This window comes from Gymnoscopelus braueri (assembly GCF_963280865.1).
Source record: "Gymnoscopelus braueri genome assembly, chromosome: 5".
In the NCBI taxonomy this organism is placed as follows: Eukaryota; Metazoa; Chordata; class Actinopteri; order Myctophiformes; family Myctophidae; genus Gymnoscopelus; species Gymnoscopelus braueri.
The window spans coordinates 28,805,784-28,949,962 of record NC_137606.1 but is presented as its reverse complement, the minus strand read 5'-3'; the positions used below and the strand labels follow the sequence as shown (position 1 = coordinate 28,949,962).

At 40.7% G+C, this 144,179-nt stretch overlaps 6 protein-coding genes across 6 annotated transcripts; 4 read left to right on the top strand and 2 right to left on the bottom strand.

Moving 5' to 3' along the window:
* Positions 1 to 798: 798 nt before the first annotated feature.
* LOC308085851 (multidrug and toxin extrusion protein 1-like) lies at positions 799 to 11,041 on the bottom strand (the record flags this gene model as incomplete). The annotated part of the gene is made up of 17 exons (XM_080429162.1): positions 799 to 968; positions 1,981 to 2,023; positions 2,113 to 2,207; positions 3,197 to 3,329; positions 3,512 to 3,581; positions 4,947 to 5,022; positions 5,378 to 5,486; positions 5,628 to 5,695; positions 5,782 to 5,895; positions 6,520 to 6,617; positions 6,721 to 6,818; positions 7,222 to 7,266; positions 7,633 to 7,675; positions 7,818 to 7,966; positions 8,385 to 8,453; positions 8,686 to 8,787; positions 10,901 to 11,041. 17 exons carry the CDS (start codon positions 11,039 to 11,041, stop codon positions 799 to 801), a joined length of 1,623 nt encoding a protein of 540 aa, XP_080285288.1.
* Positions 11,042 to 11,800: 759 nt separating this feature from the next.
* Positions 11,801 to 17,860, top strand: LOC308085655 (heat shock cognate 70 kDa protein-like). The gene is made up of 9 exons (XM_080428894.1): positions 11,801 to 11,933; positions 13,726 to 13,940; positions 14,047 to 14,252; positions 14,755 to 14,907; positions 15,061 to 15,616; positions 15,698 to 15,900; positions 16,585 to 16,783; positions 16,895 to 17,127; positions 17,301 to 17,860. Exons 2-9 carry the CDS (start codon positions 13,736 to 13,738, stop codon positions 17,508 to 17,510), a joined length of 1,965 nt encoding a protein of 654 aa, XP_080285020.1. The 5' UTR covers positions 11,801 to 11,933; positions 13,726 to 13,735; the 3' UTR covers positions 17,511 to 17,860.
* A 4,596-nt stretch (positions 17,861 to 22,456) lies between these two features.
* slc13a5b (solute carrier family 13 member 5b) lies at positions 22,457 to 30,183 on the bottom strand. Its single transcript, XM_080429030.1, has 12 exons — positions 30,047 to 30,183; positions 28,371 to 28,499; positions 28,029 to 28,165; positions 27,475 to 27,689; positions 26,925 to 27,099; positions 26,697 to 26,819; positions 26,353 to 26,565; positions 26,065 to 26,171; positions 25,844 to 25,965; positions 25,545 to 25,706; positions 24,359 to 24,496; positions 22,457 to 24,201 (listed from the first exon to the last, which is right to left on the bottom strand). The coding sequence occupies exons 1-12, from the start codon at positions 30,143 to 30,145 to the stop codon at positions 24,076 to 24,078; spliced, it is 1,746 nt and encodes a 581-aa protein (XP_080285156.1). The 5' UTR covers positions 30,146 to 30,183; the 3' UTR covers positions 22,457 to 24,075.
* Positions 30,184 to 35,043: 4,860 nt separating this feature from the next.
* Positions 35,044 to 53,693, top strand: wdr81 (WD repeat domain 81). Its single transcript, XM_080427876.1, has 12 exons — positions 35,044 to 35,279; positions 36,129 to 36,599; positions 37,123 to 40,700; positions 40,795 to 40,902; positions 41,321 to 41,520; positions 41,697 to 41,878; positions 43,852 to 44,017; positions 44,160 to 44,325; positions 44,452 to 45,285; positions 45,807 to 45,952; positions 47,927 to 48,109; positions 51,780 to 53,693. The coding sequence occupies exons 2-12, from the start codon at positions 36,241 to 36,243 to the stop codon at positions 52,104 to 52,106; spliced, it is 6,249 nt and encodes a 2,082-aa protein (XP_080284002.1). The 5' UTR covers positions 35,044 to 35,279; positions 36,129 to 36,240; the 3' UTR covers positions 52,107 to 53,693.
* A 1,212-nt stretch (positions 53,694 to 54,905) lies between these two features.
* Positions 54,906 to 58,765, top strand: serpinf2b (serpin peptidase inhibitor, clade F (alpha-2 antiplasmin, pigment epithelium derived factor), member 2b; the record flags this gene model as incomplete). The annotated part of the gene is made up of 8 exons (XM_080429161.1): positions 54,906 to 54,917; positions 55,760 to 55,834; positions 55,975 to 56,266; positions 56,947 to 57,090; positions 57,363 to 57,551; positions 57,722 to 57,864; positions 58,068 to 58,269; positions 58,419 to 58,765. 8 exons carry the CDS (start codon positions 54,906 to 54,908, stop codon positions 58,763 to 58,765), a joined length of 1,404 nt encoding a protein of 467 aa, XP_080285287.1.
* A 6,346-nt stretch (positions 58,766 to 65,111) lies between these two features.
* On the top strand, positions 65,112 to 103,180 carry rpa1 (replication protein A1). Its single transcript, XM_080428175.1, has 16 exons — positions 65,112 to 65,260; positions 67,035 to 67,082; positions 67,460 to 67,538; positions 67,784 to 67,892; positions 68,816 to 68,985; positions 70,440 to 70,554; positions 71,120 to 71,222; positions 71,380 to 71,448; positions 71,754 to 71,952; positions 76,391 to 76,527; positions 80,284 to 80,432; positions 89,396 to 89,525; positions 92,985 to 93,161; positions 94,287 to 94,394; positions 94,862 to 94,948; positions 102,428 to 103,180. The coding sequence occupies exons 1-16, from the start codon at positions 65,231 to 65,233 to the stop codon at positions 102,530 to 102,532; spliced, it is 1,815 nt and encodes a 604-aa protein (XP_080284301.1). The 5' UTR covers positions 65,112 to 65,230; the 3' UTR covers positions 102,533 to 103,180.
* The last annotated feature ends 40,999 nt before the right edge of the window (positions 103,181 to 144,179 follow it).

Here is a 144,179-nt window from a genome sequence, read left to right as displayed (position 1 = left end):
ATCTCTGAATCAGTCATGGGTGTGTTTTGGGCATGACATAAATTAGTCTGTGTTGTCTTCCATTCCCTTAGAGCTATGTGCTCCTGCACCTGACACATTGTTATTTAAATTACAGATTCGGCAAGTTGGAGGAGAAGCCAAACCTTTTTGCTGAGTAAACAGATCTTCTTGTGTGGGAAGTGAAAAAAAGTAAGACAATATATGGGAGGTGGATTATTAATGTGATAGCCTATAATGATGACAGGAGATGCATGGGAAAATGTTTAAGAAAATGTTTAAGATCATGGGGGGGGGCGGAAAATGATTAAGACCATGAGCGTGCAAATGAGCGCAAAAACATTTGGTAAAAAAAAAAGTGGTTCGTGGTGAAAATGACAACTGCGTCAGTTGGAAACTAGCAATAATAATTCCATTGCGCTTAGTGCCATTTAGCGCCTGGTGTAAGACAGGTCCCTATAGGTATTTTATTAGTTAACACAACTTAGGCTACCTCACTGAGAGAATGTGGCTCAATACAAGAGTGATATTGTGTTACTAAACTAACAAATTAATAGTTTTATAATAATAATAAACAAAAGGTTGGTGATAAAGCCTTTCCCAAGGCTCTGTAGATGTGCATGTACTGTGTTGGCTGGTCACAGTCACATGCAGCAACCGTTTGTATCACAGTCTGTGCCACTGCCAACCATGCACTCTTCTGACTTCAGTGGTTCTAGCTGAGAACAACTGTATCTATATATATATTGATACAGTTGCAAGCTTCTTCCATCTGGCGAAGTCAGGTTACTGTATCTATGCTCATCTAATCAAGTTAGTGACAACTATGTTGGTGATGATTCCAGCAGCCAAAATGAAGAGCATCCCAGCCAGGGCCAGACCCCTACGTAACACCAGAGCTCTGAACTCCACCACTGTTATGACAGCCGATCTGTTCCCAACATCAGCCAGCTCCTCTTCCAAATTACTCCCTGGAGAGACATGTCAGTAGACGTAAGAACATTAGATCCTTCTCAAAGAATTGAGACGGATTTCTTTTCCCATGTTCTACTCTTGACTTTCAGAACATGAACAAAGACCCTTGAGCCCACAGATCTCTCACACAGACATCACAGCAGTGTTGATTTCGTCGACTAAAACTATGAAGAAAAATGTTCGTCGACTACCTTTTTCACTGACGAAAACTAAATAAAAACTAAGCTACGATGACTAAAACTAAGACTAAATATATTGACAATTTCGTCAACAAATTAAAACTAGACTAAAATGTTATGGAGGGACTAGAAGAAGAAGTCCAGTAGAACTTAAAGACAAGTCATTTTATGTTTGGTTAGCGCTCGGGTGCTGCGCTCTGAAAACAGCAGATCTAGACTACAAGCTCACATGTACTTTACTTTATTTGTTTATTTAGACAGGACAGAGCATATTAATGAACGTCACATGAACGTAAATACACCGGATTTAGCAAAGATGCTAATTTTCATCCGCAGTCCTCACACAAAACATAAAACAGAAAAACAATAATAATCAGAAAACAGACAAACGGTGAAATACAATTACATTACATCACATAGCCTAAAAAAACCTAAAATATGATCACAAATGGTTGCAGCTTTGGTTTTCAAGCAACCATCTTTTCACATTGAATTTAAAAGATGGAAATGTAGCACAATCCCTTATATGTAGAGGATATGTAGATCGGCTATTTTCAGCATGCAACCAAGCGTAAAATCAGCCATTGCGACGCCATCAAGGCCAGCCAAAATACATTTTAGTCGACTAAATCAACTGTAGATTTAGTCGACTATACTCTTATGATATTTAGTCAACTAAAACTAGACAAAAACTAAAACATTTCAGATGACAAAAAATAAATGGAATTTTATTCAACAGACTATGACTAAAACTAAATAAAAAAAGATTGATCAACACTGCATCACAGGTAGAATAAGGGAAACATTCACTCTTGTGACTGTCTCTTACCCGTGTCTGTAGAGCTCCGATGCACTCCAGCTCTCATTAGCGCCTGGGAGGAAAATTCTTATTAGCTTCCCAAAAAGGTTAGATCATAAGGCATTTTGATCCAATCAGAGAGTTATAAATCTGCCTACTCACCTCTGCCGTGGCTTTCTTCCAGTTCATTTTTGTCAGATAAAACATTAGGCCGGAGGACTGAAGGAACACACCGGTAAACATACCTGTCCACAGACCTGGAGAGGTTCAGAGTAATGTCTGTGTTGTTTATATTGTTTATGTCAAGAAAGGGAAAAAACAGGCACTCAGGCCACGTCTTTCTAAAAGAGTAGTGACCTAATAATGATCAATCTGGGAACCCATAGCCAAATGAGAAGGAAAACAGCGCCCTCTGCTGTTTGTAACGCAGAGCAGAATCTGTTCTTGAGAGATTAAATAATGATAAATACAAAAAAACAGTACAAAATGTACCAATGCAATGCACCAAAAGGTTTACCAATGTACGTATAATTAAACTGTCAAAATAGCCTCCTCACTGATTTATATTTCATGATGCACAGGTCTAAAATACAGATGCATATTGCTGCCTTGCAAGGGAAATAAAGAATCTTGTTATAATGTGAAACATTTCACATAATAACATGATACTTTTTTTTATGTCGTAATGATGTAAAAATATCCTATAATGTGAAATACATCTTATTATAACAAGAAACTACAAGTACGCAAAACAGCAATAACAAGAAACTACAGGATAAGAAGAGAGTACAAATACAGCAAAATAGCAGTAACAAGAAACTATACAGGATAAGAAGAAAGTACAAATACAGCAAAACAGCAATAACAAGAAACTACAGGGTAAGAAAAAAACTACAAGTAGGCTACAGAAAAACAGCAGTAACACAAAACTACAGGAAGGTATGCTTCTGTGACTGAATCACCTCATTTGTTATTGAGCGTTTAAGAAACATAGTCCCTTTACCATTGTCATTGTAAACAGATTATAAAAACAAACAAAATGCTAAACCAGGGTTTGTCATTTTATAAATTAGTAGAATACACTTTGTTTGCATTAATTTGTGTGCTAAAAGTGTTAAGGTAAAGTTTTATCTACCAGACAACTATTGAAGATATCATTCTCGCCACTAGTTGGAGTAACATTATGGCACGGTAACTACACCACCCAAAGTTTTATTGTGCTTTAAGTCTCTAAACTTCTTCTTACCTTTGATTCCTAATTTGGCAGCAAACATCAGAGGCACGCCAATAGGAAAGGCCACACCATAATACGCGACCACGTTAAAGATGGCTCCAATGTTCTGCTTACCAGCTCCTCTGATAACACCTGCTATGGCAGCCTAGACAAGCAAACAAAGACATGGCTGGACTGGACTTACAGTATAGTAAAAAGGTTGTCTTGTATTCATACTGACAGTATCAATAAGCCATTAGAAATGTTTCCAGAATTACAAGTAGTTCAACAGGCACTGTAGGCTGTATCATGTTGTCAAGGTGAAATGCAGTGGCAAGAGATACTTACTGATAATGCATCTAACAGAAGGAATGGTGCATAGAAAGCCATAACTTCAGCAACTCGCTCTCTAATTTGTCTGTTGGAAAGGAAAAACAGAAATTCCATTTTAAAACTGGCAGACTGTAAGACAGCATTAGACCAAAATAACATGCAATATAGGCAGTATTATTATTATATTGTACACAAGCAGGAAATCAGCTTGCCCGATTTTGCGGGGGTTACTGTGCTGACAGTGCATCACAGAGCTACAGTATACGTCGATCAGCATGTTCAGGTTTCGGTACCCAACGTTGCCTGAATTCTTTCCCCTCCTCACTCTCCCCTCTCACTCTCCCTTCCTCCTCCTCTCCCTCTTCCTCTGTCCCTCTGTCTCTCTCACGCTGATAGAGATCTGGTCTGATGTCACACACATTGTCCCTCCCTCCCTCACTCACTCCCTCCCTCTCTCCCTTCCCTTCCCCTCTCTCTCTCTCTCTCTCTCACTTATCTTTGTCCAGACAGACGCCGACAACTTGAACTTTATAAAATAAATGTGTATACAGAACAGTATATTCTATTATATATATATATATATATATATATATATATATATATATATATATATCTCAGTAGAACTCCCTTTCTAAACACATACACAGTCACTTGATGTCAACAGTGTAATACTAAAAACAAAAATCCTCAAACACACTGTTACTGTATGTGCATAACTCAAACCTTGATTAGATTACAGATACTGTACAGTGCTTCTGAGAACAAAGGCCACTCGCCACGATCACTTGACTGAAGTTAATATGTAAAAGAAGATTTTTTCTTTTTTTGTTAATGTTTTATCCCACGATTATTGTAACCCATTTTTTCACCCAGTGCCAATTGCCTAAGCTTGTAATCCTGGGCCCGACTCTCCCTCTGCCAGCCTGGGGAGAGCCCCGAACTGATCTTCTTATCATCTGACAGGGGGGAGTTTCCCCGGTAGGACGTAGCGCGTGGAGGGAACACGTTATTCAAACCAGTTCCTTTCCCCTCCATCAGGTGCCAGGGCTGACCAGGGGGAGGCAGTATAGAGACCGAGATGTTTTTTTGTGAGAGTACCTACCCTAGGGGACACAGGGAGAACATGCAAACTCCACACAGAAAGGTCCTTTCGCGAACCCCACCTAGGGTATGGGCACTGATGACGTGGAGGAGAGAACACGCCCCCAGCACCTACAGCGTCCCTGGCGGTAATCAAACCCAGGACCTTCTAGCTGTGAGGCGACAGAGCTACCGTCTGCGCCACCGTGCCCCTCAAGTTTTCTATCCTACATTGGCTGTTTTAATATAATTCAAACACTAAGACTGCACTGTTTTCAGTACGTTTCTTCTGGGTCAGGGGTAAGCAGATATCATAATACACCTATGTGAAGGGCAAAGTATGTGTACGACAACATTACTCAATACTCACTCATCATATGTAAAGACATAGGCGATATGGTCCTTCAGGCTCCCAATGACAACTGATAAGCACACGGAGACTAACCCTGGGTATGAGATAAGGGAGTCGCACAATAACATATAATCCTGATAGGACTGTAAAGACCAATTGTTATAATCAAGTCATTAATATCATCAAATCATTGTTAAATTAATCTCTAATAAAAAGAGCTTCATTAAAAAAAATAGATATCGATCCTCTTCCAAAGAAGTCCATAATATGGACAGGATCCTTTACAGCTTAGTTATTAAAATAATGATTTTCACATAATGTTGTTTTCTTCATCCCCAATATTTTGGAAATCAATTGTTCAGTACTTCATAATGTCAGTTCTAAATCTATAACATTTTAACAGGATAACAATTATAAATTATAATAAAGGACATTGGTTGTGTAGTAACCTGCACAGAGCATTGTCATTTTGGCAGACAGTTTGGCCTGCTCTGTGTCTTCTGCCCCCAGGGCATTGCCTACCCTCACACTGCCTGCCACACTGAACCCTAGAGGAAACTTCAAACGAGAACCTTGCATTGACTTACAATTTCATTACATACATAAACATGTGGTTCATTTTATTTCATGAGTCTAGAATTTGTTGTAGATGCTGCCCATAACAGATGGATTGACGTACTTTTTCATGTAATAACTCACCATATATGCAACATTTGCCAGTTCGTACACAACAGACTGAGCTCCGAGTTCCGCCTCGCTAATCAGGCCTGACCAAGAGAAATTGAATCAAATATAAGACCACTGCTTATTTACACCATTTTTTTTTACAAACATGTATGTCCTGCTTCCTTACCTGCCAGAAAGCCTCCAATCTCATAAGTCCACCATTCCACACACAGCATGAGCATGCTGGGAATGGCCAGGCGGATGAACGCTCCCCAGTCCTGCAGGCACTCTTTAGACCAGCCTAGATAATCAATTGGTCAATTAGTTTATCAACCACTTGAGGTTATTGAGGCATTCTATTCCTATTCTGGGGGGAACACTCGCCCAAAATAGCCAATCTACAAGCTCACAACGCGTCGGCTATTTTGGCCTAAGAGATTTGGTGTAGATCGGAAAAAGAGCACACCAAGTACAGTGTAACTCAGTTCGGGGGTGTGCATGCACAGTTTCACGCCGATCAGCCCAGATTAGCTGCTCACAGACAGACACATGGACAGACAGACAGATGAACGGATGGACAGGAGTGAAAACATAGTCTACGGCCTGGCAGTGGCAGAGAGAGACAATAAAAAAACTTAGCCCTGCTATATGCATAATTTGGGACTCACAGTTAATGTAGAACATTGAGTTGGTAAACTCCAAACAGTATTGTCACACTGGAATCACCATGAAGAGAGAAAGTATTACCACCAGCCCACGTAAAACTTTTAGGATCGAGGAGATTTTCCATCTCAGAGAGAGCAAGCTCTCCTTAGTGTCTCCTTATAATATTACAATAGGATTGACAGTACATCTAATATTGAAGATGTTACCCTGTAATTCATTTAGTAAAGAAATCATCCCTCTCTGCAAATGTTGTACTTACCATCCCAGGTGGTCTTATGAAGTCCTTTCCATATAATATATGCATATAGTAATAGTGCCAAGGAGAACTGGGAGATAGTGTTGGCAACAGCAGACCCTCTGTGAATGGTATTTCATAGCATTAAATATGCCACATGTAGCTGCCACCAATAAATATGAGGAAAGATATGAGGGTGGTGATCATGAACAAAGTGATACTCACGCTACCCCCAGATTGAGTGCATATAGAAAGATGTAATTGATGAGAGCATTCAGAAGATTAACCACAACGCCTGTGATAACCTGTGGCCATATGATGCCCTGAAAACAAAGGGATATACAACTCAGTTGAACCATTATCCCAATACGCAAAACTTAACGCAAAACGTACACAGTAAAATCCTTTACTGTGTACACAGTCTTCCTTTAAATCGGAGAGTCTACAAATTAATCTGTATGTTCAGACGAGAGTTGTTGGATTGAACAGTTCTAGGCTGTTCATCTGTATCACATCATCACATATTACTGTACATTGTACACATACAGACTCTTCTCTCTGGTATCTGTATGTGGGAGAGATTTTTTTGGTCAACCTTCATTATGAATAAAACCTTCATTATGAATTAAATCTTCATTATGAATTAAACCTTCATTATGAATTACATAATTTAAAGCTTAAAACCAGTAAGTGCCCTTTAATATACAGAATGATATAACTACTTACCTGATTCTGTAGATATTTTGTCTCCAGGGAATAAAGAAATGTGGCCTGGAAAAAGTCTGAATTAAATGCTTTTGTTTAACTGGGTGTATTCAAGGTCAAGGTCAACTGTATTATACCCAAAGGTACATTTGTATCGTAGGCAGAAAATAATGTTGCTGTGACATACAGTAGGCTTGGGCAATATGTCGATATTATATCATATAATGATATGAGACTAGACTTTCGGAACATACCTGGATGTTTTGGCTATTCTATTATTTGCCTTTACCTACTTAGTTATTATATAGGCATTATGGAAGATTATTTATCAAAAATATCATTGTGTAAATATTGTTGCCCAGCTCTACTGCGATACTTTCTGTTCATTTTTATCTATTGTTTGCAGACTAGCACACATGCAAGGATACTCACAGGTAGTGCTGGCATAAAGATCTTCACATACAACTGAGACACCCTAAGAAAGACAAAGCCTGTCAGGACGATCAAGACCAATCTAGTGTAATATGTGGCATCACATCATACATAAAAACACAATATTACATGAAAAACATAAGTAAACTGCAGCTGGAGTATATCAATATCTCTACAAGGCTGACCTGGCCACTTCTGGATTCTGTTTGACAGCTAAGAGAATAGACTCTGTGTTTATTAGGAGAGCCCAGCAAGGACAACATGCCAGCATCAGAATCAGGAAAGCCCTCTGCATAATGACACCAACTCTCAGGAGATTACCACTCCCATAGGTCTACAAGCACAGAAAAATAGTTATACAAAACAAAATAACAACTCATAGAAACTTTTCAGTGTTTAAAAGGTAAGTACTCTAGAAACGTATTGATTAAGGTCCGTACTAGAGAATACAATAAACAGACCATTAGGTTAGGCCAACTCTCAAATCTAGCCCTCACTTAGTTTAGTTAGGGGTTAAATGTATTGTCTTGCTCATGACACACATACAGGTATTCCCCCACTCATCATTACAACTGTGTGTGTGTGTGTGTGTGTGTGTGTGTGTGTGTGTGTGTGTGTGTGTGTGTGTAAGTGCGTGCGTGCGTGCGTGCGTGCGTGCGTGCGTGCGTGCGTGCGTGCGTGCGTGCGTGCGTGCGTGCGTGTGTGTGAGAAATCTTGCTGATGCTTTTGGAGAAGTAAGCAAGTGTTCTTACCTGAGATATTAATGTATCACATGCTAATGCTAAACCAGCTCCAATTGATATACCTGTAACATTAATAACCTGGTGAAATTAAGCAAATGTTATTTTCAAATGTTATTTTATACACATTAGCCACCTGGCCAATGGGCTAATTTAGGCTAGTCTCGGTTGCTTATCATGTTTTTATTTGCAGACTATTCATGAAGCTGACCAAAATACATTTTTGAAAGTGTTTTTAAGAACTGTATGTGACAAATAAAGGTTGAATTGAATTGAATAAATGATTCTTAAGAAGGTTAACAGTACTACTTACAGCTATAGCCAGACTCACTCCTGCCAGCTCTGTCTTCCCCAAATGGCCACAGAACACAGTACTGATGAAACTCACAGAAAACATCATAAGCTGGGCCATAAACTAATGAGAAAAGACAATTAGCTCGAACTGAAAGCAGATTCATGTCTTGCAATTCCGATGAAGACAGGCTATATGCCTATGGTAAATACTGTGGGTTAATGTCATGCATGCAGCTCACAGGTCAGTCAGTGTAAATAATTGTAATTAAAGGTAGGGCAAGTTATTTTCTTTGGTTAAAATAACTGTTAAATAGCTCTATATTCTGATAGTACTCATTGCTATATACTATAGGGTGTTTGTTCAGTAACAGGAGTCTCCATGTCTCTCCAGCTCTTTAAACAAGTGAAATTGCAAGTGATGACACAAAGTACAAATCACTATAAAAATGAAGCTGTTAATTGGGTAATCTCTCCTGATTGGCTGGAAATTATTCACCTATACCTGAAAATGTATTTTCAGTTTATTAAGAGCTGAAGAGACAAAATCTTTGTGTGATAGGATTCTTTTTTTTACCACTTGAACCCTAGCATCCCTATTCTGAGGGGAACATCAGCTGAAAATAGCAGATCTACAAGCTCACAACGCCTCGGCTATTTTCGCCAAAGAGGTTTGGTGCAGAGGAAACAAGAGCAGACCAAGTACAAGTTTTTAAATGTCTGAAAATACACATTAACATGAATCGATGACAGTGTTGTCAAACAAGTCTATGAAGCTATCTATGTTATACAATATGTAGGGGGTCTCTCTCTCAGCCAGACCCATAGAGAGAGAGAGTTACGACATGCTTTGATCTCGTCGCAAAGCGGGCCACTATGGGCTGTGTTCCAAACAAACAAACTTCCTCATTGAGATCAAGGAATTTATTTTAAAAGGAAGAGACGCCGTAGTAATTTTCTCTATCCAGCAATTCCAGCCGGCAGATTCGTCGCACTGGGTGGCAGACTCACACCGGAAGTTCTGTGAAATAACATTGGAGCCTATGGGAGCCGGCTGGACAGCTTATGAACAAACACTATTTCCGAACGATTGAGGCCTTTATAAAATACTCAGGAAAATAAAAGAAGACATAATATCACACATTTTTTTCTACTGTGTTGCTTTTCAATGTGTACACTCTATAATTTTAAGAGGTATCTAAAGAGCACAAAGTATGTTTCTGAACGGCCAAAGTATCGCGAGACTGTCCCCCATTTCCATTCTGGCGACCAAATCTCGCGATATACCTCCGAGACCGAAACGATCTGTTGTTTAGATGCCTCAATAAAATTATGTACTGCACATCGAAAAGCAAGAGATTAGAAAACAAGCTGTGATATGTCCTCTTTTATATTCCTGAACCGATTATATGACAAAGGTCGCAATCGTTCAGAAATAATGTTTGTTCATGAGCTGGTCCAGCCGGCTCCATCCACTGCGATGTAATTCATCGAACTTCCGGTGCGAGGTTTGCCACCCATGAGCGTCATGCCGCATCCCTGGCGTCCGCGTCCTTACATAGTCTATTCCAGTTGTGCATGATTGGCCAATACGCTTGTGCAAGGACGCGCTGTGATTGGCCAGTAGCCACTTTGAGTGACAGTTGGGGCAAACGCTCTCACCAAAACATGATTTACTATTCTGTCCCTATCGGTGCATAACTCCGCAACTTCGCAACGTTCGGCACGGCAACTTGCTCGCTTTAGCTCGCTCGGTGGTGCCTCACGTGGCTCAGGTTCGCTTGAGACGGCGCGCCTCAGTCGCGGTCCAAAACTATACAGGCTAAAGAAATAGCCCGCAGTTGGCAGAGGCACTTCCGCGTTGGCCACAGAAGGGGGCGTGTTTATAGCACAACTGGTATAGACTTTTTAATGTCGCCTGGTGTCCAGCACGACTTTTCCTTTCAAAAGGTCCCTTGATTGAGATAGAACGAGCATTTCCGCATTCCATTCTTACATAGGGAGTCAACGCTAGAGTCGTCACTCTCGTTGATCACGCTGCTCTCAGCTACGGGGTCCTTGGCCTGAAAAACGTTGAAGACCCCTGCTCTATAGTAATGATTATTATAATATAGAGCTTTCACCTTTTAACAAAAAAACGTTTTGTTATAACCCAAAAATATCACTTACCCTACCCCTAACTTTAATGAAAAAATAGGCTATGTGAAAAAAATAAGTGTTTTTTCCGGTCTACTCACCGCTGGACAGGCCAATTTTGAAAGTTCAATTAATTCCGTCTTGGCGCCAACAGGAATCTTTTCGCGAATTCGTCTCAAACAACCTCCACAAATACGTGATATGACAGATGAACTGTCATTCCCATTTACAGTATTCTCCATAATTTCTATAGCTTGGTACTGCTAGCTACCCGGCGAAGCTGGCAATGATTCATACCGTAAAATGCATTTTTACAAGTGGGATTGAATATTGACCTGGGAGCCAAGGTGCAGTTGCACAAGCACCACCAGTGGTGGGAAAAGTACTCACATTTTTTACTTAAGTAAAAGTATCAATGCTGCAATGTAGAAATACTCTGTTACAAGTAAAAGTCCGGAATTAAAAATTTACTGTATTGTATTGGCATAAAAATATACTTTAAGTACCAAAAGTAGAAAGTACTCATTATGCAGAATGTCCCATTTCACAAGTTTTCAAATATAAAAAATGTATACAAATCTTTTGAAAATAGCAGATCTACATAAGCTCACAATGCGTCACATCGTGACACATTGTGAGCTTGTAGATTGGCTATTTTCAAATGTGCCGAAATGTATATATATAGGGCTGAAGAAGTGGTTAATGTATGTTTTGTTATAAGACTCAAAATCTACAAAGTAACCAGTAACGTTTTAAAATAATTGTAGTGGAGTAAAAGTACAATATTTGAGGTGTAGTGGAGTAGAAGTAAAAGTACTGAAAAGTGGAAATACCCCAGTAAAGTAAATATACCTCAAAATTGTACTTAAAAGTACAGTACTTGAGCACTTCACACCGCTGTCGAAAGAACGAGAAGCGAGAGAACCAGTGCCATCTAGATGCACTGGAAAGAACATTCCAGAGCGGTGTCTCGTGCCTTGAAAGCTGTCACAGTGGGAGGAGTCAGAACAGAAGCCCCATAGATATCTATGCGGAACCCAACTAGTTGTCAAACACAAGAAGAAGCTGCAGGCGTTGAACCTCAGGGTTGACAGACCTTTGTAACCATAAAGAACACTTCCACACGTCCATACGGTAAGTGAAGTTACTTGTTTTTCGTTATATTTTCTCCAAGAACAATATGAACGATATTTGCCAAACATGATGTAAGCTAGCGGTTGGGCTTCAACTGCTGACTCCACTACTCACGTTACTGAATGATAAATACCTAAATTATACATTACCTTTGGCCAGATTAGACCGTTGTTTTAGTAGATCGTTTTACTGAGTAATAGTCGAGGTGGGAGGTTTGACATTTTAAACGTCTTAAATATATAAATGTTTGCCACTCTCGATGATGCGGTGAGGTAGGTCGCCCTGATATATGCCATATCATGACGGTCATGGATGAACTTCAACCTGGTGTTTGCTTTTTCTCCATTTTTGGCCCATACACCTACATAAACGTTCAGATTTCAAATATAAAATGCTTACCCCATGGCCACGGATGTCAGAATTATGTTCGGGCCCACAGAAGTACCCGTATCTTCCGTATTGTTCAATAAAAAGCTTTTTAATCCGATTTTCTGATAGTTATCATATATGTATCAGAGGGCAATACACCTCCCAACCGATGGGGTCGCGAAGTTGAAAGCGTATGGAGAAAATACGGAGAAAATGGCCACCGATTGGATTACAATGCTTTTTATTTAACAATATGGAAGATACGGGTACTTCTGAGGGCCCGTACAGAATTGTAACATCCGTGGCCATCGGTTAAGCACTTAATACAAAGAGTCAGAACGTTAATGTAGATGTATGGGCCAAAAAGGTAGAGCGTGCAAACACCAGGTTGAAGTTAATCCATGACTGTCATGATGTCCACTCTCGATGACGCGGTGAGCATCAGCACCAGCTGAGCAGAATGTTCCAGCATTTTCTCAACCAAACCAAATAAGGGCTTCATCCTCTGTGGCTCATCCGCTATGTAGCAATAATTCATTGATATAATGACGCAGCTTATGAAATGATCCTAACTTGTAACCAGCTTTAGAATGAAAATGCAATGTCTTAATGCAGACTGTAGATACTTGAGTATGTGGGTGGTTGCCTTGTCACGTACTGCCAGGGGTGTAAAATAACTAAGTACATTTACTCAAGTACTGTACATAAGTACAATTTTGAGGTGTTTTTTTACTTTACTTTTTTTAGACAAATATTGTACTTCTACTCCACTACAATTATTTGAAAACTTTAGTTAATAGTTTGTAGATTCTGATTATTATTACAAAACATACATTAACCACTTGAACCCAATATACATTTCGTCCATTTGAAAATGGCCGATCTACAAGCTCACAATGAGTCGCAATGCAACTAATTTAAATCTGCTATTTTCAAAAGATTTGTATACATTTTATACATTTGAAAACTTGTGAAATGACATTCTGCACAATGAGTACTTTCTACTTTTGGTACTTTAATAACATTTTGATACCAATACTTTTGTACTTTTATGCAATTAAACTTAGGACATTTTGAGTACTTTTTCCACCACTGTGTACTGCTGTAGTAACACTAAACTGCTGCTGTTGTAGTAACACTAAACTGCTGTGCTGTTGTAGTAACACTAAACTACTGTTGCCATAATAATGAGACAGTTGTCAAGCTTGTCAGAATAAAGAGTGTTGGAAACAGGTGCTCATTGGACAATTTTAAACCATTTACAATTTGAGTCACACAAACCAATTATAGAATCACATGCATCTCTTCAAGTGGAAGAGAAATTCTAGGCTATATTAAAACTTTGACATCATTAATTTGTACAATTGACTTTTGTTAAATGGACACAACTTGGCAATCCTAAGAACTACTTTTTCCCCAACAGTATAGGAACCATGTCAAAGGGACCAGCAGTTGGCATTGACCTGGGCACCACCTACTCCTGTGTAGGGGTGTTTCAGCATGGCAAGGTGGAGATCATCGCCAATGACCAGGGCAACAGGACCACACCCAGTTATGTTGCATTCACAGACACAGAGAGGCTGATTGGCGATGCAGCCAAAAATCAAGTGGCTATGAACCCCTGCAATACAGTATTTGGTAAGATTTTAGATTTTATTCCATTATTGAAGTGTGGAAGTTGGTCCAAATTTTTTTTTTAACTCTTTTTTTTTTTTTTTTTTTTTTTTTCTCCCTCTCTTCTCAGATGCAAAGCGTCTAATTGGACGGCGGTTTGATGATGCTGTTGTCCAGTCAGACATGAAACACTGGCCATTTACTGTAATCGACGACTCCACACGCCCCAAAGTACAGGTGGATTTCAAGGGAGAGACCAAGGCTTTCTACCCAGAGGAGATCTCTTCCATGGTACTGGTCAAAATGAAGGAAATCGCTGAAGCGTACCTTGGCAAGGTAATTAAATAAAAATATGCACAAAACTACTGTTTGGGTGAAACAATGAAATGATTAACAGGATAATAATCAAAATACCACTGGATTCATCATCACTAATCATGTTTAAAAGCAAATATCCTAATATGTGCTATTTACCAGATTTGCCATACGTATTATAAAATGAATGTTATGGTTCAAACTGGGAAAATAAAAGCTAAACGTAACTTAATGTACAGTATTTTGAAAACCATCATTGTTCAGATTTTTTTTTTTAATTTTTTTTATACATTTTATGAGTATTAGTTTTTAATATAATTTTGAAAATGATGACATTAAACAAAGATACATATATTTTTTACAGGTTTTTTTTCCCCTCCCATGTGAGGACATCATTTGTGAACTCAAAATGCAAGCATATATTTAGTACATAGGTACCCCTCATTTCCCTCCCGTCCACCCACTCTCCCTCCCACCCATTGTTCAGATTCAACATTAATTTGATATCTCTGTTCCTCCACAGACTGTGAACAACGCCGTGGTAACGGTGCCTGCCTACTTCAATGACTCTCAGCGCCAGGCCACTAAAGATGCAGGGACCATTTCTGGACTCAATGTTCTCCGCATCATCAACGAGCCAACAGCGGCTGCTATTGCTTATGGCCTTGACAAAAAGGTGCAGTACCTCCAATATGCTGCTAAATCTCTCCTGATGCATGTGCTTTTTGTGGTAGCATGTTCAACCTGACCCATCAACCTGTCCAAATTTTGAAGCACTTTATGGTCCAAATAATTAAACTTTCTATGATTTTAAATGTTTTCCTTGCAGGTGGGAGTTGAAAGAAATGTTCTTATCTTTGACCTCGGTGGCGGCACATTCGATGTCTCCATCCTGACCATCGAGGATGGAATCTTTGAGGTCAAGTCCACAGCAGGGGACACTCACTTGGGAGGAGAAGACTTTGACAACCGCATGGTTAATCACTTCATCGCAGAGTTCAAGCGCAAGTACAAGAAAGACATCAGCGACAACAAGAGGGCCGTTCGTCGTCTGCGAACAGCCTGCGAGAGGGCCAAGCGTACCTTGTCCTCCAGCACACAGGCTAGTATCGAGATCGACTCTCTGTACGAGGGGGTCGACTTCTACACCTCCATCACCAGGGCCCGCTTTGAGGAGCTTAACGCCGACCTGTTCCGTGGCACCCTGGACCCAGTGGAGAAGTCTCTCCGTGACGCAAAGATGGACAAGGCCCAGATCCATGAGATTGTTCTGGTGGGAGGCTCCATTCGTATCCCCAAGATCCAGAAGCTTCTGCAGGACTTCTTCAATGGAAAGGAACTTAATAAGAGCATTAACCCTGACGAAGCAGTGGCCTATGGTGCAGGTATGCCATTTACCAGATATTGTACTATTGAAATAATCTCAAATATATAGCTGAGGATTTAAATTGTAATTTTTTTTGCAGCTGTGCAGGCGGCCATTTTGTCAGGTGACAAGTCTGAGAATGTGCAGGACCTACTGCTGCTAGATGTCACCCCTCTGTCCTTGGGCATCGAGACTGCTGGAGGAGTCATGACGGTACTCATCAAGAGGAACACCACCATTCCTACCAAGCAGACTCAAACCTTCACCACCTATTCAGACAACCAGCCTGGTGTGCTCATCCAGGTATTGAATTGAGGTGGTCATACAGTATATCCTATATTCAAATTACCTAATGGGTCGGTCGACATCACAAATGTAACTTCCGGACTTGCGAGGCGCACCGTTGCTCCAATCCGCACCAAACTTTGCACAAACACTGTTCAGAGGTCTGCTGTAACAATTGTTACACCAGGGGCCATGGGTGTCCCCCAGGGGCCATGCAGGGGCTCCTGGGGGACACCTGTGGGTGTACCATTGCACCAAACCTGGCACAAACACTGTTTAGGGGTCTGCCATGACAGTGGTCACACCAGGGGGCCCCAAAGGGCCAGATGTGCACCGATGTTCCAATCCGCAGCAAACGTGGGAAAAACACTGTTCAGTGGTCCGGCATGAGAATATTCACACCAAAAAAACTAAATCGCACACACATGGGGCACTACAGCAGTGTTACAGCAGTGTGTAACACTTCAAATGGACATTGTTGACCATTGCTCTGATCAGCGCAATATTAGACTTAGATTTGAAGGCCACATTGCACCTTGAAAATCAAGTACATTAAAATTGTGTTTAGTACATTGTGATTTAGGTAAGGGAATAAACATTAAATGAAAACGTAATATTGACCCGACGTGCCTAAAACATTTTTGTGGATTATTAATTTCCAAATGTTATGCACTGGTTCCTGATTTAACATTTTGTTCTCAGGTATATGAGGGTGAAAGAGCGATGACCAAAGACAACAACCTTTTGGGGAAGTTTGAGCTCATTGGAATCCCCCCAGCCCCACGAGGTGTTCCTCAGATCGAGGTGACATTTGACATTGATGCCAATGGCATCATGAATGTCTCTGCTGTTGATAAGAGCACTGGCAAGGAGAATAAGATCACTATCACCAACGACAAAGGTACACCTAAGAGAACTGCAACACTGTGCGACAGAGACAGGCAATGCATTCTATCTTCACCTAACCCACAAAATTCTAACCAATCCGTTCTTTTGTGTTGCCCCTCTCCAGGTCGCTTAAGCAAGGAGGACATTGAGCGCATGGTCCAGGAAGCTGATAAGTACAAGGCTGAGGATGACGTGCAGAGAGACAAGGTTTCTGCCAAGAATGGCCTGGAGGCTTACGCCTTCAACCTGAAGTCTACCGTGGAGGATGAGAAGCTGCAGGGCAAGATCAGTGATGAGGACAAACAGAAGATCCTCGATAAATGTACTGAGGTCATCAGTTGGTTGGATCAAAATCAGGTATGAATTAACTGGCTTTGTCACTGACTGGTCTCAGTCCTCCGCAAGAGCTCTGAATAATCTAGATCAGCGGCTAGATTTTAGCTCAATTCTTAACAAATTGATAGTTGTAGGTCATCTGGTGTAAAATTAAGGTTTAAATGTATTGTGTCCCCCCCCCCTCCTGTTCTTAGTCTGCAGAAAAAGATGAGTTTGAGCATCAGCAGAAGGAGCTGGAAAAGGTGTGCAATCCCATCATTACTAATCTGTACCAGAGTGCTGGTGGAATGCCAGGAGGAATGCCAGGAGGAATGCCAGGTGGAATGCCAGGTGGCTTCCCAGGGGCTGGTGGCGCCCCCGGAGGAGGAGGATCCTCTGGACCTACCATTGAGGAGGTCGACTAAACTGGAACATTCCCACAGTTATTTCCATACCCCTGTAACCTTTTGTTTTACTTAGTTTTCTGGGTTTTCACCACTTCAGCATTCATTGTACCAAGCAATTACTATTATACAGTCAGGGAGGCTAAAATGAAATCTGCAGGATCCATTGTTTTTGTGGCTCTTTTTGTTTGTACTGTATGCTGTTTTATGGACTGTTCTGATCCTATTGTAGGAGCAACAACTTATTTGGTATTCGATCGCTAGGCACTTTATGTACTTTGTTCGGTTGCACTAATTAAATGTTTTGGTTACCACGGCATGTTTTGCTATCACAAAGAATATACATTAAAATATATTATTTGTAAGATTGAGTTGATATCTTGAGACTTTAATTTCATAGTTTATTGTGTTTGGCAGGTCGGTGTGTGTTTGATTTCTATGTCCGGTAGGCACAGGTTTATTTCTATGCCCGAAAGAAAGGGAGATCCAAATATTCAAAATGCTGCATTCACAAATTAAGTGATCTCAAAAGAGTTAGCATTTTTAATGTTCTCTCTGAGGTTTGATATCATCATTGTGACTGCACACATACCTGAGAAGAATGTGAGCAATTGCCAGGCAGTTTCCACAGTGTACACTAGGTGGAGCTCACAGGACATGAAGAAGAGGATGCCTGATATGACTATTGGGTAGGCCTATAGTGAAAATTAGGAAGGATTATTTTCCAACTGTACAATCATTAATAAACGAAGCAGTTGATGGAAGAGACTGATTTTGAACAATTTATTATTTTAAGGATTCTTGTAATCATTCAGATTTCAATAGCTCACAAATGGGTCCTCGCACATTTGTAACATTTACATAAAGATTATGTTGTCAAGGCTCTAGCTTGATGTAGGTCTAGCCTATATTATGTCCATGGTCTTATTGGTCGATCTACAAATTTCAATCTCTAGCCTACTCTAAAACAGAACAAATGGTAAAGGGCTATTTGGCTATAATGATAATGGGGCCTAATTATTCTTATATCATTGTATTATTATTGTGAAACACTTGATCAAAATAAAGTTTTGATAAGTCCTCAAAAGTTTTGATTAAAAAAAAGAATTATAACAATTGAACAAATGACTGACTTATTGCTACAACAGGGTTTGCAGCATTTGTAGAAATATTGGGCCTTAAATATCATTAAAATATACATTTAATATATACATTTGACCCCTAAGTTGTAAAATAAATGTAGATATATAAAAATAAAAAATGTTATGGTACACAATGCTCTCACAGGCCTTTTCTGGTGGGCTGTTGAGTGTCAAGCAGGGAGGCAACTGGTATTTAAAAAAAAAAAAAAAGTTAGTGATTTATCGTTATTGTTATGGCAGGGGGATTGAATCCCAATCTCAATGAGGGCACACCCAACCACAAGGCCACAGAGCTGGTTTACTGGAAGTTATGTTAAAACATAATAGTCAATAATAAAAGCTTGAATAATCATTTTGGTGTTTTTAAAAACGACACAATAATTATGATACATTTTTCTGTGATGTTTACAATGTTTTGTTTATTCATTTAATTAATCACAGTGATGATAGAAACATCTAATATGACTACAAAGCATCACAATGGACTGTCTGAAGTTATTCTTTTTTTCCCCTTCTACATTACACCAGAAGATGGAGCCATTTCTCGATTCATCCTGGCAAAATGAGCACATCATATTCCCCTGTTAACTGTTCTCTCCAAATATGTACTGCACACATAAACATTTACAAGGATGTGAGATTGAGCACAGCCAATTAGTTTAGCCTCCCATTACTATCATTTAATACATTCTGATCAAAAAGTTGTGTAAACTGAAAGATGCGTTACATTTCTGTCAAACTATGTGACTTCAAACTCATGAACAATTATCTGACAGTAAATATGATGAGGATGTCACTTTAAGAATTGTGGCTTTTTATCAACATGAAAGTGTTCTTTTGAGGAAATTGTATGCATTTTGAACCTGAAAAACTGCTTAGTTTATAGAATAGTTTATAGAATAACCCTTTGAAACTGTGAGTCACCTTTCCTTTCTCCCACAAATGATAAAGTAGCTCCAGATAATATAGTTTGTAGATAATTCACTTTCTGTTATTAAAAAGTAGTTTAACAAAAAATAGCCTTTTATTTTATTTTGATTATTCTCATAAACCCAAAAGGACATAATCAGTGCCTCAGACCTGTCTCCATTCATATATTAATTGGAAATGTATATTCATTATTTTATTAACTGTTAATACACATAATAGTTAAATTATTAATATACTTATATTTATTGATAGACTACATAATGTTAACTCCTTCATTCAGAGATCCAGTGCAGATGTCAAGAGGCCATCAGCTGGGTGAAGCTATAAAAGCAATTTCATCTCCCCTAGGGACAAGAGAATGCTCCCTTTCATATCCTGTACTTCTTCTGTATTTCTCTCTTACTGCTGTTACTGAATTTCCCTCCAGGGATCCATAAAGGTACTTCATATCTTATCTGATCTTATCTTATTTTATTCTTATCTTTCCGGTCCTAAACCATTTCAGAGATAAATTCTCTGACTGTGAGCTGCAGGTGAAAGTTTTCATGCTGACAAATAATTGTCATAGAACATAAAAACAAAACAGAGTAATCTATCATAATTCTTAATATTATGCACATATTTGAAGATATAGCAATGGTTAGTAGGCTACAACTGCCGTTGCGTTAGAGAGTAACAAAGAAAGGCAGTATTCTGTTTCTGTTAGCATTGGCTAGAGACAGGTCAATATAAGAATGTCTAGCATACCTACTTATAGACTCAAGATTGCTAACTGAAACCAATTTTACACATAATCCTTTGAGTGCGAGGAAGAGGTAATTGTATCAGACAGGCCATATATTGTCCTCTTCAGTAATTGATACAGAAAAAGTGAATAGCCAATGGCAGCTTGAAATACATTCTCATCCACGAAACGTCACTGCTTCTGAATCAGCATGACCCTGTAGATGCAACTGGTGGAGTGGACACAAAACATGCTTTTCATTCCAATGCAGTCTGGAGGTCATGTACTGTGCTTGCCAATTGCTCACTCTGCAAAAAAAAGGCCTAGTTTGTAATGGGTTCACAGAAATATGCTTCTGAGTTCATCAAAGGTCTTGTCTGTGGAGTCAGTCTCATGCAACTCCAGTGAAGAGAATAGCTTGAGGGTTCCATTTCTTACCACACGCACGCACGCACACGCACTCACACACACACACTCACACACACACACACACACACACACACACACACACACACACGCGCGCGCACACACACACACACACACACACACACACACACACACACACACATGTTTGTATGTGTGTGTGTGTGTGTGTGTGTGTGTGTGTGTATGTATGTATGTATGTATGTATATATATATATATATATATATATATATATATATATATATATATATATATATATATATATACTGTAGCAAATAATGGAGGTTGCAATACACGAGGACATGTTTTAATTGGATAATGATTGGGTGGCTGAGAGGCAGCAAAGTGGGAGAGAAAGGCACTGTAATTACATAATGAGAGCTTATTTCGCTTATGAGAGCTAAGATCATAGTGATCTGTTCTGTATTATACACCCAGCTACTTGTTAACTACTCTTTAAGTGTCTAACATTTTGATTGTCCCATGTAACTCTAAGGGCAAGGTCACATATTTCACTCTCCTTACTATTTTAAAACAGAATGTAGCACATTTAGCCTGCTAACATTACAAATAAATATCATTACAGCTACAGTATATGCATAGAATGTTTTATAACCCACTATGTCTGAATCTTGTCTTGAAAATGTCTGTGAAATATGTTTTCATCATGGTTCTAGATTGTTCAATTCTCCATTGTCAGCGGAGTCTATAAATGGACAAATGATAAACATCTTCATTGTGTTTGAGCTACTACTGTATTGTTCATGGTGGTGGTACACATATAGACACATTTTGAGTTGATACTGCCCCTTGTTCAAAGTAAAGTGACAATCACAAAGCTCTTACTTTACTTAGGTGTGGCCATTCAGTTAAGGATTACACTGGTTTTACACTCTGTGTTTATGGGATTATATCAGATAGACTCAGAGGAAAACAATTGCACTTTCAAAATGCAGCTGACAGTCAACAATCAAGTTGAGACATGATATAACAAGTGATCAAAGTTTGGTCTCGTGGTTTTTGACTCTTTGGAGAGATAATACACAGGACACCATCAATACACTTACCACTATTGTGTTTTTCATCTGCCTTTATCGACTCATCATGTGCTGGACCACAAATGATTTGAGATCTATTATAATGCATGAAAAGGTGACTTGAAATGAAAACAATAATTTAAATGGACAGTATGGAGTTTTTGACTCTTTGAATTGATAATAAATGAGACACTGACTGACAATATAGTTATTTACCGCTATTGTGTTTTTCACCTGCCTTTATCAACGCATCATGTGATGGACCACAAATGATTTGAGATCTAGTATAATGTATGAAAAGGTGACTTGAAATTAAAACAATCATTTACATGGACAGAATGGAAGAAATCCGTGCATGGCTTGAACCAATAACACGTTTTAAAAAGGAACTTTCAATGACTCTGGCATCATACTCAGCATAATGACTTTAAGTCACGCAGGATAGGGAATGCGTTAGTTGCTCTTTCTTTTAGAATGATCATAACCGTAAATGACCAGAGTTATTTTTTCCCCCTGCATATAATAGTCAGTTACAGTGGGTGTGTTGTATATTCACCATGTTCTCAAAAAAGGCCTGATGTAGGACTCTTTCAGAGCTTGGAAATATCCTTACTGATTTGATTCATATTCCTTACCAAGTACAACCAGACATTGCATCTTGAAACATCTCCAAAATGTAGACACCACACTAAATATGAAAATGCTCAAACTTTGTTAACAAGAAAACAAACATTTTATTTGCCTCTTGTATTTGCTTAAAAGGATTAGTTTATCACGGTTTATTAAACCAGAATTTATATTACAATGCTGAGAACATATCTCCTCAGTTTATACCACATAGAAGCAGCCAGAAGATTGTATTTATTACATTCTTCCATTTCCGTTCACATTGGCTTGATGCAACTGAAAATATACTACTGTAACTATACACTGACTCTTAAATAAATCCTTTTCTCAACTACATTATATTACAGTAAAGTTAGACAATCCAAAAATATCTGCACATGCTGACCTTAATCTGGAATGTGTTCAGTAATTCAATAATTCTATCATTTTCACAAGGGTCTCATGCTTCTGTAGCGATGATAACACCATACACTTGTTCAAGTGATGTTGGAATTAACAAAGCATAATGTATTCTAGTGTAAGTCAACATTATAAGGATGTGAAAGAGCAAAACTGTTTTGCCCGTTCACATCCTTGACATAATGTTAACTTACATTAGACTAGACACTTTGACATGTATTTTTAAGCTACATGATTACATTTTCCTTTTGTGCCTATTACGTATCTATATTCTTGTATGATTTGACCTGACCAAAATACTCCCTATTCTGGGCATGTCCTAATAGGCAAAAATAGACTAACATTTGATGAAAATAGGAGAACATTCGGAAAATCTAAAATAGCAGCAAGCTATTTTCTTATAAGACAACATACTGTAATAAGGAATATTGGCATATACTGTAAGTAATTAAGGTTATTTGGCTACTAGAAAAACTTTCAGGTAGCCTGTATGTCCTCTTGTATGGAAATAATGGCAAAGAAGGGAAGACAATGGAGGGGAAGTAAGAAAATCTACATATTTCATATGAATGTCAAATCTGTCTTGTGTTATTTATTATGGATGATTGATCAGCACCTAGAATCTCATAGAAAAAATAAGTTAATGTAACTATGAGAGAGTACTTAAAGATATGAGAAACATGTCTATAGCATGTATGCTTGTCATATGGTTTATTGTCATTAGGATGTGGCTGTAGTAGTAGGCCTAATATGTAAAAAATGTTTATTTCATCCAATTGATCAATTCTATGTATTTTGCTTGTTATTTATATCGTGTTGCTTGCCATTAATGTTTTATGTATGTTTGTTTGTTTGTTGTTTTTACTTTGGCAACCCAAATTTCCCTTGAGATCAAATTTAAATTGGTCAGGACTCAGAAGCATGTTTTTGGGCCATTTAGGAGGGTGATGATAGTTTAAAATTCTAAGAGGGGGGGTTAAGACAGTTTAAAAGAGATTATCTTTTAAAGTGTAACTCCATTATGGTGCCGTGTAAATTCAACACAACTTAAGTTCCAGTATTCAAGTCATGTCTCCCAGTACCTCTCACATTCACCACCACTTTTTCTCACAAGCAAGACTCAAGTGTCAATTAAATAAAACCTAGACTATTCTAGCCTAGGCTTTTATCCCCAAAACACCCAAACACAGCCAAGTTATTCTGTGCTGTCTGTCTGGCCAGAGCAGAGGTCTTTGTCTGGAGGCTTAGGATGACGAGGACTTGTGTGCTTGGAACATCTCCAATGGCCAAGTCTCAACCAGGCTCACACCCCCGTGACATTGGCCCAGGCGGGGAAGGTGTCAAGGTGAAACATGGCTTTGCCCCAGCTGTTGATGGCCAGTGTGATGCAAAGGATGCCGATGATGTTCATGACTATTCCTGCCTTTGCCTGAGTGATAGGGACGATGTGCAATGACATAGGAGTTTCACAACATCATAGAAAATGGATACGATCATCTCATGCCTGTATTATCACTGATGACAACTACAAAACAGAAACAACTATGATCATACTATAATTTACTGAAGATACACAGCAAACTCACCATATCAGCAACCTTAAGGTATCCATAGGAGAAGACGATGGCATTTGGGGGCGTGGCAACAGGCAACATGAAGGCAAATGAAGCACTCAGTGTACAAGGCACCATGATATACAGAGGATTGATTCCAATGGACTGGGACTGGAATAAACACAGACAGTTTGACGGGTCTTAGACTGGTGTGAGAGAACATTTGATGACAACATTCTTCAATCTCCACTCCTCCAGCTGGTTACTTTTTCTGCACTGTAATCACTGACTCATAACTCACACTGGAATTTGCTGTCTGTGCTGAGAGGAAACGTTCATTAGGTGGGTGTAATTAAGATGCAATTCTTGTATGTTTGGGTGCTGAGTGCTGACTCACGACTACCAAAATGGGAAAGCGAGCAGCGATAATGGCATACTAGACGAAATGCATTACACTGTGGAACATTACATATTCCACAGTGCAGCAGATCGCAGTGGAACAGTCATTTCGGTTAACAAAGCCTGAACTCAAAATACCTCAGCCTTCAAAAGGAATCTTATTTAGGCAGTACTGTCTATCACTTTACCATGGCAGCACCCTGGGTTGTCTAACTCGTTCAAACATTTTTTATGACGTAGTCTCAATTTGCAGAAATGTCAGCAATGCCACATAAAAGCCAATGCTGTAAATTGCCTCCTCGCTACTGTCAGCTATATGTGATTCCACTCTTTTCATTCCCTTTTTACTGACATCCCTTTGTACCCTTTCGGCTTTACCTACAATAAATATTTCTCGGAATACCCCTGTTGTCACATTCTGGCTCAGTCCAGCTCTGGTGTTCTCCAAAGTGCTTGACTACTGAGCACAGTAATACCATTCTTCAGTAGCTATGGGCACCAGGCAGCACAAGAAACCGAGCTGAACCTATGTGTGTGGCAAAGCGCTAATGGGGGGAGGGGCCCATTGAAGGGGAACCAATCTTATTCAGTCAAAATTGCTAACTAGAGGGGCAACCAAACAAGGGAATGTAGGCCGGCTTCAGCTGGGAGTAGTTTCAATGCTGGACTCCAATTGGGGAATTTAATTCAAAAGGACACCAGGGAGTACTGGTGCCAGAAAGCAAATGTGTGTCTCCTGGGCTGTAAGAGCCTGTTTCTAGCTGTACGATGGCATTGGATTCTCTTTTGAAAATGTAGATTGCTCTGTCAATATCCTTACCATGGAGGCCAGGACAGGCAGGAAGAGAGTGGCAGTGGCCACGTTACTGGTGCATTCAGTGAAGGTAGCAATCAGCAGGCAGAGAATGATAGCAATTGCCCAGGGAGGGATGCTTTGAAGCGGAGTCATTTGATCTCCCAACCACTTTGACAGCCCTGATTCCTACAGAGACATGTATAAACATAAACAGCGTGCTTTTAAGGACACTTTGTACAGTCTATATTCATAAAGCTATAATCAACATAGAACTTATAGAGTTGGCAGCCACTCGTGAACACAATCTTAGCATTGTACTGTACCTCACTGCCTTTTGCCAGGGCGAAGCCTCCTCCAAGAAGGAGTACTATGTTCCATGGTAACTTCTTTTGAGCCACCTTCCAGGTGAGCAGAGTTGGAGTGGGACCATTGTTTTCCTGGGGGGCTGAAGTAAAAAAATATTCCATGATGTAATGCTATCATCAGGACTATAGCTGCATAATACTATATTATTGTCTGTTTGTGTTCCAGAAAGATGGCTTACCCGTGTCAAAGCCTCGAGTTCTCCAAGTACAGAAACGAGGAGCTTTAGAAGGCAAAACAAAGAGAAGGACAGCAATGAATACTGCCACTGTTGCATCGGATACATATCTGAGAACAAGAAACAAGAAGAAATTAAAAATATTTATAAAACTCTCCTCCAAAGCAAATCTGTCATACTATTTGATTAGCTGTCTATTGTTGCATTGAGCTACAGTATGCTGAGGGTGAAGTGTATATCAGTACACATGAGTGAGTGAACATGGGAAATAAATAAGTTATTTATACAAACTCTGCTTTGGAGTTGAAGATGTCTGTCGCCCAGCCAGCAACAAAGCCAGGGTCTCTGGTGAACCACAGCACCACCAGCATTACGAAGAGACTGAGGACACTCAGCTCCCCAAAGGACATCGGCCCTAGCTGACGGTGCTGCTCGCGGATCACATTATAGGCAGCAATCTCCTTCTCCGTCTTTATCACTCCACATCCCCATGTCTTTTTAAAGCTGAAGAGGAGGGCGGGAGAGTTACTCACAGGAGAAAGGATCTTGAGGTTGAAGGTGAATTTGAACTCGAAATTTAAGTGAATGCATCACTCAGTCTACAGCAAATACATTTCCATCTTCATCAAACTCACTTGAATCCCATGAAGGCAAACTGTAGCCAGAGCCAAGCCATTGTAAGCATGATCATCATGTTTGGGAAAGCAAAGCCAAACCAGGAGGCAAAATTAATGACATCTCCATTTTGAGGGAAGAGTCTAAGACCAAAAAAAAAAAAAGAATATAATTAAACATGTAAAAAATGCAATCCATTCGTATAAATACAAATTAAAACAATAAAAATGGGTGTTGTATATATTTACTCATTCATCTGGCCCTTGAGCACCAGATTAGGGCCTGTCCCTGTGAGTGTGGCAGTGCCTCCGATGCTGGCAGCGTAGCAAACACTCAGAGTCATGCCTTTGCACATTCTTCTTCTCTCTTTTGCCTTTGCAGCTTCCACAGCTTCCACAGCAGTGTCTAAGAATGTCACCACCACTGGAAAGGCAAATAGAGAGTATTGAACTAGAAATCAGAAGACTCTTTCACAAAAACATTGGCTGCACGATCTTATATCATACTCGTGATATAACGCCTCTAGACTCTACTGATTTTTATCTCTGACTATTGTGAAGTGTTTCCATATTTTTCATTTGATGTAGCCACTGTTTCAATTAGATTGTTTGTCCATTGTTTTGTGGGATGATTGATCTTTGTACCATTCCTGGGTTGTGGTTGGAGGACGGGGGGTTGTTTGTGTTTATTTTTTTGTTTGTTTCTTGTCTTGAACAAGACACATTTTCTATACGGAAATCTTAAAATTAAATAAAAAGGTGCAGTGCTTCTTGATCAACCAAACCATTAACTGCTTACCTTGTCCCTCACTTTGTTTCCCTGTCTGTCCAGGCTGTTTGCTCTCAGTCTCCTCCAGGGCCAGTTCCTCTGAACTGAGGATTTGAGGCACGTCTAACTCATTATTGAGCTGCTCCAAAACGGCCTGGACAATAGGTACCATCATGGCTGTGGTAGCCGTGTTGCTGATCCACATGGACAGGAAAGCTGTGACACCCATGAAACCTAACATCAGACTGAGAGGAAACCATTCGCCTTTAATTAATAAGCTTGGCTAGGGGATCAAAAACCTGATCAGAAACTATGCAAGGTTTACAAACGTTTACAACCTCCCCTTATCAAGGGTGTTGTCAACAGTGCGATAGAGAAACAGAGTCGTAGTATAACAGAGAATGTAGTTTTCGTGATGGCAATGAACAGATAACAGCTCAACTTTTCTTCCCCCTTTAACTCTTATCTTGAATTTCATTACTGATTACTGATTGGGTGCCACTCAGAAATGATAGAGGACTCAAACAGATATGATGAAGATGACTTTTGTGTTTGCAGCGGTGTGTTGCTGGTAAGCGACTCACAGTGCTGGCCGCACGCCAACACAGAGAAGCACCCTCAAGGCGATACGCTTATGCAGATTCCAGTGTTCCACAGCTACTGCCACCATCAGCCCACCCACAAACAACATATTTGTGTCCTTCAGGTACTGCATACACACCTGAAACCGCAATACCATCCGAATTAAGGTATGCACATGCATCGATGACAAAAATCCCCCCTTTACTGAGTAAAGGGCTTGATATACTTAGTTGCCCGAGGTGTCTCACACCGAAACCGAAGCTGATCTACAAGCTCTCACAACGTAGAAATCACCCTTAAAATGTACACATGACTGTCGTGTCATAACATAATGACTTGCTTACATCTTTGGACTTCATGATGCCAAACAGGGGGAAAAGGACAGCCGGGAGGAGGGCAGTCACAGCCAGTGGCAAGGCCTCTGTGCACCAGTACACTGCCATCAGGATTATCACATAGCCGCATCCTGCCTCCTACTTGTGCATACACACACACACACACACACACACACACACACACACACACACACACACACACACACACACACACACACACACACACACACACACACACACACACACACACACACACGCACACACCCAATCATATTTTGCTTTAGAGAGATTGGTAAAACCAAAAGATTATTTTCCGTCATACGAAGAAGTTATAGGCTTAAGACAATTATATGACATCTGTTCTTGTGGTTAGGTGCCAGAAAGAAAAGTGTGAAGTGATGTGGCAAAAACACAGAGTAGCATCTGACATCTTGTTATTGTTTTTAATGAGCAGTGATACCAGGTTAGACTGAGTCTGAGATAAGGATCAGGGGTTAAAGATCAGTGTCCTTCTATGTTTTAGTCACCTGTTCGTACACTTGCCCGACTCAGGAGGCAGACGGTAGACCATCATAGTATGACACCCCTACAATTTCACACAAACGGGTCATTTCCTGAGTGAAGGTGCAGTAATCCTTTCATGGTAGGTTTGGCTGTGCATGAGAGAGCTGCAATGACGTGAGAGGCATGGATAATATGCCTATCATAACATGCTTACTTGCAGCCGCTGATCATGTCTACTTCACATGTAACAGTGGAAAGTAACATGTGCAGAGTGTTCCCACGCTGGACATGAACCTCCATGCTAACAACTATGAGTTAACATAACATAAAATCACACTAGGTTGTGAAAGCCTCGGGCAATACTGGTCAGTTCAGTTCCAGTGGTGTAAAGTAACTAAGTAGCCTACATTTACTCAAGAACTGTACTTAAGTATACTTTTGAGGTGTTTTTACTTTAATGGAGTATTTCCAATTTTCTGTACATTTACTTACTGCACATACTTTTATTTCACTACAATTATTTGAAAACTTTAGTTTCTAGTTTTGTAGATTTTTATTTATTGTTACAAAACATAGGCTAACCACTTCAGCTATATATTCAAGATTTTTATACATTTAAAAACTTGTGAAATGGGACATTCTGCTTAATGAGTAGGCTACTTTTACTTTTGGTACTCTAAGTACATTTTGATACCAATACTTTTATTATTTTACTCAAGTAGCCTATATTTTGAATTCCGGACCGAGTATTTCTACATTGCAGTAGCCTATTGATACTTTTACTTAAGTAAAACATTTGAGTACTTTTTCCACCACTGGTCAAGTAGGCTGTGAAACAAAATGTGTGTCGCAAGCTTCTCTCATCTGGCAGAGCCAGGTTACAGTTCCCATGCATTTTGCTATAATTGCAAGTTAGAGCAGAGTAGGCTATACGGTCGCAGCATCGGGTGCAAAAACCGCTAGGAGCAGTGCAACGTAACGTTAGTAAAGTAAACTAGCGTTTGCGCCTGCAAATTATAGAATTCTTCAAATTAGGATCTTAATAATATTATTAGAAATAGCCTACTAAAAAAAGTCACTTAGCTCAAAGTAAAGTGAAGTTATGCCCTTTTTAATAATAGCCGAATAAAGAAATGCAACATTCTCTCTTGGACAATCAGCACATTAATTTAATTACATACCGTGGTCCCGATCACCAAAGGCAGTGGAAGAAGAAGAATCGGAGTGGAGAATAAAATGATTTCATTCTTCACATGTCGAATACTTTTAAAAAATGCCATCCTGGACACCGGGGACACAGAAACACCGGGGGAAAGAAAGTTTGTGTACCATGGATCGGCTTTTTAAATCGAGCAAGTAAGGCGGGGAAGGGGGTGTCTCAAAAGAGAGGAGAGAAAATCGAAGAGAGACAATGTAGAGAGAGAGAGAGAGAGAGAGAGAGAGAGAGAGAGAGAGAGAGAGAGAGAGAGAGAGAGAGAGAGAGAGAGAGAGAGAGAGAGAGAGGGAGGGAGGGATAGAGAGAGATAGAGAGAGAGAGGGGGGGAGGAGAGAGTGAGGGAGGGAGGGAGGGAGGGAGAGAGTGTGTGTGTGTGTGTGTGTGTGTGTGTGTGTGTGTGTGTGTGTGTGTGTGTGTGTGTGTGTGTGTGTGTGTGTGTGTTTCGAAATAAAATGCTGTCAAATCAGGGATGGTGGCCTACATTTAGGTCATTTATATGTGATCACCTTGCAGTCACAGATCATGACACAGATAGATAATAGATTTTCAGGGCCTAGACAAAAAAACAGTGGCTATGATAATGCACACATTTATCTAAAACAGACCATTATTTATATATTTTTTAAGTCTTATTTTATTTTACATTTTTAATTCAAATATTGGCTGTTCAAATGTTATAAATTGCTGAGACTTCTGGGATTGCAAAGGTAATTTTGTTTTATAGCTATAGTGATCCACTCAATCACATGTAATCATGATTTGGACCAAATTATGAACGAATCTGTCAAGATTAAGAAACTAAGACATGTCAGTCACCTCATAGCCTAGTCTTGGGTAACCACAAGATATCCTCCAAATCCCTCATGGGCCTGAGCATGCCAGTTTCATCCCTCAAGGCCAGTCCTATTTAATACCAGACTTACAAAAGCAAAAAGTATTGTTGGTCTAGTAAAATGTAACAACACTGTGTTTTTTCTCTCTCTATTTGGACATCTGCCATATGTGTACTTCTCTCTTTAAGAGCTTTTATATCACCACCAGTGAATAAAATGCAGATCTGCATTGTCAAAGAGCTCAGATTATGTTCTATGTGTCCACAGGACATTTTCTCAGGTTGGTGAGCCATGGCAAAGAACAGTCATTGTAGTAGGGTTTAGCTTGGCCTCTGACTACAGTGTAAAGCCATTATTTGGCTCATGTCTGACGTATGGTCTGAGCTGAGACAATTACATTAAACTTTGGCAGGTCAGCCTTGAGATCCCTGTGCCAAGCAAGCTGTTTTTAATGGCTGATGCCAGTCTTCGATGACATCTGAGCTCAGGTTTCATTTGAGCCTTTCCTTGGAGACAAGGGGTGAGATTCTTGATATTGAAAAGAGGGCCTATGGAGGTGACCTTATAGTGTTGTTGTAGTGCTTAGATTTGGTGAAAATACATTTCTTTACATGTTCAGACAGTTAGCCCAAGTTAACCCAACAATAATATTTGAATGTGATAATAGAGTAGGCCTATACCTGCCTACCTGTTCCTCTGAGACCGTTTTATTACTAAATTAGGTCAGGGGTTTTCAACTGATTGTGAACCAGGGACCCCCACCCTGACTAAGAATCAACCTGGGGACCACTGTTGGTGGTTGTGTTGGGTGGGGATATGGACTAAGATTAGTGCTTTGGTAACACTGTCTATGGCATAGACAGTGTGTCCGGGTCTATGCATCCGATGTCTGCATCCCACTGTTTCTCAACCAATAGTCCACGGACTAATAGTGGTCCATGGCATAATTTGGCCTGCAGGTGGTCCATGGGAAAATGTTTTAAAATGTAAATAGAATAAATGTAAATAGAATAAAATACCCTTGTAAAATGTATTACATTTATATTTAATAAGTCCATCAAATGTAAGAAAATATTTGAATTAATTGGTGTGGTGTGGGAGAAAAAGCTTTCAATTAAATAATGACTGTTAAGGGCTTGATTTAATTTCTTGCACGATACTATGTGCAACAAATTATATCAAGCCCAGGCATTATTTAACTGAAATATGTGAGTGGTCCAAAGCAAAAAAAATAGGTTGAGAACCAATGACCACTGATGAATTCCTACCCCACGGCTACCCGTATTCCATTCTCTTACTTTATCCAACCTTCCACTAAACTCATGTTTTGTATCTTATGTATGAGTGAGCAGACACAGATTATATGGGCACTTTTCCTAACAATGACGACTCAATCAGGCAATCACGTACACTTCCCCTTCTTGAGATTTTCTGAGGAATTTCTTGACCTCCGACATCCCAGTAACTGACAACATTGATAGATCATCATAAGTCACCAGATCATTTAGTGCACTGTTCCGTGGAAGAAAATATTCACTTTCACTTTCACAATTACTAGGCTAAATGCATGGTCAGGGACCACATGCAATACCTTCACGGACCACCAGTGGTCCACGGACCACCTGTTGAAAACCCCTGAGTTAGGTGAAAGAGAACAGAGTTTCTTTTTTTTTTAATCATGCAATTTTATGAATCGATTTACAAAGATTTTTACTGCAATTTAGTTCAGCACTTCTAGGTGACAGGTCCATATGGATAAATATACAGTTCACATACTGTGGGAAAAATACCAAAACATTTCCTCACTTGCACAGAAAGAACTTTGTCGAACATCATTTCAGTCCATCTGACCTTTATCAGAACAGAGAAGAAGTGAAGATTGAAAGTTGCAAATTATCATCTTGGCTGCGATATCATTAACATTAACTGGCACTCTTTTTGTTGGAGTTTTTAACCACTTAAGCCCTATTTGATACTTTATAGTGAAAATAGCATTTGCCAAAACCTGCTTGACATAACTGCTAATGGACACAACCGAGCAAACCTTTCAAAAGTTGAAGTTTGATTGCTATAAAGTGAATTGTGACTGTGCTGGGGCCCTGCTGGTCCAAGGATTGTTCATCTTGTCTTACTTCCTTAGACAATGTCTCAGGACGAAAATATAAATGTACACAGTGCTGGGGTATTATGCTCCACCCATGCATGAGTGCTGATGCCAGTACGCCTGGTCCACTGGTAACCATAGTGATCACCCTGTGTACAACTTAACAACAGTAAAACTTAGTGATGGAACATAGATGGCAGCATTGTACATCGGATTGAAACACTGTTATCCCACCACTTTATATTCTCGAAAAACATAGCAGTAAGTAACTGTCCTATCTCATACAGACTAACCATGTCCTGTGATTCACTGGACTTTTTCCTTTATCACAAGGCTACTGCAAGTTACACTTTATTGAATTGAACAATGCTGGGGCCTGAACAACTGAACAGCTGGGGCCCATGATCATTTTGAAACCAACATCAACAGACTTTTTCCATCAAAGACCTGTACATGTATTCAGGGAATTTACTTACTGAATGCTGTATTTTAAGAAATGCTGATGAGGCCTAAAGCACTGAAGTACAAATGTCAAACTGACTTGACCATGCTCTGCATGAGGTTAGGAAAATCATGTTTTTTGGCCATAATGTACTGGAAGCAATTATGTTGCCTAGTGGTATGTGGTGATGAATACAACTTTTAATTTGTGTCCCTGTAATTGTAAGTCTAGATCCCACTGTGGTTTTTGTTTGCTTTCATGCCTAAAGACTGTTGGACTCTTTTGAAACGAAGCTAAACTTTGTTATAATTTGGACAAGAGGCAATCTATTGTACTGAGTTACTGGGCTCTTACTGTGATGTAGGCCTACTGAGCATCATTGATATACTTGTGCATTGGTTGGGACAATACTCAGTTACATATGATTAGCTTTTGTCTTCCTTCCTTCAAATTGTAGTGTGCACATAGTTTATATAGCCTTCATACACACAATGAAACAGTCTTTAAAAATACATCTTTCAGGCCTCGTTGCGGATTTCTTTCTTTCTTTCTTTTTTCTTGGCATTCATATTAGTAAAAAATGCTCTGGGCAAGATTAAGAATATAGGCCTATTTTGCATTATTACACAGATGCTACTCATTTATATGTATAGCCTCCTCTTCAAAGTAGCTATAAGCTCTCAGTAAAACTCTCAGTAAAGTGCTAAACTTAATCAGCAAATTATAATTTCCTGCTATAAAATGCATTAAACATTTGGGCTCAGGGCCACAAGCAGAAGCAGTTGGAAGTTGGTTTTGCTGTGGCATGTTGCATGTTGGAGTAGGTTAATCAACTGGTCTATAGGCCTACCCTTATCTTAGCAAATAAATCTGCTTTTATGGACACATGACACACTCTACGAAACCAGAAAACATTATAATTAGTCTGGGTGAGTCACCCGATTAATTCAGATTCTGGACCACTCAAACCACCAACAGAATAGAGTGTTGTCATTGTGGAAGTTGTTTGGAATAATCAGCTAAAGGTAAATTCTGTCTAAAAAACTAAAACAAAACATATTGTAAAAAACTAAACCTTAAAAAAATTTGTCCTTGACCCCCTCAAGGACCCCCAAGGACCCAGGGGTCCTTGAGGGGGTCCCAAGGCAGGGGTCCGGTCCCCATAAACTGTTAGCTGGACAGAGCACAGGACACTACAATACAATAGGTCTGTAACTCCGAGAATGTCCATTTGTAGGTTTGAGAAACACTGGGCTAGAATTAGAAATGGTTTGAGAAGCCAGTGACAGTCTGCAGTCAGGGGTAATTGGAGGGTTTGGTACCAATGCTCTTCCATTCAGGCCCGGTTGGTGGCAATATGCACCAATAGTTGATAGCACACACCATTAAATGACGCAAGATTCAAGAAGAAGGTAGCAGACAGCAGACCTACAAGCTCACAACTCCTCGCATCAGCGACGCGTTGTGAGCTTGTAGGTCTGCTATTTTCGTCGTGCGATGAAGTAGAATGTGGCGTCACATGTCACATGAGCTGGGGGGGTGGGGCCACTGGGGGGAGTTGAGTCACGTGAGTCCTCGTTTCAACAACATGGCTCCAAGTAGAACGGAACATAACATCATTTAATCGGCTGACTTGCCCCCCTTTCTGCCGTTGTTGACAACCCGCCGGACAAGATGGAGAAAGTACATGTTGTCCATTAGCATGTATTCATCAGTTCGCCAAGTTAATATGTCCCAAACTCACCATGCATGAAAGCTGTGTGGCTGTGAGCTGTTAGCTTAGCTGTCACGCTGCCAGTTGACAGCAGGCGGTCAAGAGGTGAGCTATCATAACAATGTAGTTAGTATGTTTAGTGCATTATTTTCTTGCTCGTCAATACTCTGTTGTTGGGAGTTAAAATGGGTCGCACTGTGTATCTGTATCTGGTCACCACTGCAACGGTAAAAGAAAAAGAAAAGAGAAGTTGTAATTCCCGTCCATCTCTGTCTTGAAGTTTGTTATGAAGCACAAGTTAGCTAACGTTAGCCTCTGTTGGTTCAGCTAAAGTTACTTCCTCAGTGGGAAACAGAAAGCTTCTGTAACCCAAATCTTGATCACCATCTTAGTTTCACAGTGAATGGCAAAAGCTTTACGTCGTGCTTTATTTCTTTATGTAGCTACAGGTGCAGTCACTTTTCTTTTTCTCTTTTTTACTGCGATGAATGATTTGAATATAAAATGAAATGCATGCAATTAAGTTCACTTTAATAACATCTAAAATTACCATCCAAACGTCCTATTTTTATAGGAGCGAAGTTATACTACATAGCGTTTCACTTCCTACTTTGTAGCTTTCTGTTTCCAGATAAAAGCCAACACGTCTGGTATACACTGAGACATGAGAGTAGATAAAAGTGATGGGTGGGTGGGGGCCAAGGCAAGGGAGTCATGTGAGCCTTAGCCATGGGCTAACCCTAACCCACTAAGAGAAGGACAAGTAGTCATGTGCATTAAATAACATCACAGCTCATTCATTCCAGTAACATGACTAAGTAGTCTTCTGCAGGAAATTATTAACCTCTTGTTAACTCCTTAACTTCTGATTTTCACTGCTTGAATAGTTTTAAAGCTTTAAACTATTTTTTTTATACTGCTTGCTTATTTCTATTTTTTCCAACATCTTTTCAGCCGTGCATCTGTCTCTACTTCCATGGAGGTGTAAAAGTCAGCTTCTGTAGCAGACGGCTGGGGAAAAGCAGCTGGGCAGTGTTTGGCTCTAATTGTGCACCGGAAACTCACGATGGAGTGGCTAATGCTGGCAGTAGAGAAAGACTTGGGTATTGACCGGAGGCAGCTTGGTCCAGGTCCTCGTTCCCAGGAGGTTGTTGCCCTGGTGCCCTCTCGCTGGGTGATGAATCTTAGGGACAGGAGGGTCCTGCGCTGTCCTCGCTCTGATGGCATCAGCGACAGTGAAATTCGCATCTACCTTCAACGTTCCCAGACGAAGTTGCCCCCCGGCTGGACACGAGTGTGCATCCAAGGTGTTAGGAAAAGCAAGCTGAGCTTCAGGTTGGCCAGAGACCAATACTACCAGGGGGAAGCTTCGTCACAACATTCTTTCATCAAAACCATGCATTCTGTATCGCAGCATAACGTCAGGTACTGTTCATACTTATATGGTCAATATTTTGCTAGCACAATAATCCTAGTAGAATATACTGTGCATGCGTGCGTATGTACGCATACTGTGTGTGTGTGTGTGTGTGTGTGTGTTGTATGTACTGTATGTATATGTACAGTATATGTATATGTATATGTATCTTCAAAAAATTTACATTGGTGTTCCTGTGATCAACTTTCATCCAAGGTTGACATACACCTGATCTCTACTGTGTAAAGCGAAACTGAAGTGAAATCCTTGGGGTACTTCTATTTAAAAAAGGAAGTGAAACCTGTATCTAAAACATCTCATGCTCACAAATATAATCACAATTTTGTTAGATCCTAGTAATAATATTTACATTTAAAGGAAAGATTTCATTATGTCATATAGACATTCTACAGTGGGAATTACATTTTACTTTGAGAAGCTGGAATGAAAAACATCGCTATGTAATGCAAAGATTATGTAAAACATTGCTTTATTATTCTTTTATTTTTTCATGCTTACCTTCTTTTTCAGAAATCTCTGGCGTGAAGCACATTACAACCGTGTGCAGCCGTATGCGGGGGCCACCGAACAGATGCAGATTGCAGCTATTGATGCCATGCGTCAGGCACTGCAGAAGCTTTTCAATTTACCGTTCATCTCCACCGACAGAGTGTCACCATCCCTTTCTCCTGCTAGGGAGAAGGAGAGAGACAGCCCTTACCAATCCTCCTTTTACAAATTCCAGACTAAACTCTGTCCCAACGTTGTCCCTGCGGAGTGTCTTCTGGAGTCAGCTGAGCTGCTCTATGTGGTTCTACCCTACACTCAGTATTCACTCCATGACATTGTCTCCTACAGCCCAGCTAAGCTTGCCAACAGCCACGCCAAAGTGCTGTTCATCCTCTATCAGTTACTAATAGCCTTGCAGGCATGTCAAGCCGCAGGGCTGTCTGCTGGAGAGCTCTCCCTGCAGGACATAGCAGTAGATGAGCAGCTCTGCAGCCGCCTTAGGCTCAGCCTGCGCCACTACGAAGAACTGGGAGAAGAAATGGAGGCAGATGGCTATGTTGCAGGTAGACACGTGCCAAAAAGCATCCTGGTGAGGGGCAGTCCATGTACGAGCACTGACAACAAGAGCCTTTGCAAAGTCTGCTTTGATGAGCTCAAGGCTTTGGTCTTAGATTGGGTCCATGGTCGAGTCAGTAACTTTCGCTACCTTATGGAACTGAACAGGTTAGCAGGGAGGCGAGAAGGGGACCCTAACTACCACCCAGTCCTTCCCTGGGTAGTGGACTTCACTGTGCCATTCGGAAGGTTCCGTGACCTCAGGAGGTCCAAGTTCAGACTTAACAAAGGAGACAAGCAGCTTGACTTCACTTACGAGATGACCAAAGAGGCTCTTGCAGCTGCAGGGGCAAATGGGGTGGGAGTAGGTGGTGTAGGTGGAGACTTGTCTGCCTCAGTAGGTGGTGGCGGTGTTGGGCAGCCTGATCACCTCCATGTTCCTCATCATATATCGGATGTGCTCTCAGACATCACCTACTATGTCTACAAGGCCCGACAGACCGCCAAGTCAGTACTGTGTAGCCACGTGAGGTCTCAGTGGGAACCTAATGAATACCCTGCTACTATGGAGCGCATGCAGAGCTGGACACCTGACGAGTGCATTCCAGAGTTCTACACAGATCCTTCCATATTCCGCTCCATCCACCCTGACATGCCAGACCTGGATGTGCCACCATGGTGCAAGTCTTATGAGGATTTTATAGAGATGCACAGGCGGCTTCTAGAGAGCAGAGAGGTCTCCCAGTATTTGCATCACTGGATTGACCTCACCTTTGGCTATAAACTATCAGGTAAAGAAGCTGTCAAGGCCAAGAATGTGTGCCTCCATCTAATGGACAACCACACCCATCTTAGTAGCTATGGGGTGGTTCAACTGTTTGACCAGCCCCACCCACCACGCCTTGCTCCATATCAGTACGCCCCACCGGAACCTCCTCTCTTAGGTGTTGCTGCTCTCAATGTGCCTTCTCTTCAAATCCCTCTTCTCCGCACCATGAGTGACACTGTGGACGGAACTGTGCCAGAGTCCACAGGGTGTGAATCCAGTGGCTGGACCATGGTAGACCGAGATGAGGAGCTTGAGCAAGGTATGGAAGCTTTGGACTCATTAGCTTCTACTGGTGCATCCAGCTCTGCTCCCTCTTCTGTCCCACTGCCAAACATCAGCGTAGCCGGAGGGAAGACGGGAGAACACCCAGCAGTTATTCTGTCCCAGTCCCCAAGTCCGTTTGCTAGTGAGGGTACAGGAAGCAGCACAGGGAGCCTGGGCTCTGGCTTGCGTAGTGCCATGTCACAGAGGAGTGGTGCAATCAGTAAAAAGCATGGAGAAGGGAGTGTATCTGCCACCAACTCAGAAGACTTCAAGATCACCTTGCCTGAAGGATTCAGCCCATTACAGCCATTGGAAGAGGTGGAGAAACTGAATAACTTCCTTGTGAAGTGTCTGCATGCTGAGGTATGGAATCCCTCAAAGTCAAATAAGGAGAAGACACGAGGAATGATACATCCAGAGTCCCTTCCCTCTCTTGCAGAGCTATACCAAAGGGACATGCAGGCATTAGGTGTTCTTATTGCTGAGATATTTTTCTCTTCCAAGCTGCGAAGTTTGAAACCAGGTACTCCGCTGAGAGAACGTTACCAGGCTGTGATGAAGCTCTGCTCTGTCAGCCTCCGGGATGTGCCGCTGTCTTTGCATCATGCTCTCGACACTCTGCTTCGAATACAGAAGCACTCTGCAAAAGCACCTACTGAACAAAAAGATTTCCCTCATCTGCTTCTTTTCAAATATGACCCCATCTATGAGGGCCTCCCTCCTCCAAACCCCCATCAGTTACTGGATCCCTATGTTACCCCCTTTCCCTTCCCTACATATTTCCCATCACTTCATCAGTTTATCTTCTCTTACCATGCTAAGATGGAGACTACCTGCAGCCTCCAAGGAAGAGATGTGGTCTTTCACCTTTGGCAGCGGCTGGAGAAACTATTGCATGGCAAGATCACAGCTGAGGGTCTGGAGATCCTCTTACCATTTGTCCTGACCCTCATGTTGGAAGAGCCCACTGCTGTCTATGCTGCCTGGTACCTGTTTGAGCCCATCTCTAAAGTACTGGGCCCCAGGAATGCCAACAAGTACTTGTTGAAGCCCCTGGTTAGCGTCTATGAGAACCCCCGCTGCCTGCGAGGCCGCTTCTATCTCTACACGGACTGCTTCGTCCTGCAACTCATTGTAAGGCTTGGCCTGCAGGCCTTCCTGTCCAGTCTCCTCCCCCACGTGCTACAGGTCCTCACCGGCTTTGAAAGCTGCATCTCAGGCACAGGAGGGGAGGGCTGCAAAGGACTGAGGGGTGGGACATCATGCAACCTGGGAGAGGAGGAAGAAGAGGACTTCCAGTGTGGTGACGGGCGGTCGTCTTCCGGCTCTGTCAGCGGTAAAGTGGGAGGTGGCAGCGGAGGAGGTGGTGGAGTCGGGGCGGTGGCAGACTCAGGACTGGTCGACTACTCTTCCGGCATCAGCCTCAATGACCAGGTGTTCCTTGCCGAAGGGGAGGACTTCCAAAATGGCTTCTACGTCAACAGTGGTGCAGGGGTGGCAGCTGGCAAGCAGCAGAGCCAGAACTCGACTGCCAGGGATCAGGACCAGGAGTCACTGAGTGTGGGGAAGCTCAGCGACAAGAGCAGTACCAGTGAGCTCTCCATAGGAGACGGAGACTCAACGCGCGATCGGGCCAGTCTGAAGTCAGCTGACAGCAGCCAGGACCTCAAACAGGCCAGTGAAGGAGAGGACGGGGGAGATCTAGAAGAAGAGGAGATGACGGATAGTAACGGAGGTAAAGAGGGAATGACAGACCAGCCTGGAGCTCCCAGCCTGGAGCTCACACTCTCCGCTTGCACAGAGGACTCAGGTGCCACAATAGCCACTCTGGAGGGTGAGTTCGTGAATGGGATGGCACTTGAAGAGACTGAGAAAGACATGGTGGGGGAAGAGGATGAAGAACATGATCCACTAGAAGAGTCCGAGGAGAAAGAGCAAAAGATTCTTCTTGGTGAGTAATGGACATCATCACATGATGTCTTTTATACTACTTCTCTACTGCTGCTGTGTAATATGTCTGTACTCATGCTATTTCTCTGGCACAGACACAGTCTGTAAGACAGTTAGGTGGCTGTCAGCGAAGTTGGGACCAACAGTTACTTCTCGGTATGTGGCCAGGAATCTGCTCCGGCTGCTCACAACTTGCTATATCGGTGAGTAACCAGTTGACACAGAATACAATAGTATCTCTGTTGCCTCCAAGATTATCGGACTTCCCACACCAACACTTTCTGATATGAACAATAAGGCCATCACACGTTTAGCACTCACAATAGCAAATGACACTGATCATCCCTTACATCGTCACTTCAAACTCATGCCCATCTGGACCGAAGATACAGAACTTGAAGATACTGGGGACTACATATATTGTCTTGGTGTTATTTTGTTCCGTGTTATGTTGTTCTGTACTATATGGTTATGTGTTTTTCTGTTGAACAGACGATGAAGATGAATATCCTGTACTGTAACATTTTAAGATAATCGTTTTCCAATGGTTGTTTATTTCCAAATAGTTATTTGTAGCACTGTTTTAACTGTAATTTCCTTTTTCTCTGTCCCGATCATTAGGTCCTGAGAAGCACCAGTTTGTGGCCCCCGTTTTTGACGAGAGCAGTCTGGAAAGTGTTGGGATGGGCAGTGTGTATGAGAAGAAGCCAGTGGTAGGAGACCAGACTGCAGGGCCCGTATTGGACTGTCTCCTGTACATAGCACACCTTTATGGAGAGCCTGTACTCACATACCAGTACCTGCCCTACATTGGCTATCTGGTAAAAAAATAAATAAACAAAACTCATCACTGTTATAGACATTTTTTGAAAAAATAATGTTGTAACTTAATTAAGGGAAATTGCATTTTATTGGGTGATTTATGCATGAGCGATAACATATTGTATATTCCTAGTTTTCTGCATATACTGTAATTGTACTTAATATTCTTTCCCAGGTGTCTCCCCCATCATCTCAGCGTCTGAACACACGCAAGGAGGCAGGTTTGCTGGGGGCTGTGGTGCTCACTCAGAAGATCATTGTCTTTCTATCTGACACCACTCTCATGGACATGCTAATGAAGATTAATCAGGATGTGCTGCTCCCACTATTGGATCTGCTTACCTCGCCACAAATGGGGTAAATACAGTCACATGCACTCTGACAGACACATACGCAAGCCTATGAATACAAATCATGATATAGTCAACACAAGGGTAACCTAGAGGTGTACAAATAACCTCAGTGTCCTTGAGCTTTCACCACCAAATTTCTAGTCTCTTATAGACAGACAATCAGAGATCTCTGCCTAATGATATGTCTCGGGAAATGTAAAATCTATGGGATAGACCCATTTGTGACCTCCCGCTGCTGTAGCTCCGGGACTCGGTTGAGTAAAGTTAAGAGCCGACTGAGAAGAAAAAAACAATTTCTGCAAAACATTTAATCAAAAATATAACGGTAGTCCTTGTCTCCAAATTTAACTTGGTTCCCAATCAGGAACACGCCTCCATGCGCCTCCATGCCCATGTATGGGCTAGAACAGTGGTTCTCAAACCTTTAAAGTTGCAGTTCACACTTCCCAATTTGGTCAGAAATACATCAATGATCAATTATGCTCCTGTAAAAAACATCTACTGTATAAAGGAGTTTTCTAGCGCCTTGAACTTGGCTCTGTCTGTGCCCTCATTAACAATTCCAGGATCTATTAATGATGCCATTATGCCATGCCTGTAGGAACAACCCTCATGAATATCCATCAACATGCAGACCCCCCCCCCAAAAAAACAAAAAAACAAAAAAACATAAATAATGATGATGATGATGATGATAAATAAACACATCTCGGTCACACATGTAGGCTGCCTGTCACTATGGCAAAGTGCAATATTAGACCAATTATGCCTTATCAGGGCTCAACATTTTGAATATACTTTTTAATGTATGTTTTTTTAATTAGATTTTCTAAGTTATCAATTAATTGCAATGTAAATATAGCAACCTAGTTGTCATCATATTACAATGTAGGCAGTGGTAGAAGGCTGTGATCTTCAGTGCAAACATTTAGAAAAATAACAGCATTTGTAGACTGCTGTCATTTGATACATTTAGTTTATTGCACATTTAAAAAAAATGACATGATAGAAACAAAACAAAATGGAAAAACAATAATTTTTATATGGAAAAGAAAGGAAACAAATCAAAACATGATGTGCCGGAGAGGCCAAAAAAACCCAGATGGGCTTGTCGAGTGGCCTTCCTAAAAGCTATCTTTAATTACATTGGCCTAAAAAGAAAGCTCTGCGGTTCATTGAGCCGATCTACAAGCTCACAACGTGTCGTGGATGCAACGCGTTGTGAGTTTGTAGATCGGCGGTATTTGCTCGGGACACCGTTCAAGAGAGCATACATCTGGAACAGGCAGGCCTATAAAGGAATGAATCTGTCGCAAACACGCACTCGTGCATGCGAGTGAACGTCTGACTACAGCCGCGATTCTTTCACGTGCTTCTCTATTTACTTCCCATTTCTAACTCCACTTCCTACTTGTTGCTGTCATGTGGGTCTCTGTTGTCCAATCAGAGGCTGAGTACAGAAATGAACAGGGAATTACTCGCACGCAATGTTTATTCAAGCCTGAATGTTTATTCAAGCCCTTAAGTCTTTGCATTGGTTCTGCGATTTTTTTAAATATTTCTGAATTGTTTCCACAGCCCGTTCATTGAATTTAGATCAATTAGTCACTAGATGTATCAATAGTGGAGATCTCTGATAGTCTGGCTACATGAGACTACTGAATTGCACCACATGGTCAGATTGTGTTGGATATCTAATGATATTTTGTGGCCTTGTTGTGTTGTGTATTGACTGTATTGAGCTTCATGGCTCAACTAAGAAATATGACATCAAGACTTAGATGTCAAACCTATCTAATCTAACCCAGGTATGAAATGTGTATGCTGCATTTTTCTTTATACAGCATTACAGTCTTATTTTTAAAGAGAAATCAAAATGTCCATTTCTAGGCTGTAATAAACTGTGGTAGAATGGGGAAAATGTGTTGAACCCTTCACTCATTGTCCTGCTGCTTGGCTTTACTCTACTGTATCCAGTTTCCCCAGCGGAGTGCAGATGCGCACTGCAGTGTGTCTCAAGACGCTTAGTCTAATGGCGCTCATCTGTCTGCGCATTGGCCGGGAGATGGTACAGCAGCACATGGCCGATACCCTGCGCCGGTTCTTCACTGTCTTCTCCCTGCTGCACTGTCTGCAGTCACAGGTACACAATGCATATTCAAAGTGGCAGGTATCTATGTCTGAGTCCGTTAGCCCAATTATTTAGAGAGATTTAGAGAGATTGATTGACTGACTAATATTACTGATTGGGTAATATCACACTGAATAGCTTTCTTGTACTGCAGCTGGAGAATGCTCCCCGTAGAGTGGTGGGAGAAATGACTGTGGTGGACGTGCACACTCCTGACGAGTCTATTGTGACATACGAGTTGGCGGTGTTGGAGGAACTGCAGACTGTTTTTAACCCTGAGATGGCGCATGCCTCCTACATCCCCTTCTACTGTCTCATAGGTAAGAACCATCATCCTCTGTCAGCGTCCTAATTGGCAGACAAATATTATACCCTCTGCTGAACTCCCTTGCATTTACTTTTTTTGTTTTGCCCCATTGATTCATACGGCTGTTGTGCTTCTGTAGGCGACACAGCAATCCGTAAACTGGTTCCTAACCATGAGCTTGTCTGGCGATTGGCCCAGTCCTACCATGACAGTGTTAGCGCTGGCATCCCAGATGCAAACATCACGGCAGGAACCAGGATGGATGTACCCATGGGCCTGTCCCCAGCCCTCGGCAGACGTGTGGGGCGCAGCCCCTTTCCTGCTCCCTCCACCTCCACTCCCCTAGTATCAGACTCCCTTCCCGAGTCTGGCACCTTTGGAAGCCAGATGGTAGGGAACAGAATACAGGTGTCCCGGGACAGTGATGTCTGCGGTAGCCCTAACCTGGGCACGATTGACTCTTGGGGGCGCTCCCACCCCGGCCACACCGCCCCCACCATTACCTCTGCCTCCACATTCACTGCTTCATCCACAGGTCCGGGGTTCACTAGCTTCTCCTCATCCTGGGTGACAGGCCCCACTCCAGAAGACAGCGCCCTGAAGCAGGAGCTGCCTCGCTGCACTCGTTCCCTGCAGGGCAACTGGCTCGCCTACTGGCAGTATGAAATCGGCCTGAACCAGCAGGACCCACATTTCCACTTCCACCAGATTCGGTTGCAGAGCTTCCTGGGTCACTCGGGCACGGCCAAGTGTCTAGCACCCTTGGCAGGAGAAGACTACTTCCTGTCCGGCAGTAAAGACAAGACGGTGAAGCTGTGGCCTCTCTACAACCACGGGGATGGAACGCGGGAGGTGGAGCCCAGGTTGACTTACACTGACCATCGAAAGTCTGTGTTCTACGTGGGACAGCTCGAGGCGTCCCAGGAGGTGGTGAGCTGCGACGGAACTGTGCATCTGTGGGACCAGTACACAGGTGAGGGAGAGACTTTATGCATAATTCTGCTAACTAGCACAACTGTACAACCCAGATTAAGTTAAGGAATCGGAATTAATGAGTTAAAGTTTATGAAGACAAAGTGAAAAGTGAAAGGATAGTTATGGGAATATAAACAACTGAACCAACATTACATCACTGCCCATCTACAACAAGTCCTTGTGTGCTGCAACGCTGGTCTCCATCTTTTAAAGAATTTTCACCAGGCTGCCAGACACAGTTCTGCATGTAAAATATCCACCAGCTCCCTCAACCATGATTTGAATTGGGGGGCAGAGACCCATTTCTATAAGTCTCAAAATGCATCTCTTGGCAATTATCATGCCATACACACTACAGCTCTGCGGGTGCTGGCCTGCTGGGGCCGAGTCTCTCGTTGCAGAGTGCCCAAACAAGGCAGTCTCTGCATCTGGGAGTTGACTTCAATGTTAGCTTGATGAATAACTGTTTATTGATAGTCTGTTGCATGTAATCACATTCCTTTCTGCTCTTGTACACAGGCAAGCAGATCCGTTCATATGAAGCCCTGGATGGGAAGAATCCCATTACAGCAGTAACCACCATGCCAGCTCCACACAGCAGTGTTGTCTTTGGCAGTGCAGATTCTGTTCTCCGCTTCATTGACCCTCGCAAACCAGGACTGCAGGTAAACTATTTATCCTGGGAAAAGTAAGCTTGAGGCTTCTTCCATATGACAGGGCAAGATTTCTCACAGTTGTTCTTACTAAAAAAAGATCATTTGATTTATGGGGGCAGTGCACCCATGCAAGTGCAGGTTTTTAACTGAGTGAGTATTTATTACATAAATGTATGTGTATGGCGTCAGGGAAATCAAATGCTTCCAATTACTTTGCTGCAATAGTTGCACCTACCTTCTTTACTGTTGTTTACATCAATTTTTTACCACTACATTGTGTGTAGTATTGCCTTAGTAGGCAAAATTATGATTTCCCCAACGTATTGTCATGCACATGTATAAGTCCTACATTCAACATAAGGGTAAGTCAAAGTAAGTCATTAAGCAAATGTCCTTGGTGGGAGACATATTGTATTTAGTAAGCTTGCATAGCAATTCATGGGTCTGATTTGTCAGACTATGCTAATCTATCCATGATATATCTAACAAAAGTACTTTTTGTAAGAATTGTGTGCGTGAAATGTATTAGTTCTAGTAGTATTGATGTGCCTGCCATGAAATCATAATTGGAATCAGCATTCCATAGTTTTCATGCAGGAAATTCCCATTTCTACTAAGCATGGCAGAGAGGATGTGAATATCTGTTCCACTGATATTGGCATAAAGTTTGTAGTTTGGGACAGTGTCATGCCTTGTGGTGATTAGACAATTATTTGAAAACCAGACTAAATTAAAAGAACTGCCAGGAAAAGGGCATATGTTTTGAATACATTTAAAGGACAGTCATTTAATGATCTCCAGAACATTCTTTTTTTTTAAAAGATATATTTTGGGGGCTTTTGCTGCCTTTATTGATATGTACAGTAGACTGACAGGAAATGGGGAGAGAGAGATGGGGAGTGGCGCGCAGCAAAGGGCGTCGGGATCGGGAGTCGAACCCGCGACGCGCTGTCGGTCCCTCCAGTTCATTCTTAACACATTGGCTGCCAAAAACGCAGATCTGCGTTCTATTTTTAATAAATACGTGGGCTGCCAAGAACGCAGATCTGCGTTCTATTTAAAAAAAAAAAATGTTTTTCTTTTTCTTTTTCTTTTTCTTTTTTTCTTTTTTTTTCTTTTATTTGACCCAAAGACCAAGGAGATATGATTGTTCGAAGATTTAGACTCCTATCCACTTCCTTGTTAACTTAAAACTTAAAAATTCTGTATCTCGGCTCCTGAGAACTTTTTTTTTTCAATGAAAAATCTCTGGCAGGCTACAGCTAAAAATCTGAAATAATTCTGGCAGTCAATGTGTTAATGACCCCTTGACAATAAGAACATTACTCTTGCTGCGTTAGCGACTCCCATGAGCTGGGGGGGGGGGGTACCTGTCAACAAGAGATGTTGTTGAATCCGAATAAGTAGAACCGAGGCGCTGCATCCCCCCCCTGGGGGCTCCTCACGGGCAGGTATGCTAGTAGGGTAAACGGTGGTAAACGCAGAAATGAAGAGTGTTAATTGGCACCATGACTAAATATGGGAGGAAAAAAATGGGGTACAAAATAATTGGCTAAACTTAAAATAATAAAAAAGACTGTCCTGTGCTTGTTTGCTTCAAATCAGGAGCACCGGTTGTCCTTGGCAAAAAGCTCACCATTGAACCGTATGGTATAAAATCTTCAATTTTGTCACGTGTATTTGCTGTGTATATGCCCACGGTATTATGGTTTAACCCATTAAAACCGGGAAAGCATCTGTGTCATTTTAGATTTTGGCGTTGGCTATTCAAAAATAGTAGATATACAAGCTCACAGCAATATTATTACATCTGCTATTTTTGAACATTTCTGAAAAATCTTGAAAGTGTGAGAACAACTGATTTTAGAAGGCATTTGTAGAATCGGCCTCTGGTCTTAATGGTTTAAATCATAGTGGGATTCCCCGCTATGCCCTAACTTCTGAAGTGACACATGGTTCTTCTTGCCTTTCATGTGTTTCCAGCACGAGTTTCGCCTGGCTTACAACAACGTAAGTGCTGGGCTGATTCGCTACCTGGCAGTGAGCCCTGGAGGACGTACGGTGGCAGCAGGCTTCTCCTCTGGTTTCATTGTCCTGCTAGACGCACGCACAGGCCTGGTTCTGAAGGGCTGGCCGGCCCATGAGGGAGATATCCTGCAAATGAAGGTCTGACTCATTGCTGTGTGTGTTTGTATATATGTGGTCGTTTTTGTGGTTCTTGGGGATGTCCCCAGCGACTAAGTTCTAATGGTTAAACAATGTTTGTGTATACAGGAACGTTTAATTGACTAATACAAAATATAAGGGGAACAAAACTATTAAAATTTAGCACATTTATATCTATAAGGTCAAACCTACAGTATAAAAGAGTATACAATTAATTTTAAACGCTTATAATATTTAAATAAGTTACGGAATGTTATTTTAAATGCGTTGTGGGAAAGTAGGTCAAATCAATTATGCTTGCATAGTACATGGCCACAAATTGAATTACAGTATTTTCTTTGATACAAGCATCACAACTATTGCATATTATGACGAAACAAACAGTGCTACACTTAGGCTTTTACTCACTCAGACCTAAAGAAAATTAGTCAACGTGAAAGACTTAACCTAAAGCGACTGACAAGCTGTAAACACAGCTGGCAGAGCTGCAGGTATACAGAGGTTGCGCCTTTCAAGTCGTTACAGTTTGGGGAAGCATCGTGTCCTCTGCTCCAACACCGAAGTGGGTCTTCGCTTACTCTCTCCTTGGATAGTCATGTCCAGGTGTTTGTTTCCGATGTCATTTCTCATCGCTCTAGTAGAATTCTTATATGCCATTTTCACTGGACATAGACTACATACAACTTTCCCATCCTCTCCCAAATCAAAGTACTCCCAAACGTTGCTCTTTTTTTTACCAGCTTGCAAGCTGGTCTAAGAAGAGCATATTCTCGACATGTTTTTCGATCATTGGCTGTCCTTTATGCCAATGGAGATACTTTCCCATACTCTGAACGGGCGGTCTCATCCTCCCAAACTATGGCTACTAGACACGCCTCTCGCCTCTATGGCTACTATACACGCCTGCCGTCGGTTAAAATCTAACAAATTTAAGTAAAGTACTTGAGTAAATGTACTTTGTTACTTTACACCTCTGCATACGAGCTGTGTAGCGTGCGTTCTGACCTAGCAGTGTTGCCAGATTCTGCGAGACAAATAAGTAAACAGGTCTAAGCCAATCAAATCAAATCAAACTTTATTTATATAGCACATTTACACACAGCCCCAAAGCCGACCAAAGTGCTGAACATGGTTAAAACAAGGTAATTCAGACACACAGAAGCATCAACAAATAATATATACACAGGACAAAAACAAAAGAAAAACTAAAGAGAAACAAAACAATGCAGAGTTAGGACAGAGCAGGATAGCTAAATACGACTAAAAGCAAGAGAGAATAAGTGAGTTTTTAGTAAGGTTTTAAAAGCCCCAATCGACTGGGCAGATCTAATGGGGAGGGGCAACATATTCCAGAGCCTGGGGCCCGCAGCCGCAAAAGCACGGTCACCCCTACTCCTCAAATTAGTCGTATGAGCGACCAGCAGTAGCTTGTCCGCAGACCTCAAGTCCCTGGTTGGGATATAAGGCTCAATTATTTCAGAGAGATAGGAGGGTGACAGGCCGTGAATGGTTTTAAAAACAAATAAAAGAACCTTAAAATCAATTCTAAAATGAACAGGGAGCCAATGAAGAGTGGCCAGGACTGGGGTTATGTGGTCACGTTTTTTAGTGCCGGTGAGGAGGCGGGCGGCTGCGTTCTGGGGAGCCACTAGCAGTGTTGCCATATTCTGCGAGACAAATCAGGAACCAGGTCTATGAAAACAAGCCGCGCATACTGTACATGGGGCACACACACACACACACACACACACACACACACACACACACACACACACACACACACACACACACACACACACACACACACACACTCACAGAGAGAAAAAAGCAAGCAAGCTGGTATACATGACCAGAGCCGTCTGGGAGAAATGCGGGGCCCTGTGCGAAGTCGCGCGTGCGCGCGGGGATGGGCGAATATTTGTTTTTGGTGGTTATTTGCGGTTATTTCTCGGTATAACTCTTACTAAACGTGAATCTGTTCACTAATCTGTTCGTTTTTTTTGCGGGGCTCCCCCAAGCGCGGGGCCCTGTGCGACCGCACCGTTCGCACTACCCTTCCTGCGGCCCTGTACATGACTGAGTCATGTCTTGTTTAACCGACATTGAGTCTGTAGCTACATTCACTGCACAGGGAAGCAAACCTACAATGTCAGGCTGCTGCTGACCAGCTCTCTCTAATACTTAATTGGCATGTATTTTTGCTTGTTAAAAGCAACATCTTATTAACTCATTTCCTGCCATACACACATAAAGTCGTTCTATTAAATAGCGCAATTGCCCGCCAACACGCAAAAAAAAAAAATTAGGCACGCTGTTTTAGGCACCGTAACACAGCTCTGGGATGATCCATCGTCAATCAGAGAAGAAGCGATGTGACATCATTCCAAAAAACGTCACTTCCGCACGCCCTGACTATGGGATTTTCAGAAAAACAGCTGTAACTCAGTTGCTGTTTTTTGCATTGAAAACCACTGTTTTCAGCGGGCCCCAGCCCCAAAATGGCGGATCGCGGTTGGAATGTTGTGGTTCGTCTGAATACACAGATCCCTCCGCTTACCCCTTCCCTCCGCCTTTTTTTTTTTTTGTGGAATACAATGTCGCCTCCGCGGCGTTTCAAATATCATCGAATGAAGGTAATTACGCTGGCAAGGGGATAACAAACTATGTTTAATACCTTGGCGGTTATTGTGTTAAGACGTGAATTTGGGTGCAAAATCAAAATGTGTAAAACAAAATGTAAATGTCTCGATAACAACATATAAATAATATACTGTATATTTTAATAAATTGTTTAAACCACTAGTATTTAGTAAACGTTTAGTAGGGTTAGTACCATTGAACTAACTGCGTCCCTTGTAATTGTCATATGAGAGTGGGCCTAACATCTTCATCAGCCTTTGATAGCAGCCCACTGCAACATATTTCCTATATTGTACTTTTACCATTTCATCTAGAAACTACATTATTGGACTATATACATTCAGGATTTGTATTTTGTAATAAGTTAAAAATATATAATTTATAGAAATTAACTTGACCTTGATAGAGTTCAATTACACACCTACTGGACTGTTGCATAAATGCCCTTCCGCCATTACTGTGTTTCTGGTCTGCTGAACACTCATCAGTCTCATTTTTCAGGGAGGCAGATGGTGTGGAAATTTCAAGCATTCATTTGATCAACAGCCGTTGAAGATTTTTAGCCAAGTGGCTTGACACCCCAAAACAATTGATTGAGCAGATTTAAATGCAGAGCAGGAGACTGGTCAAAGTTGTACCCAGTAGAAACGTCAACAGCACAAGAGCTGAACAAACTTTATTTAACCCCAAATAGTGGGGTCAAGGATTGTGTCACTGGTTTTAAAGGCAGAGGTTTAGACAAATATGGACATAAGTTACTCAATAGAAGAAGAATAAAACGTTCTCTTTGGCGCGAAGCCTGGCACAGAAATTATTTTGTTTGCCAGGTCAGTGTTCACCATTAATCATAGGATTTAGAAAACCTAGAGAAACGGAAACTGCTCTGTTATTGTGCTCCAATTTAAAATGCCATGTAATAATTTACAAAAGAATGTGAAACAAATGTATGGTCTCATATACACTTAGGTTTTGCCTTTTTAAGACGCCAGCGGTGAGTGAGGTCCTTCCTGATTTTTGTTTTGTTTTTCAGGCTGCAGAGGGAAACCTGGTCATCAGCTCTTCAACTGACTACACACTGACCGTGTGGAAAGATGTCGAACACAAGCCTTTACGTGTGTACAAGTCACCCTCTGACCACATCCATGCCTTTGACCTCTATGGCCCAGAGATTGTGGCTGGAACAGTGGCCAACAAGATAGGGGTGTACTCCATGATTGATATCTCGGTCAGCCCTGCCAGCATCACCAAGCTGAGCTCTGAGAACTTCCGTGGCACCCTCACCAGCCTAGCAGTCCTGCCCACCAAGAGACTGTTGCTCCTGGGCTCTGAGAATGGTGCCATCAGGTTATTAGCTTAGGCCAACACAATGGTTCTCTGCTTCACTAAACAATTTACTGCTGACCTTAACAGTGTCATGTTCATGACGGCTGGTAGCTGAGCTGCCTGTCAGTGAGATATTGATAAACTTTCCACTGATGAGGCAAGGGGCCAAACCCTCTTAACATTTTTTTTTAGTTATTATGCAGCACTAGAGCTGTAGTTGAATGAGCATCATGCTTAGGGAATCTTATTGCTCTGGCTATAGACATTGACCAAAATAGTGAACACTATATTGAGATTCATCAATGTACAGCAAATCATGTTTTTTTTTAAAAAAAGCATTTTGCATATTGTAGATACTATAATATGGAAAATGAATTCATATCTAGGCAAGGTCAATTATTTGTCTGTTGACGAGGTCAATTCTGTTCTGAAGAATCAAAATAACCGCTCAGGAAGGCGGAACCAATCATGGTTCTAATGTAGTGTTTACACTTTCCAAATAGATGCATACAACACCAAAAAAAGAAAAAACAATAGTCACTTCATCATTAATTTCCCCTTGACATTAGTACTTTCAATGCACTGACTAAACTATGCAGTATTTCTAGATTACATTTTTTTTTGTGTTTGTTTGTTTGCATTACTGTTTGATTAGCACTATTTCAAGGTAAATTGTTTATTAATGAACAATAAAACTACAGCAGCTTGTCCATATGATGTCGGAGCGGACATGCTTCAATTGACTTTGGATACTTAATGTGAATAGAGATGCACAACCTTCATAGTACTGCACAATTATAACCTGAATTGTAATATTTTTTACTTATTCAGAATAAGATGATATGTTTTTACCACTTTAAGTACTTGAAATTCCTTTTGCAGAGTCTTCTTCCTTTTGTAGTCTGAGCTGTATTATAATTCATTAGAAACCCATAGGCAGATGCTATTTTAATTGGGTATGCCAGTGGTTAGACTTAGTACATCTGTGTACTGACTACACAATCAAGCATTGGAACAGAAAATGCCAAGACACAACCGACTTTTATGTAACTTAATGTAATCACATGATATAGTACATGATACACAATACAGGATACTAGATGATATACTACATCTGTATGATGCCGAACATAACACAAAATGAATCACTAAAGAGTCATTTAAATGTGATTTAGCTAGCTTCTTATTTATGTATTGTCAATACATATTGTAAGAAACATAAACCAAATTAATATTTTGTATTAGCAATTATGTTTTACCTAAACAGGATTGCCAGACCACTATAACTGTTGCCAAGAATTCAATAATGAACAAAGAATTCTCTGCTCTTGTTTCGTCTTTATTATAATATACAGACATTTTATGAATATTACCTCATTTAAATTATTTGCCTTAAAAAAACTGCCCAGGCATGTATACCCAGTTTTTAACGTTTTCTGTGGCTTTTATAAAATCAAAGGTGAACTATGGCCAACAAGATTTTCAAAAGAATTAATTAATAACTCACTGCATCTTGAAAATCGATTATACTTGATCCAATATCATTTGGAACAATTTAATGATGCAAAATACCATGAAAATGCTTATTTATTAACTGGTTTAATAAAATACTACATTCACATGGTTGTGTATGTTCCAGCTTTTGTATGTACATTTCCTAGACCTCCAAACCTAATTGGAGCTCTAAGTGGACAAAGTCCACGCCAACACATTCTCACAAGTCTATGCTGTCAGCTGATGCCATGTGATGTAGAAGACACCACTATACAGCTTCTGAGTGATGAAATACTGTGAACATATCAGTGTGTTCTCTCTGTGTCTTAACCAGTTAAACCTAGTATACTTGGCTTAAGCCTTCGTGGTGCCCGGTGCTTGGACCCGGTTTCGTGGAGTGGGGTTTGTCAGCACGGAAAAAAATGACACTTCACCGGCGCGTTTCAATGTTGTAGCGCTCCTTTAGCAGCCGCTGCTTTGAAATTTTGGCGCTTTTCGCAGATTGTTCTGTCTTCTTTCACTTTCTCCACGCCGTTTGGTGCCCCCCCAAGGTCGGTGCCCTGTGCTTCAGCATAAGGATAAGCCAGGCCTGAGGGTCCCCCAGGGGTCTGTACTTGGGGGGGCCCCCTCCTTTTCCCCCTCTACACAAAATGTCTTCGCCAAAGATCTATTTGCTTTGCTTTGCGACTTGTGACCTTGTAGATCTATTTTTGCAGAATGTTTGCATATTAGGACATTATATAATAGGAGCACTAGGGTTCATTTGATTAAGCACAAGCAGTGATTTCAAGTAGCTTTTCATTTGGCATTTGTAGTCCGAGAGCAGGCAAGTGACGGGTCATAGTTTATTATGATTCATGCGTCTTGCCAAATATTTCTGGGAAATGTTTTCCTTGTTTTCTCATACACTATTTATATGACTCAAAAGATTGTATTACTTTACAATAGTGGATTGACCACACACTTTTGCAATTAAACAATCAGCGTATTATCTTAGTTTTGCTGTGTTCTTCTAATGTTGATATAATACTGAATAGCCAACCTGAATAGACCTCCAGGTTGGACCCAGGATTAGTCTCAGTAGTGACATTTACAAACAAGTAGTGACTTAGGCTATATGAGGCACCGATCAATGTAAGTTGATTTTTAACTGTTCACTGAGCAAGTGGCAATCTTTTACACTAGGGATATCTGTCATTCACATTCACCTAGTCTGTTTTTTTGGAACACGATAGGAGGGTTTGATCTAATTTAAAAGAAGGTAAGAGTGTTTTATATAATCTTTTATTACACTAATAACGACTACTTTGAAGCTTTTGGTGCAACGTACTAAAAGGTAATGATTACCTTTGTAAGATGACTTTCCATGTGTTCCTTTATGCATATGTGCGTATATTAAGGAATCCTTAAAGAAGTAAAGATACATTTCTTATAGCACAGTGGGGAATTGACGAGTATAACACTATTTCAGACTCATTGGACATTACACATGTTATTAATTGAATTGCTGACAAAACATTTAGCATAAAACATCTGTATACTGTATACATTTTTATTTAAAAAAATGTGGTCATGTGGTTCATAAAAGCATGGTGAGAGCACACGCTTTACATTTTCACTGAAGCGGTCTCACTCATGTTTCAGACATCGTTGAAATTATTTTGGTGTTTTTCAAAGAGAGCGAAACTAGGCCTAACATCTGCATTGTCATAAGTCATGAAAAGTACTAACCTAAACAGTTGATATTGGAATTGGAAAAGGAATATTTGAGAATAGAATTTGATCTCCAGAAAGATTACATTTAAATGTTTTACTCTATTAGCATTGTATAATTGTTTGAGTATTGTTATTTGGAACTGAGAACGTTACGCTGTCCTTTGGTCAACAACATTTCCGTCTCTTCTAGGAACGCTGTTGAGGACATGGACATTTTTCTGGCACTCCTGTTGATGTGTCTGTGCAGAGGAGTTACTGTAAAGTCCAGTTTTTACGTTGTCTTCATGCTAAAAGAAACCGCTAAAAGAAAAAAGTATTTTTTTGCTTGAAATTATGTTTTTGGCGAGTCGTTCAACAAAGTATACATTTTGACTTAAAACGTAGATCATACACTGCCATCATTCTTTTAGTTTAAATGCCACTCTTTGTGCAATTATGTTATGTAGAACTAACCGTGTATATTGTGTTTCTGTTCAGATTGCTAATGGAGAAACTGATGAGGCAATCCCCTTGGTGCCTCTTATTCCTTTAATACCTAGCCACCCCATAGAGGTGAGGCCCAAAGATGAGATGTTTGGATGTTTTTTGCATTTCTCTGAGTAACCTGGCAAAAGGATGAACACTGCTTTGATGTACCCATGCATTTTGAATGCCCCTTTGCTCAACTGTCGCCCACTATTCCTTGCCTTCAGAAAGTGGCAAACGGAAGCACATCACAACCACCAAATACAACTGCCACTCGGAAAACCACAGTCGCCACAAATACGGGTACAATTGATCGACCAGGTGGGGGCTCATCGGAGGAGGACCAAGATGGATACTGTGTGTCTTTGGGCCGAAGCCCAGAGTCCAGGGAGGCCATAGCTAATGCCTTCCAAAGACTGGGCATGCAGCTTCTACAGAACCTAGAGACGACACCCAAGGACCCCAATGTGATCATATCTCCGCTCAGCATATCATTTGCTCTCTCCCAGCTGGCTCTGGGTAATGATGATCTATTATTGTAGCTTTTAAATGATGAGAAATTGTGTGTCGCTTTAACAGTGGTGGAAAAAGTACTCAAATGTTTTTCTTATGTAAAAGTATCAATACTGCAATTTAGAAGTACTCTGTTACAAGTAAAAGTCCGGAATTCAAAATTGACTTGAGTAAAAGTACAAAAGTATTGGTATCAAAATGTACTTAAAGTACCAAAAGTAAAAGAAAATAGCAGATCTACAAGCTCACAACGCGTCGTGCTGGGACGCGTTGTGAGCTTGTAGATCGGCTATTTTCAAATAGCCTCTGTATAAAATAGCGCTAAAGTGGTTAATGTATGTTTCATAATATCATAATTTACATCTGAAAAGTAACTAGTAACTAAGTTTTCAAATAATTGTAGTGGAGTAAAAGTACAATATTTGCCTCTGAGATGTAGTGGAGTAGAAGTAAAAGTACTGGAAATTGGAAATACTCAAGTAAAGTACAAATACCTCAAAATTCTACTTAATTACAGTACTTGAGTAAATGTGCTTAGTTACTTTCCACCACTGCGCTTTATACATGCAAGCACATCTGATAGAAATGTCTTGGCATCTGATATAAAATTATGGGCAATGTATTATGCAACCATTCTTTTATAAAGTCAATATTATGACCTGTCTGTTGTGCTCTTGTCAATTTAGGAGCAGTAAATGAGACCGAGAAGCTTCTGATGCACCATCTCAATGCAAATACTCTACCTTGCTACCACCAGTCACTGCATTATGTCTTAAAGCAGCTCAGAAACAGTGACCTGCAAATTGCATCAGGCATCTTCCTTGACAAAGGTTAGTGCTTAAATAAATATGCGGTTACTTCATCTGTGGAGTATACTGTATTAAACTTAACAAATCTGTCTGGGACCATACTAACAGTTGAAACTATGATTAGGATTTGACGCAAACTAATTGTATGTTCATTGCGACCATTATTTTTTATAATTTATGTCCCTCACCAGTCATATGATTAGGATAAGTGTTGTAATTAGGCAAGTGAAATAGTGCTGCTCTAAAGAGCACGTTTAAGAAATCAATGGAACAGTATTTGATGTGTGTTTTAGGGTTTCAGCCAAAGCCAGAGTTTATCCTCGAATCCCAGCAACTTTATGACTCAGAGCCAATGACCCTGGAAGGGATGCAACAGATAAATGAGTGGGTTGAGAAGGCCACGAGTGGAAAAATGACTGACTTCCTTACCTCTTTACCGCCCAACTTGCTCCTAATGCTCATTAACGCTGTCCATTTCAAAGGTAAACTAAAGTGGATGAAATCTGACCAAATGGCACATATAACTTGTGTGTTGCAAGATGATCATTTCTAAAGAACACAACTGATTCCAAATATAATGCAATTTGGACTAATACTATCTCTGACTGTTGTGGTAATATAAGCTGATGTACCTCGTCCTTGTTTGCAACAGGAGAATGGAAATCTCGCTTTGACCCACGCTTCACCTCCAGAGGTGTGTTCCACATTGATAAAAAACAAATGGTTGATGTTGAAATGATGGAAGGTGCCAAACACCAGTTGAGTGTGCTCACTGATAATGAACTAGAGGCTCAGGTAAAATACTTTTCCTTGAAACTAGAGTTACAAGATACAATATGGCCAGTTTATCAACTTCCCTGTTGTGGTAGAATAAATGTTGCCTCTTTAATAGCAAATATAATTAATATATAATAATAATAATAATAATATAAATGTACATTGGGTGGGATGCTCACAGCTCCTCATTATTTTGGACATTATTTCTTCTGCTCATGCAGGTGGCCCGGTTCCCATTTCAGAAGTCGATGAGCTTGATAGTGGTCATGCCCACTGGAGAGCTGAATATGTCAGAAATTGCAGCAAAGCTGAATTTCACAGACTTATATGAACGTCTGCCCAAGGAAAGGACAGTGCAGGTTAAAGTCCCCAAATTCAAACTTGAGTACACTCAGGATCTACAGGAAGTTCTTACCAAGCTAGGTAAGGCTGCTCAACCGTCTCCAGTCCTTGTGTAGGCTAATAGGCCTATTTGAAGAGACATGTATCATCGGACACTGAAGTGTCTATTCAGTCTAGATCTATTCTACACCTTGACTTGAATTTGCTTGTTACTGTATATCCCATGACAGGTCTAGGGGAGATATTTTCTCAACCCAACCTAGCAGCGATGGCAGATGGCCCCCTGCTGGTAACCAGTGTGATGCACAAGTCCAGCATGGAAATAAATGAGGAGGGTGCTGAGGCTTCAGCAGCAACCACTGTGGTCATCTCACGAGCATCAAACCCCACCTTCTATCTCAACAAGCCCTTTTTCCTCGCCCTTATGGATGATATGACCCTAGTACCAATCTTCATGGGTGTCATCACCAACCCTAACCCTGAAGCTCCTGTCTTGCAGAGCGTGGAACCTGGAAACGATAAAGTGGGATTTCCTACTGATGATTATGATAACTATTTTGGTCGCCCACCTAAGTAATAACTATTACCTAGATAGCTCTCAAAAAGAAATCCCAGACAAGGAACTCAGATGACTTTATGACTGTACATATTTGACCTACTATAGTGCAGTTAGCTAGATCCAAAATGTGTATAAAACAGATGCTAATTTGTTTAATGTTGCATTATGAATAAACACTCTGCAGATCCTAGTATTCCCAAATGTCTTCTCCTTAACAGATTGCAGGATTTGCTCCTGAAGAAGACAAAATAAATTACAACATAATTTGTATTTGTATTGACAAATACTGTACATGCCAATCTTTATGTTAGGGGAAATAATTCTGTTCAGATAAAAAAATATATAGATCAGATCAGTTTGACCACGGACAGGGGAAAAAAGAGTAAAAACGGCCCTGATGACTTGCTTTTCATGCTCATCACCACTGATGCCCTGCAGGTGGAGCCATTGTTACACTAGAAGATACTGCCATCATCAAGATGCTCCAATGTAGTATAAATAAATAAAAGTCCTGTGACATGCTTCCTGACAAAAATAATGTATATTTTCAACCCGACTTAAAGGCTTTGTGTATTTTTGGCGGTAAATTGGCAGTAAACATAGGCTATACATGATGAACTCTCCTTGTAATAGTGTACCCTGCATCCTTAATTTCCTGGGGTTTCCTATGTTTTGACAGTCAAGGGTGGAAAGAAAACTCAAGTACTCTTACCTCACAGTAAAACTACTTGTGATGAAAACTACTCAAGTAATAGGAGTTACCATTTAGAGAGATGCTGCTATCGCCTTGTGTGGAATGTTGTCCATTGTCAGAAATCTTAGAATAATCTCTCATGACAGGTACAATAAAGCAAACAATGTTCATTAATTATTGCAAAACTTGACCATGTAAACAGACAGATAACCTACCATCATCCATAACTTGCACTAGGCATAATTTTTTACTTGAATTCACAAGGGTGTTGCCCTAGGTTACAATCCTGCATGCTAATCCTCTCAAGTATCTTTTCTATATTATTATTTGATGGCCAATGACAGGCACTGTTGTAATAATGTTGGGGAAATAATAACTAAAACTTATTTTGGAGCCAAAAAGAGAAGAGAAAGAGGCAAAAAGAGCCGAGCCACATCTCCTATGTAAATTATTCCTCCATAATTTGTGGTTGACTGGGTTATGCACAGTATTTAGATAATCGTGAGTAGGCAACTAGTAGTTATAATAGATATGATGGTATATTACCACTACACACCACCACTAGCAGTACCAACCATCAAAGGTCTATAATCTTCCAATTTCTTAATAATTCAAATGTGCATACACATTTTTCTTTCACTAGAGGAAACTTTGAAAGAATGTAATATTATGCATTCTTGCAATAACTTATTCTATTTATCCTGTACTGTGTACTACTAAGCCCTATCAGCTTCACACCCTTCATCCACACCCTAACTTCAATGAGGAGACAGACTACACCTACAGGCTTGAGTTGGAACATCTTGCTCAGTACTGTATATACAAAAAACAAACACAAAAACTCATACAAAAAACTGGTCCTAAACTCCTGACAATGGAGATGGATATTGCCACTTACTGTTGTCAGTCATTAACAACGAAAAAACATCACATGGATGCACCTGGGACGTATCATCAGTGTTGTAGCCTGGGGTCATAGGATGTTTCGGGTCTCGCAACATACACCCTCGCCCAGGTGACCCAGCCAGGGTTGATCAAGCCCCGACTTACGTCCCAGATAGCTACCCACGGTCAGTCCTAAATAGGGAAAGACAGGGCCACTCAATACGCTTGTCCGAAACTACTCTGCCAGGAATGGGGGAGAGCGGAGGCTCTGGCACGTGGAGGGGGCTAGGCTCTGTGGATGGCCTCCTGGCCGGGCTCCTCCTCCGTCTCACCAGGTCCAGGACCTGAGCGTTGCACCAGACTCCCCCGCTCCAAACATTTCATTCATTCAGTTAGTCAACAATCAGTTTTGGGGAGCATTAAGCTACATATAGCTGAGCTATGTAGCTTAGCTACATTTTGCTGTAGCTTGCGGTAGTTGAGCTACATTCATATTTGTGTACCTCCTCAAGTAATTAAGCTACTTTTTGGGTAATTTTTTTTAGCTTGGCTACTCAATTTACAAGCTACAATTTTAGGCAATAACATGAAATGAATATATTCATTTTTGATTTACCATTGGTTGCTGTGTTCTTGTACCAGAACAGAACCCCCTTTGAAATAGCAAGACACTCATCATCATGATATTGAATTATCCACACTGTTCATATTCACAACAGGCACCCTCATCAAGATGCCTGCTGTCCATTGTTGTATGCTGATGTATAAAATAGGTTTAAAGTGGTTAGGTTAAACATATTTTGAGGCTATTAAGCAATTTTGCTAGGGACCTCCTGGAACCCCCTCAAGGACCCCTGGGGGTCCCCAGACCCCACCCAGAAACGTCACTGCAGAGAACCATTAAAAAAAATTCTTCCATGCCAATGAATGACCTGATTTTGACTTAACATGATAAGAGCTGGCTGGGTTTCCCAAATGCCCTTTGACATTAAGACTCTAATAAAGACACTGCCAGACAGGTATTCAAACCTTGTTAAACCAGGTACCGAACAGTGGCGGATACGTGCTTTATGACTGGGCCTGGAAAAATCTGTCTGAGCCCGAGTTTTTTAAGCTTATGAGTAATGACCGGTGGATGATGTCAACATGAAAATTCTTCTCACCGTTTCCGATTGTCTTTAACGCTTTGAAAAGTTCAAAGCCATCACTTTGATTTAGAAAGTTGAGAAAGTGAAGTAGAAAGTAGACAAAAGTGCAGAGATGGTCATGGAAATAATAACAATAATACACTTGACTTTTAAAGCAATTTTGGAAAATGGGTTACAAATTGTTCCATCTACGCCTTCCCTCTCAGCTTTCCTACTTACTATATTATTAAAATAAAATAAAGTTCAGAGGGATGATGACTAACCACTCTCCCTCTTTAAAAACACAGCATGTGTTCTCCATCGTGTCTACTGGACTAGTATGCATTAGTATTTTATCTATGGTAATATTATTGACCACTCATTTATGTCCTTGGCAAAAATACAGTTTGAGGAAAATGTCCATCACAAGCCCAAGGGTTGATGAGCGGTCATCTTTAGGAACACAGATGTTTGCTAAAGAAAATGTCAACCTTTTTTAAATAAAACTCAGTTGAGAGGCATATTTCTGCTGGCAAGTGACTTTTTTGTAGGATATTATATTTTGTTTCATGTACATTCTCAATTTAACGCTGGGGGGGGGGGGGGGGGGGGAAGTAGCTGAGATACTTTTTCTATGTAGCTGTAGCTTTACAAGCTACATTCCTCCAGGGCTAGAAATGTAGCGTAATCAAGCTACTGCCATGGTGAACTACTTGTAGTTTTACAAGCTACGCTTTCAAAGTAGCTTCCCCAACACTGTCAACAATAATGTGGGAACATTATGTGCCCACTCTTCCTAGTGTCCAGACTGGACAGTCCAGTCTTCCCAAAAATATGGTGCCCAGAATTCCATAGTGCCCACCTTTTATTACCAGTGGGATCAACCAGAGATATACTGGAGCCTAATGGTTAGAGCATGACCCGGTGTTAGAGCAACTAAACAAGTAGCCAATTGGCTCTGCAGAACCACCTACTGGAGAAGTCACAAAATACCACAATGCAACAACCCCATCTATTCAGTGAGAGTCCGGAATTTTGGACAAAAGGTTTGGACAAAATACATAAATAGAAATTGAAATGTGAAACCTAGCAATTAATGTAATTTTATTGAATATGGGATTTAAATACCTAGCCTTGATCATCTTTGCTCAGCTTTATCATATAATATAGTACAATTTTTATTTGAGGCTAAATATTATTAAAACAAAACTTTTAATAGCAAATTTGACTTTTTACAGGGGCCAGTTCCAAATTGCAGCCACCTGTAAATGCTCTTTTAGAGCGGTTTTGAAGGAGAAGGATTCACATGTTTTTATGACTGTCGATAGGGCATTCCACATTTTTATGGCACAGCACCACGTGAGCTTTGGAAGTTACTTAACAACCAACTAGGCTGCAGTCAGAAACTGAAAACCAGGTTTACAAACATCAACATTAAGTCAGAAGACACTCAAAGGGCAAGACCACTTTGGTAGATGTTTTTAGTTGTGTAGTTAGTAGTTACCATGTAACTCCAAAGGTGGACAAGAAATTTAAAAAAATGGTTCCATTGATTATAAATTGATAATTCAAATGTAGCTCCTCATTGATTCAGACAATATACAACATCACCAAACCCAGTACTGCTTTTTTTTTTTAAATAAAAATGGCAACTTTTTTTACGGATTTTACGGATCCACGGATCCAGTCCAGGTTTTCTTCTTAATAAAAATAGCTAATTTCTATTAAAAAAATAAACAGTACTGGGTTTTGTGATGCTCTATATTGTCTGAATCAACTTTGTTTGTGCTCGTTTATGTGCTGAAAGAGTGACTTTGAGAGCTGTTTTACCATACAATGTAAGTCAATGAGGAGCACATTTTTAATTATCAATATCTAATCCATGGAGCAATTATTTTAGATTTCTTGTCCACCTTTGGAGCTACATCATGGCAAGGTAACTACACAACCCAAACCTCTACCAAAGTGGTCTTGCCCCTTAAACATCTTTGCAACCATAAACTGCCCTCTCACTCTGGGCGTTTTGGTGTAGAGCGCATCCAAGCATTCTACAAAAATCTAGGTGTACGCAAAGATGATTTTAAACTCACCATGGTGACAACTGATGAGGAATTTAAAAAAAAAATGCGCCCTTCAACAAAACAAGGCCACTGGCCATGATGATATTCCCTCCAAATTTCTCAGAGACTCAGCCGCCTCCATTGTTCCAATCATCACCCACATAATAAACCTCTCCATCACGCATCCCCCATGATTTCAAAATAGCGAGAGTAACCCTTCTGTACAAAAAAGGAAGCAAATTAGACCCTGTCAACTACTGCCCTATTTCTATTCTTAGTTCCATCTCGAAAGTTATGGAAAAAATAGTTTAGTTTAGTTTTCCTATTCAACTGACACATGCCTACTCTATTTGACCGACCACATCAAACATGGGGTGAATATTGGCAAATACTGTGGCATGGTCATGCTGGACCTACAAAAGACTTAAGACACCGTTAATCACTCTAAATTGATTGATAAACTAAAAGCAATCGCTTTTGATAGCACATGCAATCCTATCTGGAGGGGAGAGAACAGGTGGTGGAGGTGAACGGAACCCTGCCCCCCCCCTTACTTTACACTGTCACTTACTGCATGCTATTAGGCCTATGCTATTTTTCATCATACTTTTGAGAGCATTTCAAAAGTGCCCCATCTGGTGACCAAGCAGAGCTACTACACATACCTGTTGTTTATTATCGGGTTCAACCGGTTTCAACAAACTAAAACTACAACTACATTCTTCTACATGTGTTTAATAGAAGCATAATTGACGTTACGACAGAGATTTTGCCACCATGTAAATTCTGGTATGTTTACCAGTAATATGTTGTCCCATGATTGTGGGCCATTCATAATGATAATGATAATGAATTTATTTTCCAAACAAGGTTACAAAGTGCTTTACAGATAAAAGAGCAGCAATAACCATACAGGTTCATAGCAGGGTAATGTATCATGCATTTCACTACTAGCTTCTAAGCTTCTGGACATACTAAAAAGTCTCACATATTAATTTGGAATAATAAATAGTATGTTATTAAATAGTATGTTACAGAGCCATCTTATCATTAACAGCGGTGGAAAGTAACTTTTACTCAAGTACTGTACGTACAATGTTGAGTTACTTTTACTTGAGTATTTACTATTTTCAAAAATATTTTTATAATTATACATTTGAAAACTTGCTAAATGACATTCTGCATAATTAGTTCTTTCTACTTTTAGTACTTTAAGAACATTTTTATACCAATACTTTTGAATTCCGGACTTTTACTTGTAACAGCTACTTCTACATTGCAGTATTGATACTTTTACTTATTAGTAAAACATTTGAGTACTTTTTCCACCACTGAATTCCAGACGCAGTCGTACTCGTGTGACGCGGTGACGCACCACGCTTACGTAAATACATAACTTTACGCACTTGCTCCACACCATACCGTAGAGCTATAACATGCTCCATACCCTACCATGGACGCACTGGTCTCAGGTCAGATTTGTGGTGCCTGTGTGTCTATGCTTGTAGCACTACCAAAACACCTTCATCTGATCTCAGGTCTGTGACCGGAAACGGAAGCTCGGTCAGCGCTGTTCTTTGGCGGGTTTGTACCAGCGATTGGCGCCACACACAATACAGAGACAACAAGCAGAATAGCAGGAGCTGTTGTGATCATACACGCCACTGTCTAAATATCAAACAATTGTTGTATTCCGTTTGTAAAAAGCTCTGCAGACATGGCACAGCTTTCAGAAGGAACGATAGAGGTAAGGTTCTGTTTTACAGTAGGTAACTAGCGACAGGAAGACGGCTTTTTATAGTTGACAATATGACCACAGTCTAGAATTTAAAAAATGTGCTTTTTACAGATAAGAACATGTTTTTTGTTGAATTTGGTGGTATATGTGGTTTATTAGTCAAATAGCGTCTTTTCTGTCAAGGTTTCTGTCAAGCTTTTGGCTGATATATTGCTGCGAAATGATCCGACAGACAAAGATGCAGTCCAGTCCCTCTGATTGTTTGATTGAATACTTTATTAATAGTTTGCAATAAAAGGATGCTACAAGGATTAAACCTCAAGGAAGCACTATGGCTTGTTTACATTGGGGTCCTGTGTATTATTATTATGATATTGATTGCAAAGTCAAACACACATAACTGAAGTAGCTTTTTATGCTGTTATTGACGTTTGTGCAAAACGTGTTTTTGATTGATTGGTGTGCTTTATTTAGTAAGACATGAGAACATCAGTACATGGAAGTACAAATTCACAATACAAGGTCTACTAAACTGGGAGACTCATTAAGCACTGAGCTTGTTTAAGATGAGATCCCCATGCACACAAATCATGATGACATATAAGAGACAGACAGATATACACACTACTATACAGAATGTCATACAACCAGCTTACAGGTTACTGGTATGAAGAGTGAAAAAATGTACAAGAGAAGAAAAAGAAATAAGGGGGGGGGGGGTAGGTTAAGACTTAGACAGGGGCCATTTTCGAATTGCAGCCTCCTGAAGGTGTATCTTTAGGGCAGTTTTGAAAGTGAGTAGGGGTTTACACTCCTTTACTCCTTTTGGTAGGGCATTCCACATTTTTGATCAATAGCATGAGATCGAGTTCATTCCCTTTGTTGAGCCAAATCTGGGTTGAACATGATTAGTGGAGCTGCCTCTGGTGTTATTAATATTTATGAAGTATTTAGACAAATACAGGGGGATCTCAATGTTGTGGTGTATCTTGAAGACCAGGCCCATAGCAAGTTGCTGTACTCTGTCCTCAACCCTAAGCCATCTAATCCTAGCAAAATGAGCAGGGGTTAGATGGGTTTTGTGATTGAGGCCAAGAAGTAGCCTTACTAGTTTGTTTTGGGATGTTAGGAGCCTTGTTTTTAAGGCCTTGGAGGTGTTGTGATACCATGAAGTGCATGCATAATCATAATAACCTTGTATGAGGGCCCCTGCAAGAATCTTCAGAGTATTCTTACTGACTAGACGTCCAATCATCGTGTCTAAACGATAGTTGAGTCCCACTCCCTTCCCTTGAACATTGATGATGCACACAGTGCCTTCCAATATTCCTACCCGCCGTACTAGTCAAATCTAGCTGAATGTAATGGGTCCATTTGGTTACATTTGTACACTGTCAGTTACAAATGGATATGATTTTACTACTTTAATGTTGAATCAAGACTAGATGTATTTTATCGAGTCTGACTTTTACTTTCGTATCTATGAGAGATATGCAAATGTCAAAGTCGATTAAATACATCTGTGATAGTCTTGATCCAAGGCTACTGTAATGGATGGAAATGGACCCCAAATTATATTAGTCACATTTCCAGTTCCACAATTATAAGTTATAACTTTAACTAGATGATAACTAATTCTAACTAAATTTATATTGGCTGCTCTCGTTACCTGTCACAAATGACATGTTGTGGATTCTTCTGTCAAGCACTTTTTGACATTTGTGCTTTACAAACAAAGCGTATTATTATATGAATAACCTGACAATCTTCTCTCTGCACACAGGCTCTGACAAAGGGCGATACTGTCACAGATTCAATGCTTCAGTTATTGGTGAGTATTGACTGCCCTTAGCATCGCTTTTTTACTCTACGAATAATTCAACCAAATATCATGTGCAGGGTACACCTAACGAACAATATGCTCTAACAATTGAATCTGTCCTCCAAAGTGACACCTTTTGAGACATTGAGACTTGAATTGTTTATATAATCTGTAATTGGGAGTGTAATTGTACTCATCACATATTTGATTAACAGTAGTTTTATGACCTTATTGCTAATGAAGGTTTAGAGTAGACCTTTGGTAAGAAAACAAGTCATGTATTCAGAATAGCTTGGTCATAAACATACGGTACAGTTCAGTGAAGCCAAGTATGCTGTTTTTAATTGATCTAATCCCTGGACTCGTTTCTGGAATGTTTCTCTCAGAACATTCGTAAGATAGAGAGTGGGGCTGGTGCTGCCCGATTTCGACTGATGATGAGTGATGGACTACACACTATGTCCTGTAAGTATTCATACTCAAACATAATTCCTTGATTTAGAAAGGAATGTTTTGCCCAGCAGGGGCCCTGCTTCAATCATATTTATACAGTTTCATACAGTCACACCTATTCTGCCCTTGATCAATGGAACTTCTGTTGTGTTGTCAATGAAGAGCAAAGTTGACATTCACCACCCAGAATTCTCCCAGTTCTCAATAGTTGGACCCCTGGTATTAATCAGCTATTTTGTATTTCTACCCTCTTTTAGCTTTCATGCTCTCAACCCAGCTCAACCACATGGCAGAGGATAACAAACTGGCCCAAAACTGTGTCTGCTGCCTCAAGAGGAGTGTGACCAATGTATTGAAGGATGGACGGTATGATAAATTAGTCTTTCTTGTTAATCATCTACTTATAATTTCTGACAAAGCCATTATCCTCCTCGCGAAATTCCACCAGAACATTTCTGTTCACTTTAAGCAAAAGAAAAACGTCTGTGAATATAGCAAATTAGTTTTCATTTGAGCTTTTACATCCATCTTTCATGTTATAGCAGTAACCAAACAATCTCTTCTCATGTTATGGTCTGTGGAAAAGTTCCAGGATTTGTATTGATGCTTCCAGGGTTGAGAGAAACATGTAAAGGCACTGTGTCAGGCGAACAGCCTTTTTGCATGTAGTTTGGCGAGGCTTCCCCTATTGGGCGGGCGCGCGGGCGGGGACTTCTTTCCTCTACATTAGAAGAGTTAGGACGTCACATTCTAATACAGCCTGAATACCAAATCTCAGCACCGGCCTCAGTGGCGCACCTCGCTAATCACTAGACTCTAAAACCATTACCACTGGGAGTCTGGGTTTTACTCCCGCTTGGGACAATACTTTTTCAAACAACCGCGGACAATTTCTTTCGCCGATAAAGTATAGTTTTGGACCATGATGGAGGCGCGGCGACTCAGCAGACCTTGAAGCCGAGGAGTCGCGCCCGAGCGCCTCCAGGCGCGAGTGCCTGCGACGACCGGCCGATGGTCTGCTAGTCGACTAAGCGCCGTCCGAGTTATGTACCGATAGGCACAGAATCGTAAATGATGTTGTGGGGACTGCGTTTGCCCCAACTGCCAGTCAGTGCACTAACATAGCTCGCGTCGCCAGGCTCTCTCCCCACCCGCCCCCCGCCCCCCGCCCCCTTGCGCTTAAACTACATGCAAAAAGGCTGTTCACCACTGTCAGGATTCATATGCTCTGAACAGTATCCATAATGTTACATATTGAATGTTTTTTCCTGCTGTTTATCATTTGTCAGACGGGTGATTATTATTCTGGAAATGGACATAATAATGTCTGCTGAAGAAGTTGGTGGAAAGATCGGGGAACCCGTGACTTACACAGAGGGTGCTGCAGGTCAAAGTAAAGGTCCACAGCCAGCTGCCAACCCTCCACACCGCCCCCTGCAGCCACAAAATGGAAATGAAGGTAAACGCTGCTTGTATCTCTTCTAACTGGACTTAAGGCATTGTGTAATATGAAAATAATATACAATATATGATGGTTTCTTTGAGACAGTGCTAACCATAGTGGTACCACTCAAGTGGTACCAAAATACATTTGTAAATGGGAGTTACAGTGTGCAAACTTTTATTTGTTGTATATTTCCAGTCAGCCTATGCAGTGACTGCATAGGCAAAAGTCATTTGTAGATCTTCTGAAGTACACACCGTCAGCCTGAAGCATTTGAAAATTGTGGGAGCCAACAGTCTGCCATAGCCTTACCCTTTTAACTAAGACTTAAGCTATTTGGAATTATTTGGATGTTTCTTAAATTGGCACCAGATGGCAGCATTTGTGTGTTTTTGGGTGAACAGAATGGTCGACAGAATGTGTTGAGAAAATTAGCCATTTTAGGTCCTTCTGTCAATTTCTTTCATTTCTTTGATTTATCATCACCATGCTGACGAGTCTCTTCTCATTAACAACTGACATAATAAATGACTCACTATGACAGTTGGTATGCGAGTTATTAGCCTATACCTGCTTAGTGCTTACTGTGTTTTTTGGATTTATTTATTATGGCTTTCAATCATATAAGAAGGCAGGAGCAGCTCAATGGGTGACGACTATGTTCTGATTAATACAACAATTGCAAACCACACCTTTTATTATATTTATTTTTCAAAACATTTGGCAGTTTATGTAAAATACAGTTTAAAAGGGTATGATCATATCATAGAGATTTGAGAAGGCCATCAGAGAGGAAATGCAGTCCTCCCCATCAGGGATCCTTGTGCTGTCCTCTGATGTGTGTCATAACAGGTATTCATCCCCCTAATCTGCCGTCCGGGAATTGGAAATTGTGGCGAGCACCCTCTTCATCAGCACAGTTATTTCTCTTATGTGTGCCGCTTGATCTCTGGGTTTAATTACCAGAAATGCAGTGGTCGGCAAAGTAGGAGGACTTAACCGGACACTTTGAACTTTAATCCGCCATGTGAGGCGCACACAAATCAAATGTGCAGCGCTTGTCCAAACGGAAAATCTCCCAAAATCTGCCAGCTCCAGTCTCCAGGGGAAAGAGCAACTTTAGTTTGTTACAGCATATAACACTCTTGCTTTGATTCTATGACATGGGAATAATACCTCTGAAATGCCATCATGTAACACACTTAGCTTTGACAGGATTTTTGTTACCTCTCTCTAGTCCCTTCTAATGCTAGCTTTCCAGATATACTGCAATATGTTATACTACTATTACGTTACAAGGTGTTTGAAGGCTTTAAATCTACACCCTGTCCTTCATGAACGGAGATATAGTGATCAAGGTTTTTTGTAATTCGTCCCTGATGAATAAGGCACTGTAATGTCTGTTGTGACCCGAGTTCTAGTCTACTTCACTACTCATCATTGATGTTTCTCATCATTCCTCCCAAAAGTGAACAAAGGTCCTAATAGAGACTTTGGGAAGAAGCCTTCATCTGCTGTGCCCAGCACTCCTGGGGGTTCCTCCAAAGTCGTACCCATTGCCAGCCTCAACCCGTACCAGTCTAAGTGAGTATTTGATGTTCTAGAGAATGGCGCGGATCACGATGTTTGCCATAAAATACAAATGTCCAAAAATGATACTACAGAGCCTCATACAAGTCTCAGGAAAAAAAATAATAAAAACATTTATACTCCATGACATGTTATAAAAGTTGGATCTGGATAGGGAATTTTGCTGTGATAGCCCACAGTATAATTTGGAATAGAATTGTCCATTGACAAAGAACATAGTTTGCAGCCAGGAAAGAGATAAACACCTCTAATCTACAGAGTCATGGAGGGAAGCATAACTGTTATCATTGTAAGTAAGATTAGCAGAGACCACTTCAGTATGTATTATGTTGATTGGCAAGAGGAGAGATATTGGCCTAAGACTTTATAGTTGTGTTTGACAGGCGTGGGCATTTATCTGTTTTGTAATGAATGAGAATGAAAAGAGACTGCTTGATCATCACACTATTCTTAAATCAGAAAGGATGTCTTGACACAGTGTATCCAATTATAATACCACCTACTTCTCATTCCAAATTGAATCACCCTGACATGAATCGCCATCAACCCTCTGTGTTAGATGGACCATCCGAGCCCGTGTCACTAACAAAAGCGGCATCCGCACGTGGAGCAACTCTCGTGGTGATGGCAAGCTCTTCTCCATGGAGATTGTGGATGAGAGTGTGAGTGTCTAAAGGGTTATTGCAACAATTGTATTTGATCACTATACACACACATACATACATACATACATACATACATACATACATACATACATACATACATACATACATACATACATACTATGGCTGAAGGATTCATTGCTGTGTTTTGTTGCAGGGAGAAATAAGAGTGACAGGTTTCCAACAAGAGGTGGACAAGTTCTACACACTTCTCGAGACGGGCAAGGTGAGAGATGCCCCTATCTCACCAATGGTGTTTTACAGTCACACTGTCACTGTCAATCGCTTTGCTGTCTAAGATGGATTTGGCTCTCACTGTTGTACAAACAACTGCCAATACTTTTTTTTTAATTGCAACCAAAGGGATTTTGAGTGAGTCATCCTGCTGCAGTGTACCAACACAATAAGCTGCTTACATTGATCAGCCAGTCTTTGTTGATTTCCCCCAACTGCATAAAGTCATATCTTGTTAGCACCATTCAGTCGGGTGAAATGCTCCATCTGTTTAACACATCCATCCGTACGTCCCAGGTGTACTTCATCTCCAAGGGCTCCCTGAAGATCGCCAACAAGCAGTACTGCACCCTGAAGAATGACTACGAGATGACACTCAACGGCGAATCCACCATCATCCCCTGTGACGACACAGACAGCAGTGACGTTCCCATGGTGCAGTGTGACTTTGTCTCCATCAGTGACCTGGAGGCCAGAGAAAAGGATGCCGTCGTGGGTGAGGAGAAGCAACTCCTTAGATCAGTTAGACCAGCAGCCATGCAAGCAGCATCGATGAGCATTATTAATGCCAGATTGATAATAATAACCTATGATGGGATAATCGTTACACAAATAATAGCGATAAACGATTTAATTGTCTTTTGGCATTGAACGTAGGAACATTATGAATAAAATGTAATTTCTGTTTGCCTTTTAGGCTTCGTAATCAAAAACTGCACAGTGCAAATGTGACCATTAACTCATTGAGTGCCTTTAACGTGTTTCACGTGTTTTACCGCTATGTTTCACCTGTTTTTGAAAAAAATAGAAATAACCCAAGATATCATTATCTGAAGATTTGCAGCTCCATCCACTCCTTGTTTAACTTATAACTGAAAAAGGCTGTATCTCGCTTCCTAAGCACTTTTTTTTTACTAAAAAAAACGTAATGGCCAGAAATAGCCAGAAATCATTTGGGCACTCAATGAGTTAACACAAAGAAATGACTCGCATATTTAATAATTTTATACTTTCAATTTAAAAATAGCAGAAATAGCTGATCTACAAGCTTACAATGCGTCACGAAGTGACACGTTGTAAGCTCGTTGAACATTTTTCAACATGGTAACGAATATGAGGATTATGCAAAATAATTGCGATTGTCTCAAATAATTGCGATTTAGTCGATTATGTAATAATTGTGACGGGCCTAGTAGTGAAGTGTGAAGAGGGATGTGCATGGGAGGTTAAGGCAATTATAAGACCAGAGCGATAGAAGTAGTATTAATAATACTGATGACAGTAATGGCCTGTGGCATAGATTGACTTTGGCCCTATGGCCGACCCGGCTAACAGAGGAGAAAGTGCTGTCACAGGTAAAATGAAGAAGTAATAATAAGGAGGCCACATGTAATTATGATAATGGAGACTGCTGCTTGTACTACTGTTTGAGTCATTTCACTCCAAGTCCAGCAGCCGTCACTATGGCTTTATGACTTAAAGATAATTGTGAACAACATTTTTATATTTCTTGATATTGGAATTAAGTTCACAACACATTTCTTTTTTTTGTGTTGTATTTCTAACTTTTACCACTACTTTGACAAATCTTTCAAATACTGTAGTCCATATCTGACACTGCACCAAACCATTTTCATACACAATAGTGACATGACCTTTATTGGGAACTAAATTCTCGCCTACGTAGTACGTATGCCTGAACTTGCTTTTCCCTTGTTTCCCTTTTGTTTTGTACGGTCCACATTTCAATTGACCCATTGTTAGCCTTCTGATTGGTCTCTGACTGACTAACCAGCAGGCTCTTTCTGCCTTGTTCTACCCTGGTTATGGTTGTTTATGTGGAATTTGCTAAAACATTTAAAAAACATAATTTATGCCCAGTCACTATACTGCACCTGAGATGTTACTTTTTACCGAGACCAAGTTTAGAATAAGAATTGAATACACTGAATATCAATGCGAAGCAACTGAAAAACCTGTTGTTTCAATTAGTAGGGGAGTTTCGAGGCTCCGTGAGCACCCCAAAAACACATCTCTTAAACCAGTTTTTTTAGGACCCTAAAGGTGTCTAGTTATGATTTCTGCTTGTTGCCGTTGTCAACTAATGTCCCATGGGGTTTATTTTTAACCCTTTCTGACACCTACCCCCAACCCAAACCATAACATGGAGATAACAGAGAATACCATAACTCTTGAAGTAAACAACATACAGCAACAAATTAACACATTTTTCTATATCATTTTGACCTAAGGAATTCATTAAAGTGGTTTTTATTAAGATTCAAAGAGTCTATTTCAGGGCAGAAACAGCCAAAAACTAGCAGAAAATGTTGAAATCATAATGATCACGTCTATATTTCTCTTTGTATTAAACGTTTACCGTGTATTCTTTTTTACCATATGTTTTTTAGGACCTTTATGGTGTCTAGTTAAGATTCATTCTTGTTGCCCAGGTCAAATAATGTCCCATGGGGTTTATTTTAACCCTTTCTGACACCTATTCCCAATCAAACCATAAAATGGAGATAACAGAAAATACCATAACTCTTGAAGTAAACAACCTACAGAGACAAATTAATACATTTTTCTATATCATTTGGACCCAAGGAATTCATTGAAGTTTTTGACTTTATTGTCAGTGACCTTTCCATTAGATTCCTGGTGTAAACATTCTATGAAAAAGTGGGTTTATTTGTCTTTGTACGTTGTCTGGTTCAGATATGAAAACGCCACTCCTGTGGCCATGGGGTTCATGGTCACCAAATGAACCCCATGGGACATTAGTTGACCTGGGCAACAAGATGAAATCTTAACTAGACACCATAAGGGTCCTAAAAACATGGGGTAAAGTAGAATACACCTTAAGTATTTAATACAAGGATTAATATAGATGTGATTTGAACATTTTCTGTTAGTTTTTTACAGTTTCTGTCCTGAAATAGAGTCAAGACCTGCTTGAATCTTAATAATAACCACTTTAATGCATTCCTTGGGTCAAAATTATATATAGAAATGTGTTAATTTGTCTCTGCATGTTTACTTCAAGAGTTAGGGTATTTTCTATTGTCTCCATTGTATGGTTCGGGTTGGGAATATGTGTCAGAAAGGGTTAAAATAAACCCCATGGGACCTTATTTGACCAGGGCAACAAGATTAAAACTTAACTAGACACCTTTAGGGTCCTAAAAGATATATGGTAGAAAAGAATACACCTTAAAAATGTAGTACAAACAGAAATATAATATATATAATGTGATTTCAAAAAAATCTGCTATTTTTTTGCTGTTTCTGTCCTGAAATAGAGTCAAAATGTGCTTGAATCTTAATATTAACGACTTCAATGAATTCCTTGGGTCCAAATGATATAGAAAAATGTATTAATTTGTCTTTGTAGGTTGTTTACTTCAAGAGTTATGGTATTTTCTGTTATCTCCATTTTATGGTTTGATTGGGAATAGGTGTCAGAAAGGGTTAAAATAAACCCCATGGGACATTATTTGACCTGGGCAACAAGAATGAATCTTAACTAGACACCATAAAGGTCCTAAAAAACATATGGTAAAAAAGAATACACGGTAAACGTTTAATACAAAGAGAAATATAGACGTGATCATTATGATTTCAACGTTTTCTGCTAGTTTTTGGCTGTTTCTGCCCTGAAATAGAGTCAATATGTGTTTGAATCTTAATAAAAACCATTTTAATGAATTCCTTGGGTCAAAAATGATATAGAAAAATGTGTTCATTTGTTGCTGTATGTTGTTTACTTCAAGAGTTATGGTATTCTCTTTTATCTCCATGTTATGGTTTGGGTTGGGGGTAGGTGTCAGAAAGGGTTAAAAATAAACCCCATGGGACATTAGTTGACAACGGCAACAAGCAGAAATCAAAAAAACAGGTTTAAGAGATGTGTTTTTGGGGTGCTCACGGAGCCTCGAAACTCCCCTACTAAATGGTGGTGGATGGAGAGAGAGGATTTTTGTCCAACCAAGAAACTGCAACCAATGGGTGTGAAGAGGGGCGGGACTTGACAAAGGGTCAATTGTCCTAGTCAGTGCAAGAGGGGGAAGTGTGTTAGCAGTAATGCATAATTATTTTTGTGGCCAAGGGACAGCGAAGGGAAAGTAAAAATCTCAAAGCACATGTATATTCATATCTGTGCAAAAATAGATCTGAATAGAATAGGGTGATAAGTTAACACATGTTATCACCCTTATCACTCTGTATATCACCTTTTATTCTTATTTACTAACAAAAAATAGTTTAAAATATATTAGTAGTACTGATAAAAAAGTTTAAAAAAACGTATGTTGAAATAATGTGTGGTTGTCACAAAGCCACACCTGGACTTATCTCATGGCACACCGTTTGGGAACCACTGGTATACAGTACTGAAAGCCGTCTGTTTTTTGATTGTATCGGTGAATTCAATGAATGGCCTAGCGCTAATATTTACAGTCACTGATCTCACTCATTAGTTCTCACTGCTCATATAAATGGCTCCTCATCATTTCAGCAAAATAACAGCAAAAAGTCAGATGCAGGTTTCTATGGATTTGTCCACCTATAGAATATAGAGGCAACACCAGCATTAGGAATGTGTGTTTAGGAGACACGGGCTGCTGACCTCGCACCTGAATTGAAATGAAAAATGAGTCACTGATTTCCCCCGAGTCAATTTGAGCTGGAAGACGATGGGACCCTTAGTGGCCTGTGGCAGTCAAGACACGCATTCAATATTTATGGTATGTATATGTGTGTTTGTCTGGGAACATAGTCCAGAGTTGGTCAAGGGCTTCTCAAGGACACGCAGCCTGTTATTCGTCCAGACAAGGTTTTTTTGCAAGTGTAACTCATGAATCTGCCTGCCTGGCAAAGGAGACACGGAACAGTTGCTTGCGTTGTAAACAATGATTTGTGTCTTTCCTGCACAGATGTTATTGGAGTGTGCAAGAGCGTGGACGAGCTGACCCGTCTCACCACCAAGACCAGCCGCGAGGTTTCCAAGAGGACCGTGAATCTGATAGACATGTCTGGGAAGATGGTATCTGTAACGCTGTGGGGAGAAGAGGTGAGGACTGGGGGGGGAAGAGATGCAGACCAAAATACATGAGGGGAAGGAGGACCGAAGGTTTGGGGATACAACTGTTAACCCATTAAGACATGAGTTTCCGATTCTACAAAATGTCTTCTAAATCTTAACAGTTTTTTGAAAAAAACGTATGTTGCTATGTCAGTGGTTTTCAAACATTTTCATGTGGAGGACCCCAAAATGTATATATGTATTTGGCCGCGAACCCCCATCTCAAAATATTCTGTTCCAGCGACCCCCAGAAGCAAAGATTTGCGTTACAAATGGTTGCTTTAAAAAAAGAAGAAAAAAAAAGATTTGCACATATTTTTACAATTTCTCAACAATAGCAATAACTAGCACTCGGTGCGCGCTATGAGCTTGTGTATCTGCTATTTTTGAATAGCCAAAGTGTAAAATATTTTTTTAGCTCAAATCAAAAAAGATGCGACACAGATGTGTTCCAGGTCTTAATGGGCTAAGGAGGGTATATAGAGAATGACTGCAGGTTTCCCTACATCACAATACAATTTAAGCATTTAGCAGACGCCCTCATGTCTCATCCTCAGTGACTTACAAAGTGCTCGAACGCCGTAAGCGGCATAAACCCTTGTCAACCAACAAAGTAAGGTAAGCGGTCAAGTAAATAGACAGGACCAAACTACTGAAGCAGAGTGGTTAAAGTGTGCTTAGTCTGTTGAATGAGCATAAGGTGCTTGCATAACTAACTAACCTCTGACATGACACTTAATTAGTGCTGACTAACACCACAATATGTCAGTCAGTAGAACTAGGCCCAACGCCAGGCCAGGCATTTAAAAAATGCAACATCTTGCTGCAGCTTTTGGACAACCTTATGCAACTGCAAGCAGGGAAAAGGAAGTCACCGCAGGTGATGGGGTTATTTATATTTTTGTGGTTATAGTCAGGGAATATTATCAGAATAATGTCATATCTGGAAATAAATTCCTTACCAAGAAATGTCTAAACGAATGTGTTTGTAAAGGTGTCTAGTAACACATCTCATAAAGACTGAAATGCAGTTTCCCTAGGGGAATTTTTGACAGCTGCTGAAAGTTGGGGTACCATAACCTTATGCGGGGGGAAAAAAATCTAAATTTAATTCTGTTTTAAGTAGCATGTGAGGGGTCAAACTAGGGTGTTTTTATGATTCTGAATCCATTGCAAGTATTTGTTTTGCATCAAAACCACTCTTTGGGCTAAAAACGGCCCAATCTCAATGGGCTTTTTACACAAAAAAATTACCTGGAAAAGGATGGCTATGGCCGCTTTTAGCGCAAAGGAGTGGTTTTGGTGCAAAACAAATGCTTGCAATGGATTCAGAATCATAAAAAACACCCTAGTTTGACCCCTCACATGCTACTTAAAACAGAATTAAATTTAGATTTATTTCCCCGCATAAGGTTATGGTGGGTACTCCAACTTTCAGCAGCTGCCAAAAATTCCCCTAGGGAAACTGCATTTCAGTCTTTATGAGATGTGTTACTAGACACCTTTACAAACACATTGGTGAAGAAATTTCTTGGTAAGGAATTTATTCCCAGATTTTTTTATGAGATCTCTTTGAGTCTAGTTCAATTTAAATGACTGTCTTAGACATTTACTTTAGCTTGTATTGAAAGTGTACCGAACAGTGTCACTCCCATTATGTTATCAAACTGAACCGTGACTTATGTGAACTGTCTTAACACGCTTGATGGAAAGACTCCTGAGAGCTCATTCTTTTATTGTAGAATCGTTTTATTAGAAATGGCCCATTGCTGTGAAGACCAAATCTAGTCGCACATTTAAAAGTCGCTCGCAGCCATGTCCTGACGGGTAGCGACAGACATAGGCTGTACATCCCCTCCCCTCCCTCTTTAATTGAAAAGGTGTTTTGCGTGTGGCGTATATGCCAGCGCCCGGAGATTGCTATTCAGCAGTTTGAAGATGGGGTGGGGGGTGGGGGGGTTGAAGAGTGTTGTGCGCTGTGTTTAATGGCAGCTGATGTGGTTGAAGTTACTGAGTAAATACCCTGTCATGGTGTGATGAAGGAACTGCGGTGCTGCAGTTGATTTTACCTATGGCTCAAAGGGACTGTGCTCAGTTTGCCATCATTTCTTCCATTCTGACAAGAAGCACTGTGTACCCTCTTTGTTTGCTCTGCAGATGCCCCTTCTCCAGGGAGACTTGCTGAAGTACACAAGAAGTATAGTTTATAAAGAACCACGGCAGTGCCAAATAGAAAAGCGACAATGCCCAGCATGCAAATAAACAAGCACTTTTTTCTTTTACGTTTGTTCCTTCAAGAAGGTCCACTGAGGTAGTTGTATTTAGAATGAGGCAAAAACAAAATAAACTTTGGTCAACTCTAATAGTTTTGACTGATTACAAACACAATCTCCAGTTCTTGCCCAATTAAAATGAAATAAAAAATAACTAGAGAAGTGTGCTCCTCGGGACACAGGTCTCCGCCAGGCCGGGTTGCTTACCCAGGGCTGCAAACTTTGGAAGGCAGTCTTAGCCAATTGGAGTGGGATCTGCCAAATCGCACTCATACCTTGATCTTGATCACGTGACCCCAGAGTAGGGCTTTCACCAACTAGTCGACTAGTCGACTAGTATAACCACTAGTCGACCTTGTGTATAACCACTAGTCGACCTTGTTGGTACTAGTCGAATAGTTGAAAAAAAAAAAAAAAAAAGCCATAGTAATGGCCCATCTTACTATTATTATTATCCTCCTGACTTTATTTTTTATCAAAAGGGGGTCAAAAGTATGCCCAATAAAAGCCTATTATTGGGCAATGGGGATCCTGTGGTGCTGTGCTGCTGTGCCAGTCGACTACCACTGGGTCAAATTAGTCGACCTGTAAAAATCTCTAGTCGTGAAAGCCCTACCCCAGAGATGTGTACCGGTTTCTATGAGTTTTGGACAAGATCTGAGTAGTATCAAAAAGTGTGTTTTGTAGAAAACGCACAATGGCAGAAAATGTAAATTGCGTCATGATCTAAGGAATTCAGGGGAAAAGATGTTGATTGTACGACCTACGGTTCAAGAGTTATAGGCCAAAGCGTGAAGTGGGCTGTTGTAGCCAAATTAGCTAGTGTGAATGTGTGTGTGCCAAGTTTCCCAGCAGCAATCGGGCGCTGCATTCATTATGTGCAAAACGGAATGGAATATGAGAAGTGTGACATGTCTTGATCACATGACTACAGAGATAATGTATTCCGAATTATGGCGTTTGGACAAAATCTGTAGGAGTACACAAAATGTGTTTTGCAAAGAAAATGTAAAATTGCTTTAGTCAGGTGGAAATGGTCGTGGCCTATTTGGGGAGTTACGTAATGATCCAAGGAATTAAATGATTGATTGCATGACCTACGGTTCAAGAGTTAGAGGCCAAAACCTGAATCGGCTGGTTATAGCACCACCATGAGGCTAATTTGAAAAAAATGTAGGGTGGCATTTCTTCCTTGGCCTAGTGGGAATGGGAAAGTTTCATGGCAATCGGACAATGCTTTCATGGTTTGAGGCATTTTGTTCAAAATGGGCCACTCCTGCAAACTTTGTAAGCCTATCTTAGCCAATCAGGATGCAATATGAAAAATCTGATGGATCCGTCTTGATTACATGACTATAGAGATAATGTGTACCGATTTGCTTGAGGTTTGGTCAAAATCTGTATAGTAATATAAAACAAATTACGTTGATATATTTTCTGTTTTAAATCATTTTTTTTTATCTCTTTGCAGGCAGAGAAATTCGATGGTTCTGGACAGCCAATCTTGGCCATCAAGGGGGCTAAGCTATCTGACTTTGGAGGCAGGTCCCTCAGTGCTTCCTTCAGTAGCACTTTAATGATCAACCCAGACATCCCTGAAGCACATAAACTCAGAGGCTGGTAAGTGAACCTGGAGTCAATGGATACTGAAATGCAACAATGGCTTTCTTTTGTTCGCGTCCATTTCTAGAGCTGTGTGTTGGGGCAGGGCAGGTGTATCTTAAATAGTTGAGGTCGAGATTAAATGAAAAATGCCTTTTTTAACCCTTTTAGTTCACATCCCAGGTACACATCCCATACTTTGTTTCTACATAGCAATATAGGCAAAAAAATTATAATAATACAAAACAAAATACAGCCATGTTTTCTTCCTGTAAAAGACGATATGAAAAACTTTTGTAAGCTTGAAACCAACCAATTTCAACCAATGATATGACATCCACCCATCAATCTTTCTTAAACTTGTATTGTAATAGTTTGTTGACTTGCCCACTATTCAATGTTTAAATCAAATTCAATTTCCGCCCAATGTTATGGTATGTCCCACATGCATATCCTGTTTCACTTGACGGAAATATGTCAGGATACAGAAGTTAGATACCCTGAAAGTGCTGTTTTGTAGCATCTGACTACTTAAGAAATCGAAAGGCTTTCGGGGAATTTGAATAGTAAACGTCCCATTCACAAGCAAGGAGGGCACATGCTCTGGCTCTCATTAAGGAGATTAGGCCACCTCTGTGAGCAAAGATGTAGGGGGTACTTCACTGAAGCATTACATGTTAATGCAAATCACCCTTTATCTGTGCAAAATGCCATTTTCTACTCCAAAGGAAATGACAGAAGCCTTCTTAACCCATTAACTGCCAGAGGTATTTTCATATTTTTTTTGCCAGTGCCAGAGTTTTTCATTGAAAAAAAAAAAGTACTCAGGAGCCGAAATACAGAATTTTTAAGTTTTAAGTTAACAAGGAAGTGGATAGGAGTCTAGATCTTAAACTAATCATATCTCCTTGGTCTTTGTTTTTTTTTTTTTCACTTCACCTAGATCTACACGATTGGCACGTGGCGGCTTTAAATAGGTTCGCGTAGATCTACGTGATTGGCAGTGAATCAGTTAACGGTAAACCTGCCAGACAGACTTCTCATTTGTCTTTCATTATGGGGACTGTAGCATTTGTTTATCGTTTTTGGGGTAGACGTTAAATTTTTTATGTTAATTTCTTCTGTTTGAGCTCACTTTGGAATTCACTACTGTGAGCCATTTTGTAATTTATCATAAAAGAACTTAGGAAGTATGCTACTAGGCATAAAGGACATTGTAGCACTTTTGCGCTCGTTCAATTAGATATTTTCACAAGGGCTGAACAATTAATCGAATCCCATTAACTGTGCAATTTCCAAATTGCACAGGATGCAATTAATTGCATTAAATCATAAGAGAGAGGGGGTCCATAATGGACTTTGGTATTCGTGTTTTTGGTTAGATTTGGTCCATGAATCAAGTACAATATTCAATTCAGCCTTAAAGCGCAATGACACTTTGGTAGAGGCTTGGCTTGTTTTGTTATCTTGTCAATAGAAATTGATAATCCAAAAATAGTCTTCTCAATGACTTACATTGCAGGGTAAAACTACTCTCAAAGCCACTCTTTCAGCACAAAAAGGTCAACTTCATCTGGTCTGATCTTGGTGACGTCAAAATTGTCTGTTGAAGCAGATGACTTAAAGCTGCACTAACTGAAGAAAGAGAAGAAGAAAAAGTTAATTGCAAATCCACTCGCAATATTGGTCTGAAAAAGCGCAACTAGGTATTTTTCCCAAAAGCGTTCAGCTCTAATTTGCACTATATTTGAGTGTGTTAGCCAGATGCTGTGGCAGGCAGACCCCATCACAGTTGAACAGGCATATGCCTCTATTCCTTGAGGACTTTCTATTGGCTTCTTGTGCAGAGGAATACAGAAGCAGCCTTGAGTCGAGCTTTCATCTTTTCCAGTTTTTGTGATCATAATTATCGAAGCCATTGCACACCCCTCATCACCGTGCCCTACATCATATACTGGTCCATTAATGAGCGTGCATATTTATCTTTTCACACTTTTATTTTTATGTTATTCGTAAAAAAATTTAATACGTTTTGAAGTCACAAACAGGTAGTAAGGGAAGACTGCCAAGTGGTTTTATAAAGTGGCACAGGTTGGCACAAGAAAGATTGCCAAGTGGATTTGCAAAGTGACACAGGTTAACTTGCCACAGTAAGGATTGCCAAGTGGTTTTACAAAGTGGCACAGGTTTGCACAGGAAAGATTGATGGACAATGCAATATTAACATGGACTGAGGTGGCTGTCATTGCTCCTACTTAACCTTCACTTCAGCTCACTTGCGACATTGATTGATTTGTCCATCTTCTAGATCCACATCCCCTCCTCCCCCCACTGAGGCACTGCAGCAACAAACCTGGGCTGGGGCCTCTTCTCTGACATGAAGGCAAATGTCTGTGTTTCAGATTGGAGATACGATCGATTGCACCCAAGGGTGGGGGGGGGGACTTCATTTGTTTACCTCCCAGTAGCAATGGCCCCACCTGGCATCTTTTGTGCTCTTTCACAGATTCAGATTCTCTTTTGAAACAAAAGTTGACTGATTTATTTTGAGCACTTGAAAAAATAAAATGATCTGCATAATGGAGGCAGTGAAATGTGACTCCGTGCAGCTGGTGAAAGACAGGCCAGTCAGCAAAACGTTTGATATCAGCCCCTTGATTAGGTGTTTGGCTGTGGAAATGTCTTGATGGCAGTTAGCTAGCTGCTATTTGAAAGTATCCCATTGTTCCTTGTTGCTGTCTTAAGAATAGTTTTCTTGTTTGGAGTTTGATTGTAAAGTGCTGAACAATGTCCCACAAACTAAGGAGCTTTTCAGACTTAGCGGGTTGGTTGTTTAAACGAGATAGCTTTGTTACTATAGCATATTTCGATAGCCGCAGAAAGTGCTCGGCTTACTCAATATGCAAAAGGAAATAAGACTCGGAAAAGCATTTTCTGGATTTGCTTGTTTACCTGATGCCATTATGTAATAATAATGAGTGTTGACTGCTGAATCACCATAGTTTCCACGTCCCTGCTTCAATGCTGATGTTTTCACTTCCTTCTCCCTCTCTATTTAACTGCAGCAGTCTGTTTCTCCACTCTCTCCAGTCACTTTTCACTTGGATGGCCAGAGATAACGATCCCTAAAGCCTTGTGCCTGTTTATCTAGAGCAGAGGAGTTAGGTCATGCAGGTCCTTCTTGGCCAGTGGGTTTCTGAAGGCGCACAGTCAACCACCAATTAATAGTTCAGAGGTCACTATGATGGGAGTCCAGATTTGAGAGGTTAGTCCTTTAAGCCCGAGTGAGAATTGTGATGAATTTACCCGATCAACATACAACATGCCTGTCCTCAGCAGCACAGAAGAATGGAAATGAATAATATGGCATTTCATGTATTAATAGATCTAAGAGACTCATGTGCGCACTGTCTACTGTTTTGGTCCTCAGACCTTCAAGTAAATAGCTGTTGACTCTGAGAAGCCATTTTATGTACTGAGAGTAGCAGGCAACCAATTAAATTACCCGCCCAATCAGAGTGCTGCTCCCACAGATATAGTACAAAATGACCATGTAGCAAATATACAGTACATATATTATGCACATGTATATGTGGGTTAATTTGCTAAATGTTGCATGCATTATGATTTTCTTGTTCCTATCATAATTTAACTATAATTTTAATATTGGTTAAATGAATGTATGGGATAGTATGCACCCTATTTTGCATTGATTAATGGAGTGTAATATGTCTATTTGGATTTTGGATGTTTATTTGCCTACGACTTGTATATGGGTAAATTTGTACTTTATCTGTGTGAGTAGCACTCTTGGGAGGGTAATTGAATTAACTGTTGTCAAACGGGTATTGAATTGTGTTCTTCTGCCAAATGTTTTAATTGCAGGTATAGACGGTGTGTGTAAGTCTCTTCGTTTGCGCCGTTTGCCTTTTTTAAGCCCTCTCCTACGCACCTCTCCTACGCACCTATCTCTTTTTGTAGTTGGTTTATAGGTCTACATTACAGACAGGAAAATGAATTGTTAGTGGGTGTATTCATGGTGTTAGATTAGTGGCTGTTGAATATATAATGTGTTTTTGTATTCTTCTGCTCATCAGTCCTGGGTCTCAAAACAGTAACAGTCCACAAATTGTGCCCTTATGGTGACGATTGTAATCTCAATCAGGGTGTTGGATTTGTTGTAGCGGTCATAAGGAAAGCAAACAAAACACAGGATATATCATGTTGAATGTTTATCTCCCATAGAAGAACCCTTTAGGCTTGAACAAAGACATGTCTCCCCCCCCCCCCCCCCCCTCTACTATGGATTCAAGGCTGCTGGAATAACATTGTTTTATGCTTGTCGAGGCGTCTTCATTTGATCATGTTTTTGTGCAGTCCCTTGGGACTTGTTTAAATGAATAGGCTATCCTTGGTGGGCTGTTGGCTCGAACATAATAGATGCAGTGGATCAGTGGTCCCACATGGCACTTCGCACCGTGCTTGTATGGGGAGCTGAGCGCAATCCCTTTAATGTCGGACTAATTAATCTAGGTGAGAAGGAAACGGTTTTAATTTCCTCAAACAAGAACCTACCTTGTGATCTCAAATTTTGGGTCCCTTGTATTTAAAGGAATATTTCACTTTAAAAAAAACTTTTGGTGATTTTATCATCTACTCAAGCCTTTGTGAGCCCCCCAGACAGTTTTTAAGTTGTTTGATTCAGTATTTAGATATTTGCTATTCATTTTATCAGACACGCCCCCTTCCTATACAAACCCATTGTAACTTCAAACTCCATTTGAACCATGTTAGATTCATCAAAAACACCCGTCCTTGGTTCTGGTGACTCGCCCTGCCCTCCTAATGCGTGAGGGGGCCGTGTTTTTCCGAGATCGTTTTTCATTTATTTTATTTTATGTTTTTATTGTATTTAATTTTTTTCATTTTCCCAAAAAAATATTAAAAATAAATTAAAAAAGCAATTGAAAAAACACGGCCCCCTCGCGTATTAGGGGGGCGGTATGAGTCACCAGAACCAAGGACGGGTGTTTTTGATGAATCTAACATGTTAAAAATGGAGTTTGAAGTTACAATGGGTTTGTATAGGAAGGGGGCGTGTCTGATAAAATGAATATCTAATATCTAAATATTGAATCAAGCAACTTAAAAACTGTCGGCGGGGCTCACAAAAGCTTTTTTGAAAGTGAAATTTCCCTTTAACTTTAGGGGGTGTGCAAACCTGCACTCACCCATCCTTCTGGACTGCTGCTACATTTTTGTATGGGTCTTTCACTTATTTATTTAGTTATTACATTACATTTGTTAATTCATTTATATGCTTGAGGTTTGGGTTAATTTTGTGAAATTAATTAAACGCTCCCATTTTCTATTTGCATTTTCCTCCTGAACATTCACTTGTATTGAATTAATGTACTAATAGATAATTACTGATAATATACAGTGTATTTAATTTAAATGTATATTTAATTTAAATGTACTTCAGTTCTCTGAAAATGACTTCTTGTATGAATTAATTGCTTTTCTGTTGCTTACCACCCCTAAACCAATGTTTGTCTCATAAGTACAATGAAAGTATTATCCGCACTCTTCAGTTATTTCTTAATTTCTTTTTTAATGGGTTCACAGCAGCAGCAGTCTGTCTAGAGAAACTGACGCGTTTCGGCACGTCAGCCTTCCTTTGAAACGCTGAGGAAGGCCGACGTGCCAAAACGTGTTAAACTAACTGCACCCAGTTAAACTGGGTGCAGTTTAGCTGGGTGCAGTTTCATTCTCTTCATATAGTTTAGCTGGGTGCAGTTAAACTATAGTTTAACTGCACCCAGCTAAACTACAAGAGACTATTCTTCAAGACCCCCCCCTTGAGTAGAGCACGCCTTCTCCTGGCGGTATTGATCCGGTAGGAGAAATGTCTCATAAGTACCACAGGACCGGTCTGTGACCGTGTGTCACTCGTCGTCTTGTGCACCACAAAGGTTGTCCATTAGATGGCAACAGCACATTTGAAGATGGTCCTGTTGCCCTCCTTGCTTTACTGTCTGTTGACTAGACAGTCACTTCTCTGTCAGCTGGGCGTCTTGCCATTCTGCTGCTCTGCTCTTGACACTGTTATCCTCAGGCACTCACCGATCACTCGCTCCAGGGGTTATGTCCACTGCAGAGGGCCCCAGAACATGGTCTTGGCGACACTGATTTATCAGATGAGTGCTGGTTTCAAACCTACGATGCTGTGATTAGGTCCTTACCAGAGTGGTATGCACACTAAAGCCTGATTTATACTTAGGTGTGCACTGGTCACACACCGAAAACAGCCAATTAGCTGCCAATATCAATGTTGTAAAAGAAAATCAAATAATGGCTGATTCTGGCCATAGTTTTAACTCGAAATACATTTTGTAATGTATGATCGTCTACATTTTTACAAATTGCTGCCAAATATCCAGGTTGTGTGTTGGCTGACTCCATTGTGTGCATCATTGTATGTTGCCATTAGTCAACAGCGGTCAATAGTAATACACTGGAAACAGCATTTTATGGCATGAAATCATGATTTCTCCGCAGAAATGCAACCTGTAGATCTTTACAGCTTACTTCTGGCCCCCCTATTCTGTGCAAGGACAGTTTAGACACAATGAGAAGGATAAGTACAATAATCTGTCGCAGACTACAGTCAATCACTTACATTAAATTTCTCATTGAAGTGGATGCTCGACCACTGTTGCACATTGTCACAGATGAAGAGTGAAATGTTCCATTAGAGTATTGGTGTTTGTAGTGTGTCCAGCTCTCAGCCCCGGCATTATAGTCTTGAGCTAAGGCTTGTAAACTCTGCTTACTGAGGGTTTCCTACACCAGTGGTTCTCAAAGTGGGGTCTGGGGACTTCTTGGGGTTCCCCAGCAAAATTTGCTAATATAGCATCAAAATCAGTTTTAAAGTAATACTAGTTAACTTTAAAAAAAAAACTAAAGTTAAATTGTATATCTTTTGTGTGTGGCAAATGTTTCACAACACCCATTCCATGAATTTCACCCCGGAAAGCCTTTTATAAACATACTTTCTATTGAAAGTGGAGTGGGGCGTCTTTCCCGCGAAAATGACGCCGTCCGGCCGGGAAACGGAAATGCACCGGTTTCCTGTTTGTCCCGGAACTACCACGCTAGTAACAAAAAGGAATTTTGTGCTGTTTTTATGGCATTATAGGATTCTGCAGATAGTATAAAACAAACAAAAAATATGCTTTTTGAAACACTTCCGCCTTCCTGTGAAAACAAATGGAATTCTGGGAAATGCAGGAATCCGCTAAAGACCTGCAATGACGGTAGTGACCAGCAGATGTTACTAAAAATCGTTATTTTGGGACTTACGCAGTACCCCTTAAACCCCATGTCATGCTTCCGCTATTGTGACTTTGTAGATCAGCAAAACATTAATTATTTTTACACACAAATCTTATACTGTATGGGGTCCCTGGCACAAAATCTTTTCAGATGGGGATCTGTGTCCAAATACATATCAATGTGGGGGTCCTTGACATGAAAATGTTTGAGAACCACTGTCCCTTTCCCCCTCCTGTCATGTCCTCATGTTCCCCTTCCTCCCACGCCGCTCCTCCTGCCTTTGATTGTTGACACACTCTGACATGTGACATGTGATAGTTTGAGGCACATGACCCCCCCCCCCCCAATCTCTCTTGTGGTGCTTCCACAGTTGGTTGATCTCACTTCAGCCATGTTAATCAGAGCTGGGATCTGCCTGCCTGCCTGCCTGCCTGTCAGTCCATTCCCTGCACATTTTTTTTGCTGCCAACTCCAATTTGTCCTTTTGTCTCTCTCGTCACGACCACTGTGTCTACCCTGCTATTTCTCTTCCTTCAGCAGCTTTATAGTCCAGAGAGTCAGTCACTAGGGTAGCCTAGATTCACAGTCCTATAGTAAGTAGTCTCTCATCAGATGGCATAATGGGTAATCATGCAGAACCTATTAACTTGGGAGTCTATTTATTTTAGAGTGTGATGTATTAGCTGTAGTTATAGTTTATAACACATTTGTATTCTTGTTATAATGTGTGCAATGGTGATAATCCATGAAAAAAATTCAATTTGATTTTCCTGGATCTTTGCTTTTTTTTCAGTCCCTCGACTGCACTCTCACACAATTAAAACAAACCGGTGAGTGAATAGGTGCCACCGGAAAGAATTGCTCACATTTGTCAGTAGGACTGGGAATTGGCAGTGTGCTTGTTGCCCAGGCCACAGGCTGGACCATTAATGGGGATATTTTCAATTAGTCATGCCTCCAGGAGCAAGTCCTGCTCTCCTTGTATTTCCAATCCCACCATCCCAGAACACACCACCACCAGCCTTATAGCTAACAGATTAGTAAGCTGTATTGATCTCTTGGACCATTTAAAATGAAGCGGGGATTTTTTTCTTCTTTATTCCCCTTCCCCCCCTCTCCACCATCATTTGCCTTCCTACCTTCCTTGACTTCTCTGAATTCAGGAGAATGTCGAGTGAATGGGTTTCTGGTTTCACCTTTCCATTCCTGACCCCAGTGCTCATTGTTAACCACTTTAACCCCAGCATCCCTAATCTGGGGGGGTCATTCGCCAAAAATAGCCGCGATGCGTTGTGAGCTTGTAGATCGAATATTTTTGGTAAAGAGATTTGGTGTACATCAAAAAAAAACTTCACCAAGTAGTGCAGCTCAGGTCCGTTTTTACTAAGGGTCTAAAGTGCATTTCACAGACAGAAGTGGCTACACAGGACGGGGACCTTTTTTTTAGGCAAACTGTAATGAGACGAGATACTGCCTGTTGATAATTGAGTGCAACAGCAACACATTTTTTTCCTACGTTGCCTTTCAGTACTTGTAATGAATGATGATGCCTCAGCAACCCTCAAAAAACATATTTGGCTCACTTTGATTGATGAGCTTGACTCTGTACTGACAGCTGTGCTTTTCTCTTTGTGTGCCTGCAGGTATGACAAGGAGGGTCACGCCATTGATGGACAGTCTCTCACTGAGGTGCGAGGAGGCGGAGGTGGTGGAAACACTAACTGGAAGACACTGGCTGACGTCAAGACAGAGCACCTGGGACACGGAGACAAGGTACGCGCGCAACGCAAACGCTCGTGCATGCCGACAGGCTTTACCTTGACATGCACATCAAACATTCAAGATACGGTGGCCGCAGATGTATTGTTATTCAAGGGTGATTCTTTCAAGCGATTCAAGGGCGAACTGGAAGGGCCACGTTGAATTCCAAGCAATAACTTACAGACAAACTGCCCCGGTTATCAAATACATGTATGGTATATTACTGATCTGCGTTAAGTCTCTCTCCTCTCGTCCCTTCCAGCCCGGGTCCAAGGAATCCCCATAGCTGCCAGTCACAGTGATGAATCTTTATAATCTCTGTGGCTCATATTAAAGGAGCGTGCTACAGAGGACGCTCTAGAACTTGTTTTTAAAAGCGGATCTGATCTGCCCTTGCTCATTAATCACTGGCATAGTGGATGTCCACTCCCCAGCCTAGTTATATATTTCAGGTGAAAGTCACATTTATCTCTTGATATTGATTAGGAAAATGATGTGGGCTCCATTCTTTGCGTACTGTAATGAAATGATTGCCCCCTCTGATAAGTAAAGCAATATGTGTTTCGTAATCCCCCCCCCCTAATCCCCCCACTTTTCATGATAGATTGGCTCAGATAATGTTCCTAATTTCCAGTATGGGGATAATCGAGCTCTTTGGAGATCTTGGCTCGCATAATTTAACACAATTTAATGTGCAGTAACTGGAATAATGATGGTACCCTGAAAATTGTGGAATTCAAATAAAGCGAAGACATGGCAGTCGTTCAGTTGGACTCAAAGTAAAGGGAGGAATTCTAACAAAAATGGCTGAGAGCACCCGTGCTTGTGAATGCTGTTGGAAGTGTGAGAGAGTGGCGTGAAAGATAACAGGACAGGGGATCTGGAACTGGCAGATGCAAATAAAGCTCCTTTTTTCAAAACATGTTAAATGGGGTATATGAATGTACCACAGTGAACACGACAGCAACACAAATCGACAACTGTCAGTTTGGGGGCGAAATCCTGTGTTTCGGTGTGAAGGATTTTGAGGACTTGCAGGAGTTATTGGATCAGTAGTTCAACTGTGTGTGTGTGTGTGTGTGTGTGTGTTTGTTGCCCCCGGCTATATGTGGCCCTGTCCTACTTCTGCTGCTCTCATCATTATCTCCACTCCAGCCACACAGCTGCAGGGTCCTCCAGTCATAGATAGTCTGCATCATTGTGCTTCTGTATGCCACTATTGGTGCTTTTGGTATCCTACCATAAATAGTCGGCTGACAATTCTATTTCTGTTGCACCAGCTAGCTCTCAATCTCCTACTCTTCGGTTCAAATGGTTACCATTACCCCCCTGTTGGTCAAATCAGCTTTCTCCTGCAATTAGGTCCCTGCAGCGGAGGGGGTAAAGTTTGACCCCACAGTGTCTCGTGCACCACTTCAGCCTGGAGCTTGATGGGGGCTGAGGCTGACAAAGGAGTCGAGCTCAGTTTGCGCTCAGCCTGCAACGACGCCCGACACGCGGTGGCAAGGGGTCAGGCCTCTGAAGGACCCACTCCCCACTGTCTGCCGCAATTAATTGTCCCTGTCACAAATTCTTGGTGTCACAAACTCAAAGCCTCCACATTGTGCTTGTACCCCCCCTGACAGTGAGCGGTCATCTGTGTACTATCTTGTGTACTTTGTCACCGCGTGTAGAAAGAGCCTTTGACAGAAAAACACTTCCGATGGCACACTGAGTTACACACTAATTGAAGTGGTATTTACTTGGCTAATTAGCACTCTTATAAGAAGGCTTCTGAGGTGCATGTCTGGGTTGTTGTGGTAGGTCAAGTCACAGTCATTAACTTTTTGACTGCCAGAAATAAAACATAATGCGGTCATCATTTCCATAGTTGTGGGCATTTGATTGTAGGTTGTTCTCGGCTAGCGGCTCCATGTGTGCAAATGGGATGAGTTTCATTTGGCCACTGTCATTCACCATTTCCTAAAAATCGTCTTGTTAACCCATTCTATCCGGGAACGCATCTGTCATTTTAGATTTCTTTGGCTATTTAATTCACAAATAGCAGATATACAAGCTAGTGCGGCACCGAGTGCCGCGCTATGAGCTTGTAGATCTGCTAATTTGTGCAAATCTTTTTCATGTCAAGGACCCCAAAGTGATATGTATTTGGCAGCGGACCCCCATCTCAAAATATTTTGTTCCAGGGACCCCCCAGAAGCAAAGATTTGATTAATTGCTTTAGAAATATATATATTCAAAGATATATATATTCAAAGATGTATGCAAACATTTCAAGATAAATAAAAAAAATAGCAGCACTTGTATAGCTGCTTTTTTTTTGAATAGCCAAAGTATAAAATATGGATAAAGTGGTTACACAGATGCGTTCCCGGTTTGAATGGGTTAATCCCACAGTAGGTGGATGCACTACATATCAGCAAATCACATCTGGCCTTTGTGGTCTGTGGATAAACCCGCATTATAGATTTACCTTTTGGCCTTCAGCACGTCAGCAGTGTCGACATGTTTTGGGATTTACAGGGTGACGGGATGATTGGTTGATGAATTCTGCCATGGCTCCAGGGTGGCAGCCTGCCGCCCTGTTTGTTGACCCTCAACGCTGAGCCTTTGGCCTGCTTCTCAGCTTGCAAGGGCTGTAGTCCCTGCTCTGTACCCACAGCCAGTGCTGCGGTGGAACCCTTCTATTGTGTCAGGCGCCTTTGCAACCTGGATGGTGGTGTGGAGAGGAAAGCCTGCCTTGGGGAAGAAAAGTGTTAATGCAGTGGTTCTCAAACCTTCATGTCAAGGACCCCCAAAATTATATGTATTTGGCTGCGGATCTCAAAAATATTTTGTGCCAGGGATTTTTTTTAAATTGCAGCCGCGCTATGAGCTTGTCTATCTGCTATTTTTGAATATCCAAAGTATAAAATATGGTGAAAGTAGTTAAAATTATGGTGACGCTATATTAACTCATTTCTCTGGGGAGTGGGACCCCCTGGTAACTTAGTGAGTCATCTCTTCATCACAAAAGATTCAAGGCTCTCTTAATATTCATCTGTTGTTGTTTTTCAGCCACTGAAATTCATGTCGGTTGTTTTTGAGGTTTTCCTCATACCAGCGAGGGGTGATTTCCCAAAGAGGCTGTTTATGTATATGGAGGGGTTATACACTTATACACCTATTCCAAAGGTGACGACACGTTGCTACTTTGCATTTGTGCATCCACTGCTTTTTGATTATTTAAATATAGCACATTCTGCCTCATCAAAAGGCATCTTTGAGGTAATTTGTGCTTTTTTTAATCCTTGTTGTGACCTTGCCCTAGTATTTAAACAGCACAAAGCTCAAAACAGATGGCCTTCCAAAAAACGCTGAAGAGTTGGCCACAGTAGATATAGAGTACATCTATACTCCAAGCAATAACAGTTTACATTACGTTGTCTGAGTTTTTAGTGTTTTTGTTTGTTTGTATTTTAAATTTTCTAGGCAGACTACTTCAGCTGCACTGCCACCATAGTGTACCTGAAAAAGGAAAACTGCTTGTACCAGGCCTGCCCCACCCAGGACTGCAATAAGAAGGTGGTGGACCAGCAGAACGGCATGTACCGCTGTGAGAAGTGCGACAAAGAATTCCCCAACTTCAAATACCGGCTCATCCTCTCTGTGAGTCGCTCAGCACTGGCTGCCCTAAGCCCTCTATCTGGCTCTATTTCAACAGTTTCACAAGACGGGCACACACAGTCCTCCGTTCAGCCTGCCTCGTCCTCAGAAGACCCTTCTGCTGAGGCTATGGGTGTCATCCTCAGGGTGACTTATGTAGTGCTACTCATTACCCTGTCTTTCACACCGTCTCCCCTTCCCACCACATTTCTCCACTGTCTGCTCCTCCTTTCCTCATCTATCTCTCAGGATTCCGGCCCCTCTTTCGATGGCCCTCTCCCCATAGGTCATTGCTGTCCCTGTGTGCTCTTCAGTTCCTATTTAAAGACTCCAAGAATTCCAAATATTGAATTCATTCTGGAATTGTTATGCGTTAAAATCTTACTGTTAATTGCTATATATTTTTAATTCATCTTAAGCAGATATCTAGCACTGAGTACAAATGCATTCTCCTTTTCCTCTTCTAGTCTGCAGCCAGAAATAAAATGAAAAACATAGCGGCATTAAATGCTAAAACTAATTTAGTCAGCAGAGGAGCTATTGCATACAGACGTCTGAAATAAGAGGCTTTTCGATTGTTTTTGTACCTCTCTACAGTCAGCATATTGCAATTTTTCACAAGTAGTAACATAAGCTGTGAATTTGCTTGCGCTTTATGCATAACAAGTACAACCTTGGCCTTCTGTTTGTTAGATTTGTATGCTTGCCAACCAGATACAAGCTAATAGGTGTGTGTGTGTGTGTGTATATATATATATATATATATATATATTTAAAAAATGAATACCATATATATATATATATATATATATATATATATATATATATATATATATATATATATATATATATATATATATATATATTTAAAAAATGAATACTGTATATAAAAGAGAAACATATATATACAGTGTATATAGATAGATAGGCTGACTGACGCGTTGTCAGCACAATATCCCCGGCAGGCTGATGATTGTGTGTCATATTTATGCATTGAGCAGCTACTGCATCAAGCCAACGATATGTCAGAGTGTGTGAACTAAAAGATGAAACTGTGATAAGTGCCTCTGGATGCCTTTGACTTGCGGTAACTTGCCATTGATTTGTGGCATGTGTTTTCTCTGGCAGGCCAACATTGCAGACTATGCGGACAACCAGTGGGTGACATGCTTTCAAGAAAGTGCTGAGGCCATTCTGGGCCAGAACGCTACTTACCTGGGGCAGCTCAGGGATTCGGTGAGTCTCCTTTGCCTGTGTTAAAGGGATTCACCCAAAAAATATATATGTTTTATCAATTACTCACCCCATGGAGCTTTGAATTCATGGAGATTTATTTTGTGTTTGTCGCATTCCTGAGCCAATAATTTGATGACCGGCGGAGTCTCTGGTAAGAGACTCAATGGAGACTCTTTGAGGGTGAACGATCCCTTTAAAGGCTGGCCTCAGGAAATGGCCCCACCACCAACACACAAAGTCTATGTTCAATATAATACGATTGTGCTGTTTTTCCTGTGGCCGGTATTTCCAGACAACTTATAAAATAATCATAGGAGCCATTTATTCAGTGACAAATTCAGGGCTATGCTGGTTTTAATTTGAGGACCCCAGGTTTTTTTTTTTTTTCTCAAATTAACCTGGCATTTGATGAGAAATATCCATAGCTGTGAAGTTGAGTTCATCCAATGTTTATCTTGTTTTTCCAGAATGAAACTGCCTTTGATGAAGTCTTCCAGCAAGCCAATTTCAATACATTTATCTTCCGCAGCAGAGTCAAGCTGGAAACGTATAATGTAAGTAAAGTAGGGCTGTTAACCTACCTATTCCTATAATATGAATAATTAGTGAGTGCTAATTGGCACATATTCAACACATGCCATCCTTTATTGAAGCTAAGTGCATGTGTGGTAGATGCAACCTCTGCCTAGAGAGTCACCTTCGTTCATTGAACTAGATGCGTATCATCATCTGGAGCATGTAAAAAAGAGTCGATATACTCAAATCTTTGAGCTCTACATGTATGACCCATTATATAGAGTTACCATTCACTCTATATTTAGCCAAACAAATACCGTGCCTCATTTTGATTTACAAGGCAGTGAAAAAAACGGGGCAAGGGAAAGACTGTTTGCCTGTTGCCACTCATTTTCAGTGGCTTTGCAAAAAGGTGCACACACAGATTAGTTGCGGTCACTATTTCCTGTAGGCTACACAGGCAGATGCTTGTTTTTCAGGGAAGAGCATAAAAAAGGAATTGATTGGGCTGGGATTCTGAGCAGGAGGTCTGGAGTTGAGCCAGTGGCTGCATCCGCCACCAACCAATACACACAGTAGATCCCTGTGTGTGTGTGTGTGAGTGACTGTGTGTGTGTGTGTGTGTGTGTGTGTTTGTGTGTCTCTGTCTCATTCAACTCGAGCATCCTGAATGCCTGTGGCACCACTACGAGGAGGGTAGTGGCTGTCGCCCCCAAAAATCCATATGCCTTGCAGACACCTGCACCCTTCTCACCCAAACATCTTTTTTTTTTTCTCTCTCTCTATTCCCAGCTTTTCCCTTTTTTGCTTGTTTGGTGGTGGAGGTTCTATTACGGAGCAGTTCATCTCAGCTACTTGTATGGATATGGTAGAGGCACCACAACCCTAAATAGAGGGGAAAGCATTAGTATATAGTTAATGACGCCTATCAATTCTGTTTCGGCTTTGGTGTTTTGACAGGATCCGTCTTAACGAAGTTTACGAGGATGTTTGGGGAAATTATGCCCCTGCATTTTTAATTCACTCCCGTTCATGCAAGATGTATAACGCAATTATCTCCATGTAATGTAATTGGGACACTAAGTCACTGTCAGCAGATGTGAAGGTGACCCTGCATGTGTCCTTGGATGTTCTGTGAAGACGAGACTATCTCATGGATTAAAGTTCTCAGTCTGACAAGTCACTTTAAGGGAGCTACAGTGTGTGTTGTCCTTTTGTTTGATTGTTTTGGGTTCAGCAGCTGCCTTCAAAAGGCTTTAAGTGGACGTGTTCTTGCTTCATCCATTAAGACCGGGAACGCATCTGTGTCATTTTAGATTTCTTTGGCTATTAAAAAATAGCAGATACTGTATACAAGCTCAGCTTGTAGATCAAAAAAATGATATGCATTTGGCCGTGGACGGACGCGCATCTGAAAATATTTTGTTCCAGGCAGGGACCCCAGAAGCAAAGATTTGAGTTCAATAATTTTCCTTTAAAAATATATGTATTCAAAGATTTGCACAAATCTTCAAGATTTTTCAAAAATAGCAGATCTACAAGCGCTATGAGCTTGTAGATCAAAGTTAGATAGATTAAAGTTCTCAGTCGCCACAACTGAGTTGAGTCATTTGGATTCCGTAGAGGCCAGCATGTATTTATCTTGGCTTCTAACTTCAGCCCTGCTGCTCTGCACCATGATACAAACACTGCACTCTGCACTAATACAAACTAGCAATAGAATAAACATGCTTCTGTACATGTTCAGAAGCATCTTCCATAAAAACCCTCATGGAAATTTCAGAGCATAGGTTGAAGCCTCAATCTGTGATTTCTTCAAAGGGTTGGCTCTATGTAGAACAGCAAGAACATACATGTAAAGTGATAATAATTAAACATCGCACTTTTATTGTGCAAATTGTTTAGGAAACGGAGCGCACTGGTGTAGGGGCTTCCTTTCACACTGTTTCACAAACTGTAGATTGGGAACACATTTTCTCTCAGACTTTTTCTTTCCCTTGATCCCTGTAAGGACCTGTATAAAACTGTACCTGCCTGTGAATGATATCACAGGGATTCTGAATCTCTCATGATACTACTCGTGCAAGTCTTATTTTGAAGTTCCACTCCAGGAAGTCTGATAGTGTTATTGGCTGCCTTGACGCTATTATGGAAGATGAACTGTCAAAATGAATGGATTAATAAGTGTGTTGCTCGCTTAGCTTCACTTTTTTACAATGTTAAAACCATGCACTGTGGAACCGATCTTTCGATCGTCCGTTGCAGTGGCGACTCATGGATCGTTTTTACGTGTGTGTGTGTGTGTGTGTGTGTGTGTGTGTGTGTGTGTGTGTGTGTGTGTGTGTGGAGCGAGCTGCTCTCCTCCCTCTCTCTCTTTCTCTCTGTGGGCGTGAGAGAAAGAGAAGGTAGCTTTGTAATTGAACTCAAATGTGAAGTAGCTAATTGGAATGATTTAATAAATGTATTATTTGATTTAGATTTACTGTAGCCTTGATTGTTATTTTAGTGCCCTCACAATTTTTAATTGCCCCTTCAGGTACATTTAAATTATTTTCAGCAATAGGATTATTTGCTGAATGTTGAGCTGGTAATTTTTTAAGTAGCAAAAAAGTCAAAGAAGTCAAAAAAGTGTGGGCAGTGCATCCCTGCTGTTATGCATGGCACAAGCTAGCTCTCATCAGAAGCTCAAGAAAACGGAACAAAAGCAAGTTTTGAGGGGTTTTTTTTGGCCGCTAGTTTTTACATTAATCATCCTTCATTGAGCATGTTGGATACGATCCCAAACGATGGACCACAGACCACATCAAAAAAGCTGCTGGCTATTTTTGTAGCTTGGAAAATCACTAACTAATCACGAAGATTTACCAATAACTAATATTTTGTGTGTTTTGTTTTGAACAATTGCGTGTTTTCTTAATATTGGTCACCATTTACTAGCAATTAAATGCAACTTAATAAGTTAATAATGCATTCTTAATAAATTATATGGCAGGGAGAACAGGTTAAGATGATCACTTTCTACATTTTAAATGACCTTGGTCAGAAAAATACAAATTCTGCAAAGTGTTTATCTGGTCTATCATTTGCTATTTTCCTTAAGTTATAAAAAATATGCCAGTATTGATACACATTTTCACAGTGACGACAGTTACAGAACATCTATCAATATTGATAAGTAGGCATGTAACGATTCACTCAACTCACGATACGATTCGAATCACGATTCGAGGTTCACGATACGATTTTTCACGATTTTTAAGCACATTTATTTTCGAGACAAATTACTGAAAAACCTTGATTATTTCTCTTACAAAAATCATGTATTTTTTAACAACTGTATTTTCTCTTGTCCTCTTTTCAATATATGAAATTAAGCCTTTTTTATTATTCATGAGGTACATGCATTAACTGTAAGGTACACATTAAGACATATACTTTTTTATCTGTAAAATAATAACTTTAAATATATAAGTATTATGAAATAAATGAATTTTAAAACATATGTCCCAGATGAAATAAATTATAAAGAAAACCTTCAAATAAACAAATTAAGGCTTAGCCTTTGTTCCAAGCTTGGGATTTACAAGTAATTTTTTATCTGTGCTATATTCTCAGCATTCTGTACACATTTATGTAATAAGGGAAACTGTTTTAAACTGCTCCAAATGAGATTAGATTAAACATTTATTGATTAATATCAATGTAATTCGCTATATATCTGACAGACAGTGTTGAAAGGAGTTTGACGTTGTCAGCAGTCTGATACAATTGTTAAATTATCATTATTCATATAGATTATTATTCATTGTACTCTGCAGCGGCAGCCGCACCGAGGCGCTCCAGAATTAGCCGTTTTCATTAGAAGCCTATCAGTTGTATGTTTCCTACAGAGTTTAAATCAGACAGGCTAACAACAGCTAACAATATTGTCAGATGGGGGAGGGGGTAAACGGTATAGTTTGGGCTTTTCATCAATCAAATAAACATGTTTACATGCGACGCACATTTCCCTCTTTATGCAGTGCGATCGCCTAGTTGTTTAGATTTCATAGACTGAGAGGACGTGAACCCCACTCTGCCGTTCATAGCCTGCCGTTGAGTGAGTGAAGAAAAGAGACCGACGGAGGCCCTGAGGGGACAAAATAGTAGGCGGATAAGAAGGAATGGAGTCTGACTCGATTGCGCCCTCTGCTGGTTGCATCGCGATGTCATATTTTATTGCATCGATTTAAATCGTCACCACTTTGAATCGATTTAAATCGATATACGATAAATCGTTACATGCCTATTGATAAGTGAATGTGAATACAAATCTGAATAATATTGAGCAACTGTATAGCCTAACACTGGGGTGTTACACCCCCCCACCCCTCTGAATTTGTGACCTTTTTTCACCCCTAAGACTGGGCACTTAAATCTGGAATGGACATTTGCAGACATATTTTCATCATTGTGCTTTTGGATTGCATTCTGCTTACATCCTGTAGCTGACTTTGCTTTGATTTAGTATGTTTGAAATGGATCACGACATTGAAGAAGGAAGAGGACAATGGCCAAAAATCCATTTGAGGCTTTTCCAATTCAACTCTGTCCCAATCCTATGTCAATGTGTATGCCATTGCAGACATTTTTATGTATTTATTTTGATAATTGTCAGGGGATTTGAATTGCAAATTGTGAGCTGATTCCTACCTTTCTGGCAAATTGTGACAAACACTAGTAACTGGACTCACACATTTGTCACACTCTGTTGTAGTGCTGCAGTATAGGGTGTATCTGTGAGTAGATGTTTCTGTGCAAGGTGTAAAATAACATTTTACACCTGAAAAGAGCTGTGAATTATTCAGTTGAGAATAAATAGCGGCGATTCACAGGCTACCCCATATTCTCCTGTTTGATAAATGCTTCATGGAACATAAAAATAGTTATCATTATCATACACAATCAGGCGTGGCACACTCACCCACTTAAAGACTACTACTACTACCACAACCATCCAGGTTGTTAAATGCTCATGTTAACAAAGTCCACTGGCTGTATGGCCTCTAGACTCGGTGCAGAACACACGAATGGGGCTGTTGCTTGCCTTGGCTTGACTTTATTAAAGGCTTGTCCTTCTATTGCTCTGGCTTCTCACAAGCCCAGTTATTGGAGTTTCTTGAAATGTGAACTAGAGAACAAGATGAATGTAGAACTAAAAAGTCAAACGTCAGACTTATTTTCTGCAAAGAACAATCATGGTTTTCAGCATATTAGATGGAAGTGTGTGTGTGTGTGTGTGTGTGTGTGTGTGTGTGTGTGTGTCGAGGTGTATTAGAAATACCTTCAAGGCTGTGAAAATGGCAGTTGAGCATGCATTTTTGAAACAATTCAATTGGTTCTGTTGCATCAGGCATGTTAAATCAATGTTCTTAGTATTGACCAGATCAGAATGTTTGTAAAGAAACATATAGAGCGGTATGTCCGGGTTGAATGTCTATGGATATTGAGACATTATAAAATAAAGTGTCCAGAACATTAGCTGTGTCTAGTTTGTCAACCTGTGGATATTTAGAATACGTTTTTAACCCAACTTTTATCTCCATTGAGCACCTGTTGATCTCTCTCTATCTCAACAATACCGTAAGTGTCCTGTTCTTCCGGAAATAATAAGGTTAATGAATAATACTTCTCCAATACGAAGCTGCCGCCGTTATCTACCCAGACATTTCTTTTTGGTTGTGGTGATGTCATGATTCGGTCAGTACATTTGAGTACTTTGACCCATGACTAGACAGTGTAGTCTCTTTCCACTCCGCTCCAGTGTTACTGTTGGTATGTTGCAGTAATAACCTGCCCTGTAAATCTTTCATAGATCCAGTATTGTCATGTCGACAGCAAGCTAACACAGACTTGCACGCGAGCAAACCACTGGAGCATGGTTTAAAAATTGGCAGGCAACCTATTTGCCCATTTTTATGTGGGGGATGTGGTGATATATCGTACAGTACTATATATCACCACATCCCCCACCTTATATATAAGTAGGCTGCTAAAACTAACGGAGTGAGTAGGAAACAATGGGCAAATGCACAGATATCCCTTTTCATCACTTTTCCACAACATGGAAGCAGAGCTAAGTATCCATAAGCACCCCCCCCCCCTCCCGCCCCATCCTTTCCTGCGTTTCCTCTACCTTCTCCGTAAGCCAGGGGAGCGAGACCCAGAGTAAACGACAGCTCCATTCTAACTGTACTGTTGGCCAGATGCAAATCACAGTGCTCTGGGAATGAGTTGCAGTGCTGTTTTCCTGACAGACACAAGCCTTAGCCCTGTGTATGTGTTTGTGCGCCGTGCATGATTATTATTGGGAGAGCCCCCTACGCCCCATCCCATACCCTCCTCTGCCACAAACGCGCATCCTGGCTTGGGAATCTGGGAGGCATTGGAGGAAGAAGATTGCTCACAGCACGTTGCAGACATACAATACACAACTCCCACTCTCCACCAAGATGGCTAAAAACAATATGTTTTTCCTATGGGAAATAGACTTGTACAGGGTTGCTTTTGCTATGCCGTGGTCCGTCGAATATTTAGCATGCCGTCATTGCCACGGCATGCTAAATGCTAAAATTGATATCTGCCGAGCCTGATGGTGAAGCTGTTGACTATAACCTCATCCTACTACCTTTTGTTATGCTGTTACAGCGGCCTTAAGGATTTGTACATGCCTCTTAGTCAGGAAGGAGAGACTGCAGGGCTCTTAACTCATTCACTGCCAATGCCGTGTTTTTTTTTTCCAACGCCACACCGTCAATGACGTGTTTGACGTGTTTTTTTCCAACACCCACACCGCCTTTGACGTGTTTTCAGTGTTAGATGCTAGATGGCACTCTACACTAACCTACTGTATGGGTCACCATTTGACTCCCGGTGAAGCAGCAAATCATGTGATCGCAAAAGAAACGGCCACATTCACTTCCATTCTAATGGATTTGGGAGAATGCCTGAAAACAACCGACATTCAACTGCCAATAACTATGGAACGGATGATCGCAAGGGCAAGCGATTGGTGAATATGGATCGTTGTGAAAAATAATATTCTATGATTTTTCAAAGGTTAGTGAAAACGCTCGGAATCGCTGTCAAGGTCGACCATAGACGATGTTTTATTTTGGCGCTGAATGTGTTTGCATGAATCCAGAGTAAGATGATTTCCATTTCACCTACAGCAGTAGCAGAGCGATTAATGGAGACAAAGCGTGTGTAACCTTTGTTTAAAGGATGGCCCCTGCTAGAAATGACCTTCTCCTGTCTAGACAGTTTGCAGAGGTGGTGTTGGCATTGAAAGCCTCTGTTGCAGTCAGAATTAGAACGCCTGCATATTTCTGATCCCCTGTCCAAAATGTCTCATTCTAGCCACAAACGGTCACTGGGAGATCAGATGATGCCCTGCTTTTATCTTCTTGTTTTATCTGCATTAAGTGAAGTGAATGCACAAGGTGTGATGGGGTTTATTTTTCTTCCCTTTTTAATAGGATGAATCCAGGATCAAAGCCACAGTGATGGATGTGAAACCTGTGGATCACAAGGAGTACAGCAAGAGGCTAATCATGAACATCAGGAAACTGTCCGTGCAGTAGGAGCCCGTTGTCAGTGCCCTGTGCTTTTTGTTTTTCGTGTCAACAATGACTCTTGAGTTTGTTCACTTTTGCTTTCAATGTACTGTACTTAGCTTTCCTTTAACTGAAATGTCAGCCAAGTCTCATTTTGTGTTATTATTATTATTGCTAATGGAGCCGTTTTGCTTGTTCAGTTTTCCTCTGTAAAGATGATGATCGTTGGAATAGCTGGTTCGGATTATTGACGGATAAAACGGGTTGAAGGGTATGTCTTAAGTCTTCCCGTTACGATTGGATGAATGGCGGTGCACAGGGCTGCCGTAAGCAGAGGGCCCACTCTGTAGCTAGCAGTCTTTTCATTCTGACTCAGTCAGAACGGCTGGACTGGACCTGCACATTCCTGATAAGACTGTATATTCTAGCCCCCTTTTCCCTCAATCCCTCTCTCACACACATACAAACGAAAACGTGTGAGCACAGAAGCACATATATTATAGCGGGAAATGTACTTCTCTTCATTGATGTGGATACAAGGTGTTATCCATAATTCCTATACCTGTAACTTTGATTTGCATTTATTTTGTTTTGATAGAATTTCTTGAGTATGGGTGTAGTCTGTAATGTTTTCCTTGGCACAGATAATACTGTGAATAAAGTTATATAATACAATGAGTTTTCCTATTTATCATTGGATTTTATTGTGTGTGTGTGTGTGTGTGTGTGTGTGTGTGTGTGTAATAATAGTATTAATATGCATGTTAGAACAACAAATGGAATCCTTATGGGTTCGTTTGGGGGCATTTGTCACTCCGAATGAATCACTTGAACCCTATATACTTCCCTAGGGCTCTATACGTTGTCCACTCCTTTTTTTCCCCTCTTCACCAAATGGCTTTGCCGAAAATAGTCAATCTACAAGCTCACAACGTAACAGATCTGCTATTTTCGCTGAACGTTTGACCCATAATGGTTAAATGACCACTGAGGATTTGACCGTGTAGTACCAAGCTCTGACTTAGAGTAGAGTAAAGAGGAAGTTGTAGAATGTCTCGCAAATCTGGATCTCGCTGAAGCACTGTTTTAGAGCATTTGTTCAGCCACTGGCCTACAAGGCTCCCTATCTCCAGAGGCCTGGCTCAGATGTGCCACAGATTCCCCCACAAACTAGACTTTCATGTCGTATTAAAGCACAACATCGGTGAAGCTTTGCTTCCCCATTTTTCTTAGGATAACATCTCGTTGCTGCTGAACGCCGCATCTGTTGCCTGTTGTGTGTGCCGAGATGGATTAAGGCTGTCTTAAAAGGGGGGGGGAAAGGAAAAACAACTTTTGTAGAAAGGCCTGCTTCCAGATATTGGCTGAGGATGTTTCTGATCCATTTTCTTGTTTACTACTTAATAGTTAACTAACCTGTTAAGTAGGTATTTCTATCTACACATTGTGGTATTTCTTTGGTGGAGAGTGTAAGTTACTTTGGTTGATGGAGTCAGAAACTGTCTATTAAATACATGACTTAACATCAACTGAGGAAACAGCCTTTCAGCTCTGTACACTGGTGACTGAATTAAAATGCTAAATGCAGTGAAACACTGAGCTGCTGCTGAGGCAAAAGAGAGCGGTACTTCTACTGTACCTGGTTAAATGCACATCACTCCCTTGAGACTCCTAGCATGTTATTCATACCCTTATTTATAGTTGACCTGTAAATGCAAATTTGAAATGGGGGGGAAAATGCACCTATAATTCAAGTCTCGGGTAAGGTCTTTGGTGCGAAGCCCATATGTCACAACGGCTGCCTCTTTCCGATTAAGATTATGCCAGTTGCATGGACCTAGTTAGGTTGAAAAATGAGATTGCAATGCATTTAGGATAGATTTTACACTTGGAAGATATTTGGCTGACCCTTTCAGAACTGAATTGCATTCTCTGTGTCACTCCGTAATGGTTCACACTAGCTTCATTACAGGGACATGGAAAGGCAGGACATTGTCACTAGGCTAACAAGATTGATATGGTCCGAAATACAATAATTGGATATGACGTTTCTCTGATGGCATGAATTTGTACATGCCAGTATAAGTATCTATGGTATTAATTCCAGGAATCTATGTATGCATGTCCTTTGCATGTTGAGAAGCATCCAGCCGATCGACTTCACTCTTAGCGCTTAGCGAGTGCATTGCTGAGGACCAAGGGAGTGCAGCGTTGAGTGCGAAGTCCATCAAATCAGCGGTTCTCCACAACTAGCGAGCGTTCTGAACATGCAATTCACTAGTCTAGTCGCTTAGGGGTAAAAATGCATTCTACTACACAGCCACAACACAGTGGAATGCTCTATCCACAGCCCTGAAAGTTTTAACTTCCCCATTAAAGTTTAAAGATAGCTTAAAATCATGTCTCCACTGAAATTCTAATTGGACTTGGCTAAATTAGTTCCCCGGCTGCCAAGGGAGTGACATCCTCCATGTGTCGTATCCCCACCGGCCCCCCCACCTCCTTTTACCATCATGAATTTAAACTGTTTATTTAGATTTTCTATATTTTTGTGTAATTGTTTTTGTTGCACTGTTTTGTCCAGTTGTTCTGAGTGTTGAATGTTTAATGGAGCACAAATGGAAACAAGCCATTGGGTTTTTTGTGTCAACCATTTGGTGTGTTTTTAACTCCTTTATCTTATATTAAAATTGACTTAAGGGAGGACGGGCGGACCAAGTCGTCATGCTCATTTCGCTATGACTCACCCATAACTATATAAGGAGTTCCCAATGCAGCCATGCCCAAATATGGAGTGTGTTGTCTAACCTCAATGTGTCATCATGGCATCAGGCACAAACAAATCAGTCAGCACTCAGCTCCATATATGGGCATATACTGACAATATCGGCGATCTCCATATATGGACATGAAAGGGACAAGGACTGACAGATACCGAGATCCGATTGTCCAGAGCCACAGATCCCACCGATATGCCCATATATGGTCATGTGCATAATATGGGACCGACCAAGCGTTCCTTTCTTAGTCTGACACCACTCTCGGACCCAGGGCCCACTATGCTAATTAAATAGAAAAATAGAAATATATTCACTAACGGGGCTAAATAGGTTTTCTGGGCCAAATTATAATGTTCAAGGTTGGTAGGATAATTTCTATAATGCGATTTCAAGAGGTTCAGTAACAGCCTTGTAGGAATCAAGTTTAACTAATGTTTAGTGTGATTCACTCATATTATAATATCCACTCAAGCACCAATTTTAGCCTCTGCAAATGCTCAATGAACCAATGTTGTAATGACATTTGCTTTTACCCCTTTTGGAACATTAACCACTTAAACCATAGATACTTACTTGCCCCCCCCCCCCCCCCTCCTTTTTCCCTCTACACCAAATCTCTTCCCAGAAAATACCCGGATCTACAAGCTAACAATGTGTTGCGTTGTGATGTGTTTTTAGCTTGTAGATAGGCTATTTTCACCAAATGTTCTCCTATTGTGACATGCCCAGAATAGGGACGTTAGGGTTCATGTGGTTAAGGTGGGCCCTTATTTAGTATTAGCCGTGACTAACACTGGACTGTTCTCTCCTGGTTCTCAAGCTCTCAGTCAGGACTGCAGACCCACCCCTTATCTTCTGCCACAGTCTGAAAAGTTACCTCTTCAGACTTAACCTCATCACTTTAGAACTCCTTTTTAGTTTCTGTCGGTACTTGTGTATTTAGATAGATGCTAATTATGTTATCCAGATGTATGTTGGTTACTTGTTCACGCAGGTATGTTATTTAGATATGGCTAGATTTATGCTGCTTGTTTGTCCACATTGATGCCACGTTTTATATTTAGATAGCACATACCCGAGGATGCTTGCAATCCTAGGCTATTTAGACCCAACTATGTGCAGACTTCCTGGGATGCACGCCCAACAACTCTGTGCACTTGCCATGCAGAATGGTATTGGTGGTCCCTGCCAATGCACATGTATTTTCAGACTGATTCGCCAACCCATTGAGGAGAAAAATGGATGCTGAATGTTATTCAGACAGGTGTTAAGTTTGATGTCTGCCTGCTATCCTTGTTACTTTCTTGCACTTCTTTTTTTGGCACTGTGTTTACTTGACTGCTTACCCTGTTGTTGGTTGACTAGAGTTCATGCTGCTAAATACGATCTTGCCCTTTGTAAGTAACTCTGGATAAGAGCATCTGCAAATTGTAACTTTCTGTCTTGAGTGGTGATTACCAGAAGGCTAAACCCTGCAGACCAAAGAACAATTTGAGTAGCACACAAAACAGAAACTGTTAAATGTTTGTCTAGTTTAAATTGTTTGTTGTTTCACAGTGACTGGGGCATAACTGTTGTCTCAGCAGAACTGTGCTCAAGCTGTTTTTAGAGAGGCAGGATTTATGATGAAGAAAGCTTTTGCATTTCAAATCTACTTGGCTAAGTTAAAATAGAGCTTTTTGGGGGGGTTCTCAACCTGATTGTGTAGGGTAAGGATCGGTGATTTCAGTATTTTAAACTAAACATTGAAAGAAGTTACAAAATAGGGCCCAGTCCCAAAGCAGCTGCAAGGATTCTAACCGTGCCAAAACCATGATCACTCTGAGTTTAGCCTGATTCCAAGATTTGACCAAAGCCTGATTTTACTCAAGCTCCTAATGTAAGGGCCTTCTGACTATGCCTCAGTCTCATTTAGCCCTGAAAGGGACTAGGCCTTCGCAATCTGAGCTCCAGGACTCTGGCAATACCTGCTTGTTGAATTTAGGCTGACAAAGACAGCATCTCTTAGATTATTTCTTAAAACCTACCCTTTTAGAATGTATTTTTTTGTGTTCATATTTTTTATGTTATAATATAACACCTTTATTTTATGTCACTTTTTAATGTACTGTAGATGTGTAAATGTACATTTTTATATATATATATAATATTTTGCATCAATGGACCTCAGTTCGGAAGTTTTTCATTTATACCTTATTTATCTTTGATGTTATCTTTGATGACACCTGGATTATGCATTTTCAGGAATTATGAAAGAACTCAAATTCATTTTAAACTATTTGTTAATTTTTATGTGTTTCCTGGTTTTACACCAATCTTGTTTTATTTGAAGTGTTATTATTTATTGCAGTGGAATTCAATTTCATGTAAAGCACAAAGATATTACAGTATTATCTTATTCACGATCTAGAATGAGTAGTGCCAGATTAACACCTCAAACACCACCAGCCCTGTCATGGCTACTACTATACAATAAGCATTCAAATTCTCTCCAATACAAGTGCACTCCAGTGATCAGGCTGCGTTTTATTGATAGTGTGGAGACTGCTTTCAAGCCTTGCTTAAGCATAGTGTGATGGACAGATTGCAAGCTGTGCTGCTGTGTTATCAACAGATGCTCTGCTGAACCATTGACTGCTACGCTGGTGGCGCTCATTTGTTTCAGTCAGATGTTTGTGAATTAGATGTTTGTGTATTCTCATGGGATAATGTGATTCCTTAAATGCACTGCAAACTTGCCTTAGCTTTAACCAAATGTGTTGTATTTGAACCCATTTAGACCTGGAACACCTACTGTATACGTTGTTATACCTTTCAATCCGGGAACACCTTTGTGTAACATTAGCTGTTGCCATATAGCAACACATTTTTTGGGTGGAAATATTTTTCTGAAAACTTTCTGAGCACTATAAAGTCATATTTTAATCACTGATGGCTCGTGCCTCTATTGTGCATAGTATTTCTGTGCTTCATTATGTGCACATCAATACTGGCCATTGTTTCCATCTTTGCAAGGTCAAATGCAATAAGCGCAAGAAGGTTCTGCATTTGAATAAAATCGGAATTCCTTACAACACAATTATACTTGTGTATCCAACAAGTTGTTTGACTCTACCCGACAGTGACCTTGCAAAGATCGGGAAATTTGGGAAACATTCAGAAGTTGGAAACAAGGTTAGACTCACTCATTATCATTCTAGAATCTGAGAAATCTGTGTGCAGGACAAGATCCGACAGTGGTTATGTCTCTATGCAGGATCAAGCTTAGATGGCCAAGGGCAGTAGGCTCAGGAAAAGCTACTTCCCCCAGACAATCAAGGTTATAAATGATTTATATTATAGGCCTGTCTGCCTTCTTCTAGTACAACACGCACACACACACACACACACACACACACACACACACACACACACACACACACACACACACACACACACACACACACACACACACACACGTATACACAATTTTTACTCTTGTGTACTCATTTGAGATTTAACACATAAAAAAGCTTGAATCAATATGTACTGTATATAGCATGTTGATCCTAAGATAAAACCTTTGCTAATATTCTGTCTTCCAGAAGGCACATAGGCAGAGTATTGTACATGAGTCTGTGTACAGTACCTGTATGCCTGCGTAAGAAAGCACTCAAATACAGCATATCGTTGCTGTCCGGCAGAAACCAACTCCATTTTTGCGCTTTTACGTCTGTGTGTTGATTTAAAAAATATTGAACCAATTGAAAGTATTAAAAAGTGCTTCTGACAAAACCAGCTAACTCCATTGGATCCTCAAACTTTCTGCTAAACCAGCTAACTCCACCATAGGGGGGTGGAGTTAGCTGGTTTTGCTGACTCCAGGCTCCACCCCCTTTTGACCTCCAACCTCATTGTGAGCCTGGATGTGCATTCAGCTGTTCTTATCAATGATGAACAAAACCTCCTAACTCCACTTTTTGTTTTGTTTTTGTCATTTTCTGAAAAATGTACACTTTGGAGTTAGCTGGTTTCTGCCGGACAGCAGAGATATGGAATGAATATGCCAGTTATTTTGGAAATGGAGCAGTTAATGCAGTGTGGAGTCAATTACCTATTGGCATGGAAACAATGTAATGGTGCCATTAAAGAAATTCGATATGTTTTCTGACCGTCCATATTACAGCAACCTGAATGTGGAAAATGATCGCTGAGATCAAAGACCCCAATCAAAATAATCTGATCATTGGTCCAGAAACAATATGATGTGCTGGGTTCCAAAATCTCTCAGCCTCTTGGATGTTCATAATGCAATCACACACTGCAGTACCTTTGTAATGTAATATAAGTTTAAAAAATATGTTTGCAGATGATTCGAAGATATTGTGTCAGTATGCACAGACTGCATTGGCTTTTAACCCATTAAAACTGGGAAGCATCTGTGTCATTTTAGATTTTAGCTATATGTGTACAGTATATATATATATATATATATATATAGCAACATAAGTTTTTCAGAAAACTCTTAGGATTTAGAACAGTGGTTCTGAAAAATAGCAGATCTACAAGCTTGCAGCACGCCACTTCGTGCTGCACTGCGAGCTTGTACATCTGCTATTTTTGATCAAAACATCTTCAGATGGGAAAATACATTTTGGGGGTCCTTGGCATAAAAAAAGTGTGAAAACGACTGACTTAGAAGGCAGTTGTACAATCAGCCTCAGGCCTTAATGGCTGAAACTAGCATAAATGAGGTTTTAGCCGTGCTCTGGCAGTACACATCTTGACTACTCATGGTGTTTATCAGTGTGTGCCTGTGGAGCCCCTGTGGGTTTGAGGCCATGCGCTGTACAGAGCTGAGTGTGCTGAGCAGAGCAGAGCAGAGCAGGCAAGCCCATAGCCCTGACATCACAGAGACAGATGGGCATGAGGACCTCTGGGGTGCAGCTGTAATTGTAATGGATGGTAGAGAGCAGTGTGTGTATCTCTCTGAAGATTCATGGGCCTTGTATCTTTGCAGGACCAAGGGGAGTTTGTGTTTTTGCATGCGTGGGTGTGTGCAGTCTGTGCATGTGTGCGTATATTATGCATTGTGTATGCTTTGTAGAGTCTGGTCTAGGGACCTGTTGACCAAACACTGGCCGCAGCACTACTCTTTTCTTTCTTTACTTCACTACGCTATTGAGAGAGACAGAATAAGGGGTTTCTGACAGGATCCAGGCTCCTTCAATTCGGTGAAGAAAATTGTGCTGACACTCAAATGTCTGCCAGATGGAAAGCGGAACGTTGTAATAATTGCTGTAATCAAATAAAGTAATAATCCATTGTTGCCTCTGAAAAGAAATGCAGATTGAACCTGTAGATACAACATGTCTCTGGATCCTATCCTGTTTCCACTTTAATTGGATTTGGGTTTAGATAGCGTGGTTTGTTTGCTCTTCTCAAGCACTAGATTATAAGGCCATTTAGTGAGTCTGTGTTGTTCCTCCGGTCTCTGCTTGTCATTGTCAAGTCTAGTTGTCCTGGCTGAAAGCAATATTCTTTGATATCAATCTCTGAATCTTCCTGAGCTATGTCTTTTGCGTCTCTCCTGCAACTCTTCAGAGCAAACATGTCAGGATTGAATTCCCTTAGTAAACGTATAATGGAAATCCATTCCAGAGATTATTGTACTGTGTATGGGGAATATAAGTATTGAAAGTGTCAACTTTTTTCTCTGTACATTTATTTCCAAAGAAGCAATTCATAGGACACAATCTAAATGTCTCAATAGAAGAGCAGTGAGACAAGATACAATCACCCCAATTGTATAAGTTATATTGCATTAAAGCCTCACTATGTAACTTTTTTTTTATGAATAAAATGTAATTTTGTCCAAACTGTAGGGTTGAGTTTGTTAATACAATATAACTTATCTTCTATTAAGGCATTTAGATCGTGTCAAAGGTCATGTCTCACCTAGACAGATCTGACACGAATTTTGACTTAATGGTCAAGTTTCAATTTATCCCCCAAGCAAGCAGGCCGGCTCTATTATCTCAATGGTAAAAAAAATCTGCATTTGCACCGTGTTCAAATCTGGGGTAAAAGAGGAAAGTTACATAGGGCTGCTTTAACATACTCATTGTATTCATAAAACAAAAGTTACATAGTGCCGCTTTAACTCAGCTAATCCACACGTAAATAAATCACAACATTAAAGTCCATTTATAATAATTATGTGGAATAAAGTGGAATAACATAGGAAAAGAATATTGAACACGCTAACTGAAATTCATTTAATACTTAGTGGAGAAGCCTGTTTGTTATGACAGCTTCAAGAGCTTGAATTTAGTAACTAATCACCCACACTACTCAGATGTGATTTTGGCGTGATTGTGTCTTTAAATCTTGAAGATTCTTTGGCGCCCTCTGGTGAACCCTTTTCTTTAGTTCTTTCCACAAAAATGTTCAATGGGATTTAAATCAGGGTCTGGGCCATTCTAACACCTTGACTTTCTTTCTCTGAAACCATTTGAGAGTCTCCTTTGCTTTGTGCTTTGGATCGTCCTCCCACGTCTCATCCTCATCATCCTGGTGGATGGCAGCAGATTCATGTCAAGAATTTCCCGATACATGGCTCCAAGTCTGCCAGTACCACGAGATGAGAAACAGCCCCATGCTATGATGCTTCCACCTCTAAACTTCACTGTGTTGGTATAGTGTTTTTCAGGTGATGTGCAGTGCCAGTTCTCCTACAAACATGGTTTGTAAATAGGAAGCACAATAGGAAGCACCATAGATGACAGGGAAGCACCATACGTAGCACCATAGAAGACAGGGAAGAACCATAGGAAGCACCATAGAAGACAGGAAAGCACAATAGGAAGCACAGATAGATGACAGGGAAGCACCATACATAGCACCATAGAAGACAGGGAAGAACCATAGGAAGCACCATAGAAGACAGGGAAGCACAATAGGAAGAACCTAGAAGACAGGGAAGCACCATACAGTAGAAGACAGGGTAGCACCATAGAAGTGCAAGAAATGAACACAGAGATTCCGTGCATTTATAGATGGATGGATGTCTGTGAACCCACCATTTGGCAAATAGTCAGTTCTAACAAGTCTCGAATTGGGAACGAATGTGGATGGATATTTGATGTTTCTACCTCTGTACTTTCTCTGTGGTGCACAGTTATATACTGTATGTATGCTGGACAGCCTGGTGCCACAGTTTTGAGCCATTGGGTCATCATGCCTTCTATCACTGTGTAATCTAATGAACAGCAAGGTGGTCATTGTTGAGAAATAAACAGACAGGGTGATGCAGGACCCCAACGTGAAGCAGAGTTTGGTGGTGACAATAAATAGATTAATCCCAAAGAGAAGAGCTCATCCTCCATTTCTCTTACTGGACTGGACTGGACTGTGGCAAGTCAATTACCTTATCAGCAACTTTGTGAATGGGTGAGGGCTGCCAGTAGCCAACTTTCTTTTACAAAGTAAAGGTTTTTGTTCACAATGTAAACATGATATTTCCAAAATGTATTTTATAATAATGTTGATATTTAGGCTAAAATATATCATTTTAAAGCATTTGATTATCTTTAAACACTTTCTTCAATGGCTCACGTACAGTACTTGACGCCATGGGCTCAAACTAAAGTATCTGCATAAAATAGAGCTGTGATAATTCCTGCGATCATAGGAGGTCAAAAAACATTTTGAGATGTGGAGATATTCCAAGGTATCCAGATAACTCTGCCCTCTATTATCATGTAGGAATAAGGTACTCTGTCAAGGCTAAATGCCTGCTTCAGCAGGATTCTATTTATGCAACGACTAAGGTAATTACATGGAGTGCCAACATTCAAACATTCCACTTGAGCATTAGTAAACAAAGAAAATTATATTCATTCGTTTGTTTACTTGTTTGTTTAGATTAATTTTATTTTCCAATTATGAATTTGGGTGTAACTGTTAAAAGTATTTGTCAACTATGGATGTTGCCGTTGTTACAAAACAACAAAACCTACTGATGCTACAAATTAAGATTTCCCCACCCATTTTAAGTCTAGGCAGCGACAGCAGTAACAGCCACTTAATCCTCCCTTTTCATAGACTTATTCTGCATATGGTGCACATAATGACACTAGGTGGCTAGGTATTGTGTTCCCCTTCTGCATCCCACCCACCTGCATCCACGCTCTCCCATTCAGTGGGAAACTGTAGTCCCTCTGAGGTGGACTTCAGACTCTCTACCTCTCCCTGTTTCTGCTCTCCAGTACAACACCACGGGCAAGAGACCATTCAACACACCCACACTGACACAGCAATGCACATCAACATAATATTCAAACAAACATGTACATTAAAACATATTTCACATTACGGCATTCATCACCACTTTCTTCGAAAAACGCTGGGCCCCACATGCTTCCAGCACAGTGAGTCTATTGTTGTGCTTGGACGCATGGCATACAAACAGGATATAATTCATAATTCTTATTGAATGAGTTAAACATTACATAGAGCGACAAACACACAGACATGGATAGATATTTTCTTTGCAGCAATTAGTGACCATGTTTCCCCTCATCCGGTATAACTACCCTAGCGTAAAATTGTTGTTCCAATCCTATTTTCTATATTTGGCGACCTCATAAATAAGCACGACATCTCTATATTTTCCAGTGAAGCCCAAAAAACAACCAAACTTGTCTTGTTTAGTTATACACCGTCTAGCTAGCAGATATGAAAGACTGGTTGTGTGGTTGCCAAATTACTTTCTTCATTTGTTCTCTGCCAAGTAGTCATAATTGGCCCAGATTACTTGCATTCTCAAATTCAGTCATCACCTGGTCCTTTATGTTGCCAAATATTGCTGTCTAATTTGAACCCAGCCTAAACTTTTACATTTTGAGTTTTACAGATGCCAAATTCATCATACAGTATACATGCTTTTTATTTATTCATGCCTTGACCATTGCAATGGTGTTTTAACACATATCTTACAGTAAGCAATACAGTAAGCAACACACACTCAGTAGGCTGAAAACTACAGAACAATGCTGCTAGACTTTAACTAAAACCAGGAGAACATTATTTTAACTTCCCTATTTTAAGATTTTAATGATTACTTTTAAGGCACTTCAGTGCCTGGCCCCCAATATATTTTTTTAGTTATTAACCCCTTAGCCTGTGTGCAGCCTGAGATGTTCAAGCAGGTATTTTGCCACCAGGGATGGTCCATGGCCACCTCCTGGTCAATGCTGAGCACTCTTCTGTCAGCTGACATGGTCACCTGCCAGGGGCTTCTTTCTTTGGCCAGCCAGTGGGTCTTGTCCCCTCTACATTCGACATTACTTTATTCACGTAGTCATTTGCTTCCTTCCATACATGTCCGTAACCAACTCAGTCTGCCTCTATCACCAAGATAGCAGAAGCTATCCACCATCCTGTACATCTCTCCATCTACTACTACAGGGGTTCTCAAACTTTTCATGCCGCGACCCCGCAAAATAATCATATTTGAACGGCGTTGTGAGTTTGTAGATCGGCTATTTTTGCCTCTTTCTTATATTATTTGACAATTTGCCAATGTTTGACCAGTTTTTATAGTATAGTTTGTTGATTACGTTTGATGCAGTAATTATTTTCTTTTCTTTGACATTGATAATGTAATGAATGTATCTTTAACCCACAAGTGCTTCTGCATCACATTTAACCACTTAAACCCCTATATACTTCGATGACCGAGGTCCCCCAGGGGTCTATATTGGTCCCCTCCTTTTTTCCCCTATACACCAAATCTCTTCACCGAAACATGAGCTAGTAGATCGGCTATTTTCGCTGAATGTTCACCTATTCTTGCCAAAAGCTCGCTGTCAGGGACCGAGTTGGTTGATGAGAGAGACACAGGGAGACTTGTGCAGTTTCTTTAAAATAATTTCTTTGACTTTTCTTTTTCCAACAAAAATTTAACGAACAATAATTCTGGGCCCAAAAACAAAGGAGTTCAACTTAAACAAACTAAACAGAACTAAACAGCGTGCACCGACCTGACCTGAAAATATACGTATAGTGAGTGATCAGTCCACTCTTATACAAAAGGGGGATAGACAAAGACAAAAACTTGTCTTTAAATAACTACAACCTAAACCCATACAACACTAACTAAACTACTATTAACAAATGAAATTACAATACAACCGAAATATCAAGAACCCATTTATTCAAAAACCAAATAGTAAATTCAAACGAAAAACCCCCGCCCCTCCCCATAATCAAAGGGGAAATTCACTCAGTAGAACCAGAAGAAGTATACCTTCTTTATAATTATTGGAGCATCATTCTCAAAAACTCATATCATGATAGTTGAAAAAGAGTGTCTGAAAACATACAGTAGTATTTAAACAAGTGTTTATGAAAATGCTTATTAGGTAATAAAACCATGTGTAAAGTCCGGTCAAATACCCGTAGACTTGAATGGAATGAAAATGATTCTGCAACCAGCAGGGAGGGGAAGCGACACCTTCTAAGCCATTAATGAAAACTGCAGCATTTTCATTACTTGCGCAATAGTCTCGCGTGGCCAAACTGTTGCCTCCCACAATTTTTAAATGTTTCCGGTCATACAGTCTGGGACTCGGAAGCTCTGATCACGATTAGAATATAAACCGGATGTGAAGCCTCCTCCCCACTTCCGTTTTGTCTTTGCAGTCGCGCAAATTTATCCTAATATAAATACAAATCAACTAAGTATATTTAGCTTGCTGCTTAGCAGAAATGGAAATTCAAGAATAAAATGTAAAGTTATTTTAAAATATATTTTCGTGAACGGAAGTGCCAGTTTCCTCTCTCGGATTTCGGGAGGTGTAGTTCCAGACTCTATATAGCATTCAGAGATTGTGGAATAGTTGTCTGGCAACGCGAGACTACTTGCGCAATGGCTTCATTTGCAGCGGCGGATGCATGCTGCCTAGGTTTTCCCTGTATCTCCCTTGCAGTTAAACGCCAGCATGACATATTGTGATGCCAATACTATCTTGCAGGCAAGTGCTCCAGTCAATATCTAGGTGGTAACACAGGAAAAAAAACTGGTTTGAGAGCTTGTGGAGAGAATACAAGTGATATCAGGCCAAATGGTGTAACAGCATCAATCCATACTATGCACGGTTATAACAAACGTACTATTCACAGATACTGAGCCCCATAGCAATTTATGGTATACATACATCTTAACTCAATAAAAACTAGAAAAAGTGCTCCTCGGAGCACAGGTCTCCGCCAGGTCAGGTAAGTTATTGTGGCCTCCTGGTGGCGCTATAATAGGCCAATGTGAAAAGGGTGGCATTTCTTCCTCGGCCTAGTGGGAATGTGCGTGCAAATTTTCACGGAAATCGCACGCCGCGTTCATGATTTGAGACATTTTGTTCAAAACGGACCAATCCTGCAAACTTTGGAAGTCAACCTTAGCCAATCAGGATGGAATATGAAATATCGGACAGATGCGTCTTGATCACATGACTATAGAGATACTGTGTACCGATTTGCGTGATGTTTGGATAAAATCTGAAGGATTAATATCCAAAAATGTATTTGACATAAGTCGGCCTCCTGGTGGCGCTGTAAAAAGCAGATGTAAAAAATGCAGTGCAGATGTTTTTCCTTGGTCCCTAGGGAGTAGGCGTGCAAAGTTTCACGCAGATCGGTGCAGTTATAGTTAAAAATGCAAATCGGCCTGTTATAGCGCCACCATGAGGCTGATGTGAAAACTTTTAAGTGCCATTTCTTCCTCTGCCTAGTGGGAATGTGCGTGTGCAATTTTATGGAAATGGCAAGCTGCGTTCATGATTTGAGGCAGTTTGTTCAAAACGGACCAATCCTGCAATGGATGGAATATGGGAAATCAGACAGATCAGGGTTGATCACGTGACTATAGAGATACTGTGTACCGATTTGCATGAGGTTTGGTTAAAAACTGTAGGAGTAATGGGAAAAAATGGGTTTTGCACAAATCGGCCTCCTGGTGGCGCTATAACAGGCCCATGTGAAAAATTTGAGGCAGAGGTTCTGAATTGGCATCCAGGGAGTGTGTGTGCACAGTTTCGCAGCGACCGGCCCAACGGTGCCGGAGATTTGGTGGTAACACACAGACAGGACACACGGACACACGGACGGACGGACGGACAGGGGCGAAAACATACTCTCTCGCCATGCCTTTCGGCCTGGCGGAGACAACAAATATTAAGTCTCTTGTGTATAGTAACTCTATTTGAACGCTGCACTGTCAAATAAAACCCACCATGAGCCCCATGATTGTCATAGTATGGATGACCTACACAGCTGTGCCGCAGCATGTGGGGGAATTGTTTGCGCTCCGTCATGTCCATAATCTAATGGAGCGGTATGAATATAGCGCTCCAAGTGGTATGAGTGCAAGCGATGGAGACTGCGCGAGCTCAGGAATCCTGGCATCCTGGCATTTATTTCAAACTTTCGTTTAACAAGGCCCTGTTGAGACAAACAATACATATCTTATAAGTGACTGCCATGCTTCAGAAATGATATCAACTTCGTTTTGATAGTTTCATTTAGTTCCATCAATGCTTATTTTACTAAAATGCAGCATAGTGTCTCTGATATAGTCAGCGCAGGCCTAAGATATGGTCAAAACGTTTGTGAAGAGCTGTGAAGAATGAACAGTGACTCTGAGCTAGACACTGTAATAAGGAGAGGAGAGCAGGCAAGTGAAAATTGCTGGAAAGAAGAATATGAGTGACAGATGTGATAAATGGAGAGATAGATAGAAAGATTAAAGACAGATAGAGTGCACTGGGAAATGAGAAACGGTGGTGTTTTTTTGCATTTGAATTTTCATAGCAAAGAATAGCTTTCCATCTTGTGTAATAATGTTGGCAGAACATCCTATAAAAATGTAAAAATAACTGTTCTGAAAGTCCTTTGCCTTCTCCCTAAGGCTTTCAGCTCCCATCTCACATCCCCAGAGCGGCAACGGCGAGCGGTGAGGTAGCATTGCCACCACATCACAGGGGACCAGTGGTGACACCCCTAACGTCACCGTTTCACACTAAAATAAGATGTTAAAAGTGAAATCTTGATTTCCACCTCAATTCGTTTACAAATCTGCTGAACAGCGAGAGATTCCATCGATTCGATCAGCCTTTCTAAAGTAAAACACCCCTAAAAACATCCCAGACTGGAGGGGACTGTCAGAAAGATTGGCACTTAAACACATTGAAATTGTCTCTGGACCTAGAGTACATTGGCTGTGTGGAAAATGGTGCATGGATTACTAAAAACCTTTATTTAGACTTGTGTTTCATGAGACCAGTTTACAATGCTTAAAAGTATCTCTTCCTCTATTAAGAGGCGTACAGTAAATGCATGTTGGATTTGCTATAATGCCGCTAGCATCTCTAAACCTAAAACTCACGGAGGCTGCTTTTAAATTGCTTTTTAATTTGCTAGATAAAGAGCTTCAGTTCCCCTTGGTAGCTGCTCACTATCGATGGGGTTGTAGGGTTAAAGGCTAACCGTGTTTGATCTGTTTGTGAAACCTTTAAGAGAACTGTACAAATAGCCCTGTCTGTACAGTCCTGTGGTTTGGAAAATTATACTTCGACCTACGACTGTGTTGCTTGCTGAAAATAATTGATTTTCAACTGAACAAGCATATAATCCCTGATAAGCTGCAACCTCTCGATTTTCACTTCACAAATCTTGGATAAATAGACCAACTATCAGACATGGTGCATTGGTGCATGCATGGTTGCAGCTATAAACATGATATATTGGGAGACCATAAGAATGGCTATGTCCATCTGTCCGTCCAAAACTACTGGCTAGAATGCCATGGAATATCCTGTGCACTGTGTGTGTACTTTACTGCCTTTGTTGAGCCCCATGACCTTTCCTCTAGCAGCTAGAGGAAAGGTCATGGGAAGATTTCAGCCTGATGGTGGAGCTAAAGTCTAGCTCCACCATCAGGCTGAAATCTTCCAGTTGTCTTGCACACAAGATAAATCCAAATCCAGCACATTGTCACACCCATGGCAAATGGATAACGAGCTGGGACGGATTTAGATTTTTACCCCATGCCTAACCTTAATCTTAACCATCTCCCTTGTTATCCCCGCCAGGAGGCCAGAACGGCTGAAGGTGAGGGTTATGTTTTTGCCCCTGTGAGTCTGTTTATCTTGAGTCTGGCTGTCTGTCTGTCTGTCTGTCTGAGCCCGAGCCTATGGTACTTGTGCTAGATTGCGTATTTTAATACCTTTTTTTTCTTTTTTTGTGAGATTTAACAATCTTATGGACAGAAAACACAGAGGATGCGCCTCTCCGGAAGTCTCGCAATTAAGACGAGATTTCACCCGTGACGTCATCCACGTCACTTTGTCAACACTACAGCGGCCCATTTGGGACAAAAACATTGTGGAGGGTTTTCTGTCCATAAGAACGTTAGATCCCCCCCCCCCCCAAAAAAAAGCTAGTAAAATACGCGATCTAGTGCAAGTCCCATAGGCTCAGGGTTTTTAGCTGCGGTCGACTCGGGATGGAGTTATGAATTCTTTCTACTGTACCACTCGTCCTAGAATATCATATCATATAAAAGGTAAGAAAAACGTCGGGCAGAATTCTCCTTTAATGCTCCCCCGGAGGATGTACTCTACAAACTTTTGTCACCCCATGTCCTTTCCTCTAGCACCACCCTAAGGCCACCTATAGGGTGGTTCATAGACCCCACGCTGTACGCATGACAAAAACATGTTTTTTGTCATAGCACGGTCTCTAGTCTAGTGGTTGCTAAGGGTCTTTTAGACTCTTAATCTTGTTCAGTTGAAAATCGATTATTTTACTACAAATAATTACAAGCAAGACTTGACAGATGCCTCTCCTCTCGTCTTTCCAGTATTTGCTCTCCACTCTGTCCATAATACAAAAAAAGGGAGTTACAACAACAGAAAGCACTAATCTTTGCTTCCTCTCCTATTCTCATGTACTGTACCCTATCCCAGTCAATTAAATTCAAGCTTGTCAGATCAAACAGACTTTCAATGCCACTGTCTCACACACATAATAACCCCCCACAAGGATGTAGTGAAGAGAGGCACTTCTTTTAATTCATGGGAAAGAATGCATCAAGAGGGGGAAAAAAACAGACATTTTAGGACAGGCGTTGCCTCTGCACAGAGATCTGTGACATGTATGCACACTGTGAAGTGCACTCAATTAAAAGCGTCATTCTCAGTGAATGCGTTTGATGTGCTTTTTGAAGCCCTGGTCAAGGGTCAGCATTAAAAGGGATTTTTCTTGTTCTTATTTCTTATTCTTTTTTACCTGGGCCCTATTTTTTGGTTAAAAGCAGGGAATAGCACATCAGGGGCCACATCCGCCTCCCAGGGACCATGTCAGGGCGCACCGTTGCTCCAATCCGCACCAAACTGGACAAAAACACTGTTCAGGGGTCTGAACAATAGTCACACGAGGGGTCCACGTCAGGGGCGTCATAGACATTGAAAGTACACACAATTGAATTGAAATTATTTAAAAAAAGAAAACGTAATAAAAATATCATCATTAATAATTACTTTTTACGATTTTTGTTCCAGCTTCTATATAGGAAAACACAAAATCCCAACCCATGAAGCACATTTATAAATAGAGTCTAATATCAAATTCTTCATTGAGTCCAGTTGGTGCCATTGTTCTAAGATAATTGATTCACCACAGTTCTCTCTTTAGTAAGAGGTTATCAATGTTATCAGTGTTATCTCGTCTCGAGAGACTTTTTCAATTCCAACGTCCTATCTGAGTGTGCCCATCTTGTCTTTACACTAGCATAAGCTTTATAACTTGCGCATTCTACTTTGCTCTGTTAATGGAATTATAGATTAGCACTTAGTATCTTTCTTATATTCCTGGTTATGACAACAATAGCTTACACAGTATAATCACTGAAGCCAGAAATGTGTCTGTGTTAGTGTAAGTTGTTTGAGTGTAGCTACAGCGGCAGTGCGTGGTGGGTTTTTCACATCAAACAATCTATCACCTCTACCAAATATCACCTCACTTTTTCAGGAACTGCCAACAGTGGAACTGGAATAGCTAACAGCAGGAGCAATTTAAATTAGGTTAATCATTAATTTAACAATCCTTCCTGCTGGCAAATTGGCAAAAAGATCAAGAACCACTGACATCTAGGAACGTCTCTCTGTTGTCATATCATTTCTTAGAAGTGTGGAAGTGTGAAGATCAGGAGATGGACACATAGAGAGATATGGATTATTTTTCTTATATCACCTGTTCCATCACTATTTATGTGACATGTATTTATGTTTTCTGTCTTATTTTCTGTTTTCTGTTTTCTGATTTATATTGACATTGAGATGGAGATGGAAAATAAATATGCTAATGAGAAGAATTTGTGATTTTGGCAAGCAGGTATACATAAAGTATGCCAAACAGGACATGTGCATGTTAAAGTAGCCAATAGTACATAGACACACATCACTAATGCTGCACACAGACATACTAATGCACCACATAAAACCACGTACATACAGCTATATGCACACTAAAGCTGTAGAGACACATATTTGAAAGTAGTGATGTGTTCGTTTTATTTTGAACATGAAGAATGTTTTTGTCATTTCAGGGTCTGAAATGTAACACTTCACATACTGTACACAAGTGTGCAGATGTGTCCATGGTTCCATCTGTACAAGATTTACATTTTACTGTGTGCCTCCACCTCACACACAGATCGTAGATCCCTATATTCATGAATTTCATCAAAGAACACAATAATATCCTGAGTGAACTCTGCAAGTGTAACAATAGATGGATCCATAGCCTGCTGCATGGTGGTGTAGAGCATTGGTTCTCAAAGTGGGGTCCGGTGACCCCCAGGGGTACTTGAGGGGGTTCCAGGGGGTCCCCAGCTAAATGATTTATACAGTAGGAACCAAATGGACCCTTATGGGTCTGTAACTCTGAGAGCGTACAAATGGAACCAAATGGACCCTAACGGGTCCATTTGGTTCCATTTGTACTCTCTCAGAGTTAAATTAACATTGATTTTACAATATGAATTGGGGTCCCAGAGATATAAATGCCATTAAATGGGGGTCCGTAGCCTAATGCATGTCAAACTGGGGGGTCCTTGAAATGAAAATGATTGAGAATCACCACTAGAGAGCCGTAAAAATCTTCTCTTATGGGAGGCCCTGGCTTATCTTTTCAAATGGGTGGTCCACAGGCTAATAAGTGTCAATTTGGGGGTCCCTCGGCACGAAAAAGTTTGAGATCCACTGGTGTAGAGGACTGAACCAGTAGCCGTCTGGGTGATAGCTTCTTGAACCTTGAGGCAGAGTTGCTCAATTCCATTTGTTTGTGTACTTTGTTATAAACCACTTTGAGATAAAACCAGCTATGTTGAAGCACTTTTCTAAATAAAAGTGACTTGCACTCCATCAAGCTGATGCATCAGCAGTAATGGAGGCCTCATTGGGTTTGAAAATGTCAATACTGGTTCGGTGGGCAGTCAAAGCCTGTACTGATGCTGATGAGGGTGATTTCTGCACGACTAGGGCATTATAAAATGTGGATGGTAATTAAATGACAAATTCCATCCTGAAATTGTTAATGAACATACACAACTGTTCATCTGTTTCTAGACAAGACAGACCTTCAACACTGCACTGGCAGTAAGGTTGAATTACTGCCAGTGCCAAACTACTTTAACCACCTAAAACCTATACTCTGTTGACTGGGATCCCCCAGGGGTCTAAACTTGGTCCCTCTCCTTTTATCCCGCTACACCAAATGATGTGTTGTGAGCTTGTAGATCCGCTATTTGCGGCGAATGTTCACCTATGTTCACATGCCCAGAATAATGATGTTTTTGGTTTACAGAGATCAAACGCAAAACTATTTGTGGCGTGACGGATGCCAGGATGATGCATCAACCACAAGGACGCAGGATCTCTGGTTTGATTCTATTTGAGGGCCTGTGTTGCATGTCATTCCCCCTCTATGCCACCACCATCCTGTCTCTCTACACTCTAACAATCTAAATAAAGAGAAAACAGAAAAACAGAAAAGTACAAATGGTGCCAGGGAAACATTTTTGCTTGTTTCCAAAAAACAAGACCTTTTTCCATTTTAATTTGTGATTCTATAATTGTATAGTCAGTATTCATGACTTCTCACCTGCCACAACAGTGCTCTCACATCTCTGGTATGTGAGTTGAATTAATCATCAATTTGAATGTTGCAGCATGTTAAGGACTGCAAAAAAGCTAAGCAAACAAACGATAGCTTAATTGTTGTATTCATAAGCAATGTTCTCTAATAAAGATAAAAGAATGGGTGGAAAACAAAACCAAATACATGTGTACAAAAAAAAGGAAACAGGCAAGTGCATTTTTTAACATTTTAATACACTATGCTATAACACTAACAGTCCATATGGCCATACTGTGACCCTTCTGGATGTGTAATCTATATTCCCTTCTCTACTCTGTGCCTTCGTGCACACAGGACATGGAGTATCTGACCCAATGGTGCACAAGGGATGCACTGGAGGGACACCTCGCTTTCGAGGCATAATCACAGACCTTCTGACAGAGATGAGGTCAAGTGTGTTTTTCTCCTCGCCACACGGCACTTAGCATTGTGCCAGCATGTGTCTGCAAACCACACATTCAACATGACAGAGGCCTCCAACCCACAGGTGAGAGGTCTTCCGTCTGTCACTCACAATTCCAAATTATTCTAATTCTGTCCCACCTGTGGGGTCAGAGGAACATTGTCCAATAGCCAAGAGACTAAGCATAATCAGACTCTTCAGTGTGTGACTTCCCTCGACTTCAAATGGTGGGTCAGTGCCAAAGAGAAAGACTGGAAGCAACAACAGCCTCCTAGACTGAAGCTGTGCCGCTCCTTACTTCTGGACCTGGATACTCAGTCGTGAGATGAGTAGATGGTATACAGTAACTATGTGGCATTAATTTAATTCATCCGATAACTCACAAATAATTTGAGACCATTAACTCATTCACTGCCAGAACTTTTTTTTTTTTGCGTTTGCCCACTGCCAGAGATTTTTCATTGAAAAAAAAAGTACTCAGGAGCCGAGATACAAATTGTTTAAGTTTTAAGTTAACAAGGAAGTGGATGGGAGTCTAGATCTTCAAAAAATCATATCATATAAAAAAAAAAAGAAAGAAAAAACGTTTTTTTAATTAAAAGTCGTTTTAGTCGTTCTTGGCAGAGGGGGCTTAAAGGACAGATAGCTTGAGAACATTTTATTCATAAAATGTAAATACAAGTGTGAATATAATTTTTGGTCATGGTGTTCAGGCTCTGCTATACATCCCTGCTCAGTACATTAGAAGACGACCATTAACCCTAACCCTAACCCTAAAGGTCCTTACACACCGGGGCGAATTCTTCATGCGAATAAATACGTTTTTTTTTTAAACCTTATAAAGTCAATGCAAGCGTCCACATCAGTTTCGCGAAGCGAAAAAGCGTCTTTTAATTATTCGGAACGAGTCCGAATTTTGCGTATATTCGCATATTCGCCGGTGTGTAAGGACCTTAACCCTTGAGGGTTATCTACAATCTACAAAAACACAGCAATTGAAGCTAAGAGGATTATAAAACAAATGAAAGAGAAGAAATTAATAAGTAGCAAACAAGAGACCTATCTCTCGGGTCAGGATACACCGCGACCAAGGGTTTTCTATCTATTGCCAAAAATACAATACAAAGAACCCAGCACATGGACCATACCCTTCGAAATCCCACCGGGCCGACCAATAGTTTCTGACTGTGGCATCAGACAGCAGAATTTGTTGAATATTTCCTGAACCCTCTCTCAACCCAGCATCCGAGCTATGTGAAAGACACTTATGACTTTGTTGAAAAAAATCAAGAAAATAACAATGCCACAAACGGCCTTTTTATTCTCAATTGATATTGACAGCCTATACACCAACATTGAGACAGATGCAGGTTTGAAGGCAGTGAAATAAATTTTCAACTAATATCCGGATAGGGGGCGGCCAGATGCTGAATTATTAGAATTGTTAAGTCTTAATCTGACCAAGAACGATTTTGAATTTAACAATAAGTTTTATTTACAAACAAAGGGCACAGCAATGGGGAAATGGTTTGCTCCTTCGTATGCTAAGATTTACATGGCAATGTGGGAGGAAACAGCATTAAAAAATAAAATAAAAATAAAACCAACCCACTATTTTAGATTCCTGGATGATATTTTTGGGATCTGGGAGCACTCCGGGGAATTTGAAGATCTTATTAAAGTTCTAAACACACATCACCGATCCATCACTATAAAATTTGTAACAGACACAGAAAAAAATGATTTTCTGGATGTAACCGTCTTCAAAGCACCACTGTTTAACACCAGTGGCAAATTAGATCTCAAAGTCTACTTTAAAGAAACGGACACTCACGCTCTCTTACATAAAACGTCATTCCACCCACCACACTGTTACACAGGGATTGTTAAATCACAGCTACTACGATTCCGAATTTGCACACAAGAACAGGATTTTAAGACAGCCTGCAAAACAAGACACAACAAAAGGGTCTTTGGCATTAAACAAAAAATACAAGCTAACACTAAAAACTGTATTTACTTAATCACCTGTACCAAATGTAACCTTCAATATGTGGGTGAAACACAAAACACAATCGCCACCAGATTAAACCAGCATAGATAATATAAACAATGCCAAGAAGACCAATTTAATAATTGTTCAACACTTTATGACACATGGAATAAATTCCCTAAAAGTCTCTGGCCTAGAACATAACCCAAATTGGACACAAGGACAAAGGCAATATAACGAAAGAGAATGGATAAACAGATTATAGGTACAATTTTTCCAGAGGGACTTAAAGGGATATTTCACTTTCAAAAAAACTTTTGGTCATTTTATCATCTACTCAGGCCTTTGTGAACCCCCCAGACAGTTTTTAAGTTGCTTGATTAATTATTTAGATATTTGATATTCATTTGATCAGACACGCCCCCTTCCTATACAAACCCATTGTAACTTCAAACTCCATTTTAACCATGTTAGATTCATCAAAAACACCCGTCCTTGGTTCTGGTGACTCACCCTGCCCTCCTAATGCGTGAGGGGGCCGTGTTTTTTCGATTACTTTTTTCATTTATTTTTTATATATTTTTTGGAAAATGAAAAAAATAAAATACAATAACATTTTTACATAAAATAAATGAAAAAAGTAATCGGAAAAACACGGCCCCCTCACGTATTAGGAGGGCAGGGTGAGTCACCAGAACCAAGGACGGGTGTTTTTGATGAATCTAACATGGTTAAAATGGAGTTATATGACAAACACTAGAAACACACAAACCAACCCTTCTTAATTCAATCAAATTAACTCACAGAAACAACAAAGAAACCACCAGGTACTCAGAGAGAACTAAAAGAACAAGGACCCACTCAGAGAAAGGAGGAGTAACACCTGACCTAGATACTAGATTAAGGACAATCACAGAAGCATCAACGACCCTAGGGGAAGACAAGGGGTATCTTCCTGACCCATAGCTTAAGACCCAAATAGGTGTGAGGGTAGTCAACCCAAATGCCCACTCAAACCTTCAAAAGGACTAAGTGGGTTAAGACACACATAATCAAACAATGGACCTAGGAAGACTTAGATGAACAAATGTGAAATAATAAGGACCTTAAAATTAAATGTTTTAAGGTCCTCATTACTCTAACCCTAACCCTTGTAGCAGAAATGGAGAATTGTGTCAGTCCCAGCAAAGACGTACTAGGATTGACCAGTAGTCACTGGGAGGTTCAGTTGGGGCAAACGCAGTCCCCACAAACATCATTTACTATTCTGTGCCTATCGGTACATAATTCGGACGGGGCTGAGTAGGCTCAAAGCGAACTTGAGCCACGAGAGGCACCACCGAGCGCGCTAAGGCGCGCGAGTTGCCGTGCCGAACGTTGCGAAGTTCGCTTTGAGCCTACTCAGCCCCGAGACTGCGCCCCGAGACTGCGCCCCTCCATCGCGGTTGGGTCCATAACTATATTTGTATTCTTAAATCTTTTATTGAGTCCTAGTCCTGCACCATTCTTATAATGAGACTATGGATGATTTTTGGTATGCGGTCCAACCAAGGTGGGACTCAGGATGACTGGACGTACCTGCCATGCACAGTCCCCAGTGAACATTCCTCACAAAGTTCACTGGCAATTTTATTTTATAGTTTGTAAACATACCTAAAAATCTAAACTTTAAAGAAAGGGAAAATGGTTAACCCTAATTGGGAATCCTCCCCCCCCCCTTTAAAAAAAAAAGAAAAAGCTCTAGGAAAGGCGAAACAGCCAAAAAGAACTTAGGGCTAAGATTTAGAATTTAGATTAAAGACTTAGTTAAACAGAATGTAAAATTATAAGGACCTTAAAATTAAAGAGTAACAGGATCCCAAAAAGACTTTCTTTCAAAAACAAGATGGCGAGAGCAAAAATTCCTTGCTCTGCCTTTTTCTGAAAGGATGCCCTTTCTAAAAAGGCTTAGCACTGAAGTCCAACCCAAACCATTCCCTAACCCTAACCCAGGGAGATCTACATCTATAACAAACCTCCCAGGGGAAAACAGAACCCTTAGGGAAATCAGTGGCAACACTGAAAGCAAGAGGAAGTACAATCAATCAGGTGAGCTTAAGAAGACCGGCAATCTGGTCAGCTGCTTGACACGTCACATACAACGTCGCCCACATAGTGCTGCACATGTGTGTAAACCTGTGTATCTGCCTGAGCTAGCTCGCAGGCTACGCATCAGTTGTGTTTACTTCTGTTTACTGCCAGTGGCTTAGCATCTCACACCAAGTGAAGTAAATTATGCTCTGGTCACCAAGCTTCCAATCATGAGTGTAAAAAAAGAAAGAAAAAGCAAATCAAACGAACAATATCTTAATTATTGTGTTTATAAGCAATTTCTCTATTGTGAAGATAAAAGAATGGGTGGAAAACAAAACACAGACCTTCTGACAGAGATTTGGTCAAGTGGTTATAGATTGTATAATTCTTATTATACAATCTCATTTTACCCACACTGCTGGGGATAGATTGTTTATGTACACTTTTACTATTTATACCTGTTAATACTGTTAATATAGTACTAATCACGGATGGTCCAAGTAGGGCCAACTTGGCCAAGCAAGAATACTGTAGTATACCTAAATCTCCTTTGGTTATGGATTCCTAATCCCTATGTATTACTATTTACTTCTTTTTTTTTACTCCTATTTTTCTGTACTGTATCTGTCCTGTGTTTCATAGCTGCTGTATTGCCATGATCTATCTGTGCTCTCTTCTGCTCTATTTTTCAGAGCAGGCTGTAGTCTGCAGTCATTTGTGTTTCCGTGCTTGTATGTTTCAGCCTTTAGAGCCCTGCCACTAGCTGTCCTATTATTCCATTAGGTGCCCAGAGATGATTGCACGGTAATTTCTCAACTATTCTTTGTCAGAAGATACTTTCTAAAATAAATAGCCATTGAATAGCTATCAGGGGCCTTCCTGGAGAGAATTATTGAAGAGAGGCTACACAGATTTCTGAGGCACCCACCCCCCTCTACCTATTTCATGGACTCCTGACTTCAGGAGCACAAGGATTAATGTTCTTCCCATCATAGAGAATTGAATTGAATTTGTCCTAAAGAGTGCAACATTTGATATTTTTTGTATTTACAAACAGCAGCAGCTTAAATCCAGCTGTTCAGTTTCACAACCCTGTGTGTTAATATCAATGTGTGTTTACCTTGTTGTTCTCACTGATGAAACTCAAGAGTGCAAAGTCCATTAAAATACCATCAAGATTTTTCTGTTTGGTCTGTGTTGTTATTTTGTCATTGTAAAGCTGGCTTTACAGGTGGAAACTTTAACGCAACTCATTATAAAGCCTTTAACCAAAACATAAGATAGTGACATTTTTGTGGAGTGGAGTAACAAGTTAATGCTGAATTTTGATATCCATCACCGCCACTTCCATGCTTTGGTGTGGTGGAAATGGAGAAGCTAACCTAAGATGGTTGCTTATGGACCAATTTCTTAAATTAATTACAAGATTGCATTTTACACTTTACACGCAGAAGCATGCCTGCACTGCCCTGCATAGAATTATAAGAAACCTCTGTTCAACGTAACGCCAGATGCTTTGAAGGGGAGCTATAATATTCAATTTTCTGTAAATCTGCCAAACGATTTATTGTCTGAACGTAATTTGTCTAAAACCAAGACTTGTCTAAAGGCCTGCTAAAAGCTCTGGAGCCTGTGCTGTTCCTTAACACCCAACCAGACCAATGAACTGACCAACAGAAAGTACAAGGGTTTGTGACCAGATAACGCGCCGTCTAACTAGAAAGCAACATTGGCCTGGACACACCCCTGATGTAATTTGCACCCTGCATTTTAGACATGCATGCGCCATATTGTCTAAATAGGACCCTAAAGTGAAATCAAATAAAGTACCTTAATAGAAAAGCTACAAAGTGCCTTTAAAACATCAGTGAATCTCGGATCCTCAACAGCAGGGCTTTTCTTTGTTTCTTTTACCTTTATATACAGGTGAATTCCCATTGAGATCTACTAGAGCTACTTACATTTATGAATCAGCCATCAGATAATCAATATTAGCTATAAACAAGAGCGAAGAGTTGACAAGTATTTTCTAATCCTAACCATGAATGCCTCTGGTTAATGAAAGAGGATTTACAGCAACAACATAGACAAGGCCAATCCAATCTGGGGAGCCAACAGCTGCCAATAAACAGTCTAGCCAATGGCCATTGATCAGTAGGCTTGGTCAGGGTCATTGTGTGAGTATCATCATAACTAAGGACTGCCCTCTGTACAGCTCCTCTTTAATCACAGGACCAAGGCTGAGCAATGCAAGGAGCACTGCACCTGGCTAGTATGACACTATTAGTATTCCAGGGGACATCATGAGGGCAGAGAGTTCAATAATGTTGATAAGTCCAATGCTATGAGAGTTTTTTTGTGTTCTGATATAAGCATGAGAAGCATGTGTGTGTGCGTGTGTGTGTGTGCGTGCGTGCGTGCGTGCATCTGTGTGTCTGTGTGTGTGGCACATTAAGAATCCAACAGATTAAGCTGACACTTTGTGGAAATAAACCTTCATCCCTGGCCTGTACAGGGAGCAACCACTGTCAGGTTTTGCCTTTCCCTAATCATTCAAACCTACTTGGAACATCCAAAATGGCCTTCTCTCACTCCCTGTCTTGGCCTGCACATGTCTTAATTCAAACCTATTGACACATTATTAATCTCAGATCAGTCACTCTATTTCTACTTAGCCCATATAGTCCATTGAATAGCCATTTCAAGCCATAATCCATTACAGCCAAATCGATAGAAATAGTAGAAGATAGAGCATGGTGTCAGTGTTCTAATTTTGTTGTCTTAGAGATTGTTCCTCATTCAGTTTATGTTCTCAGGGAGGTGTCTGACTCTAGCCTGGTAAACCCCCCTCCCTCCGGAAATCTCATTTGCATTTGGTTTCAGGAAGGAGGGTCTGGGATTGCTCACAGAGTAAAGCTGCCCGAACCACTGCGCATACGAACCAATCAGCGGCTGCTAGGGGCGGGATCATCCAATCACCTGCCTAGTAGCTTGAAAAAATGAAACTCCGACTGTCATCGATTCTGCGCCCGGAGTCTCAGATGCAAGTACACTGTGAAACAAAATGTGTGTCGCAAGCTTCTTCCATTTGACGGAGTGAGGTTAGTCTGACTCTGCTCAGCCATTCCTCCTCTCTCTCTCTCTCTCTCTCTCTCTCTCTCTCTCTCTCTCTCTCTCTCTCTCTCTCTTTATTATTATTATTTTCTCTGAACTACGCAAAAGGAAAGGGATGAAGCTTGCTGAGAGAATGAAAGCCCTGTTGGCTCAGTGGACTATCATTAGGGATTAGACATGCTGTCAGAAGTGTCAATATTTGCAAGGCTTTTCTCAAAGCTACGCCATGTTCCCCTCCACTCTGAATGAAGCAACAACAATCACAGCTGACAAGTCAAAATGGCAGCGGGACAACAGCCAAGGAGACAGCTATTGATCTGTCAGATTTGATGAGGGCCCTATTTTCGCCGGTGCCTTACCATTATCCCTATACTTCTTCGCTATTTTTTACTATTTTAAAAAACTTTTTCAAATTGTTCAAATAGCCAATCTACAAGCCCACAACGTTTCGATGTAGATCGGCTAGTTGAACTTTTTGAAAATGTTTTTAAATAGTAAAAAATGGCAAAGAAGCTTAGGGATAATGGGTAAGGCACTGGCGAAAATATGTCCCAGTCTGTGTTTTACCCATGCTCTCTTTCTCTTCTCTTTCACCAATTAAACCCTACACCCGCTCCTTTTTTCCCTCTACACTTAAAGGCATTAATCATCAATTTAATCATCAGTCTGGAGTATTTTTGAGCGGTGCAACCGCTCCTATAAGAGGGTTTAGGACCCATCCGTGGTGAAAGTTTTTCTTTCCGTCGTGAAAATGTGTCTTTCGCTGTGACGCCATGCTGTGGAAAACACGCCCATAGGCTAAGCTTTGCAGGACGTGCTGTGATTGGCTAGCGAGACACATGATGAAATTAACTTCAAACTTCGCAGACGCGCTGTGATTGGCTAGCGAGACGCATGATGAAATTAATAATAATGTAAAAAATGTAAGCACGTCACTTCGCAGGACGTGCTGTGATTGGCTACCGAGATGCATGATGAAATTAATAACTCATAAATAGCACCGCTCACTTCACACTGGGTGTGATTTTTTACAATATATCCTACTATAAATGCATGAAAATCTGTCTGATATGCCCATATATGGGCAGATACTGATGACATCAGGGAACTGCATATCCTTTATATATTGAAATTGGCTAATGGGCCGGCTGGCGGAGCGCCGCGGTGTCTTTAGGACTCAGACATAACCATAATCAAACCCGATACGCCCATATCATATATGGAGATCCGGTTGTCCAGAGCCACAGATCCGACCGCTATGCCCATAATGCACATAATATGGGCGACCGAATTCAAACACGGCACACGCATCGGCAAGGACTCGAGAGAGAGTGCGGTGCCTGCCATCAAGTCGTTTGGAATTGCGGTTGTACAGAACCGCTGATCCAACCGATATGGCCATATATGAGCGTGTCAAAACATGTGCATATACTGATGACATCAGGGTTCTCCATATATGGGCATAAAAGGGACAAGGACTGGCAAGGCCCCCATTACTATGACTCAGTCATATCGGTCGGATCAGCGGTGCAACGTAGATGTGAGGGCCCGAACCTCTTGTCTTCATATAATTCTTATTTTTCCGGCTAATTTCCATCGTGGTCGTCACAGCAAATCATCAGTTTTCTGCGTCTTCCTCGATGACTCCTGCCTACCAGTGACATCATCAAAGGGGTTTTCAAGCTAATAGAAACTACAGCCTTACTCTTCCTGGAAAGTTAGCATGCTGAAATAGAAGCTATTGTTATTACAATAATGATAAATAAAATGAAACGTTTGAAATCTTGTTTGAAATGACCAAACCTGCCTACATATGATGTCACTGGTAGGCAGGATAACGCAAAAATAATATACCGGGGGTATGACAAATACCCAAACATTAACGCTTGTATACAGTCCCTTTCTTGTACTGTATGAGGACTTGACAGTGGCACACGCCCTAATCCTAAAGCTAGAGGTTTTCCCACGTCTTCTGGCTTGATTTTTTCCTGAAAATCCTCATAGTTTTTTCATCTCTCAAACGTAATCTCCCACCGTAATACGTATTCACAGCAGATGAAAACAACCTTACACAATCTTCAGAGGGTTTAGGAACGTTACTGCACTCACGTGTCACCAAGTCCCAGTCTGTTTCTTCTGTCTCGTCTCTCTTTTCTTAGAAGAAGGCAACGGGGAACTGTGGCAGGCCCCCTGACCTTGCCCACAATGGAGTCTCATATGGGGGCACCTCCAGGGCTGAGTATTAAAGAGGGGATTTAGATGGGGTTAAACCGTCACTTCACCTGGCTTTGATGCCCACGAAGACACGAACAGACCGCTCCACCACCTGCCTCATTGTGCGAATGCTACTGGTACGCCTCCATGCTCCCAAGATATCTACAGGGTCACTCATGTCAGTATGGTAGCGTGGGTCTCGATAGTGGGATTGCTGATGGTATAAACAGACTAAAACTCTACATTTATAGACCTTTAAACTACCCCCCCCCTCCACTCCCTGCGGCTTTGCTGCAAAAACTTCAAATACCAGCCAGAGGACACACAGGTCACTACAGGGCCAAACTGGGACTTTGAAGCAAAAACAAAACCATGTGTGCTAGTCAAAGCTACTTCTGGCTCATGGGGACAGTCCCACCCACACTGTAGCATTATCTCTGCCACCACAGACATGCATGCACTGCCCGCAGCTCCTTGGAAGAAAACACGTTTGGCATTGGATGCACTTGTTTAATTATAGCTCTTCAGAGCCACACTGCAAATTATACCTTAATTTCCCCTCCTTTTTCACAAAGCATCGCTCTGCTTCTCTTTCTTTTTCATTTTATTAGGCAAACGCGGGGTAGAATACAATGGTTTGTAAGTGATGATGTGAAATGATAGCCGTTGGGGGGAACTGCTGAACGAGAGCCACGCACTTGGCAGGGCAGAAGCTGGGGCTCCAAGAAATCTGGGTAGTCGGTCTGTGCTGCCCCGAGCACAGCAGTATCTTCTCTCTTCCACAACGAATAACAATATGATTGTTGTTTAGAGAAGAGGAGAGACCGTCATTTAAAGACCCAAATTAGAATGAAACTGAAAGTATTGAGCAGTGACTTGAGTCACCAAGATGGCGTCATTACATTCTCTGTTCATTTATTTTGTCAGATCGAAGACATTGTTCCACTGTTAGTTTGACTGATTCAACCTTTGACATTATGGCTGACAGCAAGTGTTTAAAGCTTCACGCAGGGTGGTGAAATTGTATTAGGTTCTCACAGTTTCAAAGACATTAGTATCCAAACGAAGTCCTACACTGGAACAATTTCAGGCATACTGTACATGTTGTGCCTGAAAAAGTCAGGTAGTCCTACAATAATAACCGAAGGTGCTACAGATTGTGTGCATTGCTATTTTTTTTTAAAGCTGTGAACTAGTTCTACAATTCTGTTCTTATTAGCAGTGTTATAGAGAATTGATGCGGCCCCTCAGAATGGTGTATTTTAAAATTTCAGTGCCATGATATAAATGTATATGTGTATACAGTACATACCAATTGTTTTAGTAATATCATAAATGGTGAGTGTTATGAAATAGAAGAATGTGCTAGAATAATTTTGCAAACCGCTTCATGGAGGATATTTTTTGTTCATCTTATTCCCAGTTCATTCTTCAGCAGCCTGACTGCTTCCCCATCCCTTTGCATTCACATGAACGACTAAAGGGCTCTTCCAGATTCAGCCTTGCCTTCAAGGGTCTGTAGAAAGATGTCAAAATATCATCTCCTGGAGGGCTTGTGTAAAGCTGCCTGTGCAGGCACTCTGTCAGCTAGCGAGACGGCGCAGTCGCTCTCCCTGACTTCCACTTTTTCTTACATCTCATTGTAGAAACAGGAAAATGTTGCCCTGACAGTAAGTAAATAAGCCAATTGCTCTTTCAGTTGGTTAGGGGCCAGCTCCTGTAAGATGGTTTGTGAGGAGTTGATGGCTGTGTAGATGCAGTAAAAATGACTCTGTCATCACAATACATCATCCAGAACACCAGGAGAGCTGGACCGTTGAGACTTGAGACAGAGTAAAGACATGGGTCAAGGGCTTCCCACCAGGGTGAGCAGGGGCTGGCTCTTCCTCTAGATCTGACTTGCTTAACATGAACATATTAAGATATGTATTATAGGGACATCCAGAGGAGCGAACAATTTTCTGAGTTTTGCACCAAGACAGTCTGGCATTGTACTGAAACAAAGCGAGTGCTCATTCAAGAACCATTTAGGGAATACTGTGTGCAGACGCATACTGAAGAGATCAAATCATGCTATTTTCATTTGATTTTATTAGATTTTGGTAAAAATAAATACAAATAAACACAATATAACTTAAACCCAGGATATACACATTAAAGTGTAATGAAACACTTGTTTCCAAAGTGGTCCTGCAACATAAATAAAAAATTAAGCCCAATTAAAGGGGAAAAGGGACCATATACAAACCCCGGGGGAACCCCCGTCAACAAAGTCTATAATGGTATAGTGGTGAAGAAGAGAATAGTAGAGAAGCAGTAGGTTTACATCCATATTCTGTTCTGTATTGTGAAATGCTCTGGTAGCATCACACCATGTTAGTTTGCACTGTATAATAACATATCTTGACACTTCAGTGCCCTTATTCGAAGCAATAGGTCATCCAATTAAAAATAACTTAGACAAGGTCAACCACACCATACATACAAAATCAAGACCGGTGGATCTCAAAGAATGAGGTGAATGTTGCTTTGTCATGATTACAAAAGAGCAACATGAAACTTCAAAGTTATTTTGAAATTGGAAACCTTTCCAGGCATGGTAATTTCAGTGCTGTACCAGGCCTTTGATGTTTCCCCTTTGTTTAAAATGTTCCCCACATGATGTAATATGCATCTAAAAAGAAAAAGATATATCTACCTGTATCATTTAAAAGGCCCGTGCATGTGGTCCTCACCCCAGTCATTGATCACTGGTGTTGACAGAACAAGCCCATCACACATTCTCTATATGATAATGAACAAGAACATGCACGTACAAGAAAACACCCTTGTGTATTGTGAATACACTTGAAAATATTTTAAAATAATTTATAAAATATATTAAAATATTTAATATGTAACAACAATCAAATTTTTCCTCCGGGCACAACAGGGAATATATGAATGAGAAAAAGGGAGGGGGAGGGAGAGAGAGAGAGAGTCTGTATTTCAGAGTGATCTTTATTGTCACGTGACGTCACAGGTTTACAGGTGTAAAGAAGTGGGTGCAATTCTTCTTTTTCATGTTTGTTCTATCATTTGTAGTTTTCGTGAGAAGAGAGAGGATAGAGGTAGGGTAGCTCTGGTCCAGAGCGTTAGCGAGTTCTCTCTAACGCTCTACCAGGTTCGAGGCTATTCTCATGGACAGAAACTTCCACTACTGTGCGAGGTAGTGGTAGTAAAAATAAAGAAAACGATTTCGCTGCTCACCAAAACAAAGGCAGTTTTGTGATGTTGAAAGGCCCTTCTCTTACAGCATGCAGTTCCTATTAATGGCCCAGCAGATGTCGCTATTTCACCTTCTGCAGAGCACTTGATTTTATTACCTTACCTTAATAAAAAAATCATTAACACTATATGTTTTCAATCGCTAGTTTAAAGTATTTTTTAAATCATCATGATATGCGTTAAAGGTAGGGTAAGTGATATTTTTTGGTTAAAACAAAAAGTATTTTGTTAAAAGGTTAAAATACTATATTCTGATAGTAATCATTGCTATAGAGTGTTTTTTCAGTAACAGATGTCTCCCTGTCTCTCCAGCTCTTTAATAAACAGAAAATACATTTTCTGGTAGGTGTCAAAATCTCAGCCAATCAGGAGAAAGTACCCATTTTTAAGCTTAATTTGTATAGTGTTCCAGTTCCAATTTTGTCTGCTCATTTCTTAGTGTCATCACTTCCAATTTCACTTGTTTAATCTGTATCCTGATTGAGTTCTCTGTCCTGGTTGGATAAAATTGGAAATGAAACTGAAACTGAAACGAAAATGCATTTTCTGTTTAATAAAGAGGTGGAGAGACAAGGAGACTCCTAATACTGAACAAACACTCTATAGCAATGAGTACTATCAGAATATAGAGCTATTTAACACTTATTTTAACCAAAGCAAATCACTTACCCTACCTTTAATTTAAAAATGAATGATACAGTAGTAGGGTATGTTTCTAGGGCTTCTGGTTCTACCCAGTGAAGACCCGCCCTCGCTGCAGTAGCAGTAGTTTCCGGTTTCATTGCGGGACTGGAAGTTCAAAGATGGCGGATTTCAATCAGTGGCTTCAAAACGGTCTGTAGAAACCAATGGGTCTGTCCATTCATTTTACAGTCTATGGGTAGAGCAGGAGAGGTAAGTAGAAAAGAAAAGAACACAGGATACAAATTAGGTCAACTAATCAAAGGTATACATATAGCGTGTGTAGCAGCAGGTATGTAAATGATGTTTAGAACGTTACTGTAGCATCATGCTGGTGTATACATAATGACGCCCTGAGGCCAGGTGAAAGAAAGTAGCTCTCTGCAGTGACAGTGTTCTAAAGCAGTGGTTCTCAAACTTTTTCATGTCAAGGACCCCCAAATTGACACTTATTAGCCCGCGGACCCCCATTTGAAAAGATATGCTAGGGACCCCCCATAAGAGAAGATTTCTACGGCTCTAGCAGTGATTCTCAACCATTTTAATTTCAAGGACCCGCAGTTTGACATGTATTAGGCTACAGACCCCCATTTAATGGCATTTATATGCCTGGGACCCCAATTTATATTGTAAAATCAATGTTAGATTTAACAAATGGAACCAAATGGTTTGGTTCCATTTGTACACTCAGAGTTACAGACCCATAAGGTTCCTTATGGGTTCCTACCCATCATTTAGCTGGGGACCCCCTGGAACCCCCTCAAGTACCCCTGGTATAGATAGACCAGTTCGTGCAACAGTGGAAGTCGCTAACCTCATGTTCACATACAGGTATAAAAAAAATGACAGAAAGTAAATCCGCTTGCTTGAGGAAGTATGAGTGTAATGCACAGGAAGGTAATTTAGCATAAGAAGACTAGACCGACATAAGGGCAAGTGTTTCAGTGCGACAGGCCAGCCTGGCATTAGGCGTCTTGGTTTCCATTGAAAATTAACGGTAGCCTGTAGCGTTCTAGCTGCTATAGTGTGAACGCAGCATTAGAGCACTGAATGATCATCATTCAGGTTAAACGAGTAGTTCACCCAAAAAAATACTTATTTTCTATCAATTATACACCATGAAGCCTTGAATTCATGGATTTTGTTTGTTTTTGTCACGTTCCTAATCCAATAATTTGATTACCGGGTGGTAGGAGACACAAAGAGTCTACTTTGTGTCTCCTACCGGATACATTAGCATCTCTCCGCTGGTAATCAAATCATTGGCTTAGGAATGCGACGAATACAAAAAGGGGTCAAGGGGTGTGCAATATAAGTATTTTTTTTGGGTGAACTACTCTTTTTTTAACTGTTAACATCAATAGGCCACCTTGCTTCTGTCATGTCAAGTCCAAATAAAAATAAATTAACCACTAACGCAGTCCTTCCAAAAGGAAACTGACCCATTTCTTATCCATCTGTGTGGAAGTGAGTGAAGCGTTGCTATGGAGATTCAATAACTACATCTAAAAGTTTAGTTGTGCGTACATGTAGCATGTAGTGTGTTCTAGCACAGTGAATGTAGACAAGTGACAGATTAAGGCCATAATATTTGAGTAAATAAAATTTAACACATTTATTTTCGTTATGGCTTTTCTTTTTATCGGTTCATATTTGAAAATCCTCTAATCCTCTCAGATTTGGTTGTGCTCAACTGCTCAAGTGATATTGCTTTGTAAAAGCTATCTATTATCTACTACTCATTTTAAAATGCATATGGGGGCTCTATCTTCCACCCGGGGCAAAGTGGTGCGACAGGTGCGTGGGTGCAGCACAACTGTCATTGCTATTTTCCTAGCAACACAGTTGTAATTTTTAGACCTAGTACCCACATTGTAGATAACAAATTATCTTGCAACTATTTAGCACCAATGGCCGTGTTGGTCTGCCCCTGGTGTCACTAATAACAGATATAAGCACTCTTTTGTCCCTGCCTCGATTCGTGCAGTCAACGCTGCCAGTAACAGGTAAATGATGATGATATGTTGCTGTTGCTGATGATGACGATGTTGAAAGAAAACAAGCACTTTATGCCGGCACTTTATATCCTAGCACTTTTTTCTGAATATAATGCCTTTTATTTTTATTTTTGCGAACGCGGAAGGAGGCGCGGCGAAGCCGCGCCTCCGACCAAGTGGAGCTTACTATGTAACTCTGCCTGGGTTGTGTCTCTGTCTCTCTGTGTCTCTGTGTCTCTGTGTGCATATCTCTCTGTCTGTGTCTCTGTGTGCACTAATCCTCAGCCCTGTGTGCAGCCAAGTAAATGTCCAATATAGACGTACCATACATCAAATGAAAGGTCTTTGAAAACTGAACACACCTGTCAAGGTTGCGTTTAAGCCCGCCCCTTCCCCCGGAAGCCACGCCCCGGAGAAGGCTCCTAAAAACTCCCCATTGAAACCCCATGTTAAATGAAAAGTGCCCGAATCGCTCCGAAACTTTTTCTACCCCCCCTAAGTGGGGGTCTACGAACAAATACTTCGGGCTCGGATTTTGGCTCCGCCCCCCGGAAGTGGGTGAAACAGGCACTTCAAACACTTTGTTGAATTGTTCAAAAACATTCAAAGTTTTTTTTTTGTGAATTTGTATTTTTCTAAGATGCTCCTTTTAACGCAGATTTTTTTTCTATTTTTTATATATTTTTTTATTGGTTACTTTTTTTTAGATGATTTCTTTTCATTATTTTTTTTTTTTTTGGCGTTCGCTTCCCGCGTTCGCGCGTCTTACTTGTTTTATTTTCTATTCTATACTTGCACTAGATGCGCCCAGGTTTCTGTTTATGCTAGGGTGTTTCATGTCTGTTGTTGTCCTGTACTGTTTGTATGTTTTAAACCACTACCTCTTGCTGCAAACCTAATTGCCCTCTTGGGACATTAATAAAGACCTTGAACCTTGAACCTTGGTCTGAAGCAAACTTAGCGTTTTGACCATGTTTTAGTTAGTATTAACTCCAGCACAATGACATCACAGACATTTCCTTACTATTTAGGGTATGTGGTTCACAATGTGCGCACACTGATTGCGATCAAAATCCATCCGATTTCAACACAACACTCACGTTCAACAATTTAAGTGACAAGTGATAGTAGCCTATACCCCGAGAAACCTTCACTGTTTTTGTGCTCAAACGGCAGATTTTCAAGCACTTGAATATTCATCAATCCTAATAAGAATTGAAATAGAAAAGTTGCCCCTATTATGCGTCTCCAAAGAAAGACAAGAAAGTAGCCTGCCTACATTTAATTATTGTTAGAAATATGTTCAAATATCTCCGCTCCTCGGGCCGTGGACTTTGACTGTATAATTTAGACCTTGAATGCCCTTATTTGGACATGGACACTTTTGGCCGGTTAGGCCGACTTTATTATTTAGACCTTGAATATGCCCTTATATGGTCGTGGACACTTTAGGCCGGTTAGGCCTAAAGTGCATATTGTATGTTCTGAATATTGTATGTGTCTGCATACTGCATGTTCTATTTTGGTATTGTATCTGTCATTCTGTTGCTGCCTTTTGCGTTGGTGTCCTGTGCTTTTACTTTGTAGTATTGTTTCCTGTCTGCTTTGTTTACTGTTTCCTGTCTTGTCTCTCTTACCCTTGATTAGTTTTGTTCTCCACCTGTGTCCTGTTGTGCCCCAGCCAATCACAGTGTTGATTGTAGTTTGAGTTCACCTGCGTCCTGTTACTCCCTTGTCTATTTAAACCCTGTGTTGGCATGATGTTCTTCTTGTTGGTCCGTAGACCACTGTCAAGTGAGTTCTGTGTTTGGCAGCTAGCCATTTTGAAGTTGAACTTACCTGTCTTGTTTAAACTGCCTGTTCGGCTCAATAAATACGTTAAGTTTATCCTGCGTTCTGACTCGTCTACTTTTGGGTCCTTCCCTTCACTCAATCCTGACATAAACTAACTGACAATAAGCATGTGAATATTATAATGCCCAAAGCACACTAATTCAGTCTAAATACAATCCCGTTGCGCCATGCACTGACATTTAGCGCCCAGATAAGTGCTATCAAAACTATCAAAATTGGAGTGGAAACACCCCAATGTGCACCCTGCATTTGCGCCAGATTGTCTAAATAGGGCCCCATTGATTTATTTGTATCTTGTGTTTTCAATCATTCTCTGGGAGGAGTTATGACTTATTTCCCTCATTTTTGATCAAATGAGAAACTTAACTTCACAGGTGCTTGCAATGGTCTTTGCATGCAGTCTGCCACTTTAAATGAATTTCTTGTCCTTCCCCATTAAGTAACAATTCAATGTGGCCAGTGAGTCATGAGCAGGTGCACACTCTGCTGCAAATATGACTTCTGTATGTAACAACAGGTCAGTGATTTCTTCCTTGCTGTTAGTTGCCACAAAACAACTTCCACCCTTGCAAACCACCAGCCCAAGACAAAGAGTCTAAATGGATAAAATAATAATTATCCCCCACAAATGGAATTTGCCATCCTTCACATCCATTGTAGGACTGATTAATCACAGAGGACAAAGTCCTATGTGTGTCTTTAGCCTCTTGTCTGGGGGTGTGGACCCCTCCAGGAAAGATAGGCTTCACACTCTGAGGATGATTTCTCCGCTTGCCTTGACTTTCCAATTGATCGCTTGTGTTAATTGCAGGCATTGATCAGAACAGAGGCAGACAGGAGGTCGTTTTAATAGGCCTGTGTGCTCAGAGTGAGTAAAGAGGAGTGCTGTTGCTGTTGAATGAAGCAGCAATAAAGTTTTCCAGTGAGTCCCATGGGCTAAAGCCTCTGAACGGCGAGGTGCGTTTATGAGTTTTTTTAGCAAGGCAACTAACACTTAACAACTCAGCCTATTTGTCTAACAAGTATACAGTATACTGTACAATACATATACTGCACATATCATAGTACAGTACAGTACAATACATAGTATACATACGGTAGTATGCGTGTACGTGAGGGTGTGATTTATACTTTGTTGTACGTCAGAGCATAAATTGGGCATTACTTTGCATTAAATCTGAGGTGAAACTCCAGGGTAACAGTAACGCCTCCATACCAGTGGTTCCCAAACCTTTTAGCTCAAGACCCAAAGGAGAAATTTGATGATGCGTTGTGAGCTTGCAGATCTACTATTTTCACTATACGGATTATTTTTTATGGAAATCCTTAGATTTCCATAATTTTATTTATGAAATTATTTTGAAGAATGTTTGAATTTTCTTTTTAATTTATGGAAAATTGTGAATTATTTTCAACATTTTTGAAAATCTTTTGAAATGATATCTTACTGGGAAAAAAATGGGGGGGGGATATTGACTTGCGAATCATAAAATTGGGTCCACGACCCAAATATGGGTGCTGACCCGCTGCTCTACACATACGGTTAGTGGTGTGGCCTTGGGCTGGAGACCTCTCCATTTAGCTTGCAGCCTGTTTAGCACTGAGCTCTTGTTCATTGTTCTTGGGGGAATGTGAGTTAACCGAATAAACAGAATAAAAGAGCTGTAAGAAGGGTGATATTCGCTTTATGATTGATTGGGGAGAGAGGGACTCTGATAGTGGAGAAGAGGAAGGGGCACACGATAGGTAGGAAGGTAAAGTGGCATTTTTGGTGGTGTTTCTTCTGTTAATTACCATGTCCCCCAGTGTGTTTCTCTCTCTCCCCCCTCTCTCAGCTTTTTTCCACTTTCCTTCAGTTTTCTAATTGCTCGGTTTTAATTAAAGACACACAACAGCAACACCGACTCCATTAAAAGTTGAAGAACACACACACACACACACACACACACACACACACACACACACACACACACACACACACACACACAGTGTCACAGGCTATATTTTAGATATATTTCTGCCGAAGGATGCTGTACTAACTATAGTCTCACGGTTTGGATGAATCAACAAGGCTCCTCTCTGCTGCATGAATAAGAGATGTGAAATCTCTCTCTCTCTCTCTCTCTCTCTCTCTCTCTCTCTCTCTCTCTGGATGCTATTTCGGGAGCCCTTAGTGTGTTGGGATGATGAGTAATAACTGCCATGCATCTTCAGTGTTTTCATCAACACCATGTACAGTATTTATAGGAACCAGTGGAGTGCTTCTTCAGTGTTGTGAACTGGCACATGCCTCTTGTTAGTTAACCAAGTTGATCTATTTATTGTTTGTTTTACCCCCCCGCACAGGTCGTGATAGCAATAGTACTTTCTCGCATTTCTCTTGTCTTCCATGGCCCATGTACCGTATGTCCCCCTTCTCTGCCCATCACACTGCCCTCTGCGGTGATTCGCGGTCTCTGGCTGCTTTCCTACTCCAATAAGTATGTATATGTACATCTATATGTCCTCCTGTGTCCTGAATCCCTCATGTGCTCTGATCCCCTCTCTTCCACTCCCTTTGGTCGTTCTCTCATTTCCTTAATGATAGCATGTTCCATATTTTAATATTTGTGTATTTTTTCACCCTGTCCCGTCTTTAACGGCAGCTTTGTTGGCTCGAGCTTGTTAGGGATGCGTTGGGTGACCTACCTGCATTTATATAGACCCGATTCTCCAAGCAGAGCTCTGACAAGTATGCCGCTCGCTCCTGCTGGATCCCACTGCAACGAGACAATTACAATTAGGCTGTCGGCTTTGAAGTTCTTTACACATAAGTGGGTCAAGTCAGATGAGAGTATCTGTGAGTGAGATACTAATTTACCTCAAAGCTGGGAAAAAATCCAATAAGAGACTCTGCCAACAAGCTGGCTTGAAATGATTGTCTCAAGTCTAAGATTAGAGTGTTATTCATCTCAAGTTTATTGCATGTATTTGGTCCAGCTCCATTACGCCAGCAATATATTGTCGTTACCTTGATAAGTTAATTGGGTGTTATGTTTATAGCACTGAAAAGGATCACTGA

Coding starts and splice junctions, on each gene's coding strand:
- wdr81 (XM_080427876.1), top strand. CDS start 36,241: ATGGAGTGGCTAATGCTGGCAGTAGAGAAAGACTTGGGTATTGACCGG. Junction 41,521..41,696: donor TGCCCTACATTGGCTATCTG/GTAAAAAAATAA, acceptor ATTCTTTCCCAG/GTGTCTCCCCCATCATCTCA. Junction 44,326..44,451: donor CCCCTTCTACTGTCTCATAG/GTAAGAACCATC, acceptor GTGCTTCTGTAG/GCGACACAGCAATCCGTAAA.
- slc13a5b (XM_080429030.1), bottom strand. CDS start 30,145: ATGGCATTTTTTAAAAGTATTCGACATGTGAAGAATGAAATCATTTTA. Junction 25,707..25,843: donor CCCTGGCAAAAGGCAGTGAG/GTACAGTACAAT, acceptor ATGTCTCTGTAG/GAATCAGGGCTGTCAAAGTG. Junction 24,497..25,544: donor TGCCTGTCCTGGCCTCCATG/GTAAGGATATTG, acceptor TGTTTATTCCAG/TCCCAGTCCATTGGAATCAA.
- rpa1 (XM_080428175.1), top strand. CDS start 65,231: ATGGCACAGCTTTCAGAAGGAACGATAGAG. Junction 71,449..71,753: donor CACTTCTCGAGACGGGCAAG/GTGAGAGATGCC, acceptor CGTACGTCCCAG/GTGTACTTCATCTCCAAGGG. Junction 76,528..80,283: donor TAACGCTGTGGGGAGAAGAG/GTGAGGACTGGG, acceptor ATCTCTTTGCAG/GCAGAGAAATTCGATGGTTC.
- LOC308085655 (XM_080428894.1), top strand. CDS start 13,736: ATGTCAAAGGGACCAGCAGTTGGCATTGACCTGGGCACCACCTACTCC. Junction 13,941..14,046: donor CCCCTGCAATACAGTATTTG/GTAAGATTTTAG, acceptor CTCTCTTCTCAG/ATGCAAAGCGTCTAATTGGA. Junction 16,784..16,894: donor CACTATCACCAACGACAAAG/GTACACCTAAGA, acceptor GCCCCTCTCCAG/GTCGCTTAAGCAAGGAGGAC.